At 44.2% G+C, this 125401-nt stretch overlaps 5 protein-coding genes and 1 long non-coding RNA gene across 6 annotated transcripts; 3 read left to right on the top strand and 3 right to left on the bottom strand.

Annotated features, from left to right (window-relative positions):
• Positions 1–17841: 17841 nt before the first annotated feature.
• On the bottom strand, positions 17842–50866 carry shisa9a (shisa family member 9a). The gene is made up of 4 exons (XM_077000329.1): positions 49989–50866; positions 48934–49040; positions 22736–22864; positions 17842–20751 (listed from the first exon to the last, which is right to left on the bottom strand). The coding sequence occupies exons 1-4, from the start codon at positions 50501–50503 to the stop codon at positions 20354–20356; spliced, it is 1149 nt and encodes a 382-aa protein (XP_076856444.1). The 5' UTR covers positions 50504–50866; the 3' UTR covers positions 17842–20353.
• A 3303-nt stretch (positions 50867–54169) lies between these two features.
• On the top strand, positions 54170–71469 carry cpped1 (calcineurin-like phosphoesterase domain containing 1). Its single transcript, XM_077000330.1, has 4 exons — positions 54170–54462; positions 59057–59275; positions 63157–63579; positions 70202–71469. The coding sequence occupies exons 1-4, from the start codon at positions 54399–54401 to the stop codon at positions 70423–70425; spliced, it is 930 nt and encodes a 309-aa protein (XP_076856445.1). The 5' UTR covers positions 54170–54398; the 3' UTR covers positions 70426–71469.
• A 19030-nt stretch (positions 71470–90499) lies between these two features.
• LOC143510704 (uncharacterized) lies at positions 90500–93445 on the bottom strand. Its single transcript, XR_013130074.1, has 3 exons — positions 93430–93445; positions 91844–93339; positions 90500–91762 (listed from the first exon to the last, which is right to left on the bottom strand). It is a non-coding gene; the product is annotated as an uncharacterized LOC143510704 (long non-coding RNA).
• A 403-nt stretch (positions 93446–93848) lies between these two features.
• On the top strand, positions 93849–98480 carry ercc4 (excision repair cross-complementation group 4). The gene is made up of 11 exons (XM_077000328.1): positions 93849–94307; positions 94605–94785; positions 94870–95065; positions 95174–95381; positions 95763–95943; positions 96033–96155; positions 96271–96378; positions 96468–97050; positions 97136–97228; positions 97348–97460; positions 97568–98480. Exons 1-11 carry the CDS (start codon positions 94131–94133, stop codon positions 98311–98313), a joined length of 2709 nt encoding a protein of 902 aa, XP_076856443.1. The 5' UTR covers positions 93849–94130; the 3' UTR covers positions 98314–98480.
• A 163-nt stretch (positions 98481–98643) lies between these two features.
• Positions 98644–117950, top strand: mrtfba (myocardin related transcription factor Ba). The gene is given in 19 exon segments (XM_077000319.1): positions 98644–98834; positions 100434–100544; positions 103555–103787; positions 106946–107011; positions 107516–107571; positions 107736–107811; positions 108027–108188; positions 108350–108513; positions 108624–108764; positions 108946–109193; positions 110367–110529; positions 110669–110971; positions 110974–111025; positions 111028–111446; positions 112325–112435; positions 112968–113135; positions 113251–113376; positions 113487–113547; positions 113667–117950. Coding segments are annotated over 17 exon segments (2931 nt in total). The 5' UTR covers positions 98644–98834; positions 100434–100544; positions 103555–103651; the 3' UTR covers positions 114146–117950.
• Positions 117938–120372, bottom strand: LOC143510701 (uncharacterized). Its single transcript, XM_077000326.1, has 5 exons — positions 119981–120372; positions 119507–119635; positions 119092–119166; positions 118783–118933; positions 117938–118610 (listed from the first exon to the last, which is right to left on the bottom strand). The coding sequence occupies exons 1-5, from the start codon at positions 120105–120107 to the stop codon at positions 118502–118504; spliced, it is 591 nt and encodes a 196-aa protein (XP_076856441.1). The 5' UTR covers positions 120108–120372; the 3' UTR covers positions 117938–118501.
• Positions 120373–125401: the final 5029 nt, after the last annotated feature.

Genomic DNA, 125401 nt, shown 5'->3' with positions numbered 1-125401 from the left:
GGGCAGTGGTCATTAGCATGCAAAATTAATGCCAAGAAAATGACCTTTTCTTCATAGTGGGTGAAAATGGCAGGGCAGAACAGACTGTACAAAAGCTGGATTTGGTACTCTTCACAGACGACTATCACAGAGCACTGTTGATATATGAAAAAGAAGCTGTCTCCTGTAAGATGTTTTTACCAATCAATCCAACACTGATGAAAAACGGTTTTAGCTATGTGGACAGAAAATGGTTCGGTGAAGCTACGGTCTGTGATTAAGCCATTTTGAATAATAAACAGATAATTTTAATTATCTGTCTGTGCCTGTGACTGAGGGCAGCAATTCGAAAGACTACAGCAGCTAATAAAAGCCGCACAGGATGAGGCCGTGTGGCAGAAAAGTTCACTGCCAGCAGCGTTCACCATTGACACCTCCGTCAGACCGAACACAGCGGCTGGATGGGCAGAAGCCGCCGACGGCTTTGTCAATACATGTCGCATTTACATAAACAGTTGGGCTGGGAGGATGAGCCAGTCACCGATGGTAATTTGTCGTAGCTCAGAGATCATCTGCTGCTCTGGGTCTCGTCTGCCTGGAAAAAAATCCCACATCTGACTTTAGGCCCATCTGGGGGGTTATAGAGGGAAGCCCCCGCTCTGCTGTGGAAGATCACACAGGTGTGTTTGCAGGATCACCTTTAGTGCCCCGTGTTCCAGACACGTGTGGAGTCAACTTAATTACCTTGACGTCGGGATCCTTTGGTGAGGGGTCTCCAAAGCTCGGCGCACCCCCGGCACAAAGATACATGCCACGTGTTGTTTGCTTTCTACTGAGATTATATGGAGTGAAAGTACAGGCACACGTGATCTCATTACAGCGGAGACGCGCTGCGCCTCGACTGGATCACTGAAATCAGATCACAGGGCATAATGCAAGATGCAGACAGGGCGGTGGACTGGGGCGGGCCATGCTAGGTCTTATGGGTCTGGGAAACCTTTTCGTTTGTAATAAAACTATATGGATTAAAATGATAAGATTAATGGAAAGAGGCCATTTCCATGACCACTGAAAACCGCGGCAGGCCAGAAAGAGCCATTCACGTAACAAGCACGGATTTATGTGCTGTTTTTCAAACAGCTCCTTTGTTTGTACTAGATGTAATTATCAGTAATTTATGGTGATTATGCTAATTTAGGGTGAGCCAGTATTAGACACAAACAAGCCAAATGGTGATGAGTGGGTTCTGACAGGAGCAAGACCCATAGGGCGTTTCCAAGGCTCTTTAAAACTGCGTTGCAGACATTTCAGAGGTTCATGTAGACAAGAACGACAGTCCAAAACGTAGTGCCTGCACGTCTGGTTCATGGAAGGTGCTGTTCTGTGCCGGCTGTGATGGAGGATCCTCTCTGCGAGCAGGCGAGAAGATCCCCGCCCCCCTCCAGGCGGACCCCAGATGAGCGGAGGCATGTGAGTGATCTATCACAGCACACAGCCGTCACCTTACAACCCGTCAGCTACCTGGACCCGATCTGTCAGCCATGTGGCCCAGTGATTGGTCAGCCTGGCACACGTGCTCCATGCCCAAGCGCTCTCGCTCCTCTTTGTTGCGCCTCTTAAGTGAAACGGGGCGACGTCAGTCTCCGGTTTTCTTGACAGAGGAATACGTTATAAATAATATGTCAGACCATGCGGAGAGTACACAGGTGGGCAGGAGCTGCAGGGTCTTTACCTGTAGCACAGCAGAGCCCCCACCACCGCACAACGGGTGTGTATGCGCTCCTCCGGCAAACCTGCTCTCCGATGGTGTAGCGGACAGAGGGCTAGCGACACCGTCTAATTAGCCACTTAATCATGGCGAGTGGAAGCTGATGGTGAGCGCCAATACCTCAAAGTAGTTGAGCAGCAGAGCCAAAATATGAAGCCACCCAGAAAGGTAGCTTCATATTGCCCTACATACAGCCGGTTGATTTAGTGGCTGAGATCTCCCCGCACGTCGTCTGCTGGTTTGACCAAAAGCCACCATGTTCTTCTTGCAGAAGGTCTGCGAAAGAGGGTGAAGCAACCAAGCAGCCATTTAACCTTCCTAAGTGATGGTCTCCATCACAAAGTCTGATTCAGTTCATGTTAAGGATCAGACCAGGCACATTTTGGGTTTTAAGAGTCATCCTGAAAGGTTTGAGAACCTCTGCTTCACATCCATATTGGAGTGGGTCCCTGTGTTTGGAGAAGATGAGGGCAGGTGTCCCTGTGTATGTTTTTACACAGTGGGGTTTTGGAGGGCAGCAACATTAATCCAGTGTTTTTCAGCTCTTTACTTCCAGCCTGGTGGGTAAAGACAGGTGAGTGATGAGCTGCTCTGCTAGAGGCAAGTCCAGTCTCATATTACAAGATCTCTGCTGTCAGCCATGAATATTCTTCATAATGAACACACCTGACAAAACACACTGTGCCAACATGAAAGTAAAGCTCCACAATGTGACAGAAACTTCTTTTTAAAAAGATCAGCTGAAGAAGCCATTGCGCTTCTTGCGTCTTCTTTTTCCCCCGTAAGCTGGTATGCTGACTCGTTACATTTCACACTCGTTCACTGCGCTGTTTTCCCCCGCCTTGCGCCCGTCTCAGGTGATTCCTCTCACCTTCTCCTGCTCCACCTCCTCTCGCCAAACGTGCCTGACGCTTTCCGGCTCCGCTGTGGCCGCCGTTGGCGTGTGGAAGGACCCACGGTCCGTATCGTCTCGCAAGAGCCACGGTCCCTCTCGGCTGTTTTGTCCTGCTTCACGTGTCCCTGGCTGAGTGTTCCTGAGGCTGCAGGTGAGCCTGGTGCTCTTCCACACCAACAAAGCACTTTATCCTTGAGGAGAACTGAACTGTCTAGCCCAGGGAGCTGGGCCAGGACCGAGCAGACAACTGACATTCTTCTTGGCAAGAATTTGAGGTGTTGGATGTGCTGAAGAAGAAAACTGACTGCAACATAACGTTTAATGGAGGAGTGAGTTGAACCTAAAGAGAGTTTTGACTCAGGCTGCATTTCACTTGGAGTTTGGTGTCAGGTTGTCAATTTAAAGGCTTCTGTTAGTGGTAAATAGATGTCTGGGGTGTTTTTGAAAAGATACCTTTCAGTAGGTTCTGAGCTGCAGAGGCACTCCAGATAAACTCCAGAAAAATATGCTTCTGTACAAGCCCAGATCTGCTTCATGCTGTGGTTTGAATGCTCTTTTTTCAGGTATGATTGATATCGTTTGTGACCTTTCAGAGAATCGTAGTGTTTGTTCAAGCGAAGGCATCGACGCACAGACGAGCTGTCACGTTCGGCTCGCCAGTAGGTCACTTCCTCCAGGACCATGCCATGCATTCGCTTGCCATGCAGTGTACCGTCCCCTTGCATTATTGTGTAATATAGTGTAAACTGCCTTCTGTGTGTTCACGTGAGGCCACATTTGTTTTTGCAGGTGTAATATTTGACTGTAGGTACAGTGTGAAGCAAAATCTGCTTCCTGCCTCTGTTTTGGTAGTTGTGCCTTAACCGTCCAGGGTTGGATGAATGTCAGAGCTAGCTGTCGGAAGCGCGGAGACGCACGGTGGTTTTCTGCACCAGTGCTGCCGGCCGCCGAACATCTCTGCTCCCACTGGAGGAGAGCGCTCCATTAATGGAGCGGGAGGATCACATGCACCGGCCTGTCAAACCACATAAGCCCCCGCTGCCTGGGCTGAGGAGTGTGGTGAGGACGAGCAGGCTCCCGGCAGCACTGTTATCATCACTAATCCTCTCCACAGCCATGGAGCTAAGGGGGCTCTGGACAATAGCTTGACCCAGCAGGGTGGCGTTGTGGTCGGGAGGAAGAGCTCTCTCGCATGGGCCAGGCGCCTGGTGCTCATTTACTGAATTGCAGCGGCGTTGTGTCTCCTGGTGGCTGTTCGTACCACAACGAGGTGTTTACCTTTCACTCTCAATTATGTTTTTATTGTTTTTTGAAGACCTCACCCATTAGTTCCACTTCTTGCCATACAAAATGCTTCCATGATGTGTCATGTCTGCAGGAAGCCATTTTGTGCACAAATTCAGGACCCTTCTACGTCCAGCGCGGAAATCATGTACCACTGCACATCACCATGGAAACATGGCTTTTCTCTCTTTCTTCTTTCTGGCAAAGATGTTAAACCCACCAATGTCTGTTTGAACATCATTTTGAAAACGACTGGAAAACACACTTCACTGAGTGAATAAATGCACCCCCGCTCTAAAAGCACAGAGACTGAATACGTGCATCCTGCATAATAGCAGACTTTCATGTGGGACCGTCCAGCTGATTCAAGGTGGTGCTCTTTTGCTGCTGCGGTCTGAGTGGGTACCAGGGCTGCTCTAAAAGGCCTGCCCTCTCAACCCTGCATTTCAAGCAGCTTATTAATCGGTTCTTCTGTTCAGCTGCTATATTTTTACTGGCACAGAAATTTCATAAATCCAATGATTTGAAAGTTTAAAAAAAAGTAATTATTTTTTATGGAAATAGTTATAGTTCTTCTAGATAAAAAGATATAGTCCTTCAAATATTATTTAAAAAAGAGAAGTATGTCTGGCCTTCAGTGTAGAAGTCTATAGAAAAGAAAAGCTTGGAGATATCTTATTGTGACAATAAGCATCAAGTAAAAGGGTAAAGAATTGTGTTCAGTATAAGTGTTCTGGTGTGTGTGGTGTTTATCACTTCATGATTCCCACATGGGGCTGTGAGTGGTTGGTGTTGAGGTGAAGTGGTTGGTGTACTGGGTTTCATGGAGGCATCTGCTCCTTCTGGGCTGAGGAGAATGCCCCATAATGGCTGCCACGTCTGTGCTATCAAGGTAATCCCCGTTAATGCGAGTGAATCAGCTAGCTACAGCGTCCATGGCACAGTGCCTTCACACAGAGATGTTCTGCTCCATCCACTGTGTATGCAAATGCGTTACCACATGCTATAGAGTTACCAGTTATAATAAAAAATCACTATTGTCTGCCATGGTTTGTATGTCTGGATAGATTTCGTGACATGTAGCTTGTTATTGAGTTACAGAGTAGCTCTGAGGAAGTCAGGACTTCATTTTGATGACGTTTATGAGGTGGTTTTCAACACTGTCTTTGTGCTGGAGGATCGTTACACAGAAGTATAGTGTTTCTCCTTTTGGAACACATTTATAGCAAGTTCCATGACTGCTGGATCATAAATGAACAAAATGCGTTGGTGGGGTGACTAAACTGCATAATGTGTTACCACACGACGACATGGAAGAAAATGGGAGTCAAATACATTGTTGTTGTTATTATTATCATTATTATTATTACTGTTATTATCACTGTATACCACATCATAAGAAGGCGATTGAGTAGTCCACGTCAGTCCAATAAAAGTATTTAGCAAACAGTAGCCAGCTAGGTGTTTTATTGATGACAATGATGATGTTTCTCAGGCTACAAACAGCCTAAAATGAAGTGCAGATACATGTTTGTAATTGCAGAAGATACTTAAGAGTTATGATACACAGCTTGCAATGAAGTGTGGATGCTTGTGCTGGGTTAGTCATTGCAAATCCAGTGTAAAGGTGAGGTGAGAAGTCTTCTTGTGCTTGTTGTTTTCTGCTCATTTCTTACCAGTTCCCCTCAACAGAGCAACATTTAACATCAGTTTTTCAACCATGATTTCAGTGTTAGAATTTGAAACGTTGATATTAGACGACTGGTATTTTACTGTGGTTTACTGTGAAAACGTCCTCCCCAAGCCTTGACTAATATCAATTAAGAATTCAGAGGTAAAAGCATCTGTAGATCTCTCGTGCACCTCTGCCTCTTTGTCAGTTTACATTTCCCCGCATGCCTTTGCAGAGATCAGACCCCTCAGCGTAAATGTTTTGCCATTGTAGTTGCACTTTGCACAGTGGAGCGGTGGTGAGAGGCGGGTAGGCGGGTCAGTGGCTGTGGAGAGGGCCCTTTTGAAGGAGGAGGAAGAAAACGTGATGGTGAATGCAGCTGTATTTTCACTGGGATGAAAGAGCCGCGTGGCTTCCTTAGAGTGGTGGCAGGTTTTGGTGTCTGAAGAGCGCTGAACCAGTTACAGTGCTGAGCTGAATTAAGCAATTAACCTCTTAGTTTGGGTTTTCATGTGGAATAAAAATGTGTTCTCATTATGTCTGGTAAAAGAATCACTGATAGATCTGTGTTCAGTGTGATGGACCAGCTGTTTCAGCAGCTTTACGTAGTGTGCTGTATAGGTCCTGTTGGGCAGGCCAGGCCAGTAAGTACAATTACACTATCTCAGGAAGACATGTTAGACTGGGTTTAATTTGTCCTGTAAACCCAATGTCTTCCAATAACTGGTACAAAGTCACTGTTGTTATTTAAGGTGAGTCTGGACTGGACAGTTGCCTGAACTGACTGGAACTAGATAGATGATGCCGGCTACATTTATCAATGGTCTTTTCTCTTGTCTTCTGGTGCCTGTCTGAAGCAAAGTGTTGTAGATAATCATTAACATAATCCTATTATTTACTGTATATATTTATTTATTTATTCTTTTTTTATTTTTATAGTAGTAATAACTCACTGAAATCAACACTATGTATGTTTTATGTGCTGTTTTCAGATGACGCTGATGGTCAAATGGTTATACTATGAGATGCAATCATAGATCATTAGAAGCTAAACCAGCAAAACAGTAATAACACAAAGTGCAAAAAGTATTACATAAAATTGCAGATTCTATGGCCAGAAAAGAAGAAAAACACATGCTGATCTCAAATCTACAGGAAGACATACTGGGGTCTAACCATGAAAGTCAGTTCCTGGAACTGGCTGACTCATTTTTATTGATGTAACTAAAGATGAAATACAAAGATTTCAAAAGAGAGAATGGGCAGTGTGTCTCTTCTATAAAATATCCCCAGACTCTAGCAATGATCTAAAACACACTGACCATGGATTTTATAATTGGAAAAAATAGAATCCATGATGCCAACATCCATCTTCTAATTTATTTCCAATCAGGCATTTCAGCTGATTAAAGAAAACTTAGAATAGCAAAGATTTGGCATAGCAAATACCTGGCAGAGCATTTCAGTGGAAGATGATAAAGAAAAGATTATTTCAGTGGACTGAAGACTTGATGTAGTTACTTTGTTCAAGGCTTATACTCTTATTTACCCTTGTATGTTGGTTATGTTTTCCCCCTGTAAGAGCTGTAATTCTAAAAAGATGAAAACGTCTGTGAAAGTTGCATTGCTCTCAGAGAGAGCTACTTCTTCCCTCAAACTCCAAAAACTCTTTCAACTTCCATGGTACCTAGTCTAGCTTTTATTGCTGGCCTTTAAAAGCCTCTGAAGTCTTCTGGGGGAGAACATGAAATTACAGCATGGACTGCGAGATAGAGGAACCTTCCAGAAGAATATAGTCCCATTTGGTATCAGTACAGCATTCCCTCCCACTCCAGCTTTTTTGTATTGTTCTCATTCACAGACAGGCAACACATTGTGCTAACTATATAATTCATGTCTTTCCTTTTTAATGAATTACACCTCAGCTCAAAGACCATCGCTCCAGTGCCAGTGCTGATAGGGTGTCTCCTATCTCCCGCCAGTCACTCAGTGTTATCTGGATCCCCACCAGCTTCTAATCTGCCTTTGGTTCCACATCCATCAGCGATGGGGATGCTGCCGTGCTATCAGACCTTTGATCTTCTCTTTGTGTCATGTCATTTGGTGCACACGGTGATGCGTTGCTAACTCCGCTTGTTGGTATAAAAATTGTGACCTCAAAAACTGGGGATGCATTTGTAGTTGTGATGCACAACCCGAGTCACTGGCTGAGCTTCTGCACATGCAGGAAAGGGTTGTTGCGGTGTTGCTGTATTGCACATGTAGGCTGTGGTCATCGTAATTTGTGTGTATTTGTGTTTGCGGGGAAAGGGGGGAGGGGCAGCACACAAGCAGCATGCACAAGCACCACGGTTCAAGACGTCTGAAAAACGCCCTCTGTAGTGGGGGGCAGCCCCTCCATTGCAGGACCCATGCTGAGCTTCATGTGCGGCTCTATCCAGTGAATGTGCAGTGAATGTGCAGCTCTGAAACATCACACCTGTGGAGCGATGGCATGTCCCTGTGGACTGGAACACTGCCCTGGATACAAGACTTCATCACTCAGTCTTCATCACCCAACTGCAGACCATGATGGCTTTGCTTTGATTCACTGTACTGGTCTGCCACCTCCTCTGCTCTCTGCTCCCAGGACTGTTTACGGCTTTCCCGGTTTCTCAATTGTACTATAGCAAAAATCATCTACTAGCGGGAGGCAGAGAGTGGTGTTTAACCCAGGCCACTGGCCGTCTGCTCTGAGCAATCTGTGGAGGTGCTCGTCCTAGCTGTGTGATAGTCCTCAGCACCCTTCTGCCTCTCACTCCCAGACAGGCAAACTCTCTCTCTCTTTATCTTGCTTTCTCACTCACTCCCTCACTCTCACTCTCTCTCACTCACTCACTCCTTCACTCAATCACTCTTTCACTCATTCCCTCGCACTTGCTTGCTGCAGAAATGAACTCCCTCAAAGCGCATACGTGCCTAATCCAATCATTTCTGTTCAGCTGCTCGTGCACACAGTGTTCCCTGCCTTTTATATTTAGTTGAGGAAATCCTTTAAAAATAATGACCCATGAGGCGCTGTGAATGAACTCAGCCGTTTGTTTATGCCTGAGTAGCTCCTGCCATTCCCGCTGTCTTTTGTTCCCATTGGTGATGAAGTGTGGAGTTTGAGCGCGTGTGTCAAGTGCTCCAGAGTTCACTCAATTTTGGCGTATAATTGATATTTATATTGGGGTCTTGATGTTTTTGAATCTTTGTCTTTAATCTTTTTTGGGCGGATGTTAGAGGCACAATATCAAAGTGGAATAGCATGGTGGGGAGAAAGACAGTGCATCATAGTACAAATGAAAAAAAATCACTCCTGGCATTTTCAGCAACCTCAAATGTGGAAACTTAATGAAGCTCATTAAAAACAAGGTTTACTATGATGCACAAAGGCCATTAGCTCAGCCTATGATTTATTCATTGCCCTCATGGACAATAAATATGGAAATAACTTTGGCCTGTTTTGGAGTAGAGGAGTGGGGAGAGCTGAACTTCGCAACACCGCTGACCTGTGAGAGGCTCAGATCAGCTCCACCGCTACTTTAACTCCATTATTGTGCTGCTTCAAAGATGAACCTTCTCATGACCATATTTTAGACGAGAGAATTTTGGCTTTGTGTATTTGATGCCAGCATTTTGAATGGTATATGCTGTAAATATTTCAATACTCATGGCCAGTCATACAGTGACTATATGAAATAATGGAAAAAAAATTTTTAGGTAGTGGTTGTTGCATTTTAGCAGCCTTTACATAGTATTACACTGATGCCTTAACTGAACTAGTTTCTCACTCACACACAGACTCAGATATGGGGGGGGGGGGGGGGGGGGGGGGGGTGATTTGTAACACGGTGAATTGAGCACACAAACAAGGGTCCATAAACTGAGCCCAACAGTTGAGCAGATCAAAGGCGAGCGCACTGTGCTGATGCTCCCTGGGGCTGCCGAGCTCGGGATGGCACACTGGGCTAATGAAACGGGGCTGCATTCTCTGGAGGCAGACTCATGGAACACTACGCTAATCTCAGCGCCAATCCTGCTTTCACTCAGCTTATCCCCGCTGCCGTGGCCGCATAGTAAACGCATACACAAACGTTTAGAGGCGGCTTTCAAATTCTGATGTAGATCGGATTCTATGGTGGTTGCTCAAGGTGGAGTAATGTCCTTATGCGAAATTGAACACGCACGTGTGCGATCCAGTAGGAATCAAGTGGCGAATGTTTGACGTAGTCGGATTCACCTCCGTGGCGCTGCGGCCGTTCTAGTGAAACGAGCCCGTTACTGGAGAAGCGGGACTGAGAGACGGAGATTGATTGGATTTCTCTGGTGCAGCACCCCAGGGACCTCGAGCATTTGCATGCCCACACCTACGTGTCTGGAGGTATAGACCCCACCCTCCGCCCACCTCCCAGTGTTAGAGCCAGGGACTGGCTCCAGCTGTTTCCTGAGCTCCAGATGTGCCGTCAGCCAGATCAGCTGACACGTCTGTGGTAAGGCCTCCCAGGATCCTCACTGTGTCCCCAGTGACGAAGCCTGTTCCAGTGCCCCTCCACCCGCATGGGAACATTCCCGTCAGATGAAATCAACCTGAACTCCTCGGGTATCTGATGGTGATGGGAATTATGAGCTACACATGTGACTCACAGCCTCGTCTTTGGCCTGAATTGCACCTACTAAAATGTGTGTACTTCCAAAGAGCTTCGCTGTTGCTTTCACAGCTTATGTTTTTTTTAAAGACATGGTTGTAAACACGCGTTACTGTGATGTGTAATGTTTTATAGCCAAGTTAACTTTTCCCACTGACAGTAATTTCTCATTTTTACTGCAAAACATTATCAGGTACTTACTAGCTGCCTGCAAAGATCTGAAGCTGTGAGTTGCCCTCAGGGGAATAATCATACCGATGACTCATTGTAATCAGTAAACTGATGTATATAATTTGTGTATTTAGTCCACAGACTGACCCATTAAGGAAATAAGGGACAGTGTCCCAGTGCCAGGGCACATGGCAGTGGATCTGGAACTGAGCCTGATTTCACATTATTGCATCATGCTTGGGTTGTGTTGACTTCACTTTGCTTATAATTTAATTGTGAGATTATTAAGAAGATTGCAGGAAAGGATTGGAGACACATTGTAATTTAAAAGTATAAAACTGCTTTTTAATTCTCGCATAAAATCCACACGGTCTATTAAAAGAAACCAACATGTACGATGAATTTTCAAGTTGTTACACAGTTTAGCTCCCATAAGCCCCTTGAATGGATTTCAGAGTAGATCTGTTCATTCTGTTACCCTGCCGTTTCTGTTTCTGTTTCTGTTTTAAGATGGAACTCAACAGTACCTACACAACACACATCTACACAACACCCACTGCTTTGCCTGCTCATTTTCACCAGGCAAACTGTAAATGTACAAATTCTGCTGTCTCTCTTTTTGCTCCCAAAAAAGCTCAACACTGAAAACACCAAAGTGCTATTCTGCAGCAGGAACGCTACATCTCAACTCCACAATCCAGTCCTGGGGTTTGGAATTAGCGCTAATACATCTGTCAGAGCTGGAGTAGACAGAGGCTTCCAGAGCCACAGAGTTTGCCTATGATTCAGGTGTAATTAAATGGCAATCACATCTCCTTTTCAGTTTTTAGTGATTACAAAATCCAGAACAGTATATTGGGTTTGAGGTACCACATTGAACATCTCAATATTATTGATATCAGATATCAATATTCAGATATGTTAGCATATTAAGTTAAAGTGACCTCACATCTCCTTGGATGAACCTGCTCTAGCTGATGTAGTAAAGCTACTGCGTCAATGTGATTGGATTGTTCACTCCAAGTGTGTGCAGAGTTGTGCAGGCGGCTTCTGTTTGTTTGGACAGTTTGACTGCCACGTTTTGCATGAGAAGCAAAACATTTTTTGGAAATCAATGAAATTATTTTGTCTGTGTGATCAAATGACACAGTCACAGGCACAAATGTGTACATACTTACATTCCGGTGTGTGTTTAAAGCTCAATTATGCTGAAATAAACTAAAGAAAAAGTCACTGAAAAAGACAAGACCATATGCTGCAGATCTATCATGTGCTGCACGTCGAGATCAGGCGTACAGATCCACATGTCTACAGTACTGCGTGCTTCTCTTCTGAGTGCTTGGTCCTGTGTGTTCTCATACTCTTCGCTCAGACCACTTACACAACAAAGAACAAACTGATATCTTCAAAAACACATTGATATAATTTATATAGGCAGTGATGTATCCTAACAATGATAGTTGTATTGTTCATTTATTGCAGAGTGAACGCTAATGTTTTTTAAATTTGAATTACAAACTTACATTTCTAATGCTTTGTCTGGCTTAACAACACCATTTTTAGATGTGTAGAGATCTATTTATGTGGAAATGTTCCATTTGAAGTTCCAAATTCACATTTAAAATAGACATATATAAGCAAATATAGACATTCATATGGAAAAAATTCAGATATTTACTACACTTTGGACACTTACTTGCTCTGTGTGGGATATCAAAGCCAAAGTTTTATTGATCTGCTCGTGGAGAGGATATTATGTGTGCTGTTCTTCTAATGTTTTTCTGCCTTTGTTTTATGGTAAGGGAGACACTCTCCACTCTAACATCTAAAGACTCTGTGTACTACCACTTAGAGCACTGGCTCCCAGAGAAACATCAGATAACATCTTACGAAGACAAATGTCTCACTTCATAAGATGTTCAGTGAAGCAGTTTTTTTCTGGAAGGAGGTGGGGTGATTGGAAGGGAGGGAGAGATGTGTTGGGCACTCTGGGGCCATGTGGTCATGCACGGCATTGTGGGATCTCTTGGTGATGCGCTTCCTGTTGATGAGATGTGACTGGACGTGGGATGGGGAGCACACCTGCTTACCCCCGAATCGCATGACCGCCACACCGCATGGTGGGACCGGGCACCAGGTGTGTGTTGTCTTGGAGACAGATGTGACTATTAGAAGGGTGTATAGGAGTGTGGTAACTCACTACTGCACCGTACTGCAACCTACTTAGAAAAGTTTCTGCTTTGTAGATGGTGCGACTACTCCATACTTTTCATATGTTGTAATGTATATTGAGTTAAAAATAGTAAGTAGTAACTAGCTGAAGTAACTAGCTGAAGTCTCCTAGAGAAAAGATTGTAAATATTGTAAAACAGCTAACAAGCAGCTATTAAAACACCTACTGTGGGAAAAAAAAAACACGGTTTTGAAATATTCCCTAGTACTCTAAACATTTTCTCTCCATCTCAGCGTTTTAATGCAAAATGTATAAATGTGACACCGTAAGATCCATTCTTCATCACGCAGAATCCCAGATCGCTCCTTGGCCTCGAGGGGCGCTGCATATAAAGATGGAATCACATTCATATCTCATTGAACACAGTGCTAGCAGCTTGGTTACCCGCTCAGCCATCTGTTAATGCTGGCCAGGGGCCCGGCACAAGGGCCCAGGCAGCATGGCCAGGTTGGCTCCGGCCTGGGGTGTGGAAATTAGCATGGAGATGGAGGGCCGCCTCGCCCCGCTGCACCCGCCCCGTGCCTCCGCCCCGTGCCTCCACGCACACCAAACTCTCACTTCCTCTTGCCCTCCTTTTGCACAAGGATACAGGTGCATCGTCTTGGAATCAACTGAGGGGAAGTTCCACTCTTAAGTTTGAAGTGAAAGCGTTTCACATTTGAATAAACAAATCCCGCCTTGTTCCCGCATATGCTAAATGCTTCTTGTTCCCTAAGGATAATGAGATGGTAGGGGGTTGTGGGTAATTACAGGTACTTAGACAGTTCTACACGCAGTGATTACACCTGGAAGCATCTGAGTGTGCGACTGATTGATGATTGCTTGTTGTGCTTGTGAGTGATATGGAAAACATAAGCCATCATACAAAAGTTTGAAAGAGAAGAGTCTCATGGAGATCTTCCTAACCTTTGTCACAATGCATGAAAACAATATTTTAAAACAAATAAAAACCCAACAATACAGTCAAAGTTATAATGATGCTACAGAGATAGTGCTGCCTAAACAAAGCATAGTTTAGGTAATGTGGAAGCTAGTTTATTTATATAAGACTTTAACATTTTTTTTGTTTGTGTTGCATGTTGCTCAGATGTATTAGAGAAACCATTTGCATCTTTAAAACACAAATGGACACTTTATTGATGGCGTTCAACCAAACAATCCTAACAAACAGCAGACCAACCAGTTCATTATTCTCTAACCATCTAATCCAGGTACAGGAGTCATGAAGATAGCAGAGCAATGATGGACGATGCTACACCTGTACTGTGTGTATATGTAGTGGCATATGCATATGGCTCCGTGTGTGTGTGTGTGTGTGTGTAATGCCAATAGTGCCTTTCCCTGATATGCCATCTTGCTGTTGCCTGGCACCACTAGCCCTCCGAGCTGACTGGCACCCTCCTGCACACAGGTGAGGTTACGTACCACACTCTTATAATGAGACACCGTGAGTTTATTCCCAATTGGTATTAACCCCTGCCTCCTGTCATGAAGCGAGATTACATTCATCCCAAGCCCCGCTCCCTCCCTGGCTGCTATGGTTAGAGGACGATAGTCCTGCCCTTAGCCGTAATCTAGTGCTTAAAGTAGGAAGTGCTGTAAGTAGCTCTAGTTGGAGCTGTTAATCTGTGTTAGTGTGCAGGCCTGCACCGCTGACTAATGCCCTTGTTTTGGATTTAGCGCAGGCGACCGTGCCCGTGCATGTCGGAACATCAACAATGCGGGCGTGTGAATAACTGATACCCACCGCACTTCCCACACCACCAGACCCACCGCCACCCCCTCTCCACCTAACTACAGTTGTTGCCGTGGAAACATACAAAGAGATTTCTAAGCAGGCGGCACAAGTTCCGTCACCGTGGCAACGGTTGGCTTTCATCCATGCGTTTGGGGTCTGGTTCTCTTCGCGCTCCTAATTTTGTCAAACTGACCACCAACAGACCAACTGCTTCCCTACAAAAGACCTCCAAGCTGCTCGAGATTGCTTTAGTATGCTTGCATAATATAGACATTCCTGGCTGTAAAATGGGCCCAAAGCACTGTACAGTGCTGGCGCATGCTTGCTTAACGTGCTGTTTAGATATGCATGGCACACTTCATTAGTTATCCCTGATATAAAAGTTCTTCCATTGCTGGCTATCTAATATATGCTGATATATTACCCTGAGCTAATATTAGGCCTTAATCATAATCTGGGATGTTCATCTGAAGGCATCAAAGTAGCTCGTGCAAGGTTGAGATCTACTGAACACTCACCTGGTGTCATTTCAGCAGTGTGAAGGTCCCTTGTCCAGATCCTGCCAGTAATAACAGCTTAGTGATTTTAGAGTTTCCAACCTGTCAATCAGCTCCTAATTAGTCCAGATGACAGCCCAGCGTGGAGCAAAAGGACTTATCTGAATATTTTTTCCAAACCAGCGCCTCCCACTAGCTGCTCTTATGACCTGCCATGGTTTATTCATCACTGTAATGCCTTTTGAAGGCAATGCTTAGACTGTCTCGTAGGTCTCTCTCTGGCCTTGTGTCTCTCCTCTGGGGGACAGAGTGATCTGGTCAAACACGACACGAGCTGCACTTCATCACAATTTGGGCCCAAGGACACGCTGTGAATGCGTGAAGGGGATGCGAAGATTCGAGCCCGTCCTGCACTGGAGCCTCATGCCAGGAGAGCACATCTCCAAGGCCTGATGGGCCGCGTGGACTGTTCCTCGCTCTGCTGAGCAATCGATCAGGGAGAAAGGAGGCCCCGACGGCCTTTGAGGGAGGTCCCGTGTGAGGGCCTTTTACCCGGGCTTTCAGCGGACCAGATGGCGAGCCACAGGTCTGGCCGTCTGGCTGCCCTGCCCGTGGAGATGGGAGGGGGCTGGACTCTTGGCCTCCCTCAGATGGGGAGCTGGCCTGGGGCAGGAGTGCTGCCTCATTACCAGCTAAAGATCAACAAAGGCTCTGCTTCAGCAGAAATATTAAGCCCCGACGATGACGCATCGGTACCAGTCGTATCGAGCGGTGCAAATTTGCATCTCGCCGCTGTGGCTCAGCGTGTGAACTCTCCTCGCTGACGGCTTGCTTGTCTCCTCGGCAATCCAGTGCCTCTGTGCTGGATGAGAGCGACCTGCTATACACACTGGACAGAGACCAGCGGCACAGCTCGGAGGAGGGAGGCCTGGCACTTACAGCAGGAGCTACAGTGGGGAAGTCTGGGATAGCCATGCGCTCGGGTTTCACAACGGAAATTTCACAATGTCGGTGCGGGCTCATTAAAAATTCCGATCGCCTAACAGATTGCACCCATGATTGTTGTGTGGCCTTAATTGGGTCCTTTCAAGCAGACTAAGGAAGAAGGTGCTGCTATAATTAACTGGCTTCTCTTTGTTCTCATTTCAGCGCACACTCCCGAGAAGCACTCGCGGACGAGAAGGGAACGCATGAGAGAAGCACTTGCAGACGACGGACACCTCTGTTTGTGTTTTCAAGAATTGCCAGAACATCTGAAGCGAAGGAAAGAAAAATAAATAAATAAACAAGCAAAAAAAGAAAAAAGCCCAAGAAATCATCAACGTCAGCAACAACCCTGCACACTGAACAGAAGGTTCAGGTTTGGCTGGCACGGAGCGTCATACTTCATTCCAAATACATTCATTCAGTGCAGAATATGCATTTATCACAATGATGAAGGGCTTTTTTTTGCAGATAATCATGTAGAGGAGACTGAACACAGCATGCAGTTTATGGGAAATTGGCCCGTTCTTTCTCTTACTGAAACAGGATACAGAGAGACAGTGTGTTTCTGTTAAATAAGTGAAAAGTCAGCAGGCGGCTGAGGTGGATTAAGGAACTGATCTCTCTGTAGCCGTGCTGAAATATTGGGGAAAAGGACGTGTCTTTGCTTTTGATCTGCTTCTGCTGGAATGGACTCTTCATTTCTGTGCATCTCACATGTTTAAATGGTCCTCTCTTCTAACAGATCCACAGCAGAGTAACAAGTCTGTTTTCCAGCTGGTGAGCGTAGCTGTCTTTGTCTGTGTTACATGTGCATTAAGGGGTACCTTTCACCTATGCAGAGCATTGCAAAGCAGCCTGGGAAAGCTGCTTAGGATTGTAGTCACAATGTCTCTTAAGACATAGACAAAGAAAGTAGTTTGAATTCATAGGAGTTTGTCATAAATGAATGTTATATTACAAACACTTTTTTGCCATTTTAACTGCCATTTTTACAGTTATGAAATCAATACGGCAGTGTGCAATGGTAGCTTCTTTAAAATAATGACAAGCAATATGAATTATATTCCTCATTTCAGAAATTATGCATGTGGGTGCATGTGGGTGAGCCCTTGAACCTGATTAGCTGCTACACACAAATGAAAATATTCAGTGTTTAATTGAATCATAAAACTAATAGCCATTTCATACTTATCTCATAGCCTGTATCTCCAGCACAATCTGTGGAGTTTAGCAAACTCATTTCACACTTAAAATTCAATTAGTATTTGCTCAAACAATTTACTCTCGGTACAGTCAAGGTTTCCCTGTCTTTTGACTGCAAATGTCAGAGTAATTTGTAATTATTACACGCTTGTGTGATTGAGCGTTTCCCGCCGGCTCTTGGGACCTTTTGTGTGTACGGCATTTTGTAAACTTAGACCTCAGCCATGAAGGGCTTTGTGAGAGGGGATGCCTGACTTCAAAGACAGCAACATCACCTACAGAAATCCTCCTGAGGTCCAGTTAACTTGGAAGCATTTCCCTGTGTGAAGATATGTTGTCTCATGTGATTAGAATATAAATTCTGATTCTATTTAAAAAATCAGCTTTTGTAGCTGTGGAAATTCAATTTATGTTTTCTTTTGTTTCTATTGTACATTGATAAATACAATACATTTTGATCCCATAACTACCACATATTTACCTCAGGAATTACGTTTTGTGCATGGTCATCATAACAAAAAGATGCATGACAGGGAACACTTTTAGAACACATGATGCTTATCCATAGATTAGGTTTGCCACAGTCACTAGAGGTAATCAGACACTAGATGAAATCAGACACTAGACGAAATCAGACGCACGTTCTTAGCAACGTTTGTTAAATGGTTTTTATTTTCTGCACTGTTGTTGTGCTGTTTTTGCTTGTCCATTGTATGTTGTTTCATATAACATTTACTAATGGATTTCCACACTCCTCTCCCATACAAAGCACATTTTTAAAGACTCGGCCGTGACCTCAGATGGCGTCCTGCAAAAGTAAAGGTTCTTGCCCGAACATACGTCTCCCTTTCCCCACGAAGAACTCAGTTTGAAGACCAGATTACTCAACCATCAGGATGACAGATGGAAGAGATGAAAAGCACGCTCTCACAGTGGCGAGTGTCATAGCAAGCAGAACAGATCCCAGTACGGGAGAAGATCCGGCTGGGCTGCGGAGCCGTCCCGGCTTCCCAGTCTGACCAGCCCACTCGGCCGGCCTGCTGAACAGACAGCGTGCTCAGAGAACTCGGTGCTGCTAATTTGGTCATCCGCACCCGGCACCTCGGCGTGCCTCCCGTCAACCGTCAGAAACTTTGTTTCCTGGCAGGGCAGCAAAGCCTCGACAGAACTGAGCGTGCTCAGCCACTGGCTAATTCTAGCCACCTGTTTGGAGGTGAATCAGTTGAAGAGTATCAGCTGAGGACTGGAGCAGGTGCTTCACGTGAACTCCAAGAGCCCAAATTGAATCAACCCGAATCAAACCGAATTGATCCGAATCTACCTGAATCGATCCGAATCAAGCTGAATCAAGCCGAATCAAGCCGTGCCCCGCTGTTTCTCTCAGACCCTCTTCAGGGAACTCGGCTCAGCCAGTGAAGATGAAACACTTGAGCATGGCTTCTTGTGTGTGTGTGTGTGCGTGTGCGTGTGTGTGTGTGTGTGTGTGTGTGTGTGTGTGTGTGTGTGTGTGTGTGTGTGTGTGTGTGTGTGTGTGTGTGTGTGTGTGTGCGTGCGTGTGTGTGTAAACCAGGAAGAGCAGACCAAGTTCTGGGCAATCAGGAGGACAAGGCAGGAGAACACATACATGGAGAAGCACATTTATGGAGAAACACGCTCATGGAGAAACACGTTCATGGTGAAACACATTCATGGATGTCATCTGGAGGCCCATAAAACTTATGTTAGACTGGCATTATTATGCATTGCTGAATTAATTCAATTTAACCCACCAAAGTTCTCTAAAAATGTTCTCTAAACGACTTCCCTTTGACAGTGCAGGCAGCAATGGAGAAAAAATATATATTATGAGGAGAATGAAGAAACAAATGCTTATTTTATTCCAATATTATAACTTGATTTTGAGAGATACTGTTATTTTCAGAACAACCACATCCATTATATTGTGATGCAGTAGCAGAAAACAGTTTTATCTGGAATGTACAATTGAGTGAAAAAGACAGATAGATAATAAAATTATACACAACTTCAACAAGCTAATTCTTGGCACAATGTACTGTATCATTTGCATACATATACTGGCAATAGTATAAATATATATATATATATATATACTTTGAAAATCATTTTCACCAGAATGTCTGTCTGAAAAAATAATCTTCCTCCAATACTAAACACTACTGAACTAAAAACACTAAAACCTCGTGGTTGTAACTGAGCTGCAAAACCACCTACTGTCGTGGAGAAACACCAGACAAGTATTTCAACATGCTCTTATGTGCTCAAGAGGACACAACAAAACACATAAGAAATGAATGTTAAATATCCCAATGGGAGGTCAAACACTTATTTCCAAAGATCGAGGGCTAACAGACACAATCTGTAGCAAAGTGGCCTGTGTTCTTTAACAGCGCTGTTCCCTGCTCCGCCCCCTTTTACTCACGGTAGTCACGGTGACACATCTAGTAGAAATGGCCACTTATGAGATCACACTAGCTCTTGAGAACTCAAATGTCGTTTCGTGAAGTTGGTTACATGGCAGAGATTTTAGAGAGTAACTGAATTAAATGGCGGCGTTTATGAAGTGAACGTGGAAGTCACAGCCCTAGAATACCGGCCCTTTATACAACGCTTGTTCATGGGTGACTCTGTCATTGCGCCTTTCAATAGTATCTTCAATTAAGGCATCTGCCACCAAACGAGGAACAGTGAAGGCCAAGGGAAGATGCTTCTAAAGACATTGTGTACATCACAGAACTGTGATTCTGCACCACCTCTAGCCACATGTTACATGCTCCACATTAGCCCTTGGGTCTTTGGGCTCAATACCTTAGTGCATTAAATTCCGTTTAAGAGTCAACATTTTGCAATCTTTCTTGGTGTTTCAGTGTATTCGATTTTATTTATTGCTTGTTTACTTTGACTCTTTTTGTTCCTTTTATTTAATACTGTCTATCACCATCGTTGATTGCACATGAACACATTGTTCTAATGGATATACGCTATAGTGAACATTTGACAGAAACAATGGAATTTGCCAGGTATCACAGTCAGCTGTTGTCATTGTGAGGTCTCTAGAAGCCCACTGACCCCCTGCCTCATGCTTGGCCAATCACAGCATGACTGGCTCATCTCTGCAGCTGTGCCTCCATTCCATAAGGGGGCAGAGTGATGCTTACTGTCAGGATAGTGATCATTCCCCGCCTCTCTCCTGCTCTGACCGGAGGCTGACAAACCCCATGAAGGCTTGGCCACGCCCTCACACGGTCACTTCTGTCTTACTGTTGGTCACGAAGTAGGGTTGTGTGGGTAGGTAGTGGTGACTGCGGGCTGCGTGGAGCTGGTTGATCTGTCCCACGGTGCAGGGCTTCTTCGGCCCGTAGGTCTTGCGACGGCCCAGCGTCTCCGTGCCGTCCCAGCCCCTAAGCATGCCCGTGGTGGCGATGGTGTTGGAGCTGTAGGCCACGTGGTGTGGCACATGGCTCTTGATGACCTTAGGTTTCTGTCCGTTCTGGTTGGGACACGGTAGCTCGGTGACGTAGGAGGCGGTGGGCTCCACGTGCTCCATCCGTATCGCGTGGAGAGGCAGGGTGCCTTTCCCCGCCATCTCAGTCAAGCGCTGCTGCTTGTTGTAGAAGTCGCCGTTGGCTTTGGCCGCTGACAGCAGAGCAGAGGAGAAAAATTAATGAGGCAAAGAGAAATTAAATTGCGTCTACAGAGCAATTTGTCTTACTTGGTCATTCTTTAAAGAATCATTTTGCTTGTAAAAACTGGTCATGCTGTGTATCTTAATAAACCACCTTCTGGTATTTAATAGTGGTTTTAGAAGAAGGTTATATTTACATTCCCTAACAGATGATGATTGTGATGACAACAATAACAACAACACTGGTGATGGCATTATCATTATTATTATCCATCTTTGTCATTTAGGCTTTTATCCATCCATTGGTTGACTAGCGAATGTGTATTTTTTTACTGAGTTGATGCAGGCACTGCTCATTAAAGCACATAAACTCCACCTATTAGTCATGCACCAACAAGAATGGTCGTCTTTTGCTCGTCTGGTGAGATGACCTAGACAGTACGGGTGCGCGGACCATTACATTCTTATGGTGGAAATGCTCATTGATCTATGATTGTGCTGTCTGCGTGCCAATGCAGCGTGGCTGGCCTTCCCGGGCTCACACAGCTGCCCCGGAGGGCACGAATGTTTTCAGTGGCATTTGTTTATCAAATGTCTTCTTCTGACCTTTAATCTGTCATGCAGTTCATTGAGAGGAAGCCCCCCCAAATGGAGCCACTGGTCCTGTCACTCTGGTGCACTAATGGGACGCTTCAGTCGTTTGTAAAAGTCTTCAATTAAACTTGTTTGCAGGGGGATTTGAAACAAGATCTTTTTGATCTTTTCAACATGTCTTCAATCACCTGCAAGAATGATGAGTTAACTGCCAATGGGTCTACACTGATATTCTGAAAACCAACATGTTGTTGTCAGTAATGTGTGTATAATGTCACAAAGTTGATTGCTCATCAGGGTCTGGCTAGGGCACGCCAGGCCAGCAGTGCTGCATGCTGTCAAGCGACGTGTCTTTTTGCTTGATGATTCATGTCCAACCATGAACCATGACTCTAACCCAGAGTGCAAGTTATCCTCACTTTCTCAGTTTGAGCTTCATAGCTGATTACTTCAGCATCCTTGAAGATAGATATACCACACATACTGAGTTTGGTGTGTGTTGCAATGATGAATCTTGTGTTTTGCTCACCAGTCCTGCCCTGAGTGAGATGCTATTTTCCATGGCCATAGATATTGCACTCACTCACACAACATTACACCAACTTCACAGCAGTCTCTGTATTCAGGAGCAAATGTTTGGCTCAACCATGATAAGGCAGAACCTTTTTTTGAGATTTTGAGACCACTGGCTCTAGTTGGAATTAACAATTACATTACTGTGCCCAATAAGTTAGTTTCAACTTTGCTCATGGAAGCTCAGCATCTGACCTCCCACAACTGATCTATAGTTCAGGAGAATAGAGCGATTGTTATTGTTGTCATTATTGTTTATATACAGGGCACTTTGCTGAACTGTGGACAGAGAATTCAACCAACCAGATATCAAGCGGAGGTATGGACTACATAGAAAGGCATGTGTTTGCTCCAGACATATGAAAGGTAATTGGCCAGAGATTTGTTCACATTAAAGGGAGATAGGCTATCCATATATCTCTGAGGTGGATTTCCTGGTGTTACTTTATTAGTTAGTGCCACGTCTCCATGTCCAGGAGAAATCCAATACTGTGACCTTAGAGGAGCGTTGGAGGGACAGGGAAGATAACTATCGATTGGTAGAACTGCGGTTTATCAGCTCTCCAGCTCTCAGCCTGTGGTTTCGTCTCCTTTGGGAATTTACAGGAGAAGGCAATTAAATAAAAAAGAAATAACAGTGACTCCACGGAGTCTGTTTCCCTCTTCTGGGCCATGTCTCGGTGTGTCAGTCATAATGAGGGGAAATTAGGCCGTCTCGCTGGTCTTGCAGGGGTTGGGAAAGGCATCTGTGATGATGTGACTGAATGTGTTTAGTGGAAAACGTGATCCTGGCTCCCATTTCGAAGAGAGAGTTTAACTGTGTCTTACCCACAGCCTTCAGCGTGGCGTATTTGTTGAGTTCTTTGCTGGTCTGTTGCTGTTGCTCGTAGACATGGGCGAGCTGGCTCAGGGCAGGGTAGGGGTGAGCCTGGCCTATGTTGTGCATCTGGGGAGCCTCTGAGAACGACAGAAGAAGCAAAAGGCAAGAAGGTTAGACATATGCATTGTTCCAGGACACAACAGCGTAAGAGCGGTTTGCAGCTGAAAAGGTGCTTTGGGTCCACCCTGGAGTTTCTTTCTTCTCCATGGGCCTATTTTGTCACTGCAGGGGCTTCATTACCTCAGACAAAGATAGAGGACAGCAAGAGTAAGAAACAACTGAACAAGAGACTCTGAAACTTCTGGCCTCTCAAAAGTTGAACCGCCAGTTCTGCACCAATCAGAAAGAAAAGTGGCTGTGCGCCATGCACCTCTGCACGAAGGAAAAAAAGGGAAGAACCACAGAGTCCACGCTCACGCTGTCCTCGAGCTCCGCTCCATCCCCGAGCAGCCGCCACATGTGCGTGGGCGGCTTCATTGATTTTCACTCTCACCTCACTCCAGTTGGGGAAGACGGATTGTCAGCACGCGAGCGCCGATCAAAGCGCCGTAACCTGCCCGTCGTGCCTGTCAGCAAGCAGCTCCTGTTGTGACTAATTAATCACTTCACCCTGCTGCAGGGTTGCTGACACACGTCGGCGCCGAGCGCCACGCAGTCACACCGTGCCAGCCGGGCCAGTGGAGCCGGTGGCCTGGGTGAGCTGCAGAGCCTCATGGGCCTTCGTGGAGTAAACAAAGGCAGCAAGGTTCAGTGAACTCGCAAGGAAGTTCTCAACAAAATAAATGACTGTTCCCATCTATACCCTTAACATCACTGAGTCATTAACCACACATGCAACTGAACCAGAAACTGATCAAAATAAGACATGTTTTAATACTATAGGATCATTTTTACAAATGAGGTAAAGGCTTCACATAAATGAAGACATTGAACTGTTTGAAAGGAAATTGTACAGGAGGGTGACTGGAAGTGAGAAAGCATGAACAAAATCAATTTGAATTGTTTATGTTACATAGAAATAATATTATTTTCATATTTTTTAAATGTATCACTGTGAAAGTAATAGAAAGTAATAGTAATAGTAGTGTCAATTTTCTATTTCAGAATACTGGATTAGATTAGAATACTGCATTAGGTTTAAAATTCCAGTGTAAAGATTTGAACATAAAAACATTAATTTCATGTTCAGTTTTGAAATTGAAGTTGCAAACGGAAACAAGGACAAAGGTCAAGAGTTCAGCTTCTTGGGTGAAACTGAAGTCTGTATTAATGAAAGCCCTCTGGACTACAGCAGGACAACCAGCCCGCAACAGCGAGAGCTAGGCCATCATGCCAAAACACTGTTCCAAGAGTATGTGCACAAAGAAAAAGAAATGCTTGTTACAAAGTCAGTGTGCACATGGATATTTTGATGAAGTCAAGGTTAATGCAGTACTTGGAATTAGTTATTTGAAGAAAACAACCTTATAATTTCACTGATTAGCAATACTTTTGCTATAATGTCTTGTTTGTATCTTTGCTAGTCACTGAAATTGATGATATGCACATTTAGGGTTAGAACAGAACTTGAGACCGCTGGAGTCACTCCTAAATATTTCAGAATATATAATTCACACTTCATTAATCCAAATGAATTCTCTTCATAGGGAACTCATTGAACTTGATTAAAATTCACACCCATATTTCTATCAAATATTAATAATTTACTTCATTATTCATTATTTTGTTCTTTTTTATTCTCTTGTAATGTGACTTCATGCTTCCTCAGATCTGTGGAATTCCCTTTCATTTCAAACCACATCTCCACTGAAGAGGAAGTGATTTTCAGGCCTGCTGTGCTTTTCTTCTGCCTTAACATCAAACACCTCGTCTCCTGTCCTGCATCCTGAGGCCTTCCACTAGAACACAGACACCACCTCTTTTTCTCTCTTCAATGTTGGATGTGGTGAAATATATGAACCACGAGCCAAGGATAATGATACAAACCAAAACCAATGAACCAAAACGAACCACGACAGTATTTAGCATGATCGACGTTTTTAGAAGAAGCTTTTTTTTGGACCAGATCACGTCTGTTAAATGTGCCTGCTGTTCGTTCAGCTCACCACAGATTTCTCAGCCTACTCGCTTGAACATTTGACAAAACTAGCCTGTAAGTAGGAGTGATCCTGTGCATGGTTCTACTCTGGTGCGAGTGGGGATCTCAGAGTTGGGTTTGCTTTGTGCTTGGAGCTGACTCAACTCTACCGGGAGAACCTCCTCCCAACTATTCAGCTGCAAATTGCCTTTACACTATCTTATCCTCACGCTATCTCTCTCGTCATGGCAACACATCTGTTTGCGTTCCATTTGTGATGCTAGGAGCCTGCCTCTCGCATGGCGTCCACCACCCACATGCTAAGGAAGTGGTGTTTGCAATCGATGGGAGTGCGATGCTTATTCATGTCTCTAGAAATAACCTGTTTGTGTCAGACTGCAGAGTGGGGAAACCATGTGTGCTTGGAGCATTAATGAGCAATTCTCAGTTAAACACACAAGACAAAGAAATTAAGCATTCTCTGTTTGGCTAATTGACAAGTGTAGGTCTCCATGTTTGTATTTGTCAGAGAGACGGTGTTAGCGATGGAGGGAGAGACTTCAGACGGCATTAGCATTAGAAAAAGAGACTTCAGACAGCATTAGCAACAGAAGGAGTGACTTCAGATGGCGTTAGCAATATAAGGACAGACCTCGGATGAAAACAGCGCTTCGTGCATCCAGCTGACTCAAATAGCTTAACTGAGAGTTTGATGTCAGGAAAGGTTTACAACTGGAGCAAAGTGCTGGCACCCCTCTGAGTTCATATATGCACAGTCCAAGGTGGTTGGCATTTGAGATGCCACCCCGATGCCAGACGGGCAACTCACACAGACCAGAGCCTGTTGGCTCCCGGGACGATGAAAGCTCTGCAGTGTGGACATGGCCAGTTCACGGCAGGGGTCCACGCCCCCCACTGCCTCACCACACAGAGGATGCACCTGAACCCAAGCTTGAGTACACGCACGTGTGTGTGCGTGCCCGAGCGTGTGTGTGTGTGTGTGTGTGTATGTGTGTGTGTGTGTGCGTGTGTTTGTGTGCGTGTGTGTGTACAAATACTAGTGTTACAAATACTGGTGTTACAAATACTAGCATATATAATCAGCTCCATATGTTCATCTGTTCATTTATGCTCCTTCCTGCTCATTAGTCTTAAAGAATGCTGATTCTTGTGAGATGTGACAAATACCTTCTGTACAGAGCAAACCTATCCAGCCAATGCCAATGTATCGTAGTGCTGGAATGTAGGAGTGAGCTTTAAAGGAAAGGCGGTGAAATACCATGCGTGACAAAGCGAAGATTCAACTGACAGAAGTCAGGAAGAGTATTTCCAGGTCTCGTGTATGAATCTTTGGATGAGGGCAAAATGGATGGGGGTCTTCGGTTAGGCTTTGACAGCTAACAAATTGTTTGCTATTACCCAGCTGTTGAAACAACAGCAAGCATTACAACATATAGTGTTTTTCTGACATCAAAAAATACAGTTCAGTGAGAAAGACAGAATAATGCAACGGAATCAAAGGCAGGCGTATGGCACCTGGTTATCTACGGGACCCATTTATCACAGCAGTCATCCCCCAGAATTAAACTGAATCCCTATTGCCCAGAGATTATTGGCCATCAGCTTCTCTAAAGGGACTCTGATGACATGCAGAACAGCATATGACACCCTGAAATTTAAAATCAAAAGTTAGACTACATGAAAGTGGCAGCTTTGGGGCAGGTGGGCTGAAATTCTGTTCATTTCCGCAGCAATTCCTCCCTGACAGTGCAGTCACTCAGACTGCTCATGCTGGATACTAACAGCACATCTGAACAAAGACTGACACACCATTGTTCTGAGTACACCTTAAAATGACAAAACAATGCAAGAGATACATTTGTATTTGTAAAATATATGTAGAAATGTTTTTTTTTTCTTTGTATATGCATTCTAAGGCAAAGTATACATACATGTTAAAACGTGTGTGTGTGTGTGTGTGTGTGTCGGGGGAGCAGGTGGAGGAATAATTAAATCTGCGTTTAAAGGCTGTATCCCCCCATCTCTTGCAAGCACTGTGTTGAATAAATAATCAAACCACAACACCATTACTTTGTGCAAGTGCAGGTAGTAAGTGGAAATCTCCACGGAGACTGATGTATGCTGACGGAGTAGTGTTTTCTCCTAACTCATAACCCTGTTTCCTTTCCACCAACTACCTTGTTAAATCTTTATTGGCCTGGAAGAGAGGCTTTTATTAGATATACCACCTTGAGGTATGTGTGCATGTCTTCCGCATGGTATCTGGGTCACCAGCCCTCCGTGTGTTAGGGACAGGAGAAAAATACCGCACCCTAACCTGCTCCTATCTATTCTGGACAGGTCTGTTGTGACAAGCGGGCACTGCATGTTAGTAATTTAATACCACATAATGACGTAAATCCTTCAGACTTAATGTTGACAACATTCTTTAATGGCTCAACCCGACTCCAGTCTTCAGGTGCAGTCCAGGGACCACTTGACTCAAGAGGACAGCCGTCAGCTGAGCAGAACAGGAGACGTGCCTGGCGCTGCATTGCCATTTCAGACGCTGATTTGCCAAACGCCACCTCTTTGATATGAGCGATCCATCAAGGTCTGCTGGACCGCCGATGGATGTGACTTAACACGTGTAAGCAGAGGTGAGGAAAAGATCATCGAATAACTCACATGGCACTGTTTCCTCAGGAAGCTAGATAGCGAAAAACCAAGACAAACGGATTGGTCGCGATTATTTCAAGCCCTGAAGCATACCGGTTCTGTCTCTCCCTGTGATTGTCCGTCAACCTTGGAGCTTAGGAAACACATCTCTGAGCAGTTTAGCTCCATGTCTGTTACGTCTAACCAAATGTGTCCTGTCTTGCTTCTGTCTGAGCACCCACGGTCCCCAGAAAGATCACTGAGCGAGGTTAAATATATCAAGGTTGCCACAAAAGCAGACAGAGAGCGAGTCAACACTGTGGCCATGAGACACCTCTCCCTTGGCTTATTAAAGGTGCAGGGGGGTATTTCGGGAGCTCTGTGTCCCAGAGGACGGAAGTGTGAGAAGGGCACCAGTGCTCTCCACTGCCTCCCACTCCACATCACACAGGACCTTTCTGCTCATGGCTGCCACTCACGGTCCTGACATTACAGAAACGCAGGCGACGAGGAAGGCTCTAACCGCATCCTGATTGCACTGCGTCAAGTTTTGCCTCCTCAGGGACCCTCGGTGCCTAAGGTCTGTCTCTGGTGCTCCCCTCTTTACACCAGAGGCCAAGCCCACAGTCGGATAAGTGTGAGGACTTTCCATGGTGATTTCTTCACTCTTAAGATTGATAATGAAATTAAAACAATGCATCTAAAGCCAAGGCAAGACAAACGTATTTTTACAGCACGTTTCAAAGTGCCTTACACCGACATAAAATAAGTAAATGATTAAATATGTTACATCCTGAGATGTACTGTATGTTTGAGAACATTTTAGCTAGATAAAAGACAAAACATTACATAAAAGAGTTAATTAAAATAGAAAATATAATAATTATAAAAATAACACTAAAAACTATTTATTTGAAAAGAGAATAATAAAGTAAATTAAAAGAGGTAAAAATACATTTAAAAATGCAATAATAGTGCAATAATAAGAGTGCAACAATAATAATAACACGAAGTGCTGCCAGTTCATAGGATCAAACATACATGAGAACAAGAGATTAGAAATGTCACATTTGGGGCACAGCTAAGTTCATCTGGGAGTTACAGTGTTGTGTAGCATAAGAGTTAAATGCAGCTTGGTTATGTTTTTAAAGCTCTAGTCTCTAAGCTGCCCTGTGTCCATGGATCTAAGACCCTCCTGGGTTTATACTCTTTAAGCATACCTGAAAAGTATTCAGGGCCTAATCCATTCATTGATTTATAGACTAGTATTAATGCTTTAAAGACCATTCTATAACTAAGTCAGGGTAGATCTTTTAACACTGGGGTAATGTGTTCTCTTCACTTTACAGTCCTAGTTAAAACTCTCACAGCAGCACTCTGCATACTTTGCAGCTGTTGAAATTGTCTTTGTCCAGTTAGGAGACCAGATCTGGTGCCAGCCTTGCTGAATTGTGCATGCATGAATTGTGTTTGGGATATTAAGCCTTTAACACTAGCCATATTAACAAGATGATAGAAATGTGTTGCGGTGGTTGATATTTTACTAGGTCTTTAGGTTTTTTAGATCCCTAGTGATCCCTCCATTTAGCAATAGTGGCTTGTCTTGGCTGTTTATATGAAGTTTTTCTGTTGCACGTGTTATGTGTTTTGGTGCCGTGCCCCTCACAGGTGGTGCATATTGAGTTCACTGTGTCACCCGTGTGCAGTAATGTCGTTTGTTGTTTCTTTATAAGCCCTTTGTTTTGTATGGCTGACAGTCGCTCATTAACATTACACTGATGTGCTTCAGTTGTGGTTTTTTGGGATTTTGTTCATTTTCAGTAAATTCGCCCATGACAACCGGTGGCCAAATATCATAACCACTGCTTTATGTTAATTTAACTAAGGGAGATTCTCATCCAGGTATTTATGTGCTTAAAATATGTGACAGGCTATAATCATTTGGAGAGAAAAACTGATATATCTGTGTATCTTCTCCATGACTGTGATAGGGCATTTTGTTGTGATATAGAATTTGACATATATTGGGGAGTTCCTGCTAATCCTACCCAATTTTCCAACCTGTCTAGAAGTACACTGTGATCTACAGCAGGGGTCACCATCCACCGGGCCGTGGACCAGTACCGGTCCGTGGGTCATTTGGTATTGGGCCGCACAGAAAAAAAAATTATCGACGATCAGAGTCTGAGTAATGTTTTATTTTGAAAAATAAAAAATTGGGATTTTCTTCTCTATTACATCAGTCGGTGCATATGGTAAGTTTTATTTTTATGTGCTTTATATTTATTTTTATGCCAGTTGTATAATTTTATTTCGCCCACACTTCAAAGGCCGGTCCGTGAAAATATTGTCTAACGTAACCGGTCCATGGTGTAAAAAAGGTTGGGGACCGCTGATCAACAGTGTAAAATATAGCACTAACATCAGAACTGACATTACAGAGTCAGTCGTATTCAAGTTTATATCATTTGGCATGAGGGTAATATCATATATACTATGGTCAGGTCAGACACTCGACTAGAAAATGACAGGGTGACCATTTACATTGATACCCAACCATTAATTGTTTGTATAACACTTTCTCAGTTATGTTACATACGCTATATTGCCTACAGTATTCGCTCAGCCATCCAAATCATTGGATTCAGGTGTTCCAATCACTTTCATGCCACTGGTGTATAAAACCAAGCACCTTGGCATGCAGACTACTTCTACAAACATTTGTGAAACAATTTCTCTCTCAGGAGCTCTGTGAATTCCAGTGTGGTACTGTGATAGGATGCCACCTGTGCAGTCGTGAAATGCCCCTGCTACTAAGTGCTCCACAGTCAACTGTCACTGGTATTACAACAAAGTGGAACAACAACAACTCAGCCACAAAGTGGTGGGCCACATAATACGACAGAGCGGATCAGTGGTGCTGAGGTACATGGTGCGCAGCGGTTGGCAACTTTCTGCCGAGTCAATCGCAACCGTCCTAACTTCACGTGGCCTAACTTCACGTGGCCTAACTTCACGTGGCCTTCAGATTAACTCAGATCAGTGCGCGGAGAGTTTCGTGGAAGGGGTTTTTCAATGGCTGAGCAGCTGTATCCAAGCATTACATGCAGTGGTGTACAGCACATTGCCACTAGACTCTGGAGCAGTGGAGATGTGTTGTCTGACGTGACCAATCACGCTCTTCGTCTGGAAATCCGATGGGCAAGTTTGGGTTTAGCGGATGCCAGGTGAACTGTATTTAATTGCATTGTGCCAAGTTTGAGGGAGGGGGGATTATGGTGTGGGGTTGTTTTTCAGGGATTGGGCGTGGCTCCTTAGTTACAGTGAAAGGAACTCAATGCTTCAACATACTAAGAGATTTTGAACAAAGAACAGTTTAAGCTGCTATCACTGCAAAGGGTGGGCTGACATTATATTAACACACACACACACACACACACACACACACAAACACACACACACACACACACATATATATATATGTATAATTGACAGCACTAATATATATATATATATATATATATATATATATATATATATATATATATATATATATATATATATATATATATATATATTAGTGCTGTCAATTCCAGGTGCCGCGATTAAAAGTACTCACCAGGATTTTGCTCAGGCTTCCTGGATTGTGTTGATTCCACTATTTTTACCTGGATTGCTAATTAGAAAATCTAGCAAGCTAGAGCAAAATCCTGGTGAGGACTTTTAATCGCGGCACCTGGAATTGACAGCACTTTGAGAAAGTCAGTTGGCAAAGTGTCAAGACAACATGTATTGTCAGGTATTTTAAGGTCAATTGTATTAAATTGTGACAAAAGAACTTGATTGTGTTTGGCTATTGATGGAGATTTGTTTCATTATTTGAGCACGAGATAAGTGTAATGTTTCTGATTTTATCATCAATAATTCATTACAATTGTCAGTGAAGTTCTGCAGCCCTCTGCTTTGGGGGTTTGTTAGCATTTCTACCATGATTAAAAGAGTGTGAATATTGTTGTTATTCCTGTTAATGATCATAGAGAGATGAGACTGTCTAGACAAACTCTAACTCAATAGAAAATAGATGTCAGGGGGTTCCTCCATGGAGATTTCTGTTTGACCAAAGTCTTCTGAGTCTTTGCGAAATCCCAGACAATCAGAAAATTCCATTTGAAATGATCCAGGGGTACATTCACAGAGCCTACACTTATGGATTCATAAACTGATCACATGCACTCATTTATGTACCTTTTTTAACAAGAACAGCTGTTTGAGAATCAAGAAGGATCAGTGTTTCAAAGGAAAACACAATGATCAGAATGCCAAATCCTTAAGGATGTTAGATATGTTAGGGTCCTTAGTAATGAGTGTGTCCCTTTGTGTAGGTTCCCATGCTGCAAAGACCAAAAGTATCAAATAAAGCAGAAACTTATTTGATTTTATTTTCCTTGGCATTACCCACATGCATGATAAAATCATCAGTTATAATGAAAAGAACTGGCAACATTTCAGAGGAATCATGTAGAATGCACGCACAGTATTTTGGAGTATTTGGAGGATTCTGGGAGGATTGTAGAAAACAGATATTCAAAAGAAAACAAGGTGCCAAGTGAAATCTCCTTGCATTGGAGTTTTCAGCAAATATTCATAACACTGAAGTTTGGAGTTGTTCACTGAGAATAACACCACTGCCTTCTGTCAGCCTTGTTTCAATGTGACTTTAGAAAGGTCAATTAATAAAAAAATATGTAGCTGGCCAAGGAAGAGATGTTTAGAAGTGCTGCCTTTGTACTGAACATACTCTGCTCCGAGTTGCCCCCGGGGGATGATGGAAGAGCTGCTTATGGCAGTGTCGGACTGACCGAATAGACCTTCAGATCGAGGAGTGGGAACTCAGGAGGTAGAGGAGGTGGAACCTTTGGGCTAGCTGCAATGGATTGAGGAATCCATAATCCCCCATGGTTCCCCCAGGTCCTCCTCCTTCTCAGAAAAAGTCAAAATGTGGAGAGGAGGGTGTTGAGAGAGAGAGAGGGGGGGGTTGAAGGGGTGAAGGGGTGAAGGGGTGGTGCAGATTCTGGTGGTGGTTGCAGAAATCTTGATGGTTAATGCAGGTTATCCTGAGTCAGATGTTCCACTTGAGTCATGTCAGGTCTTCTTTTCTTTGTTCTCTTCAGCTGTGATGTTTGAAGGCCCATCATCAATGCAAACTGCTAACAGGTGATAGAGTGAAAAAAAGATGGTTGTCCTTAAAGATTTTATAGCTTTCATACAAAACATATTTGCAAGAATAACAGCTTAAAGTAAACACCCAGTGTAAACTGGAATGCATTAATTGTCACTGTTTTCCCCCAAATGTATTCAATATGCAAAAATATTTTGTATTTTCACTGGTATATGCTGTAGAAATCGATCAGAGTGCAGTCATCTGTGAAAAGTTAGAATAACAGGCCATGATAAATCATACGGGAGCAGTTTTCATAGCCGAGCTAGTAAATGCATTATGTGTTCGGCGTCACCTTCAGATACAGAAGTCCAGCGATTCTCCCACAAATCCCATACCAAAGTCTGCATGATACAATATGCAAAGTGGTCTTAGCAGTGTGTGAAACAGCTGTAAACACTTTACTTTAACGCCAGTGTGCGTTCTCCACCCTCAGCGATGTCTGTAATAATGTGGGGACCATGAAACATCCACGTTCCTCGTGTATTATGAAGACGCAGAACAGACAGACGATTTATGTGTACCCTGATAAAGCAGACGCCCTGGGTGCCTGTCAGCTGTCTGAGGCTCTCTGCACCCTTCTCTTTAAGGATACCAGTAGCAGGCTAGAGGGCCCAAACCACGGCGCCTTAGCAACAGCGCTCGAGAAAGAGTTCTCCAAGGCAAAGGACCTCCTCTTGGAGATGGGTGAACACTCTCCTGCCAAGATATGCTTTGCTTCTGAAGGAGTTTAAAAAAAGCCTAGCTCCCATATGGAGTACCAATATCCCCCCAGAGCAAAGTTCCAAGCTCTTTCACCAGCAGAGAGCACAGATATGAAGAGATGCAGCTTACACATCAAAGCGGAACATTCAGGACAGGACCGGAGGGGTGTCCAACACACCCATACTTCAGCAATATGGCTTTTCTTTCTTTCTCATGTTATGTTTTGTATGATCATATTTTTTCCTGATGATAGTATCACAAATCATGTAGTACTGTATATGCCTGCTGTGTTGAAAAGAACATGTAAGGCACTTGGGACAGGAACGAGACCCTTTTACATAGGATCATTCTATCTCTCATACACACACACACACACACACACACACACACACACACACACACACAGAAGCGATTACTAGAATTGTTTCAAATGGTTAATTATCAAGTTCATCCTGCTTAACATCTGTTATGCAATTTATGCCAACTATAGCCAGGGATATTTTTTTTTATTCTTGCTGCCAAAGTGTTTGGTTACAGCTCATTATATATTCTGACCTGTACACTTTCCTTGCTGTTAACAACTGGTGTGAGGTGTGAATACTCAAACACAAACAAATGCGCATCGTCATTTTCACCCACACCTAGTCCCTGTTCCACAGACAGCAGACTCTTTAACCAGGTGCCCAGATGTATTCATTAAATCATTGTGCTAATACTACACACAACTCGTATTTCCCGGGAGAGTTTTTGCATTATAACAACTGTGAGACCTGATATTATCTGAAGGTGAAATTTTGTTCACTTAAAGTGTGAGCTGAGCACACAGAGGACAGAAATTATTCCAATTTCCGTCATGTAAAATGATAAATGGTTGCGTGCTGCTAAGTGTTCTGCTGGAAATCCATTAACCTGTCACTTCCTTCATTGCTGAATGTTACACATAATGAATTATGCATAATTTTTGGCCACAGAATTGGTGATCTAAGGTGATCTAAGGACTTAGGAATGTGTGTGTGTGTGTGTGTGTGTGTGTGTGTGTGTGTGTGTGTGTGTGTGTGTGTGTGTGTGTGTGTGTGTAAAATGTTTTTTGCATGTGTGTGTATGTTTGCATGAACATGTGCAGAAAGGATGCTGAGGTGCGCAGTACAGGGTGTGTAGAAAGAGGAAAGAAACCAGCAGGTGGTGACCAGATGAAATGAAAGCTGAGTAAAACAGAAAAGGGTTAAGTCTTGACCTTCAAACAGAAGACAGAATATCGGGAGGACTAGAGAGCAGTATGCTTCCATCCAAACGTGAAGACCTCATCCCAAGCATGCTGCTAATCAATGGAGTTATTTCCTTTAGAACTGGACTAACATTTTTACATTGTTCTGACTATAGTTTGGCCTCTGTGGAAGAGAAACAAATATCTCTACTTCACAAACTAATGTATTGGTTTATATACTGTCAGACTGTACTGTTCGTTAACCCCTGCTACGTAATACTGCCTTCATGTTCGTTCAGGTGTTAAGGTAATTTCCCTTAAATGATGCCCTCTGTCCTTGGTTCGTTTTAGATGTCCCAGCAGTGAGAGGTATCAGCTTCCTGCTAGCGTGTGAATTTTCACTGGCTCCGTTCTATCATTGCATCTTCCTCAATGAGACCTGGACGTGATTCCTCTGGTCCCCCTGCGTTTTGCTACACTACCCAACGGATCAACAATATGTTTCCTTAATCACCCTGACTGTTGTCAACTATTACTGTTGTTCTCCTGATATACAGTGTTTGTAATTCGATAGTTTGAGCTAAATATTTATTTTCATCACAGTGTTCTTCTGTCAGAGAAATCATCCATACCATGAACTTATCAGCTTCTGAAAGTCATTTCTGTGTGTCCGATACCGTTGTTTTTGCATCCAGCTCGTGGGTCAAAATGTTAAGGAGATATTATGCCTTACCTGCTGTCACGTTAAGCACCCAACGAATGAGATGGAATTCATGATGTGTGTCTGCTGAGTTCCACAGACAGGGTCTGAGATCTACAGCGATACTCAAATGGTGCATTTGCATAATATGCAGGAGAAATAATAAAAGAATATTTCATGCTAAAGGGCAACAAACCTCCAGCTTTCCTTAAAGTTTTTCTACCATGATGGTGTGGCAGGAATGAAGCTCCTCAAACCAATGGCTAAGAGGTTAAATAATGGAAATGCATTTAGGATGGCCCAAATTTATCTAAGCAGGCTTTAAATCAGAATAGTTAGTATTTCTAAACAAGAATTTATTTTTCTTGTGTAATTTTATTCTTTACTTTTTTTACACATTCCTTCAGATTTTGAAGTATTGCAATAACAGCAATGACAATAGTGTTTATTTTTTGTGATAATGGTCAACAGCCTTGTGTATATGAAGTAAAATTAGCATTGGCATCTAGAATAGACTCGTATGTGCCCCCAGTTCAGTGACGCACATCAGATGGCCACGTGTCCCTTTCCCCCCAATGTGTTGGCGGCCCAGGAGGAAGAGGGCTGCCAGTTTGTCCTGTGGGTGTGAAATCGGAGCCAGTTCTGCTCGGCGGAGCTCTCTGAGAGCGGGGAGGCCATGCTGGCCCAAATACACTCCCAGCAGGGGGCTCCTCTCACTGTAGCGTGGCTGCAGTGTTGGTGGCTGTGGTCAGGGAGCCAACAGAAATATGCTGCCTGCCTCAAGAAGCATGAACCGTGGCCCAGTAATCGGGGTGGGATGGTAGATCAGGAGAACAGGGGCCAATATGCTGCCACGGACATACACATGGTGTTTTCACCCACAGCTAACAGCCTCGGAGCAGGAAAAAGAGAGAGGGGGGGGGAAGGGGAAGGAGGGAGGTTCTGCCTCGCAATGGATTATTTATAGAGTGTTATCATTGAGAAGCAAGAGCAGAACACATTGATTCTTTACAACAGAACACTGAGAAAATGAGAACTCCTTAACAAAAGCTCCAGATTAAGGGGGATTTCTCACCATCAGGAATTACAGAGTGCATAATGGCACTTTAATCCACCATTGTGGTTTTGTCCTCCTTCTCCGGACTTTTGGCTATAAACAATACGTCACTTGTTAGCAAGGCAACTCTTCCCACAGACTGATTTAGAAATGTACAAGAATAAAGCTTACTGTCAGATCTGACAATAGTTAAAAAATCAAAAGTTTTATGTTATTAAGGATTACATAAAATCTATGTTTGAATTTTTATTTTTATACAGATGCAATACAGTAGTTTGAAATTGGGATTAAAATGCAGATTATAATGTAGACACGTGATCAAAATCCCACTTAATTAAACAATAAAGTATTTTTATCAGTTCCCTGTGTATATGGTCCATGTTATGAAGGTATTTATATGAAGAGCTGGATGGTATGATATAAAAGGACAGAATCTTTCTTTTTAACCACTGTATAGAATAGAATATTACTATAAACTATAGAATATTAACTGAGGACGCATGAGCAGTCACACTGCTTTCTAAAATAGATTTTCAATATTTTACTTGCTAAAATCTACAAGGTGAAACATAAGCTCTTTACAGATGTTTGTTAGACACAAAATTTGATGTTAAAGATTTACTTAACATTTCATTACATGCTAATCTGATTTGTAAAAATGACATCATAAAAATTGGTTAGCATTTCGATTGCCTATTAACATTCGATTTTGTTGACGTGCATCGTTTGGCTTTCGTTACACTCTCTCAGCTTTGTCATCCTGTACGCGCTCCAGACGCTGGTTCTCTTATTCTTTATAACACGTGTCAAATGCTGTCTTCACTTAATAAAGGAGAAGGCCAAAGACACTATGTTCTTACAGCTATTTTTCCGAATAGTTTTATCTTCCTCGGCCCTTGAAATGAATGTAATAAATAAACCATACCCCACTTTTAACAAATGAAGGAGGAAATCAGGTTTCAGATCTTCTGTAAACGGTGATATAGTGCTACAGACTCCAAACTACCACAAACTGGACCATGTTTCAGTAGATATCTGAAGATATATGTAAATCAGGTTTCAGATCTTCTGTAAACGGTGATATAGTGCTACAGACTCCAAACTACCTCAAACTGGACCATGTTTCAGTAGATATCTGAAGATATATGTAAATCAGGTTTCAGATCTTCTGTAAACGGTGATATAGTGCTACAGACTCCAAACTACCTCAAACTGGATCATGTTTCAGTAGATGTCTGAAGATATATGTAAAAAGATTAGCTATAATTGCTTCCAGAAATTTAAAAGCAAGTTCACTTTTATTTTCTAAAAGCAATGCAGTCACACTAAGGGACGGACTGGCCATCGGGCATACCGGGCATTTTCCCGGTGGGCCGACGTGCTATTTGGGCCGACAGTCCTGACACTTTTTTATCTATTTATATATTGGTCTGACCGGCCCATAAAACAAGTAGATCAGTGGGCCGATTCTGATGGAGGCTGGCTGATTGACACTTGTCTGGCGAATCACATTAACACACCTTTCGCGATGCTCCTGCTGCCTGCATAATGCATTTGGCAAAAAAAGTCAGCGCGAGAGTTTACCGGTCCTTAAACACGCTGGTATGCAGCCCATTGGTTATTTTCTTTACTGACACAGAGCTGTACCAATCATATCATCAAACACCCCCTCCTCCATGCGCCGGTGCGTAGTGCAATCTAACGTATGTGAGTATCTGAGATGGAGAAAAAGCGCAAAGGAGGTGCAGAGAAACTACGACAAAAAAGAAGCTTGAACTTCAAGTAAACGCTGCCAAATGTATAAAAATTACTCAAATGTTTGCCACAGCAGGGCCTTCATCAGCTCCCGTGGCTGATGACAGTGGTGGCGGTGGCCAGTGGACAGAAACATGTACTGAACGTGCGGTAAGCCTGACTCCTTTCAGAGCAGCTATAAAATGAGTAGGGTTAAGCAACCAAACCCTTTGCCAAATCTGATAAATTGATAAAACATCAATAAAATCATTTTGGCTAATGTTCTATGGCCGAGTTAGTTTGTATTGTAAATGCAAAAGGTAAAATAAGTGAATAACGTCCTTACCTCTATTATAAGACTTTGTGTACACTGACTGAATGAGAAAATAAGCCTATTTTAGTACTTTTATGTCTTCCATTCTGAACTAAATAGTCTTAAATTTGAGAACACTTTTAAAACCTCCATTCACCAACAAAAACAGTACTAAGTCACTCAGCAGGCAGCATTCTATTTTCATTATTGTAGAGGCGCTTCGTTTCTTTCACCAGTTTCTTGTGCCACCTTTGCCTCTGAGTAACAACCAGTATTGAAAGACGCGAGTGAGATAGAATCCTCTTTAAATGTTTACTTATAAACATCAGACATTACATTGAACTCAACATGACTCGGTCCAAAAACTGTGTTGCTTCCAAAAACTCCAACTGCCGTCTGTCCGTCCTAACTTAAGCAGGAAAACAAAAGGGTTACTGACGGAAGCTGAAAGTACAGAAATTTCTTCAAACTTATACATTACTAATTTCTGTTTTCATTTTAGAGAATGCAACAATTATGGATTATTATTATTAATTATCTTCATCATATTTTAACCTCTTTAACTAAATTATTTTATACAATGAATTAACCCTTAACTGGCTCTTACATTACCCGGCCCCTAATTGGTTAGGCAGGAGGACTAAGCTATTACAAACTTAAACATTAAGAGCCTACTACCTATACTTCAAATGTTCATGAAGACCAACTTCTTCCTTTGTTAGTCGTCTACATCACTTCTTTCAACAGACACAGTTTATTTACAGGCCTTTCCAAAGTGTTGGTCCTTGTCTTCAATTTCACTCTCCGCACCATTCCACTGGAGTCTGGCATTGTTTCAACTACCTTCCCCATGACCCAGGAGTTGCGAGGGGAAGAACTATCCACTAATAGCACGACATCTCCCATCATGAAGTTTCTTCTAGGTTTCAGCCATTTCTGGCGCTCCTGAAGAAGGGGTAGGTATTCTCGTGTCCATCTAGACCAGAATAAATCTGCAAGATATTGGACTTGCTTCCATCTTCTTCTTGCATACATGTCATCTTTGCAGAAGGTGCCTGGAGGCATGATTGGCTGGGACTTCAGAAGCAATAAGTGATTGGGGGTTAAAGGCTCGATGTCGTTTGCATCATCCGAGACACTCGTCAGTGGCCTTCCATTGATGATGCTTTCGACTTCACACATTATTGTATGAAGACAGTCATCGTTCATTGCTTGCTCCTTCACCAGGGAATTAAGGATCCTTCGCGCACTGCGGATTTGTCTTTCCCAAACCCCGCCTTGATGGGAGGCGGCTGGGCTGTTGAATATCCACTTTATTCCCTTTGGATGAAAGGCTCTTTCAATTTTGTCATTATCCAACTGTTGAATGGCTCCCCTTAACTCTCTTTCAGCTGCCACAAAATTTGTCCCATTGTCTGACCTCAGGGTGTTGACTTGACCCCTCCTACATACAAACCGGCGTATTGCATTAATGCAGGAGTCCGTGTCAAGGCTGTCAGCAACTTCAATGTGCACGGCTCGGAGAGAGAGACAAGTGAACATCACCCCGTATCTCTTAACAGTACTCCGTCCCCGTTTAACTTCAAACGGGCCAAAGTAATCAACGCCGGTGTTCGTGAAAGGTGGTTGGTCCGGGAGGAGGCGATCTTCGGGTAAGTCCGCCATCATTTGCTCACCAGCCTTTCCCGTCATCCTACGGCAGACTGTGCATTTGTTAATGATCTTCCTGATTGCGTTATTGGCTTGTGGAATCCAATATCTGCATCTCAGTTGTGCCAACACATAACTGCGCCCACAGTGTCCTGTTCTTTGATGTATGTCTCTCAAGATCAAGGTGGCAACTTTGCTGTGTTTAGAAAGAATTGCTGGATGTTTAGCGTTTTCTGGCATAGCGGACTTGTTAAGTCTTCCGCCAACCCTCAAGGTGCCATCTTGGAGAGTCGGATTCAGTCTAAACAGCGCACTACTGCGACTGAGATTGTTGCCTTTCTGCAGAACTTTGATTTCCTCTCCAAAATGCTGTCTTTGGCTGAACCGTATTATTTCCGCTTCAGCTGTGTCCAAGTCCTCCAAGGTAAGCGATTTATTTCCTGATGTAGCTTTAAATTTCTTCATATGCCGTTCTAGCTCTAATCGTCGCTTTCCAGTGTCCTTTTCAGTTTGATCGATTGCTCTTGATGCCTCTTTACTTTCTTCCTTCCATTTCCACAGAGCATCCTTTATTTTTACAATCCAAGCCACTGATCGTTTAAGCTTATTCCAATCTGAATAATAGCCGATCAGCTGGCTCATTGGTTCTGTACTTTCTTCTACTTTGACTGTATTAACAGTGACTGAGTTCTTGACCTCTGGGTCTTCGTCCAGGCTTTCCTTCCACAGCACTGGCTGTTCCGGCCAATCGTTCTCGTTCGGCAGAAACTTTGGTCCACTCATCCACGTTCCTCCTTGCACCAAGCTTTTCGCTTTCAGGCCTCTGCTGGCTTGATCTGCAGGATTTTCGTCTGTTCTGACGTACTTCCATTGAGATTGCTTGGTTGCTTCTCGGATCAAGGAAATTCTGTTCGCAACAAACGTTTTGAAACGAGCAGCTTCACTGAAGACGTATCTGAGCACCGTTGTGCTGTCTGTCCAGAAGACAGATTGTTGCAGTGGAACTTGAAGTTCTTGATGTAACATCTTGTCGACCTTCACCGCGATAACTGCTGCTGTCAGCTCAAGTCTAGGGATCGTGACACGTTTGAGAGGAGCCACTCTTGATTTCCCCATAAGGAAAGCACAGTGTTTCTCGCCTTGCTCATTTTCTAGCAGTAGATAAGACACAGTGCCATATGCATACTCTGAGGCATCTGAAAAATGATGCAACTGCGCCGCAGTAGAGCATCCAAACTTGGTGGGTTTTAAGCACCTACTCACGTGGAAATTGGTGAGGTGAGTAACATCTTTCACCCATCTCCTCCAATCTTCAGCATGCCTTTCACCAATGTTCTCATCCCAACCAAGTTGTTCTTTACAGAGCTCTTTCAACAAAAGTTTAGCAGGCAAGATGACTGGGGCCAAAAACCCAAGGGGGTCATAGATGGAATTAATGACTGACAATATGCCTCTTCTTGTCATCGGTTTGTCTTGCAGTTTCATGCTGTATGTGAAAGTATCCATTTCTGTGTCCCACTGAACACCGAGTGTTCTCTCCACTGGCAGAGCGTCGTGTCGTAAGTCCAGGTCTTTCATTTTACTGGCTCTGTGTTCCTCAGGGATTGACAGTAACACCTTTCTGCTATTGCTCATCCACTTTGTTAAGGTGAACCCTCCACTGTTGCACAAGGCTCTAAGATCATTGACTAAGGTAATTGCGTCTTCATCTGTAGCTACGCTTTTCAGACAATCATCCACGTAGAAATTATTCAGGACTGTCTGAACCGCACATGGAGAAGTAACACTTCTGTGATCCTCTGCTGTTCTTCTGAGTGCGTAAGAAGCTACACTTGGTGAAGAGTTGGCTCCGAAGAGGTGCACGGTCATCGGGAACTCCGCCATGGGCTCATCCAACCTGCCGTTGGGCCACCAAAGAAAACGAAGTAGATCCGCATCATGTTCCGGCACCCTAACTTGGTAGAACATTGACTCAATGTCTGCCATTACTGCCACTGACTCCTCACGAAATCTCAGAAGGACTCCGACTAATGTGCTGGTCAAGTCAGGCCCCTGGAGCAGTTCGCTATTTAGACACCTACCCTGGAATGAGGACGTGCAGTCAAATACCACCCGCAACTTCTGTTTTCTTGGGTGATAGACGCCATGGTGTGGTATATAAAACACCCTTTTGTCATCTCTGTTCAGTTGGTGTGTAGGAACCTGGACAGCATAGCCCTTACCAATGATGGTTTCCATGAATCCCTTGTAGTCTTCAAAGAATTCAGCATTCCTCTTAAACTTCCTAAGCAAAAACGCTATACGTTGTTCCGCCACACAACGGTTATTAGGCATTTGGAGCTTCTCATTCCTGAATGGCAATCCAATGGTATAATGTCCATTCTCTAAAATTGACGTCTTCTCCACACACCGCAAAAATATTTTGTCTTCTTGAGACATCTCTTTCTTGTCGTCATAGCTGCGCTCTGGAAAATCAGCATTATACTGTTGGACCAATAACCTCTCAATCTCCATCAAAGAGATTTTGTTGACTGAGAAAGGTCGCGGTTCATTCTCTGTTTCATTCAGGTCTTTCCTTATAGGCCCGTTCACGACCCAGCCAATGGCCGTCTTCACAGCATAGGGACCTCCAGCCTGACCATTAATGATGCGCCAGGGTTCTAATGCTCTTGAACAATTTGCTCCAATAAGTAGTCCCACTTCAGCATCTATCTCTGGCAAGCTCACTTCGTGGAGGTATGGCCACTTCTGAACATCCTTCTGTTTGGGTATATTCCCGGCATGAACAGGTATGCTGCTGTGAGTAAACACCTTGGGTAACTCAATGAACATGTTGCTTTCCAACCCACACACTTCCAGGTCAGATATCACAAAACTGTTCACGAGCTTTCGTTCACCTGGTTCATCTTGGCCCATGGTGCTTAGAAGTATTCTTGTGGGCTTCCCTTTCACGTTCAATTTCCTTTGCAGGTCTTCCGTGCAGAAGGTTGCTGTGCTTCCCGGGTCCAGAAAAGCATACGTTTTTATATGTTTGTCGCTATTCTTTGACTTGATTTTTATTGGTACTATTGACAGCACACAATCAGCTTCTCCGGCCCCCGTAAGGCCACAGGACTCTTGTGAGATGGGAGCTTCTGCGCAGGGCACCTCTTTAATTTGAGCACCATCTTTCTTTACCGGGACAGAGACAGAACCTTCATCCTTAACTTTGTGCAGAATATCAGGGTGCTTTAATGCACATTCCTTGCACTCTAATTTTCTTTTGCAGAATGTGCTGAGATGGCCAGGAACCAAGCATCCAAAACATAGGCCCTTTGATTTCAGAAAGTCTAGTCGTTCTTTATGTGGCCGACCTTTGATCATACTGCATGAAGCAAGGGCGTGAGACTGCTGGCAGTACAAACATGGTTTATCAAAGGCATTCACTGTTGTACTCATGTTAGCAGGCTTGATATGTATTTTTTGGGACACTTTGCTTTCAGCAGCAACATTAGTTGCGAAGCTGCTTCCACGCACCTCTTTCCTTGCTGGCCTGTTTTCCCTTTGGTCCATCTTTCCAGGCGCGGTTGTGCGGCTGTCTGAGATATTACCGAAGAGGGGGTCCATAGCTATCTTAGCTTGGCGATCTACGAAGTTCACCAAATCAGCAAACCTTGCTCTCCTTCCTCTTCGCTCTTTAAGTTCGAAAGCTTCAGCACGCCAACGTTCTTTCATTTTGTACGGCAGTTTGGATATTACTGTCCGTAGATTGGTTGGATTGTCCATCTCTTCTAAAAATTCAATGTCCTCCATAGTGTTACAACATCCAATCAAAAACATTGCATAGGCATTCAACGCTGTCCTGTCGTCCGACTTCACTTGTGGCCATTTGAGCGCTTTATCAATGTATGCACTGGCTATGCGAAGCTCATCCCCATAATGCTTATGAAGTAGCTGTTTTGCCTCGTGATAGCCTTTGCTAGGTGTCATGTGAACGCAGCTGCGTACCAGTTCTTGAGGTTCGCCATCCGTGTACTGTTCCAAGAAGTATAACTTATCCTGATCGTTGTCAGTCTTCTGCTCAATTGCATGCTCAAACGCCCTTATGAAAGATTTGTACTGGAGCGCGTCACCCTTGAACACGGGAATGTCCTTTTTCGGTAGCTGTGAAAGCTGTTGTTGTTTTACAAGTAGCTCGGTAATTACATTCTGTTTTTGTATGACTGTAAAGATGTCATCACCTCTGCTCGTTTGAGCTCTAGGACTCTGATTGGAAGCTGGCTGTGGCTGCTGTGGTATTCTGGAGTGCTGCACTTGTGTTGGTACATGAACATTCACATGAGCTTGCTGCTGTAGCATCATGGCATCTCTTTCCTTATTCATTTTCCCGCTTAGTGATTTCCACGCTGACGAATGGCAACTGGAACCATCTTCGGACCTCTCATATTCTCTAAGCACTTTTAGTTTTGCTTGGCTTTCAGCTAATGCAGTCTCCAGCTCTAGCTCTTCCTTTTCAGCTTTAATTCTAGCTGCTTGGAATTCAAGCTCCTGTCTTTTCCTTAACGCTGCTGCACGTTCCAGCAGAGCTGCGTGTTCTGCTTCTTGTCTAGCACGTGTGGACGATACACATGATGTTCCACTTACACGAGACCCACGCAGGTGATCCTTTACAGCTCTGCAGACCCTTACCTGTGAAACACTGTCACTCGGTAGAATGGCATCTTGTTGTTCATCTATCACATGCTGCTCTTCCAGTTGCATGCTTTCCTTCATTGTGTATTCATGCTCATCTGCAATCCATCTTTTAGTTATTTTCATAAAGTCTTTGATAACTTCCATTTTTGGTACAAACCAATTATCCTGGTCAAGCATTTTTTCATCTTCAGACAACAGATTGCCAACTTCGTTGTTGAGACTATTGAACTCATTTAGGGATTGTGCAAATTCACTTTCCATCATATCTTTAACATTTTCTAAATTTTTTGCACTCATCAGTGCCTCTATCTCTTTCATTCGGCTAGTTAGAGTTCCCAAAGTTCGTCTCCTCAATGCTATGAACCTTTGTAATCTTTCCTCTATACCCTTCTCAGTTAGCTTGCGTGGTCTTCCCTGCTCCACTCTGTCTTTGCCACGTCCGTTTTTATTTTCATCGGCCATCTTACAATTCGTGGAGCTAATGCTCACGTTGCGCGCACAAGGGTTTTAAAACACTTCTCAGTTGTCTTTCTTAACGAGCCGAGTGCACACAACCTTTCCAAATCGCAAAACTCCACCTTGACCGAATCCAATCCTGTTATTCACGAGCGTTCTTACAGGGAAGAGATCCAACGCGCTAGCTCTTTTAACTTTGGTTAGCCCCCTTTTGTGGTTTTTTTTTTTTTTTTTTTTTTTTTTACTTTCGTTTTCGTCCGAACTCGTGGACCATCTTAGAATCCATACAACGTACTTTCTTCACAAAGCTTAGAGGTAAAGAGGAATTTTCGATACCTTTTCCTGGAGAATGCTTCAGAGGATAACCCGTTTCACGGATTCTCTGGGCGAGCTCCGAACTGCGCTATCCAGGTTAATTCAGCGAGGCTACGAGTTAGCTAGTTTTTGGACTAATGTAGAGGCGCTTCGTTTCTTTCACCAGTTTCTTGTGCCACCTTTGCCTCTGAGTAACAACCAGTATTGAAAGACGCGAGTGAGATAGAATCCTCTTTAAATGTTTACTTATAAACATCAGACATTACATTGAACTCAACATGACTCGGTCCAAAAACTGTGTTGCTTCCAAAAACTCCAACTGCCGTCTGTCCGTCCTAACTTAAGCAGGAAAACAAAAGGGTTACTGACGGAAGCTGAAAGTACAGAAATTTCTTCAAACTTATACATTACTAATTTCTGTTTTCATTTTAGAGAATGCAACAATTATGGATTATTATTATTAATTATCTTCATCATATTTTAACCTCTTTAACTAAATTATTTTATACAATGAATTAACCCTTAACTGGCTCTTACAATTATTATACTATTAATATTTGTGGGGTGAGTAGTAGGCTAGGCTAAGGCTATGCTTGGTAGGAAGGGGAAATGTTTGGTAGCTTTTATGGAGGTGTTTAGGGACAATGTACAGAAATTAAAGGAAATTACACTTTTTAAAATGGTAATTTTGTTTATTGCCTGTGCCATATGCCAATGCTGCTGTGTGCCTCTTCACAAATCTTCATAAATCCAGTATTTCTAGGTGTATTTTTAAAGCCACCATTCAATTAAACTGAGTTACTGGGCAGTTTTCTGATTTTGTTATTAGGCCATTGATTGTTTAACTTGTAAGCCTAGGTTTAGCTACTTTTTCGCCTGGATGTGTTTGGGGGCATTTAGCCTAGCTGGCTAAAGAAAATGTAGGCTCTAATTAAAGAAAATCTTATTTTTTACAATGACAATTTTTTTGCCAGTATTATGCCAATGCAGCTGTGTGTCTGTTTTTCTGATAAAACAACAATAATTAATTCCTTATGTTGAGATAAAAAAAAAAAACATACATTCATTCTTTTGACTGGGTAAGTTCACAATTTATTGAGTACTACTCTTGGAAGAGTTAGCATCTGATCCTTTATTTTTCATCTCTATTCTTTCTTTCTCTTGTCTTCCTCCCTGAAACACATAGGCACACCCAGTTGGATGAATGCTGCATTCATTACTGTGATGGAGTGGTTCAATATGCATTTTCATACTGTTAATAAACAAAACTTTTTGAAAGTATTTAATGATTTAAAAATTATTTAATTTCACTCTCACTAATTCCTGTAAACTCATGGCATGGCTTAGGGTACATGGTTTTAAAGAGTGTAAACTGTTGGTATACACATTCAAAAAACTGAAAAGTGTGAAAAGCGTTATCGAGTGTGAGTGGGCCGGTCTGGTCCAAAAATGCCAGGGCCGATTTTTTGTCCCAGTCCGCCCCTGGCCATAACTGTAACACCTTTAAGCATTCAGGGAGCAGAAACTACAGTCAGAGTAGGACATCCATATCTTCTCTGACTCTTAGCCCCTGTATCGGAGATGATTCCAGTTGCTACCTGATTCTGGATGTCTGCTGGCATATGGCTCTAATAAACAGAAGATAATAGATCCCTGCTGCTTCTTTGGGAAACTCCATTAAGGTAATTAGTTTGAGAAAAGGTATTTGAATGAATCCCTTGGACTCTCTCTCTCTCTCTCTCTCTCTCTGTAAGTGTGTGTGTGTGTGTCTGTGTGTGTGTGAGAGAGAGAGAGAGAGAGAGAGAGAAAGAGAGAGAGTCCATGAGTGTGGAAACAAAAATGATTGCAATGAGAAAACGATTCCCAGGGACAGAATCAGTAATTGGTTGTTCTTTGTGTTCGGTTTTGTTTGATGCTATAAACATTTTAAGACATCTTTCTGTAAACTATGCATTTCACTGCCCTGACCCAAAAACAGAAAGTTATTATTTTGTTCTGAAGACGTGATCAGACACTGGGAAAAGTCAGAATCAGAAGGTCAGAGTGGACATAAGCAGGAAAGGAGAAACTCAGATTACACGTTAACATGAAAATTGCATCAAATTATCAAGCCATTAAAAGACAATTATTTTAAACATTCTTGCCTCTGATTTTCAGTTCAAGTGCTCATTTTCATCCGCAGGCTCTGTGAGTACTATTCACCGGAGCTCCGAGGAACAGGTCAGAGCTCAGTGAGCTATAACACAAGCCCCTAATCATGCCCAGGCCCGGCGATTAGCATGGGGAGAACAGCCTCCACATTATTCAGCAAAGGCCAGGAAGCATTTTGCTTTTCCTATTGACTTTCACCATAGGCCTGAGGGGAAAAACATAGGAGCTATAGCAAGGCTGTTTGTAACTGGTGTGAAACAAACAGTAATTAAGCTATTCTCTGGATGAACTAACTGAGAGTCTTCAGGATAAAAATCCAGTAGTCACACCCACAGATTATCCAGATGTTCTGTTGCCTCATCCGAACTACACCAGTGACTAAAAGCACGAATCATACACAACCACTGTAAAGTGCACTAAAGTCATTAGATGTTAAACATGTTTAGTTGATAAGGGCAAAGACTATGTGAGATGGAATCTGTACTAGTGCTGTAGTTTTACATGTGTCATGCATGTCTTAAGTGCAAGAATTACATAGTGATCTATGTGCATATGCTTTTCCATTAGTTTGTGATATGGAATTTAAACATGGTTTTAGCCACTGATTCATAAACTTACTATTACGTCTGCATGAGACATTGCTGCTTGGAGTGCTGTTATCTCAGTGCTAAACTGCGAAGGAAAGACCCCAAAATACACACGTGCATTCTCAGTGTAAAACAAAATGGATACCTCTGATCATGGTATTTGAATCTACACCGTGCTTTGGGTCATTCCCTCATGATTGCCACATAAGAGGGTGATGTAATCACCAGGAGTGGATTGTAGTTGCATATGTCTAAACACTCCAGACTAAACCCTTCACTTTGAGCTTTTAGATCCCAGTTTAAAACTACTACAGCACACGAAACTCCATCCTAAGCCCATATGGCCTGTCATAAATAGATGGCTTTTGCACACAGTGAACAAAAACAGTGATGTCTAACAACTGATATGCACAACTGTGCATTTTGTACAACCAAAGTTACAGCATAACTGAATATTCAATAGTGGGAACATATCGTACCTGTAGCATATCATATAGATTGTACTGTTGCATCTAAATATAGAGGTTAGAGGATAGAGGTTAAAAATTCCACGCGCTTAAAATGTAGTTGTGTGCTGCTGGCTCATACTTCGGCACAGCTGCCGAAAACGTCACCGATAAAACCAAAGCAACTCCAGAGTGACTTACGCATATTGCTCGCCCTCGCGTGCATGTTGTCATAGTGCTGTGTGTGCATTCCGATGGCTTCTTCGTGTTCAGCTTGGCACGCGCCTTGCATCACGCTTGCTACGGCTCTGTGGCAAGGACAAAGAATTTACTTTAGTGAACAGCAGGTTACAACTGGAAACAGACTTCAAAAACACAAATGTTCACATTACGACGGATCACGCATTTAGACCGCGTCTAACTGATAAGAGCTTTATTTCTATACAACATGCAGAGTAGTCCGAGGTATTGTTTCAAGACTGCCTGCGCGCCGAGCGGAGCGCGCCGTGTGCGCGTTACCAGAATACAGCAGGTGTCCATTGTGCTGCCTTTGAAACAGAGAGGAGTTTTAGTTTTATTTGCGCCACTTGCACATGGTAAGTTGTGCTTTTTATCGCAACAGGGAATACGAGACACGGCAGTCCGAGCGAAAAGGAGTTGACTACGTGGAAAGCAAAATGGTTGCTAAGCTCGCAGTCTTCACGTGTAGTGTTTGTGAGATATGGAACATACTTTGTCAACAGCAAAATAAACGCACATTATGACAATTACAGCAGTGCTGAAGTTACTGCGCCTATGTCCAACTACACTGGGAGCGTGTTTAAAAAGCCTCGCAGAGGAGTCCAACTACCTTGCCTTATATAACCCTATACTAGCGCAGTGTTAAAAACAACCAATTCCCTATTGTGAGTAGTTAGTCTCTCTCTCTAAACATTTTATATATATTTGCATGCAAGCCAGCAACCATGACCGACGAAGAAGTCCAGAGGCTCACGCAACCTGCAGTGTCATTTTATATGTTGAGACGCAGTATGCGAACAATGGCATATCAATCTCCAATGTGTTTATTCAGTTCATGGAGGTTATTTCGACGTCCGAAAGATGCTTATTGCTTATTGCATTATTATTTGTAACGCATCACTGGAATATTTTTTTCTCCACAAGTGTTTCAGGGTATGTATATATATTTACATAGGCTAGGTGTGTGTATATGTATATTTTGTTGTTTTTTAAACGCTGAAAAACTTGCAACCTACCGAGACATGTTTTCTCTGTGGGGTCGCTGAGCCTTTTCAAGTCCAAGTTTAGTAAATATCCCGACTAGTGCCATGATGGCCACGACTCCGCAAATTACATACACAATTAAATTAGTTTTATCCCTTGTTGGGTCGTGTCTTGGGTCAGTTTTCTTATACGGCGTTTGACCTTTTAACCATACAGGGGTATCGTAATTCTTACACGTGCTTTGATCCAAACGAGAGTTTTTATAAGCACAGCAAAATCGGAAGCCACAGGTGCCGCAACAATACAAATAATTGCCTGTTTGGCAAACAAACGGTGGATCCCACTGGCCCATTACATCGTAGTATCCCCGACATTCGTCCTGTGTGTGTGGACTTTCGGAAACGCCGTTCTCTTCGTCCCTGGACCCGTTAGATCCCGACAGCATAATAAAGCCCTCGAGCTGCTGTTCGGGTTCACCGTCCGCTTTGCACACCAGCACCATAACTTTGACCAACAAGTACTCTAAAAGCAAGACTGTCCATCTCATTCTGTTGTCTCCTTCTTTTGAACGTCAAACTCGAAAACAGAGAGGAGTTGTTGCTAGCAGTCGTAAAACATAAATCCAAGTATGAAAATATAGCCATACGGGGTGGTTATCATTTTCAAAGATTCTTTTTTTTCCGCGTGTGGCGAATAATCAGTTTTTAAAAATACACTGTAAAGCCCACCCGACAGTGGGCGTCTCTTCACCCGGAGCGCACTCAAGGATGTGTTGATCCTCTGTACTTAACGCCGTTCCAGCGCAGTGCAACAAGGATCTGAGTGATGCTGGAAGAGATGCGATGCGCGCTCGCGCACCGAGACTCAGAGCAGAACTGTACGCAACGGTGGATTCAAACGCGTCACATTGAGTAATAAGAAGGAGAGAGACAGAGACGCTGGTGGACAGGGCGAGGAGGAGAGGGGGAAATTGAGGAATGCGTTGCGCGTGGTGAAGCTGAATTACCTAAAGTTTATGACCATGCGTTTTATACACCAAATGTTGAAGTCTCATGCAAACAAGCTTGGGATTTTGGAATACACATTTATTCCACGTGAAACTCAGAACAAAACACAAAATGAATATGACGACTGTTCCAGGCGCATAATGTTTTCCATGGTTGGTCTATTCGTATATTAGTCCACAATGACATTCCACTGATCTCTGTGGATAAGGTCTACACGTAGGACTGAAAAACAGGTCCAGGTCCACAGGCACTGAAAAACGAGCATCACCATGGCTTCTTGTTGCCCGCTTATATGTATACAGTGCTGTTTTAAGTCGTCCATTACCACCATTGCAGGCTCTTCATGAGACATAGACTGGTTTGAAGGGGCTATGGCAGGAGGGGGTGCCTTTTATATAGATACACGTTCTAATAATGAACTGATATTAACAGAAGACAGTATGTGTTATTACGAAATAGCTTGCTATGTTCTGATTCTGCCAAAAGCATTTTTGCTGCTTAATTGAAGTAAAGATAGAAGATAAAACTTCCTACAATACACACCAGAGGACTGAAACTAAGTTTCACTGTTTTTCATCTATAACTACAGCAAAAAGACATTAACTCCAAAATATATATACTTAAACACTACTGTAACATTAGTTAATTCAGACTAATAACACATTGAAAAACAAATTGTTTTAAAAAATGACACTGACACTTTTTGCTCTTAACTGTGTCCTTTTTATTTTTTCAGCTAAGCTTCAGGCTTATATAGGTGCATGTGACACTACATTATCTTTGTTTAGGTCTTACTTTACCAACATATACTACTTCATTTTCATATAGGCAGACAAGAATCACACTTTATTTTCATAGGCAGACACAAATCAAATACTCTTGTGTGTCTTAGGGTGTTCCACAGGGCTCTGTTCTGAGCCCACTTGCTATTTATTATCTGCATTCTGCTTCTTGGGGACATAATTTGTCAAAACAGTTTGCAATTTCTATGCTAATGGTACACAGATTTATTTTAAAAACCAACAGTGTTGCTTACATGTTCTTCCCTAATAATATATCTATAGGACAAAAAGAACTGGATCTCAAACTTTAAAAAGACTAAAGTTGGTCTAAGCAGAGCCGGAGTGGCTAATCGGGAGATTCGGGAGGATTCCCGATGGGCCGGCTCATATCAATCTCTAGTTTGGGCCGATTGGGAGGAAAAAATTATTTTGGGCATGAAAATCCCGGGCTGAAAAAGGAGTCCACTCCGGCCCTGGGTCTAAGGGTGCTCTTAGAAAAGCTGATTATGTGGCTACTAAAGCTATGATAGTCACACCTTCTGACTGAGTTCCTAATTGACGTACTACTGTCAATTTGACATTTTGTCAGTACTATTGTCAGCCCGACAATTTCTAAGTATTATTATCAGGCCCACTCTTTTATTACCATAACTAAAATAACTTCTCTACTCATCCCTCAGTCTTCATAAGGCAGAAATCCTGGTTCTTGCTTTCATTACCTCCCTATTCTTCCAGTCAAAAGTCAGCCACATACAGAATTCAGTAACTTGGCTGCTTACACACTAAGATATCTGCATATATCACACCAGTGCATTATACTGTACTATATATCCCATCAGTTTAATTAATTTTCCATATCTGCTTGTATTCAGTAATTATGATGCAACACTATGAATCCCTAAACAGGCCACTAAATGGACCAAATTCATGCATGTATATCTTGTTCTTTTTTGTGTCAATGTGCATTTTCAAATGTTGTTTTACTGGCTTATAATTTTGTTCTTCTTGTATATTATACAGTGACCTTTTGCATGAGAAAGGCACTTCATAAATAATACTATTATTATGATTGTTGCAGAAGGTTGTAGGCACTCCCCAGCCTACTGGAAACACACTGTTCCTGAAGTAGCTTGAAACTTATGCAAAGCTTTTTCAAGTCTACTGGCACACTATCCTACATCCACAACATCAGTTCAGTAGCCCTGAGGAAAGACTGATTGGATCTCCTAAATAAGGGAAATTGTTTTTTAATTGTAAGCTAAATTGCAGTCCGAACTTAGATTAATGTTATCAGCCCAGCTGATACGATTGTAGATGTAACTCACATAATCAATGTTTAGGTCTCATACAAGTTACCTTTAAATATACATATTTCCATGTATATAATAATCACTGAATGTGAGCAGAACAATATTCATATCTTTATTGCTACTGTGCATTTATTTTATTTTTACTGAATGGATGAATATATTTGGCTGCAGTTGCTTACTGAAAAAGTCTAATGGTGTCTTTTTTTAAACAAAAAGACTGCTACATGGAGGCTACGTAGACCCTTAATGACCTATTGGTCTACTTAAATGACCTATCACGGTCTACTTTAATCTACTTTAATTACCTATCACGGTCTACTTTAATCTACTTTAATGACCTTTCATGGTCTACTTTAATCTACTTAAATGACCTATCACGGTCTACTTTAATCTACTTAAATGACCTATCACGGTTTACTTTAATTACCCATCACAGTCTATTTTAATTGGCAACAGGACGCCCTTGGTCCTTTTGTGTTTCTACTGAATCACCATAGAAGGGTCAGCTAATGTTGTAGCTAATCAATCAATCAATCAACCAATCTATCTATCTATCTATCTATCTATCTATCTATCTATCTATCTATCTATCTATCTATCTATCCATCCATCCATCCATCCATCCATCCATCCATCCATCCATCCAACCAACCAACCAACCAACAGTAATGATTGATCGTAAATGAACTGAGTCAGATGGTCAAATCCATCCATCCGTCCGTCCATCCATCCAACCAATTAACCAACAGTAATGATGCAATATATTTTAAATGAACTGAATCAGATTGTCAAATTCTTCATCCACCCATCCATCCATCCACCCATCCATCCATCCATCCATCCATCCATCCATCCATCCATCCATCCATCCATCCATCCATCCATCCAACCAACCAACCAACCAACCAACAGTAATGGTGCAATATATCTTAAATGAACTGAATCAGATGGTCAAATCCTCCATGTGTGGGTTACCTCACAACTCCGCGGACAGATTGCAAATAGAGTGCAATATGCATACGGGAACTAGCATGAACATAAAAAAACTGACGGGCCCCGGACATATTTTTTCCTTAACAGTAGTAGCTCTCATCTTTAGTATAGAGCTTACGCTTGGCTACAGAACAGCGAACACTTCTGTCCTCACGCGCAATCATTTCGCCAGTACTGTCACGCTTTACTAATACATTGTCGAACACATCGATTTTAGGATACACTAGATCAGGCAAAAGCAGCGGCACACCTAGCTAGCGATATAACTTTAGTGGACTTCTGCGGACTTAGCTAACATAGCTAGCTAGAACCAGTTTATTCTGAATGTGCTTTGGTAGTAGCAATTAGCTATGGAAGGGGACGAGGACATCTTTCTAAGAGCCAAGCAGCGCACCTATAAGGGTTTGACGGAAGGTAACAGCGCTCAGATAAATGAACCAAGTCTGTCGTTAATCTGTTCGCTTATGAACGGGAGTTAGCTAGCGAACCTAGACGAGCAGAGACTCACCGTCTGTTGCTGGACTGTCCGGTTACTCGTCTGGTCAACGATTAATTCATGTTTTATCCACTTAATGTGTGTGTGAGCGGTAATATATTACGCAGCTTTTGGGTGAGGTTTTTCGGACATGGTAGATATTAGCCACGAAATGTAATGTAGTTCGCTAGACCTGGGTAGCGTTTAGTCTCAGTGGCAGGTATCTAGTTAGTGAAGTGTTTAGATTTAAAAGATTAGGGCTAATACTCTATTGATATTTGGTACCTGTAGGCAGAACTGCAGCTAATAGTGTTTAGTAGCTAATGTTAAGATGTACTGCAATATTTAAAATATAATGTATTTTAAATAATGACATGATATATTTAAAAGTTAAATTGTGTTAATTTACACAAATCAATCTGGATCACGTAATTCAGTTATAATTTGCAGTGAACATATTTCAATGTTTTAGCCAGTGAGGGGAATGCTGTTTAAAATCAGCAAAACGTCGAGGAACATGTCATACAAATATATTAAAAAGTTCTCGCATTCTGCAAGTCGTGACTTGCTTGAAATGTCTGACATGTCTCTAAAGTGACACAACCGGTGAAGGTCCCTCACTTCACTGTTTTGTTTTTTCTTCTTGCTGTATGTCTAAACATGTCAGCATGGATTTTATCACTTCTATTCATTCAGGTTTATTACGCAAGTCTTCTTATACACCATAGTCTTTGCAGATTTAAGTCACTTTGAGGAAGGCTCTAAATTTATGAAGCCTGCATATGTGTGTGCTAAGATGATATCTCACTATCTTTGCTAAGCTTTGTAGAATTTGAGTCTAGGTTCTGCTTGGGGGCATACGGTCAGCTTGACCTGTCCACCATGTTGCTGGTGATAAATAGCTCTTCTGTTATCGCACATGACCAGCCCTCTTGGGAGGAACGTGGCCACTAAAATCAAAAGTGTTTGAACCAGGACAAAGTACACAAGCATGTGTCTGGGCAGTGCTGAGCTTGTGCAAATTCGATTACCGGTACTCTCTCAAGATGCCTTTTGGGGAATAACTGATTTAAAAATCCATGATGAGGATCTGTTATAAAATTACACTACACAAACATGTGCACACTTGATGTATGTTTGTTCAGATGTCAGAGTAAATGAACATTCAGGTGAAACCGTGTTTTTTAATGCTAGTATTTATTAGGGGTTAGTGCTACATTAGTTCTTTGGAAGGGACAGTGATTCTGGCCATCTAATTAGCATTTGAGGAAGGTGAAAGCAAGTTGGAGTATACTGAACACAAACTGAACTCCTAGTGTAAACTGTTTCTTTGTGCACACTAGGGGTGCACGATATGGACTAGAATTGCGATGTGCGATAACGTTGTTGGATATCCCGATATCGATGTGAACCACGATAAATTAAGATTAAAATACAGAAATGTAGTGTCTCTCTGAACAGCAGCACGTTAATTTGTTTTGTTTTTTACTGTGTAATGAATCCAGAATAATTCCAAATATTTTGCAGGTTTATTCAACAATAGATTCAATCTAGGTTTATACTTTCACGAGTGAGCGACTCCGCACACCTCGTTAACCTCCGCGAACGGCGGAAGCGTTTAATCTTGCCGTGTCACATTCTTTGCAGTGTTGTCTGAAACGATATGTAGGCCTAGTAGTATAAAAAAACACCCCTCAAATACAGGGGAATGAACTTTTACCTGACCAATTTTAATGTTGCTTTGTGTTTCAGGTTTGAAAAGTGCTGGAATTTAGGCTAAAGTATTTGAAAAGGCTTGAAATTGTAACTACTTCGTTTCACAACAAATATCTGTCTGACTGAACAATTCTCTTGTACTGTATTACGTTAACAAATACGAGCCTCTTGTAATTCCAGGACGAAACATGAGAGAACGTGAAGACGTTAAGATTGGGCGTTTTGAAAATAAATATCCATTAAATAATGTGATAAAAAAGCGAATTATTTCGAATCATTTAGAGTATATGTATAAATATTTAATTCAATAACGTGCTGGGAATTATTGAAATGGACCTTGAAAGTGACGTACAAGTGCTTGAATTCCACCTTGTATAGGTGTATGAACCCTGCAAACATGACTGTTCTCATTGCGCCGAGACGCGGCGCGCGCGAACTTACAAAATTCGAGAGGTGCACGACCTCGTGAATCGACAGCGCGCGAGGCAATTGCACACGGGCGAAGCCACCGCGATTACGTTTTTTTCGCCTCCCGGACCCTCGCGCCGCATCAAGTGTAAACCAGGCTTAAACCAAATCGCGTGTCTGATGAGCGTGTTCACCCCACTCCAGGGTTGCCAGGTCCAACAAAAGTTTTCCGCACAAAATCTGCGAGTGTAAGTTGTCGGGGGCGTCGGGGGGTGTTGCGAGTGTGAACTGGAGACAAATTGAGTATTATATCGCGATCGATTCTTAGTGTTGACTTGTAACTTCCGCAGTAGCCCAACTCAAAAGTAGCCCAAAAACCGCACCCCGCGGCCCCAGAATTTTTACCCGCGGCTGGATTTTCAAACAAGCCCAATTTGGCGTGAAAACCGCGAACCTGGCAACTCTGCCTCACTCTGCCTCTTGCCTACTTACGTCACGTGATCATAGTCTGCAGCGCGAATAGCTCCCTCTATTGCTGGACGAGGATAACGCAATTTGAGTTTGCTGTTATTCAAGGAGTTATCGTGGCTCTTTCGATGTGTTTATCGTGAAACTTCACATCGCAATAACGATAAAAATACGATTAATCGTGCAGCCCTAGTGCACACGCTGTTGGCCGACCAAATCTTGTGTTGTTTGATTTGAGTATCTTACCAGCAGACTCTGTTTACTTATTTTTATATATTTTGCTCCTCTCGCAGGGATCAGAATGCTTTCATCTTTCATTATGATTAGCTTGTGTTTGAACGCTCCAGCTGCCACCCAAGATATTCCACTGATTTGTGATTGGCTAAAAGCTCCGTGTGTTTGTTGAAAGAGGCGCTGAGCTTATCTGCCGTCAGCTTCACATACTCTTTTCAATGTATCAGTCTAAATTATCCTCAAAATAGTTCCCACAGCCTTCAGTGTTCAGCGGTGTTCCCAGTTGATTAGATGATTAGATTGATTAGATTACATGTGATGCAGTATAAGAAGGGCTTGAAATTTAGGCCCAATACTTGCCTGTGTTATTTTTTTGTTCTTGTTTATGACACTGATATTTTGTCTAGTAAAATGGCTGTAATTGATTGAGTATTGTAACCCGTGTGACTGACATGAGCTTTGAAATGGGCAAGACTCCTTATTTTAAGATGAAGTAACAGTAGCCTGCTGGTGTCCTTTCAAAACACTCGACTCGAGTGCAGAATAACTGTGGTCAGGCGCAGACGTGCTGGGCCTCTACAGGTATAGCTTATATGTCAATGCTGATATTTGTGCACAATACAAAGTAAATATTAAATATATTTATGGATGAACTCTTTTGGGGAAAATGTTATTTTAAAAGCATACATTTCATATAGTCTAAAATGTGAATTTTTTGCTCTCATTGTCTTTGTTTTCAAGCATTCACAAATAATTTCTCTGACTGCATGTGTTTCAAATAATTTTTCTGTCTACTTAAATGACAATAGCAAAGAGCAGAAGTAAATACAGATATGTACAAACACAGTGCACAGAGTTGTAAGGTTGGGTAGGATTGTGTGCACAACTCTTGTGATGTACAAGAGGCTCATCCAGTCATCTTTCACTTTCCTCCATCACAAGAGGTGATGCAACTTTCCGTTGCTTTTTCCATCATGGGGAAAGGCCTCCCACTCACACTGTGCCCTTCCTAGGTTCTCCCACTCACACTGTGCCCTTCCTAGGTTCTCCCACTCACACTGTGCCCTTCCTAGGTTCTCCCACTCACACTGTGCCCTTCCTAGGTTCTCCCACTCACACTGTACCATTTCTAGGTTCTCCCACTCACACTGTGCCCTTCCTAGGTTCTCCCACTCACACTGTGCCCTTCCTAGGTTCTCCCACTCACACTGTGCCCTTCCTAGGTTCTCCCACTCACACTGTACCCTTCCTAGGTTCTCCCACTCACACTGTGCCCTTCCTAGGTTCTCCCACTCACTCTGTGCCCTTCCTAGGTTCTCCCACTCACACTGTGCCCTTCCTAGGTTCTCCCACTCACACTGTACCCTTCCTAGGTTCTCCCACTCACACTGTACCCTTCCTAGGTTCTCCCACTCACACTGTACCCTTCCTAGGTTCTCCCACTCACACTGTGCCCTTCCTAGGTTCTCCCACTCACACTGTGACATCAGTGATAGGGTCCTCCCCTCAGTGAAGATAAGCTTAAAAATGTTTTTTTATGAAAACCGTTTGATCTCGGTATTGCATAATGTTGTATTATGCCAAAATGACTTGCCATGCAAACAGCGACATCCATAAACATTGTATTTATTATCGAGGTCCGTGGTGCTGACAGTGGCATCACAGTGCTTCACGGCAGCACGCTTGATCTTCTCCTGTCCTCCCCAGATGAGGAGAGCACGTGGAGAGGGCCGTTCTGCTTCATCCAGGCTGCAGACCCCCAGCTGGGCCTGATGAAGGCCTGGAGGGAGGGCGACTGTGATGGAGGAGGGGACGAGTGGTCAGAGGAGGTCCGACTAACGCAGCAGGCCGTGCAGGCTGTCAACGGGATGCAGCCCCGGCCGCGTTTCCTGGCTCTGTGTGGGGATCTAGTCCATGCCATGCCAGGTAAAATTCAGATTAGGATTCTGATCCAAACTGTTTTGACACAAGACATCAGAACTTTTTTTGTCAGGAAGAATAAATCAGCAACACAGAAACTTGTTATCCATTTAGTTAACCATTACTCTATCTGATTCTATATGTGATTCAAGACTAGCCAGAGTAATCATTAATGTGCCTAGCTGAAAGCTTGGCTCCAAATACCAAGACCTCTGCTATAATGCTATTGTGTCTTCTGTTATTACTGTTTCATATACTTATATAATATATATGTTATATAAATGTTAATTCATTATATATAAATATTAATAACATATAAGGAACATAAGTCTGTGTGTGTTTGTGTGTATGTATGTATGTATGTATGTATGTATGTATATATATAAGTATGCATGTATGCAGATGTATTTTCACTTCTTTAGGCAATGTTATGATATTGTAGTACCCTGAAAGTGTCATCCTTTAAGAGACTTTTGTGGTGACATCACATTATGCTTGCTACTTTAATGAAGTCACTGATCAGAAGACCATTGCTTGGCAAAGGGGACTTCATAGACCTGTTTTTCCCCACTTAACAGGCATTAACTGCTCAAACACACCAAATTTAATTGTGTAAATTGCACCATGAGCAGGAGAAACAGTACAATGTCAGGCATGGGTGCTCAAGGGCCAGGATGAGTAGACACTGGAACAAATTAAGCATATTTAATAGTAAAGTAAATAAACCACTTGTTATTTTATTGTATTTTTGTATGCGATGCAGTTGCCTGCCTCAAAGAGAATAGTGAACCAATATTTTTGAAGGTTTTGTACCAAGACATGCTTCTATCCTCTTGACTCTGCATACATTATCATATTTTGATGCCTTCCAACTTTTAGAAACTTTATCTTTTTAAACAATTGCCCCAGAAGCCATGCGTTTTTTTTTTTTTTACTTCCGAGAGAGTTTGAAATGAATACGAATCACTGTCATTTGAAATGAATACAAATCAATGCACATACGGCATTAGGTCTTTCTTTGGTTGTTCTAAATAAAAGGCTAGCTGGGGTAGGGAGTCCCTGGAGAAAGAGGCTCTTCTTCGTCCTTGGTGCTTCAGGGCACTGCGGTCTCTTGGGAGGCGGGTGTTAGAGGTGAGTGTGGCCGGCTGCCTGGATGGCCCCCGGCACCGCTACCCGCTGTCCCTGCGCTTATCACATCGGTTCAGTCCAAATGGCAGAGCAGAGGGGCCAAAGGCGTCTTTGAAGACAGAGAGGTGGTCACCCTACATCAGTCAGTTTGCCTCCTGGAAAAATACCTTCTGGTGATGGAAGTGCTCTCTTCACCTTTCTCTCAGATGGCTATAGTGACTTTGTCAATGGTAAAACAGACTTCCAGGAGGATTGAAGAGAAGGATGCCTTTGACTTCTTCCAAATAATTGCCTTATTCACATAATTATAGAGCTTTTATGGAATTTTATTTACCTGTTTGAAATTGCAACATCATCTTTTTCTCCCACATAAAATAAAATAAAATATTTAAGTATGCCTGGTCTCTAACAATAAACCATTCACTAAATGATAGGTGGCATTAAATTAGCCTCTTTTTAGAAACTTTGAAGACTTTGTAGTGTCATTCTGCTTGATTTAAAATAAGCTGTGGAGCAGCATGTTTCCTCTTAGGTGGGGTTTCTGGGTCAGGGTGTGAGGAGAGGCCTTCAAAGTGTAACTGTGAAATCATTTCAATCAGGCCTTTAAGACATTTCATTTACATAGTCTCATAATATCTGTGACATCACTCTCTGTACTGTCAGATGTGTTCGAGGTGACTCTACTCTTTGATGAGCTATCTGGGTAAAATGGTACTGCTGATTCTGAAAGATTGGAACCCCTCAGAAGCCACTAGCATCAGTTAGCATCTGTTAGCAGTGAGCGCTGGGAGCAGGGAACTTGTAGCCTGCATCTTCTGTCTTCTCAGAAGAGCTTGTCATTTGAAACTAATACAAATCAATACAAATGTCGTCAGACATCTCCTGTCCTCTGCTTCCACTCTACAGTGCTCCAAGGCTTATTGTGTCACTAGTCGGCAGACAAGTTGGAGACTCGTGTGCTTTTGCAGTCTCTCCTTCTCCAAACTCTCCCCCCGCCTGCTTTCGCAAGCTCAAGGGCAGCTTACGAGTTCGGTGCACAATCGGCTCCCGTTATTGTGATGGGTCAAGTCCCTAAAAATGGCTTAGGTGTTATGTGACGGGCAGTAAGAGGAAGAAGGTTTGATCAGCCACGTCTGGTGCGGGCTCAGCGGTGTTCCTTCCTGGGTTCTCAAGTGCCAGCACGTGATGAGCTGCTTGCGTTATGAGTATGAGAGCAGTGATTGCACCTGATTGATCGCTCTGTTAGCTCAGTCTGGGTTTTCCTCTCTAGGATTTGCTTCAAGCTTGTAGAAGTAGAGCTGGGTCCTGACGCTGGTCATGATGAGGTCTGCAAAGCCTCAGCTGCTTGTGGGCTTACAGTGAGGGCATCAGTGAGGAGATGATGATAAGTCAAGTTGTGAGGTCACTCTCCTTGCCACCGTGCCATATATGATAGCCCTTTAATCGCTGATGAGAGCAGATAGAGGGTGAAATATTCAAAGGAGTCCTGCAGCAGTGGGAGTGACCAGAGGGAAATGAGTTCTAAAGGAGGCACAGCTGGTCTGTGTGTTGAGCTGATAGAGATCTCTATTCAGGGAGCTTTTAATGGGTTTCTTTGGGGTTTGTCACTGCTGGAAAAGGCAGCAACCTGTTGAAGTTGAATGAGCCACCATATCTCTAAAAGGAAAGGAGAAATGTTATCAGGTCCTGAAAAATAATTTCACTGCAAAGTTGGTCATAAAACATGATGATTGATTGTGTGGTGTACTATTTGATTTGTGCAAATTGGCTTCGTTGTAGATGATTCAGGCAATGCAGTTCTCTTCCTGCTTAATGTTATCATTTATTTCCTATGTTATATGCAGACAACAACATGATAATACTTATTTGTTCATTTATTTATTGAATAGTTGTATTACCAGGTGTGTCGTCAGTCTGATGGTAAAAAGGTCCCAAATAAAGGAATAGCCCATATCTGATTTAAAATGATGAAAATATGTACTTGACGTTAAAAAAATTCAGTTTGCTTAACCTGTAATGTTTTTACAAATTGCAAATTAGAAACACTTAAAGGGTTAGCTGTGTGGGCTTGTGTTTCTAACTGATGCCGTGTGTTCGATTAGAGCCCCGGGACTGTAGCTTGTAATGGCTCTGCTCAACCTCCACAATATCTCTGCTGCCTCTTTTCTCATCGAGCTTCAAATCTCCTCCAGGCAATTAGTAAGATGTCCCACTTGTCACATTAGACGCTAACAAAAGCATGTTATTATTGAGTTTTAAAGCCCTGCCAGCCTTTACTCTACAGAAATGTGGTTAGACTCTGTTTACTCGTCACTATTGACTTGTGGAAAAAAATGTGTTCTTTTTACTCTATATGCACAACATATTTCCAGTGACTTGAATTTTGATGGCTGCTGTGTCCTGCAGTAAATATAGTGTAATAAGTGGTTGTTTGCAAAATGCCTGACCACAGACTTTTTTTTTTTCTTCTCAGCAATAGGAACCATTTATTTCTTTCCCAATATGAACAGACAGCTACAATGACATGAAGGTCGATGAAATTACAGACGCTCCTCATTGAGTTGGAAATTCCACTGAAAATCACAATATGAAATGGGTGCTGAGAGGCACGGCACAAATATGTATGTTTATTTTTCTCCAAGGTGTATTGAACTCCCAAGACAGCAAATCTTGATCTATTGCTCGACTCAAACAAGAAAATGCTCATTATTCTTGGTCGGTGAGGGTCATGCTATGAACACTGTTCCTGTGTTCCTCAGGCTCCCCCTTCCGAGAAGAGCAAGAGAAGGACCTTAAGGAAGCCCTACGGCGTACCGACCCGGACATCCCCCTTGTGTTCGTCAGCGGCAACCACGACCTGGGCAACACCCCCACCTCCGCCACGGTGGAGCAGTTCCGTAGCGCCTGGGGCGACGACTACTTCAGCTTCTGGGTGGGAGGCGTGCTGTGCTTGGTGTTGAACTCCCAGCTGTTCTTCGACCCGTCAGGCTGCCCGCAGTTGGCCGAGGCCCAGGAGGTGTGGCTGGAGGCACAGCTGCGGAGAGCCGCCCAGACCGCCGCCCGCCACGTCCTCGTCTTCCAGCACATTCCGCTCTACCTCCACACGCCCGACGAGGACGACGACTACTTCAACCTGCAGAGGGTCCAGAGGGACGGCCTGATGAAAAGGTTCTGCCAAGCAGGTACGGCTCTGCAGCGCTGGCGCAAACCCGGGAGTCGTTCCTGAAGGCGGCGAACAAGAAGAAAGCCTGTAGCCTGTGCCTGTAGTGTTGCCATCAGCTGTCACACAGCCATGTCAACTTCTTCCATATATCGGCAGGCAGAAGCACAATGATGAAAAGATAAGGCAGTGATGATGTCATGTTGGTGAGAATCCTGGAGGACTGGTGCATGTTTCAGACTAAACAGAGGTCCTTGAGACTTATTGCATAAATTACTGCTTTATGCATCATCAATAAATTCACATACAGTGGAGTTCTATCTCTACATCTCATGGCCCATCCTGCAGTCTGCAGACAGACTCTTCTGTCATGACCAGCTATAAACACCTGTGTGTTGGAAATGTTAAAAGTCATTGCAATGTCCAGTGGTTTCCAAGTGGTTTGCAGTTCTGTGAACGAACATGCAGTTCTCTCTAGGAGGGCAAAACTCAGTATAATACATGTATAAAAATACTGGAGTCATTATAATCTTTCTAGCTGGTTAGTGACAACAACATTACAGCTTGTAGTCATAAATCTACCTCCACACTTGAACACACTTTGACCTATAATGATCGTAAAAAACCATCTGCACATTTCAACACAATTTTTAATTGGTGGCAGCTGATTAGCAAAACTATTATATTTTAATAAGATTATCTGTTAAGTAGTTATCCTTGTTATCCAAGAAGCCTACAGCTGAGCTGTGGGGCTTCAACTTGGCTACAGACAACAACTCCACACTAGTTTTCTTGTTTGTTTTAAACATCACAAATAATAATGCTTGCTAACAGGCTGCCATCTCGTCCCAGGGCCACACTAAGTTGGAACTGCTCCATCCTTCAGGTGTAAGAAATACGAAAATCCAGCATTTAACTGAATATATTTTTTAAGCAGTCCTCCATAGTGTGCTGGGCACACAGTAAGATAATTGGAACAGTGGAGGGAAGAGTGGTAAAAATAAATTTCCACCACTGACGTCTTTGTGGTTCTGCCTTTAGTAGAGCATACAAAGTAGATTTACCCTCACAACACAGAACACAGCGTCTTCTCCACACAGCGTCTACAAAACTCAGCAAACTCTTCCTGGCCTCCGGAACTTGTCATGCATCGTGTGAGGGCGTGTCAAACTTCCTAGTAGAGGGCAACATGTGCAGTGGTCCAAGACTGTATCATCTTCTAACAAAGAAGAAGCTGAAATTTAACAAGGGGTTTGACACAACTGAGAAATGTGGACAGGAGTCACAGTTCACACAGATCACACAGCTACTCGGTCAGTGTCCTGTTTCATAGGGCTTGCTTGACCACTGGCTTTGTTAAATAGCCCATCCCAACCGTGTCCATAAGCGGGTGAGCCGTGCCGCTAGGAGTCAGAGCTGAGTTTGAGTTTGAGTTGTGCTAGTTGTGCCGCCTTCTCTGGACCCTCACTGTGAAGTGAAGCAGGGTCCCGCTCCCCTGAGTTAGCCAGTGGACTTCTCTGAGCTCCTTAAGGGAAGGGGGGAAAGGAACGATGCAGACACTTTGTTGTGATAGAAGGCATCCTCGATGGTGCTCGTGCTGTCTGCCTTCCCCCCATATAACACTACATTCATGACCTTGCTGCCTCCTTATCTCTTTTTTTTGTACATGTAATGATAGTCAGAACATCCATCCAATCACAGAAGCTGGTTTAAAGGAACACGTTTGTTAGACAAAATAAGCCTATCATTTTATCTACTAATGTTTAGGCTAAAATCGGTGGGAAGCAAGTGGTCATAGAGGGCTAACAATCTATTTCCCTCCTGTTCTGTCTGAGGCCTCTGGTCCAATATAATGCTCTAGTTCTTCATATGATTTCAACCATATTTTCTATAAGGCAGTGAGGCTGTGGGAAGAATGTCTATTCTGAGATGTTTGGCCTGAGGCAGGAGGGTGCTGATCACTCAAATCTTTGTTAGCTGTGGGGTTGCTGGAGAGTGTTGCATTTATGGTCATTAAGGTAATATACTGTCTTTCCCATCATTTACACTCATAAAGCTTCTGCCAAACACTGCATTTTCCACACAATCCTCAGAATGTATTGTGCTTCCAGAATCACATTTTCTGTCTGCAGTCCTTTATTATGAAACCAGGGCTACATGTATGACGCAAGATCTCACCCTGGGGCTTGAAAGCATGATGTAAAAATATCTAGCAGAGGAGAAGGAAAAGCCAGGAGCAAAACGGCCAGAAATCAGCTCCCTGGCATGGAAATGTGCGTGATGCTTTTTAATCCAGTCCTGAGTGTCTAACGGTCGGTTGAGGGGGCCTCACTTATTTTAACATCCAGGACTCGCGGCTCATCTCGGGGCCTTCGTGGTTTTACAATTGGTGGCAGTGTACCTTCTGAAGTGCATGGAAGGTTCCTCCATCTATTCTGGTCACCGTGACTCACTTTGAGATTATTGCTCAAAGGTGACTTATGGATAGCGGACCGTCCTGCAGGACCTGGAAGAGGCCGGCAGGATCTGGAAGAGGCCTACAGGATCTGGTCGTGGTGCTTACGGAACCCGTCGGAGGAAGATCTTGTCTGTCGTGCTCCACCTCTTGACAGGCCCTGGCAGCAGCCTTGAAACTGCAGCTCATGCTTAAGTTTGGAGGGAGACTTTATTAAATGTGAAGGATTTATTCCTTGGCTTTCAGTTCTCATATCCTTTCTGACTGAGACTTACCACTGTATAGATAGTAATCACAACCTCCATTGCTCGCTCGTGCAAGAGCGGTGCTTCAGAATAAAGAATCATCGCCTATTCTTTAAGGCTCTCAAATCGAAGAAGATCTGCTGCACACTCAAAAACGCAGCTCGTGTTCTTGTATATACTCCTACCCATTTGTAGACAAACATTGAACATTTCTTGTATAGCCACTGGGACTATCTTGTACTTGGCTAATTAGATACAATAAAGCACGTTTGTCCTTTGGCACTCACTGCCGGCCCTATGCTCATAGTCCGCACGAGCTTCGGTAAATTAGTACGGCTCTATGTCAACCAGCATTTCTCAACATTGGAGGGCAGGAACTAATGTGGGAGCCGTGTTGTTTTGGGTGGAGCAATACGGCTGGGTTCAGCGAAGGGGGGCGTCACGATGGCGTGGAGAATGTGATGGAGCACAGGGACTCGTGCCTCGTGTTGCCTTTCCTGGACGTCCACTGTGGAGGAGCTTGACAGCTGCGTTAATGTTACTCCCAGTAATGTTACTCCCACTACCTGAGTGTGACTTCAAAATGAGGAGTGCTTGTGCCTTTCAGATACAGTTCACCTCCATCGTTTCTTTTGACTAAAGTGAACAAACGTCACCAAACCGTGGTGCATTCTAATGTTATTTATCTGCTTTTGATAACTATTGATTTTGGCCAGTGAGGTTGGTTGTGAAATCGATTTCCTTTTTTTAAAGTGCCGTCAAAGCCGTAACCATCAGTGGTTGCACAGCCATCTGCTATTTGTCCCTTGGGGGGGGTCTGTTATTGGCTCTCGGGGTGGGAGGGTGTTCTGCTATTGGCTCTCGAGGTGGGGAGGTGTTCTGCTATTGGCCGTCGGGGTGGGAGGCGTGTTCTGATATTGGCCCTGTTTTAATGTAAAGCTGCACTCATGTCCTACACTCTGTGTGAAAGCAGTTTGAAGCCACCCTGGTGTGCAGCTCTCCATCTATGTACAGTGTGATGGGATCATAATTACATCCATCATACACAATGCTCTGGCTGTCCCTCACTGAGAGCTCCATAAAGGGATCCATGGTGACAAATGAGTGTGATGTATGACCAGCATACGCAATGTGGGCCTTGATGATCATTTTGTCTGTCCTTCTGTCATGCAAATTACACTCATGCATAGTTTGCTGATTAATTTTACCCTGCGCTCTAATACACTGTGACCAACATGCTGACACACACACACACACACACACACACACAAATATGCCTGCACACAGATCTTCTCTAACTAAGAAATAAATTGTCTCTGACTTGTTTGGATAGAAGATTGGAGGAGGGATTTACACCTCATCCAAATCTGGCATACAGTTGTGTAAGCTGTCTGGTTATGAAGACAGGCATGGGCACCACGTTAAGTGTGTCTCAGGAGAACTGAAACCAGACGATCATCATACTTCCTTATTCATTAGAACTCAGTTTCATTTTGTGTGACAGTTTTTTTTCAGAGCGCATTGCTTACTAGTTTGCTTCGCTCAGCTCAAACGCACACGGTCCGTCCCTGGGTGGTAGTATTTCTGTTGTAACTAGTCTATTAAAAGCTTGACAGTCAAACAGCTCTACGAAAGGCATACGATGTGAAGCAGTGGTAAGCACTGCTGCCTTAGCGTTTGTTCTGGAGATGTGTGCAGGGAAGCTCGGAGAAACGGCGGTTAGGACGACTCGTTCTGAGGCGGGATGTCGGGGTTTTGTTTTTCTTCTGTATATCAGCTGTGCGGAGGACGGATACACACTTCCACTCTTCTCTGCTGGATGATCGTTTTTGATTTCTGTTGTTGTTGTTGTTGTTGTTGTTTCCTGCCCTGTGGGATGCTTGTGCCCATTTAGCAGAAACTGCAGCTAAAAGCTAGCACAGTGGTACAGCTGCTAAGCAGTTCACTTATGATTACCATTTCTGCTCATCACAGTGCTAAGCCAGGGAGTGAGAGAAACCCAGTCCCTCAGCGTGGTTCATCGTTAACAGATAATGATTCCAGACCTGCATTAGAGATCTGGGGGCAAGTACAAGATTTCTGGAGGAGGATCTTGCGGGCCAACTAATATATGATCTAGACGGGTCAGTGTGTGTGACATTAATGTAGAGTTATGTAGCCCTATTATGACCTTTCCACGCCAGCCAGTATTCCAAATTTGAAACCTCAGTGTGAAGAGCTGAGAAGAACATGTTAAAGACATCCCAATAATCTCACATGGGCTGGTACCAAACCGCAGTGATGTTGCTGGTTGTGAAGGGAAATTTAAACACCACTTACAGAACCTTCAGGTTCCAAGCTTGAATATGATGGTATGAGTTTACAGGATGCGTGTGCATCTTTTTTCCATGGTGCAGTTATTAGTATGTTGTTGTGTAGGTAATCATCATGTCTAATATAGATATTAATGCAGTGAAGTGCTGGTTTTGTTGGTAAAAGGCTGGAGTAAGAAGTGCTTATTTTTGTTGCTCCACCCACGGTTTCCTATTGGATGTCCATAATTGGAGGATCTTTCCATCTCGTTTCGTCATGTTTGTTTCTGCCCTTTCCAAATGGTGAATGAGAGGTTGGAAATTAGGTGGTCAGTTCGAAATGTGCATAATGAAACCATTTCCCTTAGAAAGTAATATATTTAATTGGTATTATGATTCATCCTTGTGAGTTGATTCAGAACTTTCCCTTTTATCTGTTTTGTTTTGTTGCATTGCACTGCCATCATCTTTAAGGGTAAAAGACTTTGAAATTAGACTTTGCAGTGACCTTTACAGGCTGGTTTGGTAGTTTAAATTCTTGATGGACATTTTGAAAGGCCTTGGAATATACTGACACAACTCTGTACTTCAACCATAGTCAGTCTTCAAATAATGTTTCATATATATGCCTCACAGCTGGGCACACCACAAGTCTGACCAGTCCGAACAGACCACGAATCCAGATCAAATTCAATAAACAGCAGTAAATATCAGTGCCACTGTGTTGATCTGTGCACTGAAGATATGTTGAAGTGTGTGTGTGTGTGTGTGTGTGTGTGTGTGTGTGTGTGTGTGTGTGTGTGTGTGTGTGTGTGTGTGTGTATATAAACACTCCAACGCATAAGCAATAAAACCAATTCTGATGTGGTGTGTGTGTGTGTGTGTGTGTTCTCACCACGTCAGAATTGGTTTCATTGCTTATGTTTTCTTTCAGCATCACTGTTGTGTAACTCATTTCAGTCATTCTGCAACAATTTTAGTCATTCTGTCTTCCTGAAATCTGACTGTCTTTTGTTATCCCTGCCACACCATGCACTGTAAACCTTAATACATCCATCAACGCAGTATGTGGGCTCCATAGGCAGGGTCTTTCAGCGCTCGGAGCCCTGAATGATTTCGCTATTAAATTCACACCGCCAGCTTCTGGTTCCCCGTAAATAGCCCGAGCTCGTTTAAACACCCCCCACCACCACCACTTGCGCGGTCGTCTGCGGGGAGCGTGCAATCAGTGCGGCGCTTTGGCGTTTCTCAACACCAGGGCCCCGGCCGCTGTGGCAGGGGAGAGAGGCCCATGAAAACCTTCACAACGATTATGTAGATCAACACGGAAAATAGATTTCTGAAGAGGTCGCCAACGTGACCCGGGTTTCTATGCTGCAGGCTTCTCTCGCCGCCTTGCCGGCCAACAGCAGACTGGTGGGTTGTCTGGCAGGAGGCTCGGGCTTTGTTCCTCTGTTGGGGTGATTTGGATAACTGCCTTTATGTTGTAATTGACTCTGCTATTTAAACATGCATATCATGGGTAATTAACAAATGTAATTGTGCACAGATTTTTTCTAGGTCTTATTTCGGAAGAGTAAAAGTAAAGGTGTAAGCAGGGCACCTTTAAGCCAGAGGGAATATTAATATGTCTGCCGCCCATTTCTCTTTCAGGTGTGAAAGCTGTGTTCTCTGGACACTACCACCGTAATGCAGGGGGGTGCCACGGTGGCCTGGACATGGTGGTGAGCTCCGCTATTGGCTGCCAGCTGGGTGACGACCCCCATGGAGTCAGGGTAGTGGTGGTGACCGCTGATGAAATCATCCATCGCTACCACAGTCTGGACCAGTTAAGTGAACATGGCATAGATGAAGATCTGAAAAAACTCCTGGCTTGAATGCGTTATTAGCTGTAGGAGCCCGTTGACGGTGAGCCCATGTCGGTTTTTGCCAGCCCTTACATAATGACTGGGTTCAGGTTGATGCTCTAAGAGACTCGATTAACAGGAAAGAACATCTGCCTCTAACTGGCAGCCCATCTGCAGAAGAGTGGCCATTTTGTGGCTGCTTTCAGAAGGCAGACGAATAATAAACGCCCCCTACACAGCAGGTGTCTCTGGCCGTCAAGGCTGTGAAGGAGGACCATGTCTTCAGATGTCATCAGAGGGCTGGTTCCATTATCCATAGTGAGCTCTTGCAGTTATGGGATTTAGATATTTCATGTTGGATTTATCCTTTCAGATATGAGGGGGCTCCGAGTGCAATTTCAGAAATATAGCACCGTCCCTTTTACTCTTTAATTCCTTAATAAAAGGCAGGATACTTCACTCGTGAAGACGCACCTGAGAATCCCCCCCCCCCCCCCCCCAACACTTCAAGTCCACATCACCTTATAATACTAATAAGTGGGTGGGAAAATGCACGCCACATTTGATCTACTGGTTTGGTGATTTCATTCCCTGCCCATTACACTCTCCCAACTCCAAGAGGTGAGAAGAGGCGATCTCCATGGAAACCATTGAAAGACATGGCCGTTATGACTGGGACTTGGACAGGCGCACTCGCTCGGCGGAGCATGGGAAAATGTTATCGCCGACCTCCACCTCACATTTATGGCTTTGTTTCTCAGGGGCAGGGACCCACTTTGAGGACTTTTAGGAAAAGATTTTTTACCTTAAAAAGAAGGAGGAGGAGAAAGAGCAAGGTGAGGTCTCTGTCCAGTTTGGGACCTCATGGCTGTTTTAGTGCTTTTAAAGTTAAAAACAGCCCTGCATAGAAAGCTTGAGCAAGAGAAACACTGGAGCCCCAGTCTATCCTCTGCTTGCCTCCACATGTAATGCCTCTACATGTAATTATAAAATGTAATCATAGTAAATGCACACCACTGGATATTTTATTTCACAGGATTCTGTACATTTATAATAAATTGTTTAATTTGTGCACTTGTTTGTCTGTGGTTTACTTTAACCTGTAAAACGTGTCTACATAATTAAATGTGATATCTCGTACTGAGCTGTTTGCCGTTCAGACCAAGGTCAGTCCAGTATACGTAATATTTTATTTACTCACCTAGAACTTAGTAGGCAGGGTCTGGTCTGTGGACTCCAGCAGAAAATGCATCCATGTCCATGAGGTAATATTTCATTCTCTCTCCAACAGGGAATGCTAACCATGCACAGAAATTAATCTCTTCATTGGTCTGTCTCAACTCTGAAATCAGCTGATTATGAAGACCTACCTGTCCACAATCAAAAGGGGTAGAATATAAGCTGATGATTCAGGGCCACTGGTTCACATGCAGTAAAGACTACATAGCAGTAACATCTTGGATCAGTAATGTCAGGCACATTTTTGCTTACCTTTGCGTTTGTGGGCATTTGGTCTTAGCTGTTGCCTGGGGGTGTGGCTGTGTTTATGACCTGTTCTGTCTGAAGGTGCTATCATATGATCTTGCAGTGGTCTCTTCTGGGCAGGGCCCTGCGTGTGCGGGTGAAGCCTGCTCTGAAACAGAAGGGCATCTGACATTTAACAGGTTGCTATTCCTCACACAGCAGAACGAACACCCACACTCAAAATTGGAGCTCGACTTCCAAACCGCTCACAACAACCACCTGCCTCGCAACCAAAAGTGCCTTTGTCTGTTGTTTGTGCTGAAGTGCGTGACACAACTCACCTCCTAGCACCACGGAAGAAAAACCTGCTTCCTCACTTCCACCTGTTGCTAGATTCAGTCACTTTGTACCCACTTTATTCTCCATCTCTTTAACGGTGAACACGTGGCGTCATCAATCAGTCGAGCCCGGCCGGACTTTTGACAGCCCGTGGGACAAATCCCACACACAAGTGCTGCTATGGTTGAGCTGTACGGTAACGAGTGTTTTTCGGAGCGCTGCATACAAACCGAAAGGGATTGTCGGCCAAGATGTGAAGAATATGGCCCACATGAAGAGGTGAGGACACAGACTGCAGGAATCGAACACCTCCGATGACTCACTGGACCAACATCTCTAGTGTTGGAGAGAGAGAAAAGAATTCAGATGGAAAAAGCTGCTTTTGTTTGTTACCAACAAATCAGACATTTTAAGCAGGCAGTAGAAAAAATACTATATCTCATTCACAAAATGCTACATCTCATACACAGAACAGTAAATCTCATTCACCTTGTGTGTTCGCATGCCCAAGTGTCACGTTGTTTACTGTATAGTAATTCAGCTGTTGTAACAACAAGTATCAAAACTCAAAAGAATCATTGTACTGCATCTAATATCTCATTCTAAACATCCTTGAGTTTCAGAATGTTTTACCATTCATTAATATAGGATGAAAAGCCTAATAGTTGTAAAACTTTTTCATATTTCATTTATCAGCTACCCTGTAGCTTGCATGGGTTCATGAATTAAACTGCATATGTTTTTGTTTGTTTGTGTTTTTTTTTGGTTGTTTTTCTTTTTTAAAGACAAAGTTTGTTTTTAATTTATTGTTATGTAACTGGCAATCAGTTTGTGCTGCTTCTTGGAGTCCAAAATGCAGTCTATGTTACAACTGAGGAAGTTACTGCTGTTGCTGCGTGTTAAGTTTGCATAAGCAGCTTCTGTTTCTCATTCATATTTCATGCCCTGAGATCCACCCCCCCACCCAAACAGGGTCAGGCTGAGCTCACACACAGTTTTTTTTTCCTGACATTCTACATACTAGATGTCATGTCTGCAGTATTTGTGTTCCTTTCGTTTGGAGAGTGGTTGGTGGAATGGTAATGCAGTGTTTGGGTGTACACTGGCTAGGGTCACCTCACTTCCATTGTCTTAATACTCTACTGATTTAAAATCAACAGTAAAATTACGGAAAATACCGGAGTTCAAAGAAATAAGAGGGAAGGCGCATATCTTCTAATTGAAATTGGATACAATTTGGACTCAGCCTTATTTATCCAGTTCTTTTTCCTGATTCATCCAGGCATTTCTGGACCAGACAGTTCATCCAGGCATTTCTGGACCAGACAGTTCATCCAGACAGTTCTGGACCAGACAGTTCATCCAGACAGTTCTGGACCAGACAGTTCATCCAGACAGTTCTGGACCAGACAGTTCATCCAGACAGTTCTGGACCAAGGTTCCCCTGGGCCAGCAAAGGTGGCGAGGACAAGAGAGGAGTAAAACTGTCATGAACGAAATGAATGTTTGGTTGTTCTAGTCATTCGATTATTCAGAAGAGATTTAACGGGAGAGACCGAAGCGGCCAGGCTGCTTGCAGCATGGAGACGAGGGCGCTGGGATTATTGATGGCGCTGTGGGCTTCTGTGCAGCTGCTCCTTCAGTGCTGGCGTGCAGGGCGCAGCGTGCAGGCCGGGCCTCAGGAAAGCCAAGGACAGTGGAGCAGTGGGTACTCGACCAAGATGTCACCGCCGACTGGCTCCGAGTCAAGGACCTTACAAGGATGCCCCTTCTCCAGGATTAGAAAGCAGAAGGAGTATTGTCAGACATTGAGGAAGCGGCTTCAGATTAACTGCACGTGCAAGATTAATGCTAAATGAATGCAGACTTTTCCATCATTATAAGGCTAAATGTATTTTACAATCATCTATACGCTGGGTCATGTATTCTGGAACTACCATGGCGTTCTGGATCGCTTTGAGTTTGCAGACATCGCTAATCTTAAAACAGCTGCCTATTTACATATTTGGACAGTGTGAGAAGTCTGCTTTATCCCTGTGCCCTAAAGCTTGCGGGATTTAAATGCCTTCACTTGTTTCATCTGTGCCAAAGGCTCTGGGTTTTGGTGCTTGCTGGCCTCTGTGTGGTTCAGCACGTGGCCTGAGGCTTGACAGTACAGGAACCGTCCTTCCACAACAGATGCTGGAATGAATGGACCTGCTACAGGATTCCTCCCAGCCATATCCGCATCACAGGACCCTTTGTTCTGTATGAATGTCCATTTCTTCTGTTAGCATGGACTGTCACCTTTGGTTTGCTTCCTTATTTTATTTTTTTATTTTCGAAGGGGGGGTTACATTTTTTTACACGAGCTCTCATCTTCTATCTTTTGACAACAGCTTCCAAACTGAACCTGATCGCGAGGCAAGCGCTCACTTCTTGCATTATTCATCCGCGCGCTCGCTGGCAGCTCCGCGCGCCGCGCCGGTACGAGGGTTCGTTTCGCTCGCGATCCCCTCTTCGCCCAGGCAGCCCAACCTCATCCCCCAGCACGATCCTCTCTCAATCTCTCGGTCTTTTATCGCCCGCTCAGTGTCACCGCGGTTTTGCTAAATTGGATATGACAGCCCAAGAGACTTGTTCATGGCTCGTCTGAAAACGCAGCTTATGGCTGTTGTCGAGGGTTTTCCTCAAGTCTCTCTCTCCCCTTGGACACGAGAACTTCCTTTATGAAGGTGCTCAGATGGTCACACTCAGAGGAGCACCAAGAGAGTAGACATCGTCATTTTAGTGTTCGCTTAATGATACATGAATAGAATTAACAAAGTGAGGTTTAATAATATTAAGTTATCATAATGGTTTTTATTAAGCAAGTGAGCTAGTTGTGAGCTAGTCCAAAGAAATCAACTGCACATGCCTTTCTTTTTCATTCTTATTTAGGACACAGTGAATATATACACTGAATGATTATCTAATGGAGGTAAATCAATGCATTTTAAGCTGCTGTGCCCTAATCTACCATATACATCGTTCTACCATATCCCATTTGGGTATTTCTCTCACTCAATCCGTGCCTTCTCTAAAGGAAATAAGTTAATCTGCGTTTGCCATTTGCCCATGTCTTGCAACATTTAGGAGGGTTATGGTTGCACAGTTGTGACATAAAATAAAAATTCTAAACAGCTTGCAAATAAGAGGAAATAAAAGTATGACGTTTCAGTTTAGCGTGTGTACGTTGTTTCATGTTGGTTGGCTCCTTTTATTGTGAACCTTCTACTAAAGCCTCCTTCAGTAATTGCTGAATCACCCATCTATAGTCTCGACATTCCATCTACATCAAATAGTTTTCCTCTCTCCTTACGTACTTATAACCCAGTGGCACCATATTTTGGTTAACAATGCATTTTCTCTGCTTGCTTACTAAAGTGTTTATTTGAACATAGTTTGTTTTAATGTAGCCTAATATAGGTGCTTATGTAATTTTGGAAACTACATAATTAGCGACTGTATCTGAAGGATTTTGTGGGTTAAACGCCAACTATACACACAGAACTTGTGTTCTGCTGCCCTCTAGTGTAACCTTTGTGGAAATGCATTACATCAAGCCTTAGTAAAATACGAAGTTTTGTATGAATTTAATACGTGAATTAAATTAATGACCAAGTTATTTAAAAAATGAAACTATGATATATGCATGAAAAATAAGACAACCAATCATAAAAAGAATGTATATGCCATAGCTGTACATAATATTAAGTATTATTAGGTATTGTACATATTCATACATACTGCTGCCTGGTTATGGTTATTTTTGGTCGGTCAACCACTCCCAGTGGTGACATTGATGCAAAAACCCCAGCAATAACGCTCTGCCTGAAACACTTGTACCAGCCCAACACCCACTGCTGTCCTATTAACATGACAGTGTCACTGTTGTATTGAAAGTGTGAGTATATATATATATATATATTTGCAGTGTTGACTTTTCTATATAAATACAAGTACAGTGCTGCTTGAACATTTGTGATCCACCCAAGCATAAAAAAATGAAAAGAAACTGATGAATTGAACATTAAATCTCAATTTATAAAGCAGACCATCCAAATAACAAACACAAAAACCTGTGCTATTTGTAAAGCGAATTTGGGTTCTAGAAAGGCACTATATAAATCCAAAGTTTCGTTCATTCCATTACATTCATTCAAAAATATATTTATTATTATTCAACAAAAGTAATTTCTCTCCAAAAATCTGCCAAGTACAAAAGTATGAACTCCTTTATTAAGTATCTTCCTTTTGCAGCCATTACTTCAACCAAACGTCTTCTGTAATCACAAACAAGCGTCTCATATCTGCTTTTTGGCATTTTTGCCTATTCCTCCTTGCAAACCTCTAAAATGGCAGAGTTAAGTGGGACATCTGGCTTGTACCGCCCACTTCAGATTTTGCCACAGCATTTCTATGGGACTGAGGTCCAGACTTTGACTGGGCCAATCCAGAGTGCAAATCTTTTTTTCTCTTAAGCCATTCCTTGATAGTTTTTCTGGAATGCTTTGGGTCATTGTGTTGTTGCATAATCCATTTCCGTTCCAGCATCAATTCCCTGAATGATGACAGGAATCAAGAATCAAGGTCAAGAATGTGTTAAATTCAGGGAATTGATGGTTCCCTGAATAATATGGAGTCCTCCAGGTCCTGAGGCAGAAAGGCAGGTCCAGACCATCACATTTCCATCAGCATGCTTCACTGATGGGGGGAGGATATTCGCTTTAATTGTTGACTGCATATGGCGCCTGTGATTGTGTCCAAATAATATAATGCTGGATTCATCTGTCCAGAGAAATTACTTCCAGAAATCCTCCACTTTGTCCAAATGCTCTCTGGCAAAGTTTAAACAGGCAACTTGAATATCCCATGAATGCAATATATATTGATTTTTTGCCTGATTGTAGACGCATGTATATTTATCCAAGATGCTGCCAGAGAGGTCTGCAACTCTCTGGAGGTGATGTGTGGGTTGGTCTTTATCTGAATTATTATTTTTCTGGTGCTTCTTGGTGTGTTTTGATGGCCTTCTACCTCTGGGCAGAGTTGCGGTGATGCCGAGTGTCCTCCATTTATAAATGATTTGTCTTACAGCAGATGGATGGAGATGGTCTTGTAACTTTCCCCAGACTGACAGGCTGTCACCACCTTCTTCCTGATGTCCTCAAATGTTTCCTGTCCTCTCGGCATTGTTGATCTGTGTGCTTTCTGCCTTGGCACAACATTGGTTTGGTTAACCAATTGGCTTGCTCTCCTTTTTAATCAGTGTGGTTAAAATCTTTTCCCAAGGATGTCTCATTTGATTGGTCTGCTTAATTGATTACTTGAGCACTCATGTGTTTCACCTGAGTCTTTTACCTAATTGACTTTACCAATGTAGTTCTGGGTCATTTACTATTGCACATGCTCTGATTCCACTTATTCCATGTTTCATATTTCATGTTGCAACTCACACATTTCCCTCAAAACAAATCAATGGAACTGGAACCTTTATATACATATATACATAAGAAATTAATAAATATAAGCTGTGTGCATTCAAAGTACTCCGGTGATACAACATTACAGTGCTTACTGGTTACACATAACTTTAATCAACTTCGCCATTTGTCATATACTTAAAATAATATATCCACGTAAATGTTTGGCAGGTCTACCTAAATTTGGAAGTATCAATCATTTGGAACTGCCACCTCTATTACCACTGCTGCTTTTTGCATCTTAGCTATTATTGTAGCCTCGTCTGCTAGTCCATTCTGTGCAGAAACATATCCTACCATGGTACCTCCTCTGCTCCCTTGGTGTCCATGTCCCCATTCTGTCTGAGGCACTCCCTCTTCAGAGCATTCCCGGGTGGCCAGTGCTTGGATGTATTCATAGGTGTTATGTGTCACCCTAGACAGTGGATCTTTTACTTTATGTAGACCTCTTCCTCAACGCCTTCTGGCAGAGCTACAGTGTTTGAACTGGTCTTGATTGGAGAGCCCCATGCACTATGAGGAGTTTTCCGGTCATGACATTAGCATCTCCTAGCTCTTCTCTTGACCAGCTTATTGTGCCTGCTGGGTATCTGATAACTGGGCAGGGCATATAGATGTTTTTACGGCTTTGATCTTCAACTGCCTCTTGTCTTACACTGTGGCGTGCTGAAATGTTGCTGTCCTTATTTCTGATTCAGGGTTGCTGTGAGATTGGAGAACCCCAATGTATTTGTATCTGTCTTCAAAGTCTGTTATATGGCCTTGTGGAAGTTCAGTTTCCTCTGTTATGATCATATTTCCTCTCTTTGTTATCAGTCAGCTGCAAGTCTCCAGCCTGAATGACATTCCTGTGTCCTAGCTGTAAATCCTGGTGAGTTAGTGTCCCTTTCCATCTTGGCCTTTCCATAGTTCGATTTTATCTGAGGTGGCTGATGGTAATTCCACTCCTGAATCTGTACCTGTGACCACTCCTAATGTGACCTGGCTGAGAGGATTCAGGCTTATACAGAACAACATGTCCTTGTTATATTAAACACTTTGATATTCACCTGGGCAGTTGTCTTTGTGTTGGTTTCTTGTGTTATCCTCCAGTGTTCCAGTGAGTTTTGAATGAAGGTGTACAGGTTATATGTACATTATATAACATTATAATTTTCAAAAGGGTACACCAAGGGAGAAAGAACAACAAACCCTTTAAGATTCTAAACGAGTTATATGCCTGTTTTCTATTCGGAGCACTCTAAAATGACAAACATACCCTTAATAACTGTTGCCAAAGGTTTAGTTTTAGTCTTGTCTGTCTACAGCACCTGCCCCAGGTCTGAGAGCCAACAGTATCTGGCAAACTCTTGTTGTTTTGATTTATTACGCTGCAACATTAGGACATTTTTTTTCTGGCAGTCCTTTTAAACTCCTAGTGGCCTGGTATATATAAAAGTGGTTTTGAGACAGGATAACTCCCAACATGTGACCTATCCTTTTACTGTGTTTTGTAAAAATATACTTCATATTTCTTGGCTGTCCTTGCTGGTTTTCCACCTCCTTCTTTTTGTTTTTAGGGAAATAGTACGTTTGCATCCATTCTTCCTGTGGTGATTTCTTTGATTGCATATAAATCTGTTCTGACTGTTAGTTGATTCCTCTGTGCTCATGGGGAGGCCCGATTAGGAGTTTCATAGGGGACCACATGACTCCCCTGGAGGTTTGGGTACCGCGGTAGAGGCCTCCTGCTGACGTAGGGTAATCCCAGACAGCATCTTTTCTAAGCCTAGACAAACAACATCAGGACCTTTTGTACATGCTATTCTTAAAGTTGACATCCTAGAGATGTAAAATGACTGAACATGAGAAGTCATCTACGATAGACAACCCACGGCAAGGAAACGGAAAATTTTCAGTCTGTTAAAATTAGATGATGAGACAAAGACAATACAACTAATCTAAACATAGAAGAAAAACATACGGGTGGGGGTGGTCAGTTAATATCCTTCTGAAGGGACCTTTTCTGCAGCGTCATCGTCCCCCGTCCCCCCGTCCATCTGTGCCTGCTAACGCTCCCTGCTTATCACTGCAAACCGGCCAGTTCTCATCGAGCCGTGTGGCTTTTGACTTCTGACTGAAATTCATTTCCTTTCGGGGTGGATTCATCTACCTCTCTGTTTTCCTCCAGAATAGTGGTTTAGAGTATTTAAGAATGGGGCACACTCATCGAAAAGAATAAAGCATCTTAGGTGCCTACCTTAAGGAAACAGGCATCACCAAAGCATGCGCAATCATTTATAAAAGAAGTCAATTTAAAAAAGCTATTTAAATGAAGTATGTGGGGTGTATATATATACTCTTCTTGAAAAGCATTCCACAAATGACAAATATCAGTGTACCTTTCCGACATGATGGTTGCTTATAAGTAGGATTCAGCACTTTATTACTTAAATTAACGCAAAGAATATTTTTAATTGACCCCCCCCCCCTTTTTTTTTGCTACAACACTACCTCTCAAACTTGTAAGAATTCATACCGACTATTATATAACAACCTCTCACAGAAGCTGTGAAATTACCCGAGTCACTGTTAGTTTGGAACATTCATCGGTGTGTGTAAATGGTGAAGATGATAGAAAACAACACGCATCAGAACTACACACTGCTGCTAGTTTCATTAATCTTTAACCCCACCCGCTAATACGCTATTTGAAAACACGGAGACTGATGGAAGGACCAATAACAAAAGCATCATATGGTGAATTGTGTCTTTCTGATTAACATTTGCTTTCCTCTTGCATTTCGTTCGTTCTTGCAGTGTTCATTCACTGTCGAATCAAGCTGACAGAATCAACCCTTTCCACCTCCAGCCTCAAATGTTTACTATTCAGAGCAGCTACTCCTCCGCACTGGGCAGGGGAGAGAGGAGTGTGTACGCACCATTTTAAAATACAACTCCATAGAATTACAAACACTACAGACACACATGCAGCCGCTGAAGCATGGCTTCTTGCTTTCACTGGGGTGTATTTTTTATGGAGCTATTATAGTGTCACCAGAACCTGAACCTGAAATCATTATTACTTGAAAAAACAGTCTGTAAAATCCTCGCAGGTATGCAAAAATTCGAGTTAAAATTCAGGTTCAGGTCGAAATTCAGGTTCGGGTCGCAATTCAGGTTCGGGTCGCAATTCAGGTTTGGGTCAAAATTCAGGTTCGGGTCGTAATTCAGGTTCGGGTCGAAATTCAGGTTCGGGTTGTAATTCAGGTTCAGGTCGAAATTCAGGTTCGGGTTGAAATTCAGGTTCAGGTTGAAATGCGGTTCATCCGGGATACGTAGGATGAGCAAACAAACTCAGAGCTAATCGAACTGCATCTGGCCAATCACAAAACATATCAGAGGTCATTAAGAGGCGCGTCTTTCTGCTAAATTTCCTGTAAGAGTGCGGTCCCTGTTTGGCGTGTAAGTAGCATGTAAGCAGCACGAAAGTGACCACTGTGCCACCCAGAAATGGCACCTTGTGGCAGCTGCCACATAATCGTGGCACTTAGTGTGACCAGTGCTGCGTGACTGTGGTCTCCGTTGTCCAGAAACGCCGCCTGCCTCTGCTGACAGACATCTAAAGACTCTTGGGTGACTCTGCGTATCGGCCACTCGCTTAAAATCATCCCGACGAGCTCCGAATCGCCATTTGTTGAAATGAAGATGGTTCATAACTTTTGTTTAAAAATTATGTTGAGTGAAATACTAGCCGACATCCAGCTAGACAGCTCTATATTACTAGTTCAGAATACTGTTTAGCGATAACGTCGTGAATCTACAGTGGTAGACCATTAACGACAGCACTAAATTTAAAGGGTTTATAGATGTATGGTTATCAGTGAATGTTCCTACACGCCATCAGCGTCATTTAAACCTCTGCGAGCGAATGGCATCGCATTTAGTATTTGTGCAATTTGTAGTATATTTCGCTTTGTATTGGTTTATATTGTTAGTCTAGATTACGTCTGTTACGACCCCACGATGTCATGGGTCTAGGTTTGGGGTGTGGGGTAGTAGCATGTGCGTAGTGGACAAGATGAAATTAAAGAAGAACGCGAAAACCAGACGGATACGTAAGAAAACGCTTTACTGCAGAGTGGTAATGGGTAGAAGAGCCTTTTCTACGCAGCAAAACACTGAACAGACACGTACGTACAAAAATACACGATTGACCATAAACCAACCAAGGAAAGGAGCAGTAGACGGCACCAAAGAAAAGAAACAAACAAAATATACTACACTAAGTTAACAAAGCAAGACTCACACCTTACTAACATAAATAAAGAAAATATATCTACGACGATTGTAGCTGACAGACGAGTTGTTTACTTTTGTGCGGTTGTGTTTAGTGTTGCTATAGAGACGAACGGTTTTTCTGGGGGTCCGGGTTGCTTGTAGACAACTGCTGATTTTACACTCCACTTCGCTGTTTTTCTTTCTTTCTTTTTTGATTTGAAAAGCACATGTGTTTACTTTAAGTTGTCGTCGTGTTGGTGTTATTCTTTATATTCTCAAGTTCATTGTCTAAGATAAAGTAACTACTACTGAAGAGAAGTTCATCTGACTTTCGTCAGACTACGAGATGTTATATTTCCTCTCCTTTAGCGAAAGCAGTTAACGAGGTTTGTTTAATATTTGTTTCTACGTGAATGTTAGTCTGCTAATGCAGGTATATGTAGCGCATTTCTTAAAGACGTGAATTGTATCGAACATGTTACATTTGCTTTAGTTACATTAATGAAGTTAAAGGATAAATGTCATGATCTTTGTCATTTATAGCAAATATCTTTGCAATCCTGTATTTGTAGTTCTCACGATGGGAAATGAGTTTGTTACACCATAAACCATCCGTCTTCACAAAGAACTGTTACTGCTTGTGGTCATTAAGGGGAGGCACAGTGAGAACTCGACTGCGCGGTGCAGGCAGTGAACACCCAGCGAAAGTCGTATCCTCCGTATGCCATCTCTAGGCTTCATCCACGTCATGCAAGAGCGGCGCGTACTACGGAGTACAAGAAATTAAGTGCTATAAGTTTGTCAAACTGCTGTTAAAAGACGTTAATATTGTGAATAAGGACTTCATTCATTTTATCGTTAAAATCGAATGCTGGTGTACATTCATGCTCGTCTGTTAGAGTGATTGTAAAAATTAAGATAACTAATTGTCACAGTTAAGTGTTGTTTGTTGTTCGGTCGTAAGCATTTCGATTTATCATATTTTATTCAGGAAACTGTTCGTTGCAGTGTTTTATTCAGATTATTCTGTGTTCAAGGTAGTATATTCTACAGTAGCAGTATAATTAAGACAAAGGATTAAATTTAGACTAATGGCAGAATCCCTCAGAAGTGACGGTCAGAATGAGATGGTGGTAGCTGCTCTCAAACCTTCATCTCAGCAGACAGCGCAACAAGAAAATCCCCAAGTAGAGGCAGAAATGCACCCAAAGACCGATGATGCGTCGCATATTGACGAGCAAAGTGAGCCTCGTAGAAGTCAAAGAATCCGAACCTTAACTGCAAAAGGGCAAGAACTGCATCATAAAAGATTCATGGAACTTGAACGTCGTTTTAAGGTACAGTACGAGAAGTGGGGAGTTCTTGTAAAGGATGCCATGCAAACGGTGAGCGGTCCTTGCACAGACAATGTGCTGCAAGACTTAATTTCCCAGGTAAGCAATGCTGCAACAGAGTTGAACCATGTGTATGAAGATCTGCGCAGAATTAAGGTTCCAAATAATGACATGCGCCGTAGAATGGATAAATGTGAAACTGTTACAAGAAAGGTTGCATCAAAAATATTGGATTGGATGGAAAGAAAAGAAGAGGCAGAAGGGGAGCCACTGGATTTGAATGACATTAAGTCAGTCATCTCATCCATTTCTTCAATTGGGTCAAGTTCTATTTCCAGACGGTCAAATTCTACTTGTTCTCAGAGCAGTTCAAATGTTACTTCCATATCTTCATTTTTAAAGCGGCAAGAGGCAGCTGCTGAGGTTGCTGCTAATCAGGCCACCTTACAAGTCTTGCAAGATCAAGAACGCCAATTAGGAGAAATTCAAACCCTTGAAGCTGAAAATAAAAGGATAATAGCTCAACAAACAGCAGATAGTTTAAGACGACGCTTAGAGAGAGAACAGGAAGAAACTAAACTACAAGCCCAGTTAGAGATTGAAAATGCAGCAAGACAGAAAATGTTAGATGAAAAGCGTAAAGAGCTGGAGCGTCTAGAAACAGTCAAACAGTTAAATGCTGCTAAGGCACGAATGCAAGTATACTCACAGAATTATGCTTGTGAAAGGGAATTTGAAGATGTACGATGTAAATGTGAATCAAAGGATTGGAAAGAGGTACCTGGACACGGTAACCACCCTTTCCAATATCATCCTCCACAACAAGTCGTAGTAAGCCCACAGCATGACAGCATTACATCCCTCGCAAGGATGCTGGCCGAATCGATCAGCATGAGTCGTCTGCCAATTCCAGAGCCAGCCATTTTTACTGGTGACCCACTCTGTTACAATGACTGGAAAGTATCCTTTCAGACACTAATAGATCGAAAAAATATTCCCGCCACTGAGAAACTTTATTATCTTCGTAAGTATGTGAGTGGAGCAGCAAAAAGGGCTATTGAGTGTTATTTCCTAGTAGGGACCGAAGCTGCCTATAGTGCTGCCTGGTCTGTCCTAGAAGAGAGGTTCGGAAATCCATTCATCATAGCCAAATCCTTCAGAGACATTCTCAAAGCATGGCCCAAGATAGGCCTAACGGACAGTGTGGCACTCAGGGATTTTGCAGACTTCCTTCGTGGTTGTGAAGCTGCCATGCAGGACATCAAGAGTCTTGAAATTCTCAATGATTGCAGTGAAAACCAGAACATGCTTTCTAAGCTTCCTGATTGGTTAGCATCAATGTGGAATAGGAAAGTGATAGAAATTGAAGAAGAAACAAACATGTTTCCTAGTTTTAGTCAATTTGTTAAATTCCTCACGAGAGAAGCCAACATCTCCTGCAACCCAGTTACTTCCCTTAACGCATTGAAGCACACTTCAAATTTCAGTGAGACTGAGATGTTTAGAGCATCGAGACCACGGAGCCAAGGGAGAAGAGCATTAGCTGCTCACACTGTTGAGAGTTCAGCTGTCACATGCACATTCTGTGAGATGTTAGGTCACAGTATCCATAAGTGTCGTAATTTCAGTGCAAGACCTGTAGCAGAGCGGCATAAATTTGTCTTGGAGAACAAATTGTGTTTTGGGTGTTTAAGGTTAGGTCATCGTTCCAAGAACTGCAATCATAGGAGCATCTGTGAGGTATGCCAGAAGGGACACCCAACTTGCTTGCACAAAGACCGTGCTAGAGATGATAGGAAGTACACAAGGCCAAGCAATGGAGAACTTGAAGGAGCACAACTATCACAAGAGAGGACACCAAGCACATCTCCACATGCTTTGTCCAATAGAGTCATAGTAGACAACGGCCTTACAAATACTTCCACAATAATTCCTGTATGGGTATCAGCCACAAGTGAACCACATCAAGAAATTCTAGTGTACGCACTTTTGGACACTCAGAGCGATTCAACATTCATTCTGGAAGAGACAGCAGAAGCTCTCAGTGTTAGGAAAGAACCAGTCCAGTTAAGGCTCTCCACGATGACTTCAAAGAGTATGGTTGTAGCTTGCCACAAGTTGATGGGTCTACAAGTTAGAGGTTTCTATTCAGATAAAAGTATTCTGCTGCCAGTGACTTACTCACGAGAATTCATCCCTGCGAGTAGAGAGCATATTCCGACACCAGAGACTGCACGAGCATGGCCTCATCTTGAGCATATTGCCGGAGAAATTGCTCCACAACAGAGCTGTGAGATCGGGCTCTTGATTGGTTACAATTGTTCTCAAGCTCTCCTCCCGCGTGAAGTTGTGTATGGTGAAGAGAACCAACCCTTTGCGCAGAGAACAGACTTGGGATGGAGCATCATTGGATGTAGCAACCTTCACATTGACTATGGAGACGCAATTGGAGTAAGTCATCAAGTTATGGTGATGCCAGTGATCCCAAGCCTTCAGTCCTCTTCAGAGTTGAAGGGCGAGATTCACTTTGTCTGCAGAACACAGGTTAGAGAGATGGTTGCTCCACCAGACATAATTAAGGCACTTGAGTCTGACTTTTGTGAAACAGTTGCAGAAGATAAACAGATCTCCCAAGAAGACCTACAGTTTCTAACACAACTGAAAGAAGAGATATGTATTAAGGATGATGGACACTATGAGATGCCTCTACCGTTTAAGGAAGCAAGGCCCAGTCTACCTAACAATAGGATATGCGCTGTACACCGTTTAAAATGCTTGGAGAAGAAACTTAGAAGAAGCAAGCAATACTACCTGGACTATACAAATTTTATGAATGACATCATAGCCAATGGTGATGCAGAACAGGTTCCAGAAGACGACATTAATAAGCAACCAGTGTGGTACATCCCACATCACGGGGTTTACCACCCAAGAAAACCTGGGAAGATACGCGTCGTCTTTGACTGTTCTGCGAAGTTTCAGGGTACGTGTCTGAACGAGCATCTCCTGACTGGTCCTGAGCTAACGAACACCTTGGTGGGCGTACTCTGCCGTTTTAGAAAGGGTCAGATAGCAGTGATATGTGACATAGAGCGCATGTTCCACCAATTCCATGTGAAGGCAAAGGATAAGGATTACCTGCGATTTCTATGGTGGGAGAATGGAGAGTTAGATTCTCAACCTTTAGTTTACAGGATGAGAGTTCATTTATTTGGTGCTGCCTCTTCACCCGGCTGTGCCAACTACGGTCTCAAGCATATTGCTGCTGTGGGACGAGGATGTTTCAGTGATCTCTCAGTCAGATTCATTGAAAGGAACTTCTATGTAGATGATGGATTATTGAGTGTGTCATCCTCAGAAGCCGCCATTCAAATTGTGAAAGAAGTCAGAGAAATTTGTAAGACAGGCGGACTTCGACTGCACAAGTTCATCTCTAATAGCAATGAAGTCTTGGCAACGATTCCCAAGGAAGAGCATGCTGAAAGGGTTGAGGATCCATATATGATGTTAGATAAAACACATGTAGAAGGAGTGCTTGGTGTGTCATGGTGTGTTACATCGGATGAATTTCAGTTTAGAGTGACACTGAAGCAGAACCCACTGACAAGAAGGGGAGTCTTGTCAACAGTAGCTTCAATATATGATCCACTTGGGTTTATAGCACCTTTAATCCTGACAGGAAAGCAAGTATTACAGCATATGTGTGTTGGAAAAGTTAGTTGGGATGATCCACTCCCTGTTGATCTCCAGCCTAAATTGGAGGCCTGGCTCCACGATCTTCAAAATCTGTCAGAGGTGAAAATCCAAAGATGTTACATGCCATCAGACTTCAAGGATGTTCAGCGCTATGAGCTACATCATTTTGCTGACGCCAGTCTTTCTGGCTATGGAGCATGTTCATATCTGAGAGGAATCAATGCAACAGGGGAGATTTACTGCTCCCTAGTTATGGGGAAGTCTAGAGTTGCCCCCATGAAATTTATGACCATCCCAAGACTTGAACTTTCAGCTGCGGTTGTCGCTGTGCGAATAAGCGATATGCTTAAGAAGGAGTTGGAGATAAATGCACTACAAGAATATTTCTGGACAGATTCGAAGGTTGTACTTGGTTACATAAACAATGATGCCAAGAGATTCCATCTTTTTGTGGCAAATCGAATCCAACGCATCAGACAAAGCACAAAGCCTGAACAGTGGAGGTATGTGTCCTCAGAACAGAATCCGGCAGATCATGCCTCCAGGGGGCTTACAGGAGAACAGCTTCTAAATTCCAACTGGTTCACAGGACCGGAATTTCTTTGGAACAGAGAACTTCCTAGAGAAGAAGTTATGGTGGGAGAGTCTGTGGACAGTGACCCAGAACTACGGAAGGTAACTATTCACGACACTCAAGCGACAGAAGAAAGATCCTTACAAGATCGGCTCTGTAAATTCTCTGACTGGACAAGAGCAGTGAAAGCAGTTGCCAGGCTTAAGCGATGGATCAAGGAAATTAAACACTTACAATCTAGGTCTGGAGAAGCCACCAGCTTGGCTGAGAGAAGTGAAGCAGAGCTCACTATTATTAAGATGTCTCAAGAGAAGGCCCTTTTCAAGGAAATTCAGCATATCAAGAATCAGAGCATGCCGAATGTTCGGGATATGACTAAGTTGCACAGACTGAACCCATTTCTTGATGAGCAAGGCATTCTCAGAGTGGGAGGTCGCTTATCACATGCTACTCTTCATCCACATGTACGACATCCAGCAATCCTTCCAAAGGATAGCCATACTTCAATGTTGCTCATCAAGCATTATCACGAGAAAGTACATCACCAAGGACGGGGAATGACCATGAATGAGCTGAGGTCTAATGGCGTGTGGATCCTGGCATGCAGTGGTGTAGTTTCTTCTTACATCTACAAGTGTACTAAATGCAGGAAATTTAGAAGATGTGCTGAGGAACAAAGAATGGCTGACCTTCCAGAAGAGCGTACAGAGGCAACTCCTCCCTTTGTATATTGTGGGATGGACTGCTTTGGACCATTTCATGTGAAAGATGGGAGAAGAGAGTTAAAGCGCTATGGCCTGCTGTTTACCTGCATGTGTTCTAGAGCAGTACACATTGAGATGCTCGAGGATCTATCCACCGATTCTTTCATTAATGCCTTACGCTCATTCATTGCTATAAGAGGTGCTGTTCGTCAAATTCGGTGTGATCAAGGTACCAATTTTATGGGTGCAAGAAATGAGTTCATTGAAGCTGCAAAGGGAATGAACCAAGAGCAAGTGAAAGCACTAGGTTGTGAGTTTCTCATGAACACACCATCTTCAAGCCATATGGGAGGTATTTGGGAAAGGCAAATACGCACAGTAAGAAGTATACTGATGTCTGTTCTCGATCATTCAGCAGGGCGACTTGATAGTGCCTCTTTACGCACCTTCCTATATGAAGTAATGGCTATCATAAACAGTAGACCACTCACTACTGAACATCTGAACAACCCACACGGTCCAGAGCCTCTCACACCGAACCATATCTTGACAATGAAGTCCAAGATCATTTTACCCCCACCGGGAAGGTTCATTAAAGAAGATCTTTACCTTCACAAGAGGTGGCGCAGGGTGCAATACTTGGCCAATGACTTCTGGTTTCGTTGGAAGAAGGAATACCTTCTTAATCTTCAAGCTAGGCAGAAATGGAACAAGGATCGGAGGAATGCAGAGGTCAACGACATCGTTATTCTGCAAGATGACTCTGCTCCACGGAATCAGTGGAAGTTAGCAAGAGTACTGGAAGTATACCTAGGACGTGACGGGAAAGTGAGGAAGGTGAAACTACTTGTTGGTGACTCAAATCTGGATAAATATGGCAAACGCACTGCCAAGCCTATCTTCTTAGAGAGACCCATTCATAAAACAGTGATCTTGCTAGAAGCTACTGATAGGATTTAGATAGTGGTTATTCTCTACCACATCTAGTTTGTTAGTAGAGAACATTTGTCAGCTCTTGATTGAAAATCATAAGTGATTTGGTGGGAGTGTAGCTGACAGACGAGTTGTTTACTTTTGTGCGGTTGTGTTTAGTGTTGCTATAGAGACGAACGGTTTTTCTGGGGGTCCGGGTTGCTTGTAGACAACTGCTGATTTTACACTCCACTTCGCTGTTTTTCTTTCTTTCTTTTTTGATTTGAAAAGCACATGTGTTTACTTTAAGTTGTCGTCGTGTTGGTGTTATTCTTTATATTCTCAAGTTCATTGTCTAAGATAAAGTAACTACTACTGAAGAGAAGTTCATCTGACTTTCGTCAGACTACGAGATGTTATATTTCCTCTCCTTTAGCGAAAGCAGTTAACGAGGTTTGTTTAATATTTGTTTCTACGTGAATGTTAGTCTGCTAATGCAGGTATATGTAGCGCATTTCTTAAAGACGTGAATTGTATCGAACATGTTACATTTGCTTTAGTTACATTAATGAAGTTAAAGGATAAATGTCATGATCTTTGTCATTTATAGCAAATATCTTTGCAATCCTGTATTTGTAGTTCTCACGATGGGAAATGAGTTTGTTACACCATAAACCATCCGTCTTCACAAAGAACTGTTACTGCTTGTGGTCATTAAGGGGAGGCACAACGATAATCTCAAACAAATATACATACACGGTGCCCGCCTCTATACTGGTGTTTCTCATAAAATATCCCTGCATGGGTGTCTATATAATTGTGCACATGCTACTACGTTCTTACTCCATGGTGGCGATTTTCACAACGCTATTCATGACAAAAGCTATCGCACAAACCCTCACCTCTCACATGAGAATCATGAGCTACAGTTTCTCAAAAGTCACACACAACCGTAAAGGCAATAAATGCTCGCGTCGCCTCCCGGCAACTTCCAGCAACTCCGTCATGCAGATTATGAAGCCGAATATCCTCCCCCTCATCCAAATCACGATCTTCGATTGGCCGACATAATCCACCCGTACCGAGGCAATCCACCTGTTAAACCAAAATTAACCGAAAGAGAAAACAACCTCCCCAAAATCCTCAGTTCACGTAACACCGCAGCATCAGCCATCAACCACCGAGCGGCTACTGCCATTGTCTACCACTAATCTAAATTCGACATTATCGTTAAAGAGTATGTGTTCTGTATGAGAGTATGTGGTGTGTGCATGGGCAGTGGCGTGCACAGACATTTTGGGGGGCAAGTGCTGGGGGGAAGGGGGGGGGGGCACTTTTTAGCGCACGTGGAACAATTCATTATAAAAAAATTACAAGCGCATGTTGAATGAAATTTGACTTTTATTAGTAACATTCTCTAAACGTGAGTTTTCAATGGAAAAAGTCACACCGCCAACTGATAAAATCCATATCCAATATTAACTATAGTCATTGTCCTTCAGTTAACTTCTGTTTACCCTCCACTGTCTGCAGGCATTGTTGCATATATTTTGCAATTAGTAAATCAATATAGGCTTACAATTAAGACAGTAAAAAGACCAAAAAGTACGAGAATGAGTTATAGGCTACTGACTGTTGTCATTACACGAATGCAGATGGACATTTTTCACAGGTAATGGGGAATGTGTTAATTTATGTTGCCTAACAAAACGTATACAACAGAAAACGTTCAGCTTAACACATAGATTTGCAAACTCTACCTTAATTATTTGTATGTGGTCGTCCTCACGTTATCTATCACTGATTTGGGCTAGTGCGACTAGTTTATCAGGTGACCATCGGCTAAAAATGCTTAGTAGTTTGGTGCTGTATGAGACATTTTACTGCACAACAAAATGATTTCACGTTGGGCTTAGAGGACAAACGGTACGATTTGACTTGATGTGTATGTGACCTGGCTGGTGGGGACGGGAGAAGAAGTCTATCTGTGAGCGTGTGTGCTGTGCTGAAGACGCTTCCTTCCACTCGCTGAACTGAACTGCTGCTGCAGCGCATCTGGTGTGACAAAGGAATAGAGAGGTCGGGTGTGTGCGAGGTGGTGGCGCATTTCAGGGCATTGTTTTTAATCGCTCAGGTTTTCAAAAGATCATTTCAAACCGACCTCAGTAAAATGATAATAATAAAAAACGAAGTTTCAAAAGGGCACTTTCGTTGATAAAGGGCAGAGTTGGGGTCTAATTGTGCACGCCACTGTGCATGGGTAAGTTTGAGTGTTTTCGTGTTTATCTGTACTCGTTCTCTGGTATGTTCGCTTTAGTCATCCGTGTAGCGGACCACTTGGATTAATCACACAAACAATGCTCGGAGCTTCGACTGGTGTATCTTTATTCTCTCCTCCTTTCGCCACCGACATTTGACACCGTGAAAACTACAAAATGTGGCAAAAAATAAAAAATAAACACAAATGCCCTAGCACCATACCTCATAGATAATGTGTAGAACAGGGTCCAAACTTTAAATGCGTCACTCCTAGCAAACTTGCACATGAACTCAACTTTATGTTATGAGCCGCAGCTCTTACTGAAAACAAAACAATCACATCTCCCTTCGTTTCAAATTAAATAAATCACTCTTTTGGATTAATACAATTTTTCTTCCTACCTCCTTCTGCTTCCAAGGGCGCTAAGTTTGAACTTTGTTTTACATTTGACATACAACAACACAAAAAAAAACGAAGCCAACTACAGTAAAATATCTTCCACAAGTGTCAACAAGGAATATAACAAGTAGTTCGTTTGTTCTTGTGTTTTTTCAAACTCTGGAGCAACGTACGTCGAACGCGCACAGAAGAACTCGCGCTGAAGAGCTCGCGCTGAAAGTCTCGTGCCGAAAGTTTAGTTCAGCGATAACAGGAGGTAGCAGAATAATCAAATATTCAATAATAAACAAATAAATAAATATAAGGCTGTCATTTACAATCCGTGTTGTGTCGCTGTAGTGGTTTGTGGTGTCGTCTAGTTTAGTCATGCTTCATCATGATCGTGCTGTCCGTGTGTCTTCTATTATATTAACGTAGTTAATTTAATGTTAAATGTGAAACCCCTTATATAAAATGCTCTTCTCATCAAGTGTCCTCCCACTGATAACACTTCACCCCCACGTCACAACATAAAACAGATTTATTACAGATTGTTCATCAGTGAACGTTCATCACGCCATCAGCGTCATTTAAACCACTGCGAGCGAGTGGCATCGCATTTGTAGGATTCGTGGAAATGAAGATGGTTTATATTTTTTGTTTGTTAATTTATGTTGGGTGAACGATTCGGAGCTGACCGACAGCTCCAAACTACGAGTTCAGGATGCTGTTTAACGATTATGTCGGGAGCCGCTCGGCTGACAATCTAGACTAACAATATAAACCAATACAAAGCGAAATATACTACAAATTGCACAAATACTAAATGCGATGCCATTCGCTCGCAGAGGTTTAAATGACGCTGATGGCGTGTAGGAACATTCACTGATAACCATACATCTATAATAATAAACCCTTTAAATTTAGTGCTGTCGTTAACGGTCTACCACTGTAGATTCACGTACCCTCCTATAATCTTAATTCGACGTTATCGCTAAACAGTATTCTGAACTAGTAATATAGAGCTGTCTAGCTGGATGTCGGCTAGTATTTCACTCAACATAATTTTTAAACAAAAGTTATGAACCATCTTCATTTCAACAAATGGCGATTCGGAGCTCGTCGGGATGATTTTAAGCGAGTGGCCGATACGCAGAGTCACCCAAGAGTCTTTAGTCTGTCAGCAGAGGCAGGCGGCGTTTCTGGACAACGGAGACCACAGTCACGCAGCACTGGTCACACTAAGTGCCACGATTATGTGGCAGCTGCCACAAGGTGCCATTTCTGGGTGGCACAGTGGTCACTTTCGTGCTGCTTACATGCTACTTACACGCCAAACAGGGACCGCACTCTTACAGGAAATTTAGCAGAAAGACGCGCCTCTTAATGACCTCTGATATGTTTTGTGATTGGCCAGATGCAGTTCGATTAGCTCTGAGTTTGTTTGCTCATCCTACGTATCCCGGATGAACCGCATTTCAACCTGAACCTGAATTTCAACCCGAACCTGAATTTCGACCTGAACCTGAATTACAACCCGAACCTGAATTTCGACCCGAACCTGAATTGCGACCCGAACCTGAATTGCGACCCGAACCTGAATTGCGACCCGAACCTGAATTTCGACCTGAACCTGAATTTTAACTCGAATTTTTGCATACCTGCGAGGATTTTACAGACTGTTTTTTCAAGTAATAATGATTTCAGGTTCAGGTTCTGGTGACACTATAATAGCTCCATAATTTTTCCAATAAAATTTTACGCATCCGAAAATAAATTTGTAAGATCTGCCTTGTTCCTGAATTCTGTTATTAGATTGTCACAAAATTGGACTGCATATTTCAGCGTGTCACAAAATTGGACTCCATAATTTAAATATCTGCCATCCCGCGTTTGTACACGTGTTGACAGTCGGGAAGCCTACATACTGTTTTCCAGCGGTGAACTCTGTGGGAATATACGTCTTGTAGTACCCAATGCACTAGGGGGCGCTAATACGATGTACATGCAGATTTGTAAAATCTTTCTTCTCCGGGTGTGGGTGTCACGTGATGTTGGGGTGTCATGTGGGCTAATGAAGTTAGCTTTGATTCAGACCTTTTCCCCTTTGGATCGCTGGGATGGCAAATTTAAATTTTGTCTGTATTTATGTAGACACAATATTGTCGTTATCTGGTTAGCTAAAGAGTAAACGTCACCAGTTCAAATCTTTAAAAAATACCGTTGCACTTGTGTTGATGTAACCCGCAGCCAAGCAGCTAGCTAATAATTGAGGATATTTGGGTTTTGTTGATAAGGTGAAGCCTGAAGATGGCGAGCCCTTTACTTGAGTTCGAAACTGAGATGTTTCTGAGTCTCTTCAGTACTGATGGTTTACTCGTAACAGCGGAGGGACTTGGTATTGATCGTATTCTTTTACACTTTATGAAGATCTACTCAGAAGAAGGTAGTCTGGTACTGCTGCTGAACACCACTACCCCAGAACAGGTAGCAGAGCTAACATAACCAACAGTCCTGTATTAGATACGTGCCGTGATTAGATCTACATGTATGCGTATGTTCTTATCCAAACTCACGTAGGCCAATGTAATATTAGGAGACTTGCCCAAGGGTTTTTATAGGTGTAGCGCGGGTCACTTTCTCAGATGGAGATTGAACCCCATTGTTATCCACTGCAACATACCATCCGGCAGACAAGTTTATTAGTGTCTGAAGTTTTTCACAACATGAATTTAGCTTGGCAGTCTTTTGTCATGAGCTTGCTAATGGTTGTTAATGTTGCAGGAGTACTTCACAGAAAAGTTGAGAGCTGAGGGAGTGACTCACCTTCCTCAGACCGTGAACAGTGATGTACCGAACAGTGAGCGTTATGATGTATACACACATGGAGGAGTGCTGTTTGTGACCAGCCGAATCCTGGTGGTTGACTTCCTGACTGACAGAATTCCTGCTCACTTAATTTCAGGTAATTCCATGCACCTTTATAGTATTTATTACAAATAATATTACATGAAGTGAAGCCTGAAAAGGTCTGCACTGTTGCTCGCAGGAATCCTAGTCTACCGGGCCCATAAGATTATTGAGTCCTGCCAGGAGGCCTTCATTTTGAGACTGTACCGACAAAAAAACAAGACTGGATTCATCAAAGCCTTCACAGATAAAGCCACAGCTTTCTCAACTGGCTTCTGTCAGGTTGAACGAGTTATGAGAAACCTTTTTGTAAAGAAGCTATTTCTCTGGCCAAGGTATGAACAAATCTACACCACAGAGCATTCAGAGATGCTTGTCTTTTGACTACTCTTTTTAAAATTATTATTATTATTTAAACATTTCTTCTGTTGGGTGACTCTCAGGTTCCAAGCCTCAGTGAACACTCTACTGGACAGGCATAAGCCTGATGTGGTTGAGCTGCATGTGCCCTTGACCCCAGCCATGAGGGCCATCCAGAGCTCCATCCTGGACATCATGAATGCCTGCCTGAAGGAGCTGAAACGCTATAACCCAACACTGGAGGCCGAGGACCTGTCCCTCGAGAATACACTAGGAAATGCCTTTGAGAAAGTGAGCAAATTTTGAGCAAATTCTCCGTATACATAAGTGGCATGGACTGTGTATTGAGATACGATTCCTTTATTGATTCCCATGGGGGAAATTCAGGTACTATAGCAGAACAGATGAAGACAAAGGTTGAATAAATAAGACTATAATTACAGTATAGTATAAGAGAAAATATACAGTTAATTGTGATCAGTTTGCTACAACAACATATTTTAATGGAATACATGCAGTACGTCATTGAACACTAAGACTAGTTAAGCCAGTATTTTCAGTGCACTTGTATATTTCACCTTGCTCCTATATTCCATTGTTGGTTACTCTTTCAAACAAATTGTGCTAGCACATTGAGTGCAGAAGTCACTGAACGTTGTTGTGCTTTTGTAGACCATTCGGCATTACCTTGATCCCTTGTGGCATCAGCTGGGGGCTAAAACCAAATCTCTAGTACAGGACCTGAAGATCCTGCGCACTCTGCTACTCTATCTCACCCAGTACGACTGTGTCACTTTTCTCAATTTGCTGGAGTCTCTGCGTATTAGCCAGAAGAACTTTGGCAGCAACTCAGGTACAGCTGAACAAGAAGTGCTGCTTAATATTTATTTGGGTACCAGAGTAGTGAAGGATAATCTAATTTAGCTTCTGATCCCCCTACAGGATGGCTGTTCCTGGACTCCAGCACTTCTATGTTTGTGAACGCCCGCAGCCGTGTTTATCGCATTCCTGAGTCAAAAAAGAAGCTCAAAGTTGATGAAGCGGACCAAAAACCAACCACTGCTGGTATGCAGTTCCCATTAGTTTCAAGCGCATGTTGACCCAGCAGCAGTGTTAAACCTCTTACTGATTCACACCAGTGTCTGGTATGAAATGTAACATTGTGTGTATTTGTGTGTAGCCCCTTTGAAAAGAGAGCTCGTGCTAGAACGCAATCCAAAGTGGGAGGCTCTGTCCGAGGTCCTGCTGGAGATTGAGAAGGAGAACAGCAGCTCTGAGCACGAGCCAGGTGAACCATTACAAACGGGCTACTACTTCACTGACCATCTCACTCGCTCTGTGTTTGCTTGGAGACTGATGTGTCTGCGTTTGGTCCAGGCCACGTGCTGATATGTGCCAGCGATGACCGGACGTGTGCTCAGCTGAAGGAGTACATCCAACGAGGCGCAGACTCCCTGCTCAGCCGCCTCTACTCGCGCACTCTTGGAAAAGACGAGTTTGCACCTGCACACGATAAGCCCAAAGGGGGTAACGGCTGGCCCAAAAAAGGCTTGAACGAGGCCGGCAAAGGCAGGAAGTCCAAATCTAAAAATTCCAATCCTAGCAGGAAGACAACGCGAACTTCGCTGACTCTCACCCAAATGGTGGGACAGGAGAGGGAGCCAGAGATGGAAGAGATGGGCAGCAGTGGGGATGAGGGTGAGCGAGGAGAGGAAGAGGAACACCAGGAGGTGGTGGAAGAGGAAGACGTTCTCCTGAACGTTTCTTCAGATTCCTACTATGGTATTCTCAAAGAGCCATTGACCGTCATCCATCCGCTGAAAGGCTGCTCGGACCCATACAGTCTAACCCGGGTGTTGCAGGAAGTGGAGCCGACGTTTGTAGTGCTTTATGATGCTGAACTTGGCTTCGTCCGTCAGCTTGAGGTGTACAAAGCCAGCAGGCCAGGCAAAACCCTCAGGTGCTAAAGTGCTGCAACCTTTTTACATTTAAGACAAATGTGTTTCCTGATTTGTGTGAGTTCACTGATACACTATCCCTCACAGGGTGTATTTTCTAATTTATGGAGGCTCAACAGAAGAACAGAGGTATCTTACAGCTCTCTGTAAAGAAAAACAGGCTTTCGAACATCTAATAAGGTCTGACCTTTCACTCTTAATTCCATTTGAGACGATGACTATCCATCATTGGTGGTGGTTTCAGTTTCATTTTGGTTTCTGTTCTACATGACATTTTCTGGGCTGTGTTTTGAATGTAGAGAGAAGGCCAGCATGGTTGTTCCAGAAGAGAGAGAAGGTCGAGAGGACACCAACCTGGACCTGGTCCGCAGTCAGGAGCCTGCCCACGCTGCCAGTGACACCCGCAAAGCAGGCAAGCTATCGCAGCTCTGCTCTCTTAGTCATTGTATTTGCTGTCAAGATAAATGCATTATTGTTAACTGCGTAGTGCTGTATTGTTATCGTTCATTTCCTCCACAGGTGGACAGGAAGGGGTCAGAAAGGCGTCTCGGGTCATCGTAGACATGCGGGAGTTCCGCAGTGAGCTTCCTTCACTGCTGCACCGGCGTGGACTCGACATCGAGCCGGTCACTCTGGAGGTGGGCGATTACATCCTGACTCCTGACATCTGCGTGGAGCGCAAGAGCGTGAGCGACCTGATTGGCTCCCTGCAGAGCGGCCGCCTCTACACGCAGTGCCTCTCCATGAGCCGCTTCTACCGCCGGCCCGTGCTGCTCATCGAGTTCGACCCCGCCAAGCCGTTCTCGCTCACGGCCCGCGGCGACATGCGGAAGGAGATCTCCGCCGGCGATGTCACGTCCAAGCTGACTCTCCTCACCCTCCACTTCCCCCGCCTGCGGCTGCTCTGGTGTCCTTCCCCTCACGCCACCGCCGAGCTCTTCCAGGAGCTCAAGCGTGATCGCCCAGAGCCCGACGCTGCCTCTGCCCAGGCCGTCACGGTGGAGTCGGCGACGGTGGATGAATCGGCAGAACTGTACAACCCCGGGCCCTATGACCTTCTCCTCCGCATGCCGGGAGTCAACGTGAAGAACTACCGGGGCCTCCTCAAGCATGCAGCCAGCCTGGCTGAACTGGTTGCTCTGAGCCAGGAGAAGCTTAGTGAAATTCTTGGCAGTGCGAATAATGCCAGACAACTTTATGAATTCCTACACAATGCTTCAGATATGAACTCTGTACAGAAGAACAAACTGATTTTAAAAAGTTAGAAAGTAAACAAGCCTGGTGTGTAACTTCAGATTTGTGTAATGCCTTGGAATTGTGCCTTAACTTACATGCAAACTAAATAAGTATTTTTATACATGTGTAATAATGTACAGTCCATGAATTGAGTTGTTTGTACACCTGGAGGTTTTTGTTTGATTCAAATTTTGTATATATTAAAAATATTTTTAAATGCAACAACTTTAGTTAATGTTTTTTTAACTGACATTTCTTTTATCAACTAACGTAAGCAAGCGTTAGTGCGCCCCCTACAGGTGTGACAGTAGCTCTGCAGTTGGTCGGAAGAGATTTGCCAGACCTCCGGGGTGCGTCACTAAGTTCAGACCATAGACTGTACGGTTCAGACGACCAGCGCAGCGGCAGCCATCTTATCTCCACAAAAACTTCAATCCTGGAGAAAAACCACTAGATACCAGTGTTTCTGCACACGGATGTTCGTATCCCGGACAGTTATGGAGCATTAAAGCTGAGGTCGGGCGGTACTGCGACGGCTGTGAGGAACAGGGTAGGAGCACAGTCGTACCCGCTGTTAATGTCTCGCTTTTATTATTAGCGTGGACGCTCTTGTCAAGCTAGCGTAGCATAGCATAGCTGCCCTGTTTTCTCCGAGGAGTAGCAGCTGGCTAAGATAAGCTAGCTGGCTACCTGGCTTTGCATTGATAAACATAAGGCTTGTTGGCTTTCCTTATTGGGAAGCTGGTAAATAGCTAGTTGTTTGCTAGCTAAACTAATGTCTAAACTCTTCAGAAATGTAAAAGCGTGATGGAGTGTTATTCCTTGTTAAGGTTGTTGCTGTCTAGCTGACTGGACTCTTCATCAGGTTGCTAGTAAACTAATATTTTAATATAAACATTCTCCGAGCATGCTGACTAGCTGCTGTGAGTAAACACGTTAACATTACTGACTCTTCGTTTCTGTCCAGCAGTTCATATATTCATATGTACGTGCTTAATCATGTAAGCAAGCTTGAACTGCTATGTCGTTCAAGAAACTGAGCATGTCAGGTGTTTAAAATGACCCAACCCTTTGTTTAACAGGAGAGTACAGTTTAACTACATGCATATATACTCTGTGTCTGCGTATTTGAAGTCGATGAATAGATGAACAGATGAATAGAGAATGGCGGTGTTCAGATCAAGCAGTCTGTGAGTCATGCACAGGTGTGTGTAAGTTCATTTTCCTGTTCCTTTGATTATAGCCATGGCTGCTCGCCATTCTGCATGCCATGTTTAACAAGTGGAGGACGATCCAGTGTCAGATGGTTTGATTAGAGCGCTGGAACTGACATTCTACACCTCGCCTATACAAGAGATTCAGTGTCTTTGTAGAATAGAGAAGCAGGACTGATTCAGTGCATCACACTACTTTGATCTGTTCATTCTGTTTACTGCACGAAGCATAACAGCAGCGCTACAGAGGGGTTGTGTGGATTGAGTGTGAAACAGAGGGGCAGGGCTGCAGGTTTTTGTGCAGTGCGACCCGTCACACACTGGTCTTTGATGTTCATTTTGACTTTGAAGAGACCTGGGCTCCACTGCAGATTGCACAGCATGACTTCTGCCCATTATCCCGAGATGGGACTACAAGATAGGGACGTGAAACACGATAGGCATAAGACTTACATTGCCTGCAAATTCCTTGATATGATCTCTTTTACATCAGCTTAATGCTGAGAGTTGACCATTGAGAGTTTAGTTTTGTGGTTTTGAGCAAATTCCACTCATTTTGGCCCAGATTCAAATCACAGTATTGAAGCTTTAAATCTTGATTGAACTTGGCATATGTGCTGATTTGGGGCTTTTATGCGTTTAGCTCTGCCCTTATCAAGTAAGCAAGTGTATCCTGCGTACTGCCGGGTGGTGCCTCTTGGCTATTTATTGTAGGTGAATCTCACGAGACTGTGGCCCAGATCAGGAGCAGACTTGTGATCAGTAGTCTGCCTGGCTGTGTCCTGCTGAAGTGAACCCAAAGCTTAGTAAAGGCATAAAGTGTATTTGATTTGGACCTCAGTAATGTTTGCAGCTTACACTGGAATTCTGATTTTTATCATTTTCATAAAACAAAAACAAAGCAAGCCTATACCATAGCCTCTTTTCCACCATAGGGCTGGACGGTTCTGAGTATGGACAATAACCATTCCAGTCGCGTTTCCACATGAAAATGGAAAAAGGCGTGATGACGTAGGGATCTTCTGATTGGTTCTACATAAATAGAGGTAAGCATCTACTTGTTGCTTTCTCGTTTGTCGTCAATGTTCGTCATTTGAATATGTCCTCTGCTGTTTTGCACGCACGAAAATAAACACTAAAAAACAGGCCGAACAGTATTGAATGATCTATCTTGTCAGACACACACAGTGACCAGAGATGTTCAGTGACATAATTATGAGGAGAATCCATCACGGTCTCAAATTCTTCCTGGTCCTGATTTCTTGAAAAAGAAAACTGGGAGAAAAGAAATCCGTGGAAGTCTCAGGAGTGCAGAACTGTGCGGAACATTCTGACACTGTGTTAGGAATTGTTCACCCCTGCAGTGGAAAAGAGGCCCATAGCTCCAAAAAAGTCTTAGCTGTACTATGTGAGGATGATTCAATTCCCAGAGGGAGGAGCTATATCGTATCTCTAACTTGCTTCTTATGGGGAGATGCACTGATTAAGTCAGGTGTCCACATATGGCCTCACACACCTAGGAGCTAAAAACATGGCCTGTTACAGTTTAGCAGTTGTGATTCACCCCTTCCTTAAAACAGTAACACGACTTTATGTGGCATACTGAGCTAATTAAATAAGCTGTTAGCAAGCCATGTGTCTCTTTGCTGCACCTAAAGCATACATTACATAGCAGGGTTGTTCCTGGCCTTCAGAGGTGACACCGTTTGCTTGAGTTTGACGAAGCGAGTTCTCGAAGCATTACTCGGGGTCGCTACAGTTAGTGACTTTCCTTTGATGAACACATGGTAGTTGTTGGGATATTTTTTGCCAAGCAGAAGAAAGGGCCTTGCCATCTGGACGTAACCTGTGCAGATATTCCCCAGGTGATTAGTCATGCTTCATGTTTGTTCTCCCTCCGTCAAGGGCCAAGGGCGTCCTCTCATGGCTCTTCAGACAGTGTGGAGTAGGCCAGGCCATGCGAGGTCTTTCTCCTTTTACGCTGTTTGCTACTTTAGAGTTGACTGTGTATTTCATCACTGATAACAGCCTAAGACTTTTAGATGACTGGCTTTGTTGAAGACTGCAAATAAGAAGGTGAAACTGGATTGTGTGAGGAAACGGCGGGGGACTGCATTTCTCAAAATCTGGAGCTTGGAGCTGTAATGCTGACTGCTTGGCCCTTGATTTCCACTGCTGGGTACTCAGGTTCTCAGTTACGTTACCTGCCATCACCACTGAAATGCCACTCCAGGGTGATCATCAATCCTTCTCTTTGTCAGGTTCTCAGTTACGTTACCTGCCATCACCACTGAAATGCCACTCCAGGGTGATCATCAATCCTTCTCTTTGTCAAGTTCTCAGTTACGTTACCTGCCATCACCACTGAAATGCCACTCCAGGGTGATCATCAATCCTTCTCTTTGTCAAGTTCTCAGTTACATTACCTGCCATCACCACTGAAATGCCACTCCAGGGTGATCATCAATCCTTCTCTTTGTCAAGTTCTCAGTTACATTACCTGCCATCACCACTGAAATGCCACTCCAGGGTGATCATCAATCCTTCTCTTTGTCAAGTTGCTTCTAGTCCAGTTTTCCAAAGCTTTGTTCCAAACATTAATGATGTGAACAAAGTCAAGCTCAAAATACTCGGTGATAAACAGTATGGGTTAATTGTAATTAATTCTGTTTTCTGCTGGAGGACATACACAGCCTTATACCACTGGTATTATAAAGTACATATGACGGAGTAGTAGTAGTAGTAGTATAGAACAAAACAAATGGAGTCTATCTGCACTACCTGGATCATCTGCCTACAACCAGAAATGTTTTGTTGGTTTATTCTGTCAAAAGTGTCTGTTCAGTTCCATTGAGTGTTGCATTTGAACTCGTGTGTCTTTTAAGTGCATTGGCCGTCAAGGATTGTATCAGTTTTACACTTGATGTAGTGTCTGTGGAATTATGGGTAAAGCTTCTGAATCAAGAGCTTTGGGCGTACATACGTTTTACCCTGAAACTGCAGAATGCAGTGATTATGCACTGAGTTGAGTAAGTGGGCTTTTCAGGTCTGCTTGCTTTTGGCTCTGTTTGAAAGCTTCAATAATCTCCAGTTTTCCTCTTGACATCTTGATGAAATCAGGGTCTAGTGGGTCTACAGTACTGTATGAAGGAGTTGGTGGTTTGCTTTTTTAAATAAATAAAAAATGTTTTAAAAACATGCCTCTAGTCATTGATGTGCTTGTAAAAACCAGCTGGCATTTCAGCTTACTTACCCACACTCTTACCATTTGGGTTTCATTGTGTGAGCATTTTACCCTTTCTGCTAGCAAAGATGGAAAATTAAGAGGCTATGAAATCCAAAGTCCATTGATACCGATGATTCATAGGGTATAGAGACCAGAAGTGTTTGCTGCCTTCTTGAGCAGTGGCTGAAGACCACAGAACTGGTGTGAATAGGAGTTAGTTAGACAAAGTACTTTGCCGGGTTGTGCTTGGCTCAGTTTTTGCCGGATAGTTTAACATAACCCATAAAACATAGTCCAAATGCCAGGCATGTTTCAAAGACAGCAAACCAAGGCACTCCCATCATAACTCACAATAACACGTGTTTGTGTTGCCTCATAATGAACATAATGAGTGCAGCCTTTGGAAGCAATATTTAAATGAAAATTTAAATTGTTGTAGTAGGAGTGTTTTGTAGAGACTTCGACAATTTATTTACAGGGTTTTAGAATTCTCTGGTGAATGGAGAGTTTGTTTCAGGATGTTTCATGCCTAGTTCACAAACTGGAACATCCTCAAAGCGCAGCAGCGATGGTGTACTACACTTAAAGTCAATTTGTTCAGCTTTTGCGGTGTGTTCACCACACCAGAAAAAGGTTTTTCTTCTGTTACTTGCAACTGGGTTTTTAGGGTTCGTCCATATGGCTAAATTGATATTACAGACTTGACCACATTGTTATTAAAGACAGGAAAATAAACCCTTACTAACTTTGTCTTGCATATGTGAAGTTCCACTAACATTTTAATGTAGTATTCTTTTATAATTCTTCCACTCTTACTTTCCATGTTGCAGAAACCTGTGTGTGTGTGCACCAGAGACGACGGTGAGGAGTTTGCCGTGACCCCCCTCGTCCCCGGGGAGTCTCCTGACTCCTCCTCTTAGAGGAGACATGGAGGCGCGGGGAGCGGCGGGGCCAGGGGGCGCACTGGCACCCAGCCCCCAGAGTGAGGCCGTGACCCACGACATGGAGGAGCTGTCCCTGCAACCCAGCCAGAACCTGCCCCCCCTCAACGAGCGCAAGAACGGTGAGCCCACGCCCAGCCGCCCTTAAAGAGGTGACGGTGTGCTTTTGCCCCGGGCCTTGTCCCTGAAACCATTATCCCCACCACACCCGGCCCTGGAGAAATAGGACCTGGTGAAGTTCTACGGTCCCTTTGTTCCACGATCAATTGTAGTTCGGTAGAGTAGCAGTAGCAAGGGAGTGGGTTTGATACCCAGGGATCTCACACACACACACTTGTGTGTGTTATGTGTGTGTGTCGCTCTGGGTAACTAATGTGAGTTGGAGGTGCTAATGAGCACTTGGTGCTGGAAGGTGAATATGGTCCATTTTAACATATTAAGAGATTTAAGAAATTGAGAAAATGTCCCCAGAAATTTTTTTTTGTTTGTTTGTTTTTTAGTTAGACGTCATTAAATATTAGGTACCATTCTATTTTTGTTGGTTTATTTTTTGTCAGTCTGGGTAATTGGTCTGGCTGTTTAAGTGTTTATTTACCAAATCGTTGTCTGTCTCAGGAAAATGTAAACCTAAATACAAATAATTGTCATTAGTAAGCATCAAATTTGAAACTACCTGCTCGCTGTTTTGCACTTTGTCCACCCTGCAGCCTTCACCCCCACCTTCTCCACCCTGTAGTCCTCACCCTCACCTTCTCCACCCTGTAGTCCACACCCCCACCTTCTCCACCCTGTAGTCCTCACCCCCACCTTCTCCACCCTGCAGCCTTCACCCCCACCACCTTCACCCTGTAGTCCTCAACCTCACCACCTTCACCCCGCAGCCTTCACCCCCACCTTCTCCACCCTGTAATCCTCACCCCTCACCTTCTCCACCCTGTAGTCCTCACCCCCCACCTTCTCCACCCTGTAGTCCACACCCCCACCTTCTCCACCTTGTAGTCCTCACCCCCACCTTCTCCACCCTGTAGTCCACACCCCCACCTTCTCCACCCTGCAGCCTTCACCCCACCTTCTCCACCCTGTAGTCCTCACCCCCACCACCTTCACCCTGTAGTCCTCACCCCCCACCTTCTCCACCCTGTAGTCCTCACCCCCACCTTCTCCACCCTGTAGTCCTCACCCCCACCACCTTCACCACCCTGTAGTCCTCACCCCCACCTTCTCCACCCTGTAGTCCTCACCCCCACCTTCTCCACCCTGTAGTCCTCACCCCCCACCTTCTCCACCCTGTAGTCCTCACCCCCCACCTTCTCCACCCTGTAGTCCTCACCCCCACCTTCTCCACCCTGTAGTCCACACCCCCACCTTCTCCACCCTGTAGTTCTCACCCCCCACCTTCTCCACCCTGTAGTCCTCACCCTCACCACCTTCACCCTGTAGTCCTCACCCCCACCTTCTCCACCCTGTAGTCCTCACCCCCCACCTTCTCCACCCTGTAGTCCTCACTCTCAGCCATCACAGAGGAATCCCTCATAGTCGCCATAGACATCTGCAGAGACCACAGTGGTGACATTACAGAGGCTCCTGTTTTGGCTCTGTGTTTTGATTGGCATGTGAAAGGTTACAGGGCCAGACTGTCCACACTCAGCACCTCAAAGCGTCCTGTTCTCAGGTCAGCATCTGAGTGGGAAATGTATCGACTCCCCCTGTTGAGGTCACTGTGTCACTAAAGGGGAACTTTAAGCTTATATGACAAGACATGACTCACGTCAGTCATTCTCCCAGCAGCTGACGCTGGAATACGTTCAGTGCTTTTGCTTCTTCTTCAGCGTCCTTGTAGGTGTGTGTGCGTGTGTGTGTGTGTGAGAAAAATAGCACTGAATCAGCAGGCTGGTTTCATTCCAAAATGAACCCCCCCACCACCAACTCAACAAAAATGTGGCGGAGGTTGTTTTAGAGCTGAAGATAGCTGTGGGAGCTGATGAAGGTGGAGCTCATCTCCCCCACCCATTCCTGCTCCCCCACACTTGCAGTAGTGTGAGTGGAGGAGCAAGCAGTGGCTTTGGAGGGAGCGTTTGGAGCTGGGGCTCCGAGGTCCGGCGCTACACCCGCGTGCTTCGCTAGAACACCTCCAGGATGTCTTCTGAAGAAACGTTGGTTAGCGTAACTCAGAGACTCGAGCGGAACTCGGCGCAGCGGTAAAAGGAACAAACTATTCCATGAACGGGGGAAGAGTGTGAGGTCACTTCCTCTCCGACTGACTTGAGAAGTGCTGGTTAGCCTCCTCCGAACTGGACGGCTCACTGACTGAAGCGGTGTCCAGGAGACGTGGGGCCATGCTGGTTGCGCTCCTAGGACGTGCTGTCTTAGAGATGTCCGACTGCTGGGTCTCCTCTCACAGTGGGTTGCTCCATGCTCTCTTGTGCCATATAAGACACGCGTCTTCTGATTTTGTTCTGTGGTGTGCAGAGCCTTCACAACAATGTTGACTCTTTTAATGATTGCTTATATAATTTTGATGTATTCTGTATGTGATGTGATTGAGATTTGCTGCAATATTTTACAGTGTCATGTATAGTCTTCCCAGTTTTTGTTATTTTCAGCTTGGTTCTCCCAGTGAGGAGATACCTGGGTAAGGATCCACCAGATGTTTTAGTCTGACTGATTTCTTCTCATTTTACCCATTGATATACATTTTCATTACAAATTGTTTTGGGGCTAAAATCAGTGGGAAATCACTATACACTCATCAGCTCTGGACAAAACCAGTTGCCAAGTACAACTGCCAGCAAACATTTGGCAGTAGTGATGGTGATCATTTTGATAAAATCTTCTGACCAGATGACCTTGTGCACACAGCATGTCATCAGTAGTCATGGTGACTGGAGAATGCACTAGAAACAGTTCTGAGTTTCCCCCAAAACTGAACACCAACAATGAACAAACAGCTTCTCTGGAGTGAGTAGTTTTGGTGGCAGGAAGAATGTGCACCTTTTAGAATTGTAGTAGGAAGTGTGTGTGTGTGTGTGTGTGTGTGTGTGTGTGTGTGTGTGTGTGTGTGTGTGTGTGTGTGTGTGGGGGGGGGGGGGGGGGGGGGGTTTTCTTCTTTCTTTATGAGGTTGTATTTCCCTGTGCTTGTGTGTCAGTGCGCGGGCGTGTTGCTGCATGTCTGACGCTGTGTGTGAGTCCAGATGGAATGCCCAGTAATGTCTTCTGTCCGTGTGTGTGGAGGCGGTGTTGGTGACCCCAGGACTCTGACCTCTGCTCTTCTCCCCAACAGTCCTCCAGCTCCGGCTGCAGCAGCGGCGTACGCGTGAGCAGCTGGTTGACCAGGGCATCATGCCACGTGAGTAACGCCTGTCCGTCAAACGCACCACATACTCATCTGGGGGCTGTGATCATTGTTCAAATGACACCGGTTTTTAATAAAGGAGTGCTTCATATGTGCTGCACTGTGGTTTTAGAAGCAAGTTATTATGCTGTTGAGTCCTCTAATCCATTTTCATTTAGCATGATTATGTTGCACCAGAGCGTAGCTTAACTTGCCCCAGAGTATTTCTACAACTCACTACCACCATCACAACCACCCTGAAGTGTTCAAAAGCGCACAACATACTCTTGTGTACTGTGACTGAGTGACCTACTTAAACCCAACGTTAATGCTCAGCCTTTTGATGGATGAGATCCTCTTCCTTGCGTAAGCTCAATCTGAAGCTCAGCGCAGATTGCCAAACAGAAGCCCAGTCTTGAGAGGCTGGCCATGTGTCCGTCTGGCGTCTCTCTCCATCTGCGCCGTGTGTGTGTGTTTGAAGCGATGCACTCACGTTTGCGTTGTGCTTGCTGTGTGCAGCCCTCAAGAGTCCGGCAGCGTTCCATGAGCAGATCCGGAGTCTGGAGAGAGCCAGGGTAAGAACCCGCCGACTCTACACCTCCCTCTGAGACCACCTCAACGCCACTCTTACAGACCACTGTGAAGGAGCTTACAATGTCCCCCTGTTGTTTTCAGTCCTAAACTTTGAATTACAAACATTTTCCTGGCTTCTTCTTTTTTTTATCCTCTATGGTTACAGACCGAGAATTTCCTGAAGCACAAGATCCGGAGTCGTCCGGAGAGGGCGGAGCTTGTTCGCATGCACATCTTACAAGGTAGGCCCTCGTGTGCCCTCGTGCGCCCTCGTGTGCCCACGCTAGCTCCCCACCCTCCCCACTCTCACCGGCTATGGACCGCTCCCTGCGTTTGCTATAGTTTGCACCTCTGTGACCCAGACTGTGGTGGTATCCATGACACCATTAATCACCGCGGTGGTGCTCACCAGCTGTGTGTGGTGTGCTAACCGCATTGGCTGTGTCCGTTTGTGCAGAGACGGGGGCGGAGCCATCGCTGCAGGCCACGCAGCTGAAACTGAAGAGGGCCCGGCTGGCCGACGACCTCAACGAGAAGATCGCTCAGCGGCCCGGCCCCATGGAGCTGGTGGAGAAGAACATCCTGCCCGTGGCCTCCAGCGTTAAAGAAGCCATCATTGGTAACCAAGTTGTCCGAAATTTAGTTTCCAAGTGTGTGGTCATGTAGATCTGATGCTACATCTAGGCGTAGTGATCCAATTTATAAGTCAAACAGTCAGCGCAGGTTAAATAAGTGGTTTTCCTTGCTGACAGTTCTGATCTGTCTCTCTGTTCTGGGCAGATGGCCAGATGCAATACCCCAAAACACTGGACATTGATGAGGACAGTGGCGACGCCTTCTCCCCAGAGCAGCCGGCCAGCCAGGAGTCACATGGGTCTGCCGCTTCTCCCGGGGAGCCCAAGGTCTTGGAGGCCCTGTCGCCACTGCCCAATAACTTCCTACAGGTGCCCATCCATCTCTGCTTCCCATATGTGAGGAAAGGCGTTGAAGGTTGTGATTGCCCGTGTGTGGTGGGTCGTGACCTGATGGGGCCTTCCCTGTTTGCCCTCCACAGCACTACACTCCTGCCCCCAAGGCCGTGGGAGAGGTCCTCAAGCTCCCGTCTGCCTGCGAGGCCTTGGTCAGCCCACCAGCCCCGCAGCCTCAGCCGGTCCCTCCGCCCCCCCCGCCGAGACCCGCGCCCACCCTCGTCAAGGTCGCTCACACTAGAACACCACGTCTCGGTAGTGCTAGACACGATGAGTCACTGCAAGTCATCCTTAATTTACCTTAAATGAAAGGAAATGAATGAGAACTCCATTTGCTAAACTCAAAAGCTCTGCCTGCTCCGCTGTGGCGACGGCTCGCTGACGGGGGGTTTCTGCTCCCTCCTGCAGCAGAGTCAGCCTAAGGCCGCTGGAGACAAGAGCCGCAGCAAGAAGAGCAAAGAAGCCAAACCGCGAGTGAAGAAGCTGAAGTACCACCAGTACATCCCCCCCGACCAGAAACAGGAGCCCAGCGAGGCCCCCATGGACTCCGCCTACGCCCGCCTCCTCCACCAGCAGCAGCTCTTCCTGCAGCTGCAGATCATCAGCCAACAGCAGCAGCACTACAACTACCACACCATCCTGCCCGCCCCTCTCAAGTAGGCCCCGCCCCCCCGCCACGCTCCCTCCGCCTTCCTGCGGCCTGGAGGCAGTGCGTCTCCGTCGCCTGACCTCCACCTGTGCTGCTCCATGTGTGCTGGCTGCCTCTGGCAGTTCCATAAAGATCTCAGTCCCAGAAAGGTCCAGCATTTGAAGTATTTCGATATAACTGTTAGGATATAATTTGTCACAAACTTGCAGCACTGTGCACATTAGAAAGCTTCCGTAGTTACATTAGTAGTTCCGTAGAAAAAACGTTTTGGAACTCACATTGTCAGGACTCATTGGTAACTAGGCTCATTACCTAGTTTCCAATAACAAGTGCTGTTTGGTGATGCGTATTAATGGCAGGAAGTTGATGTGATATATTTCTCCTCAGCTTCCTCTTCCATCCAAGCTCCTTCTCCAAGCGCTTTTATTTTGTCCTGCCTGCATTGTTCGCTGCAGAGGTTGTTTGTGAGAGAGGAAGGCGGACAGCTGTGTCGAGAGCGCTTTGTGAACAGATCCCCCTCTCCTGCCCCTCTCCTGCCCCTCTCCTGCCCCTCCCCTGCCCCTCCCCCCTCGCCCCTCCCCTGCCCCTCCCCTGCCCCTCTCCTGCCCCTCTCCTGCCCCTCTCCTGCTCCTCCCCTGCCCCCCCTCCTGCCCCTCCCCTGCCCCTCCCCTGCCCCTCCCCCTGCCCCTCCCCTGCCCCTCTCCTGCCCCTCTCCTGCCCCTCTCCTGCCCCCTCCCCTGCCCACTCCTGCCCCTCTCCTGACCCCTCTCCTGCCCCTGCCCCCCCCCCCCCCGCCCCTCTCCTGCCCCTCCCCTGCCCCTCCCCTGCCCCTCCCCTGCCCACTCCTGCCCCTCTCCTGCCCCTCTCCTGCCCCTCCCCTGCACCCCTCCTGCCCCTCCCCTGCCCCCCCCCCCCCCCGCCCCTCTCCTGCCCCTCTCCTGCCCCTCCCCTGCCCCTCTCCTGCCCCTCCCCTGCCCGCCCCCCCCCCCCCCCCCCCGCCCCTCTCCTGCCCCTCCCCTGCCCCTCCCCTGCCCCTCCCCTGCCCACTCCTGCCCCTCTCCTGCCCCTCTCCTGCCCCTCCCCTGCACCCCTCCTGCCCCTCCCCTGCCCCCCCCCCCCCCCCCCCCCCGCCCCTCTCCTGCCCCTCCCCTGCCCCTCTCCTGCCCCTCTTCCCCCACAGGCCTGTGATCGACAGCCAGAGCAGCAACGCCACAGTCGCCATTAACAACAGCCTTCCTGCCTCCATCATGGTGTCGCTGCCTGCAGCCACAACCATACGCCATAATAGTACCCTGTCCAACCGCAAAGCTGGAACACTACCAGCCAACCTGGAGGAGATGAAGGTGAAGCCATATTGTGGGGAGGAGGGCGGTTGTTTATTATATACGGCTATGTGCTAATACTGGTTCTTTGGTAACCTTAAGCCGTGGGTGTAATTGCTTGCTGAAATTTGCTGGTAATCAAGGTTTTAACTTGATTTAGGTGGCTGAGCTTAAAATGGAACTGAAGCTGCGTGGTCTCCCTGTGTCTGGAACCAAAACAGACCTGATCGAGCGGCTGAAGCCTTACCAGGAGAGCCCCGCCACCATCAACTGTACCGGCCCCAGCACCCAGCCCTGCAGCACGCCCATGGAGGTGTCCGGCACGGCCGCGACCCTCTCTCCCACACCGAAGCCCTCTGAGAACCATGCCCCCACGCCACCCGTGTCACCCGTGCTCTCGGACGCACCGCACGGCGGCAGGGAGGGGGTGTCCGCGGAAAGCCAGCAGGAGGTGCCCGGCCAGGGCGGGATATGGGGCGTTCGCCCCGCCGGCCGCCCCCCGAGGAGCAGGACCGAAGGACGAGAAGGAGCGGCAGATAGAGGAGCTCCTGCGCAAGTTGGAGCAGGAGCAGCGCCTGGTGGAGGAGCTGAAGATGCAGCTGGAGGTGGAGAAGAGAGGCGGCCAGGCCACGCCCCCGGCGGACGGCGCCGCCCCACCCACGCTGTTGACCCCCGTAAAGGTGGAGGGCGCGGTCAGCGTCGACTGCAGGCTGGTGTCGCCCGCCTCGCCCGTGGCCGTGAAGCCGGAGAAGAGCCCCGCGGCTCAGGTGGCGGCCCTGCCCCAGTTCATCATCAGCCACCAGGGCGTGTCCCAGGTCATCGGGCCGCCCCAGACCCTCCTCGCCGCACAGCACGGCAGCACCCAGATCCTGCTGCCCATGCCCCTGGCCAGTAACACCACCACCATCCAGCTCCCCAGCACCAACGTCAAGCTACAGGTACTTACCTGTGAATCCCAGACACTGACCTCGCCGCCTCAAGAACAAATCATTTGATAAGAGAAAGAAAAAACACTTCTGTATGCCTGAACTTGTTTCTGTCTGTCTGTCTGTGTGTGTGTGTGTGTGTGTGTGTGTACACATACTTTCTTTTCTATTTATATATTTATTTATTTTTATTGGTATTTTGCAAAACCATAATTATACAAAACTTGTTTTGTTCTGAAACTATATACCCAAGACCAGGGACTGCCAGAGTAGATCAGGACCATTATTAGTAATCATAAACACATACATATCCGTAGATAGAAGCAGATTGCATTCAACTGGATAAGAGGAGGAACCCTTCAGAGAGAGAGGGGGGGAGGGGGAAAAGGAAACTCATGGGGAAACAACAACAAAAATAATGTAAGAATAAATAAATATAACAAAAATAAATGGCTATAGGACAAGAGGTCAGCGTAGGACAACGAGGACCATGATTCTTGTAGCAGATCTGACATGCAGTCATCATCAGTATTCTCTATAGGTCCAATGTTGACAGACCCTCAAATATGTCCGTCCAGTCTCTTATTGATTTGGCCGTTGAGCGCTCTAACAGAACATTGTGTTTATATTCCACAACCCAGATCCTGTTAAGGGACGTAGTCGCCTCAAACCACAGTTTAAGAATGTTTTTATTTGGCTGCTGTTAAAGCAGATAACAAAATTTTCTGCAGGTTTAAGGACAGATCGAGTGAGTGACCATCATTTAGTTAAACCACAGACCAGGCTGTTTTACAATAGACTTTCAAAGAACATATGCACAAAGGTACCAGTGACATTCGCCTTCCAGTCCTTGTACACGTACTTTCTAATATTGCCTCTCTGTTCTTCAGCCAGCTGTCTCTCCTCAAGGCCAAACACTGATACAGGCGGCTACGCTGCAGCCTGTCAAAGGCGAGAACTCCTCCCTCCAGCAGGCAGTGCCTCCTGCCCACATAGTGCAGGTGAGCCCTTACACACGCACCCAACCTGCCCCCCCCACAGGAGACAGGTCGGGAGATGTTGGTTAGTGCTGTGTGGGTGGGAAGAACCTGAGTAAACTGAGTAAGTGAATTAGTGTGATGCAGCCACACAACAGTCTCATCTAGAGGCTCTGGGATCGTGTGGCGTAGCCTGGGAGGGTCTATCAGGCATCCATCAGCCAGGCGTAGTCTGATTTCACACAGCGCTCGGTGTCTGGTGTAGCGGGTGGCGTCAGGCCCGTGGTGCGCTGCTAAGGTTACCCGAGTAGTAACAGCAGATGGACGCTAGTGCCAGATGCCTGGGGAGGCAGCGGAGCGGCTGCCCTGGTCACGGGTCATCTTCGGCCTCGCAGAACCGGAGCCCGGAGGATAGCGGCTTGGTGCCGCGTTCGGCTCCCTCAGACTGTGCCGATGCTACACTAGGGCGCCTGGTGTGCAGCGTGCCCTCCAGGCTCAGCGTAGCGGAAGTGTGTGGCGGCTGGTCCTTCATGATCTCCCGGGTTTCTTTGTGCAGGCGCTGCCCGTGCACAGCGGCGCTGGCTCTGGTTTCCAGCACGGAGCCGGTGAGAGCCACACAGGCCCGGAGATGCCTCAGTGCTTCCTGAGCAGCTCCCCAGAGGGCGTGGCCTCCGCCCAGACCTCCCCTGTCCCGCCCGTCCTCACCAACGGCCCCCTCAGCACGGTAAGGGGAGGAGCCGCGTGGGCACGACCGGCGGGCGTTCGCGGCTTTGCGTGGGCTCGTGTGATGTCGGGGCGTTTCACATCATGATCGTGTGCTGTGTCCGTCGCCCTCACAGGCCCAGCCCGCCTTTATCCTGCAGCCCCCAGCATTCGGCCACGCCCCCAAAAGCAGAGAACCGCCCCCTTACGAGGACGCAGTCAAGCAGAGGCGTGGCCTGCAGCAGGCACCCGCCGTCACGCAGGTCCTGCACACACACACACCTTTTACGCAAACGGTACCGCAGTGTCTGCATGTCGTCCTGGAGACCTGCGATTCCAATAACGGGTCCTCGTCCGCGGTGTTGTGTTTCAGGTTCCTACAGCGACCAGTCAGCAGATGGACGACCTGTTTGATATCCTCATTGAAAGTGGAGGTGAGTGCTGATGGTGTTGCAGAAGAGAATCTGATTGGCCGTGGCTGTGAGTTTGGGTTGTACATTCTCGGCTGCCTCGGTAGTCACAAGTTTTCCACCGTTGACCCGTGTTTCCGCAGAAATCACACCTTTCGGTCAGCAGGACGCCCCGGGGCCCAAGATGATGCCAGTTACCGCCAGCATCACCACTTTACCCATCAACACGGTCCTGTCTCGGCCACCCGCCCAGGTGCAGACGGCACCGCCCCCGTCCCTCCTGGTGGAGTCTATGCCCAGCCTGGCCTCCCTGGCGTCGGACAACCAGCTGGAGGCGCTGTTGGAGGGCGCCCTGGTGGGGGAGCCTGAGCAGAGGACGCTGGGCCTCCTGGAGGAGCTCCACCACCAGCTCCTGGACCAGCCCCACTCCCCCATGGACACCTCCGAGCTGGGCTTCGGCGAGCCACACGCCCCTGCCGCCTCCTCCTTCTTCAGCCTGCAGGACACGTGCCTGGACAGCATGGAATGGCTGGACCTGACCATGCCTGGGCCCGTCGGGCCCCTCAACCCGCTGGGCAGTGCTTCTGACTTCCTGGACACGCATGACCTGCACTGGGAGTGAGAGTGCTGTGGCTCCCAGTGTGTACATTCACTCTTGCGCACATGCACATACACACACACACACACACACACACACACACACACACACACACACACACATTCTTGCACACAAGCACTCCTAAATGCTCTTTTTTGTGGGGGAGTGGGATAAAGGGAGAATGACGTGGGCTCTTGTTTATAGCCGTGATGTGTGTGTGTGTGTGTGTGTGTGTGTGTGTGTGTGTGTGTGTGTGTGTGTGTGTGTGTGTGTGTGCGCGTGTGGGTCTGTAAGGCTGCATGGAGTCATTCTTTCTGGACTGCACGGGCCACATGCATGCAGTGCAGTGTCTCATGCGCCCCCTGCAGGAGAATGTGAGCGCCCCTTTCTGCTCGTCTGCTGTGCTTTGTGTTCGCTGGGCTGCCCCAGCCTCTCTTTAAGGGGCCAATCAGAGCAGGAGCTGCTCCTGTCCAGCGCCCCCTGGCTGTCACGTGCCACAGACGGCGTGCTTTTGAGCACGGCCTGTAAATATCGCTGCAACCAATACTGAAACACAGAGTCAGAAGGTCTCGTTGTGTCAAGACATCTCCACTCCAAACTAAATAGCACCATGACAAAAATTTGCTTTGTTTGCACAGAACAGATGACTATGGCGAGCGCATGCCTTTAGCATTCAGGATCCGTAACGCTCGTTATGAAACACACGTTTCGTGCCTGAGAACACAGCGAAACGGAGGAGAACCTTCATAACGCCGTAGCTACAAGCACTTTTCAGGGCCGTTCTGATCAAATGCATTACCATCACTTTATATGCTAACTCCGGGATCGGCCATTCGCAAAAAGTCTTCTGTCACGGCAGCCTCTGAAAACCAGACCTCTTTTTGTCTGCAGGTATTTTCATTAGCATGGGAGTGATTGGGTTAGGCACCTGAGGTCAGGAAGCGCCTGTAAGGAATGCTGCCTGGTGGCCCCGACTAGATGGCTGCAGGGTATTAATGTACCATATTGTGAAGTGCGGTCCCATACGCTCGTCTTTAATGCGTGTTCTGCCAGGCAGCCGGATGGTGTGTGTATGACAGGAACGGTTTCTATACGACATGGTGCTTGTTTAAAAAACAAAGTTGGAGAGGCAGGACTAAAATTGTGGCCAACACTAATAGCAGTGCTCATTCACACAGCCTAACAGGGCACTACAGTATTTATAGGCGTCTTGTGCTGTTTATTTACAGAGGGACTGAGGAATGTAGACTCTCTGTGTGCCTCTGATGTTTTCTTTGTGAGATTTTAGATGTTCCTGAAGAAACAGAACGCTTCCTTTTACTGTTTGAGCCGTGGTTCAGGGGATTTTTATCCCTTCTGTTTTTCTGTTTATTTGTGTTTCTTTCAGTTTTTGCAGTTCTTTCTTACGCCAGGTTTGAGCACCAAGTTGTCCTCATCGTCTCATGTAGACACTACACGTCCAACACTGTAGGCAGCTTAAAGGCAAAGCAGTGGGGGAGCAGAAGACCTCCACTCCTCCACCAGCTCACCCACCACCACCCTTACATCCACTAAGGCACTCCCTGGTAGCTGCACTTTTTGACTATGCCTCCATCTGTGACATTCTCTCTTGCTCTCACACTTATTTTTCTCTCCCCCTCTGGGGTGTGTGTAGGTGTGTGTGGGTGTGTGTGGGTGTGTTTCACTGTTTGATGTATCACTGTGCCTCCATCCTTGTACCTTTTTGCGCACAGTAAAAGAAGCGAAAAGACAAAAACTACATGGCAGCGTGAACACAAGCGAAGTAAATGTATATGATATTTGAAGAAATGAAGAAACTTTTTGGCAGCGTGCAGTTGAGCTGAGTGTAGTAATCATCAGGCTGAACACTTTGTGTGAGGTTCTTTAAGTTCAAATCAAACAGCACTGCTTGTCAATTTGCTGGGTTAATCTTTAACTACTCACTCATCTTTGTCATGTGGCCTCTTTTTACTTTTCAGACAGTACAGGAATGATGGTTTTAAACGTGACGTTAAGCATTTCTAGGAGAAATTTGACCTTTATAACATCTTATCCCGAAGAATGACTATTGTTAATCTCTGATATTAGAGGCAAAAACTTTATATTATTTGAAAGCAATACTGATTGAAATCAGTATGTTTGACCTAAAAGAGGAATTTGCTCCAACTATGTCTGTAATCACTCTGGTGTTTGTTTTTACATGCAGGATGTTTAGCACTTTTTGCTATAGTGATGACCTTTTCAACATAGCCGAACAATCATTAAGCATCCAAGCACCTTCACAGATACAGCTGTGTCATGGACGAGGGCTCCGTAGCTGTTTGTTGTGCTTGCATCGTCTCTGCGATGCTGCCGTCAGCTCGGGGCCGTGGGGTCGGTAAGACACACAGCCTCCATGTCGTTCCAGCTTCAAGGCTCTGTACTGTTTGCCCTTCACACTGACCAAGACGTGGCCTCTCCACACGATGCCAAATGACCGTCTCCTGGCCCAGGCAGCCATTCCTGGCTGTGGAGCTGGGACTGGCTTCTGTATACCCTTTGTTTACAGAGGCTGGCTTGAAGGCAGGCCAGGTGTCTGAAAGCAGATCTGGGTGGCGCACAGCTGCATTACTGCTGATGGGCTGATTTTTAGGCCAGGGGGAAGGCGACAGCGTAATCAAAATGGCTGGTGCAAAGTACCCTGGTCCTTACAGGCTGTCCCACCACATGCCTCTGATTAATGTACCCTGGGCCTTACAGGCTGTCCCACCACATGCCTCTCTGATCAGATGTTTAGGGCTGGTAGTGCAATGCAGATTTGTGTAAAAAAAAAGTTACCAAAGAGGCCAAAAAAATAATGTTCAGTGCCATTTGATCCAAGTGGTTTGTGAACTGCTGGATGGTTAAGAATTCTCGTTTTGGGAAATATATTAAGTTAGTGGAACTAAAAGCACTGAGTGAAATGTGTAGAGGTTTGCTGTGAAGCAGCTACGATGCGACACAAAGGCTAGCGTTCCGTTCAGTTTTGAACACTAACGTAAGGAGAGCAAAGCAATAACTTGCAGTCTTTAATTTGATGTGCAGTACTGTACTGACTGCAGTGTATGGTCAGCCTCAGCACATTGCCTTGGTATTATGACGTTACTGTCTGCATTAGCACGCACTCGTTTGTACCGGGCCGCAGACACAACAAGGCGTCAACGTTAAGCCTCACGCCGGAGCCCGAGCGCATAAACCAGGCAGCTGACCCATCCACTCCCCTCCACACCCGTTTGGACTTTAAGACCTCTAGTTTCCACAGACCTCTAGTTTCTTTTAAGAAGTACAGATTCATGGTTTGGTCTTTTCATCAAGTGGTCAACCCACAATTCAGTGCTAGAGTAGATTTTTGTTTTTGTTTTGTTTTTTGCACAGTAATTGGTTGTTCAACTTTTGGCTGTTCCCATTTTATACTGCTGGATTTTTATTTGTAAATGTAATACTTTTTATCGACATTGTTAATGTGTAAAGTATCAGTGGTGACTACACTGGTTGATTAAACCTGTTGACTGCCACTTCTCAGCGTCCTCACAGAGGAGGAGATATTGTCATTTGTATGCCATACATTTTGCACATTATGTACATATTTGAATGGATGTAATACATATTTGGATGGATGTAATACATATTTTTCTACATGTTTAGCGCACCCATGAGCTCTATTTTGTGAAGAGTTTTAAAAGATATAAGTATACATACGCTGTTATGTGTCAACTCACTTTGCTGTATTGTGAACATACTGTTGTAGAGGATGTTTCAGAATCTCTTAAATATACCAGAGGAATGAAGTACAAAAAAGTCTGTGGTTTTATTTATTACAGCAATGATTATGATACAATGTAAATATACGTAGTTTAACATATGAGCTTGTTCACATATTTGCCCATAAGGATGTTTTCATTATATAAATGGAATACTATAAACATGCCCTTTATCTGAGCTTGCCAACATTGATCACACATGTCTGACCCTAAGACAATTTATCTAGACTGTAATCAGCAAACGTATTTGCTTCATTTAGCATATCACATAGTCTCGTCCTTAAAACCCGTGCAACACATGGTAGACATTTAAGGACTTTCTTCTCTTTGTAAAGTAAATTGCATTTGATTGTCCTCCAAGTCAGAAGTATAGCTGTGGTTAATGTCAACACCTCTGAGCTAACTGAATTAGCTGCTTATGCTATATCTGTTAGGTCATTTTTATCCAATTTGATCAATGAGAATATAGCACGTGGAAAATGGAAAGTCTGGACTTTTTATCAATTCACCAACTGGGTTTTTGTTTCAGTCTAACACATACCATCCAACATCCTGCCCAAAGAGAAGTCCTCATTTTCACGGTCACTGCCGCCAGCGTGCATTAAATCCGGTGGACAGTGCTGATTTCGGCTTGACAGGACGGACACCTGTGGCTGACGTCTTTAAAGTAGTTCATGCAGAAAGGGAGCAGGCAGCATCCACCTACACAGCTGGTTGAATCAGGCACAAACATGGCTGCTGAGAACATGCACCAGCAGCCTGAATACTTCCACTGTGTCAAAAGAGGAACTGAATACCCCAGTCGCTGTGGTGCGATCTGCCCTCAGACAACAGCTGAGTCAATAATAATGCAAATTAAGGAAGGTAGAGAGGGTGACTCACCCCAGCATCACAGACAGAAAGCACAGGAGAAAGGTTGTTGGTCCCACTCTTCTGTGGACTTTGGTGGTGACCTGTTGTAGGCAGACTGGACACTGCACTGTAGCGGGGGAAAAGGAGAGGTCCTTCACCTCCACCACCTCCTCAGAGCTCCCTGGGCAGTGAAAGTCATGATTTTATTATTTAAATGACAGCCAAGTATCTGTTCCACTGGAGGGCTGTGTGTGTACTGCAATGTGAAATGTCAGGACAGTCAGGACAGCACTACCAGTGCTTTCATTACTCAGCGTCCTCCAAAAGACCATGCCTTACCTCTCGAGACACTGTGACGGGCAGTCGGGAGGACACACACTCTGTTTTGATGATCGGTTGTGATGTTTTTGCATTCTAGGAATGACATCAGTCAGTTGGTGTGAATACAATGGAGGTTTTGTAAGGAAATTAAAATTTACAAATAAATTGTAAATTGAGTGAGGGGTGGGGGTTGTATTATTAAATTACAATTACTTGTTAATTGTAACAATTAAATTACAATTACTTGTATTTGCACTCTTTCCAGATAGAAGTCAAAGCTCTGAGTACTTTCTTCATATGTGTCCTAATTATATACAATTATAATATATAGAGTTTGTTAAAATATTTCTTTTGGCCTTTTCCATGTTGCAAATACAATCTGGCCTCTTTGGACAATGGTAATCTCTATTGAACGGTGATGGTGTAACCGTACTAGATGATTCCTGTATTACTAAACCCTTCGTAGTGAGCAGGTTGCTCTCTCTCTGTGACAGGAGCTGCAGCTCCGTCTTGATTTTCTCCAGCTCTGATAGCCCTTGTTCATCTTCCTCACTGACAGTTCCTATGAGGAGACATGAAGACCCATTATGTAGAACTAAACCATTGGGTCAGAACAAGAAATGTCGGGCCAACCGATCTTATGTTCTTTTTTAAACATATCTCTTAAAAGGAACCCCAAACTGAGACCAGTGTCTTGTTTGATCTGGGCTGCATACAGTGAAATTCAAGTAGACCATAAATAAATTAAGGAAGAATTATGTTTGTTGTTCTTAATATTGCCTGTAGGACACAAATTCATTGACTTTGGTCCATGCAACAGAGATCACGTACCCTCTAGAGATTTGCCCAGACACAATTAGAGCTTTAGGTCAGAGGGAACCTGGAACCTGTTACCTGTTCTGGTTACCTGTTAAGCTCTTGCTCTTGAGGAACTCCTGCATCTCCTGGAGGACAAATAGCCGATTCTGGAGTTCCTGCCTTCTCATCACGATGTGCAACATCTCATTGGAGCTCTGATCCACCGTGTCCTCCATTACTACAACCAGGCTGATTGTTCTTCCTGCATAGCCACCGAGCCAAATTCCAGAGAGGTTTGTTTACCCAGAACACCTAGTGGGTTCTTACATCTTACTGGTGTTTTGACACCAAGTTGTACTGGAGAGTGGGACATGGGTTGACAACTATTCACCATTCACAAAGTTGGCTTCATGATTGGTTTAGTCAGAAGCTTCAAAAAGGGCAGGTATGACGTATCAAACATGCAAATGAATGTAGATTTATTTGACCCTCTCAACACAACTCCTGCATGTCTTTCCATTTATTGGACTGCACCGTTTGAATACCTCATATGCTCCAGTGGTTGTTGTGAAATAACACTGTGCAAAATAAATAGAACTAGATGAAACACAATAACAAACAAATCACACAGTAAACATGAGCAGCAATGAAACATAACTGCAAGCCCATTGTCTTAATGATCCAGTTCAGCAATCCAGCCAGGAAATTCTTGCCATGTTGCAATACCAGCTACAGTATTAGGTTTGTTCTATTATGCCCTTCACTATGAATCATTCAGTTTCAGTTTCAAACATATAGACAGATAAAAAATGTACCATAATTTCCATAGTTTTTTTTAATTATCTTCATGATGTGAGTAGATTGACTGTATGAGCTGAGATACCTTGGATAGTACGACTTTGTTTTGCAAGTCCTGACCCGTTACTGTGGTTTCCAGTGAAGAATACTCTGGTCAGAGTGACATATTCAAATGGATGCACTAGGAAGAGACTGTCTGGGGTTTTATTATTATTGGTTGGGTTGTTTGCATGCTTGCATGCTCATGATGTGTTATGGTAGCAATAGGAGGAGAGACAGTCCAGTACTGTTTTGAATGTATTTCCATATTCAAATTCCTCAAGGACACTGATAAACAGGCAGTTTTTTTAAGCCAGGTGTTTGTGAGATAGTGAGGGACTGTTATTCTGAATTTGCAATAAAGGACTAATGTCTGATTATCAATATAACACACACACACATATATGTGTACGTGTAGTGTATGATTTACTCGAGTAAAACTACAAAATTACTTCATTTAAAATGTAAAAATTACTTAGTTACTTTCAGTTTTTTTATGCAAAAAAGTATGAGTCTTGAATCAAATTCAGCTTTAATCAATTTCGAAGTGTATTTAAATGCACATCCACACTTGCAATAGATCAGCTGGGCTCAGGAACATACTTCCTCACAGCACAAGGACAATCACAACATGTACCATAAAGTGCAAACAATTTTCAGTCCTATTGTCCAACGGACAACACTATGATAAGAATAAAGAAATTTAAATTACAAATTATTAAACAAAAGGCACACAAAATTAAATGCCCACAAGATACCACAAATCAAAATAAAACAATATAAAATGCACACAGGGTCTCACCTCAAAAAAAAAATGCTCATAGGATCCCACAATTTAAAAGTAAATGCCCACAGGATCCCACTATTCACAGTAAAATGCCCACAGGATGCCACAACTCAGAATTAAACAAAATGCGCAGATCCTGATAGATTGAAGATTTAAAGATAGAACAATCTCATCCTTTTGAAAAAAAGTGCACCGGATTACGACCTGATTATGAGACAATGGAAAGGCAAGACAAGGCCACGCATGTAACGTCGGGTGTGACAACAAGTACAAACCATCAAAACAAAGAGAGTAGTAGACCCAAGTGCTGACAAAACGCAAAGAGCAAAATGTGTGCGTGAGTGCGTCCACACACACACACACACACACAGCAAAACCAATCACACGAGACGCGGAATAAACTCAACGCGTAGAAAATAAACTTAGGACGCCAGGGGAAGTAACTGGCAGCAGGCAGAACGCCGTGACGAAACAAAACCCTTCCCAAAATATATGAAGAACGGATAGGAAGAGATAAAGCAGGGGGACAACCTGAGGTAGGCTAGTAAGCAGCGCAGGAGATAGTTACTCAAATAAGTAGTAGAAAAGCAAGAGAGATTAGAGAGAGCGAGAGAGAGCATAAGGTGGCGAGACACCTAAACACAAGAAACGCAACCAACGCAATATATATCAGTGGGGAACCGTCAGGGCATTATATATATAATTATCCAATTTTATTTTATCTACTTACAGTTTTACAATCGACATCTAAACAATTACAAAAACATAAGCAAATAAATTATTCAACCGTGTCTATTCAATCTGTGTTGGAAGGCGAGGGGTTAAGTGGAAGCCTGTGAGCCTGTGTCTCCCCCTATCAGGACTGTGATGCCCGCTGTTCATTTACAGAGGGCCTGGCAGTTATAATTCAGCGCAATACCAGTTTCAAATGACAGTAAAATTGACCAATCATATCTTCCCTCTTAATGGGCGGGCTTAACTGTATGATAATTTCCGCCCGCTGTGGCGACGCTAGCTGTCGTTAGCGCACCACCGCTAGCTAGTTTCGATTCATCCCTTTGACGTCCTCGTTTACATATTCCGCTTCCGAGAATCACGGAGCTGTTTGTTTGGAAACTTGTTTTGATTAAGAAGTTATCTAGTACAAATGTTATTGTTTATTGCATTTCTAAAGCTGTATACTGTCATCTCAGTTTTCTTTATTAGGAGAGGAAACAATTTTTTTCGGGGGGGGGGGGGGGGGGGGGGGGGGGTAGCGGGCCCAGGTTTATATATATATATATATATATATACAGGCCCGTTGACAGTCTTGCTGGGGCCCGGGACAAGAAAGTTTCATGTGCCCCGCAGTGGCACCGCCCGTGCGCGAGGGCCTCACGCGCTGATTCGCGAGGCCGTGCACCCCTCGAATTTTGTAACTTTGCGCGCTCCGCGCTTCAGCGCTATTAACAAAGTCATGTTTGCAGGGTTCATACACCTTTTATTCACCGTATTTCGCCACGCCCACTTTCAAGTGTATGTTTCTTCCGCCTTTGTGTTAGAACTTCCGGTCAGCTATTTTTGCATTAGTGTACACTACTACATTTTAATGATTTTTTTCATAAAATAGGCATTCTTGTCTATTTACTTCTTTACTTCCTAAAATTACAAAATGAATGCAAGGAAAAGATGTGGCCACTGATTATAAAATAGTTACTTATCTGATCACAAGCACCCGACACGTTTGCTTCATCGGAGCTTCATAACCGAGCCATGTCTCGGCATAAGGGTGATCTGGTGTTGGTTTCCCCTCCACAAAATAATAAGAGCAGACGTATGGACGTTTGGGTGGATATTTTAAATTTAGCGCCTTCAGCCTTATACGCAGGTCCTCTTCTTTGGAAGCCCGGTTACCTCATCAGCTCTGAGGGAGACACACTGCTACACCTTCGTGGTGCGCGGTGTGTTTATAAGCAGCGAGCTAACACTAACACTTTTAAAACCGGCGTAGTGGAAAACGGGAGACTAGCGGCATGAAGTGTCTGTGCTGTTGTGATTGTACTTTGAGTCTCGTTGGTGAGACGCTTCTGTCACACGTTTTGGAATAAACCACATACGAGGTGCAGCAAAGGCACCGCAGACGACTGAGGGAGCTTCAAAACTACTGACACTGTCTGTTCTCTTCTTCCTAAAGATGAGCGCAGGTCAGTGGCGTTGTAACGAGTGTTAATAACAAAGTTTATACACTTTTCACATAGAAAACAACAGTTGCGTACATAACAGAGCTCGTAGTGTGCTCCAAACGTGACAAAGTCCTGAAGCAATATCACGCCATATGTTTATATCAAAGTTAAGTTTGTGCTTGTTTTTTTTTACTTAATTTGTGTCCATTTTACATCCGCCCCGCTAATAATTTACACTCCCCCCCCCCCCCTACACTTGGCCACCTCTGCTCTAACTGAACATATTATGCTAGTCATATTGTGTTTGTTGTCGTTTTGCTTGTAATCGGTATCAGCGTATCCGTAGCACCGGAAGTTCGAACACAAAGTCAACCAATATGGCCCCGCCCGGCGTTGTCAGGAAAATAGCGTGAATAAGGTGGAATTAAAGCACTTGTACGTCACTTTCAAGGTCCATTTCAATATTTCCCAGCACGTTAAACTTAATTAAGTTAAATATTTATACATATACTCGAAATGATTCGAAATAATTCGCTTTTTATCACATTATTTAATGGTTGTTTATTTTAAAAACGCCCAATCTTAACGTCTTCACGTTCTCTCATGTTTCGTCTTGGAATTGCAAGAGGCTCGTATTTGTTAACATAATACAAGAGAACTGTTCAGTCAGACAGCTATTTGTTGTGAAACGAAGTAGTTACAATTTCAAGCATTTTCAAGTACTTTAGCCTAAATTCTTGCAAACCGGGAACACAATGCAAAATTAAAATTCGTCAGGTAAATGTTTTTCCTTTCTTTTCTGCGCTCCACATTTAACTATCCACCACTGTATTTCCCGCTGTTGGGCGAGTACCAGCCGGCTACGGTTGGTGCTGGATCAAACCATTTTTCAGTGGGAGGCGGGGGTGTATACACTTAATGGAAAATATGCAGATAGGTAAAAAACATATATATTTTAGCCATTGAGCCTATTTTGAGTACAGAATTTTATATTAATGAAAGATTTCAAGATTATATTTAAAATTATAGACTTTAAATAAAAAATAAATTGCTGGGCTCTTTGATGGGATATATATATATAAGCCTTTCCTCCGACTGGCCCGCAGGTTTCGGTCTCGCACACTCCCTTTCGTATGTGATCGCAGCGAGGGCCAGTGGAGGGCAGCACGTGGCTGGCAGGGACAAGCTGGAGCACATGAAATATTAACTAGCATAACAAAGACCGCTGGCCCTCGCAACGCTGTTTCCACAACACAACATGCAGGCGCGTTGTGACATATACAGATCTTTGTAAGTGAAATGAAACGTGTTCGACCAGGTTTGAGCGACACCAGGACTGAGAGTGTGTCCTGTGCTAGTGCTGGTGTTTGACACTGAGAGGCTCATCTCGCTGCGGTGAAAGCAGCTGGCCCCTCTGCCTGCTTCAAGAATTTAAGTCTCAGACTCTCCCTGTCCGTACAGACTCCTGCTACTACCGCTTACTGTATAAATGCCAAATACCTGATTAATTCAAATATGTAATTCAAGTGTAATGCAAGTGTAATTCAAAGCGTTCTCAGAGCAAGCCTAAGGAAAACAAACAAAAATGTTTTAATGAAAAGACCAGTTGCGTTAAATAGTGGTAACACAAAAGAGAATTAGACAGACTCCTCGTTCTGCCTGTTTACGGTGTTGTATGATTTCTTCTTCCATTTGCTCTTCACTTTCATCCTTTTCCTTTACCACTCCTTGCGTCTTACTCTTT

This window comes from Brachyhypopomus gauderio, chromosome 3 (assembly GCF_052324685.1).
Source record: "Brachyhypopomus gauderio isolate BG-103 chromosome 3, BGAUD_0.2, whole genome shotgun sequence".
Lineage (NCBI taxonomy): Eukaryota > Metazoa > Chordata > Actinopteri > Gymnotiformes > Hypopomidae > Brachyhypopomus > Brachyhypopomus gauderio.
This window is presented reverse-complemented; position numbering and strand designations above follow the sequence as displayed.

Coding starts and splice junctions, on each gene's coding strand:
- shisa9a (XM_077000329.1), bottom strand. CDS start 50,503: ATGAGATGGACAGTCTTGCTTTTAGAGTACTTGTTGGTCAAAGTTATG. Junction 49,041..49,988: donor CACAGAGAAAACATGTCTCG/GTAGGTTGCAAG, acceptor TCCTTGCCACAG/AGCCGTAGCAAGCGTGATGC. Junction 20,752..22,735: donor CGCCACGCTGAAGGCTGTGG/GTAAGACACAGT, acceptor CTCTGCTGTCAG/CGGCCAAAGCCAACGGCGAC.
- cpped1 (XM_077000330.1), top strand. CDS start 54,399: ATGGAAGGGGACGAGGACATCTTTCTAAGAGCCAAGCAGCGCACCTAT. Junction 59,276..63,156: donor TCTAGTCCATGCCATGCCAG/GTAAAATTCAGA, acceptor TGTGTTCCTCAG/GCTCCCCCTTCCGAGAAGAG. Junction 63,580..70,201: donor GAAAAGGTTCTGCCAAGCAG/GTACGGCTCTGC, acceptor TTTCTCTTTCAG/GTGTGAAAGCTGTGTTCTCT.
- ercc4 (XM_077000328.1), top strand. CDS start 94,131: ATGGCGAGCCCTTTACTTGAGTTCGAAACTGAGATGTTTCTGAGTCTC. Junction 94,308..94,604: donor ACACCACTACCCCAGAACAG/GTAGCAGAGCTA, acceptor TTAATGTTGCAG/GAGTACTTCACAGAAAAGTT. Junction 97,229..97,347: donor GCTTTCGAACATCTAATAAG/GTCTGACCTTTC, acceptor TTTTGAATGTAG/AGAGAAGGCCAGCATGGTTG.
- LOC143510701 (XM_077000326.1), bottom strand. CDS start 120,107: ATGGAGGACACGGTGGATCAGAGCTCCAATGAGATGTTGCACATCGTG. Junction 119,636..119,980: donor CAAGAGCAAGAGCTTAACAG/GTAACCAGAACA, acceptor GTCTCCTCATAG/GAACTGTCAGTGAGGAAGAT. Junction 118,934..119,091: donor CCGTCACAGTGTCTCGAGAG/GTAAGGCATGGT, acceptor TTCACTGCCCAG/GGAGCTCTGAGGAGGTGGTG.